This window comes from Tetrao urogallus (genome assembly GCF_951394365.1).
Source record: "Tetrao urogallus genome assembly, chromosome: 1".
Classification (NCBI taxonomy): Eukaryota; Metazoa; Chordata; class Aves; order Galliformes; family Phasianidae; genus Tetrao; species Tetrao urogallus.
Genome location: NC_136813.1, coordinates 85,850,237 through 85,994,415, shown reverse-complemented (window position 1 = coordinate 85,994,415; position 144,179 = coordinate 85,850,237). Strand labels below are relative to the sequence as shown.

General features: G+C 42.7%; 5 protein-coding genes across 6 annotated transcripts in view; 3 read left to right on the top strand and 2 right to left on the bottom strand.

The window, feature by feature from the left end:
* Positions 1-6,799, top strand: part of UBASH3A (ubiquitin associated and SH3 domain containing A) — a gene marked incomplete at both ends in the record, with an annotated part of 17,845 nt that extends 11,046 nt beyond the window's left edge. Inside the window, 7 exons of the mRNA XM_079549306.1 lie at positions 106-214; positions 968-1,090; positions 1,725-1,817; positions 3,039-3,183; positions 5,137-5,243; positions 5,688-5,794; positions 6,662-6,799. Of these exons, the coding sequence (XP_079405432.1) occupies positions 106-214; positions 968-1,090; positions 1,725-1,817; positions 3,039-3,183; positions 5,137-5,243; positions 5,688-5,794; positions 6,662-6,799 (822 nt within the window). The remainder of the gene's footprint in view (positions 1-105; positions 215-967; positions 1,091-1,724; positions 1,818-3,038; positions 3,184-5,136; positions 5,244-5,687; positions 5,795-6,661) is intronic.
* Positions 6,800-16,432: 9,633 nt separating this feature from the next.
* Positions 16,433-24,067, bottom strand: RSPH1 (radial spoke head component 1; the record flags this gene model as incomplete). Its single annotated transcript, XM_079549628.1, has 9 exons — positions 16,433-16,479; positions 17,939-18,082; positions 18,495-18,714; positions 19,905-19,976; positions 20,762-20,897; positions 21,132-21,222; positions 23,301-23,406; positions 23,525-23,638; positions 24,014-24,067. The coding sequence occupies 9 exons, from the start codon at positions 24,065-24,067 to the stop codon at positions 16,433-16,435; spliced, it is 984 nt and encodes a 327-aa protein (XP_079405754.1).
* Positions 24,068-35,450: 11,383 nt separating this feature from the next.
* SLC37A1 (solute carrier family 37 member 1) lies at positions 35,451-66,947 on the top strand (the record flags this gene model as incomplete). Its single annotated transcript, XM_079549292.1, has 19 exons — positions 35,451-35,506; positions 37,056-37,137; positions 37,978-38,104; positions 40,484-40,562; positions 41,347-41,482; positions 42,907-42,983; positions 44,556-44,722; positions 45,490-45,527; positions 50,706-50,744; positions 52,747-52,830; positions 55,826-55,957; positions 57,658-57,748; positions 59,130-59,192; positions 61,993-62,078; positions 62,791-62,839; positions 63,374-63,447; positions 64,114-64,192; positions 64,724-64,821; positions 66,891-66,947. 19 exons carry the CDS (start codon positions 35,451-35,453, stop codon positions 66,945-66,947), a joined length of 1,614 nt encoding a protein of 537 aa, XP_079405418.1.
* Positions 66,948-83,397: 16,450 nt separating this feature from the next.
* On the top strand, positions 83,398-124,982 carry PDE9A (phosphodiesterase 9A; the record flags this gene model as incomplete). 2 transcript variants are annotated; one of them, XM_079549544.1, is made up of 18 exons in its annotated part: positions 83,398-83,466; positions 93,708-93,778; positions 96,301-96,378; positions 97,472-97,515; positions 103,580-103,634; positions 104,356-104,426; positions 107,388-107,472; positions 110,788-110,869; positions 113,117-113,191; positions 115,639-115,725; positions 118,614-118,718; positions 119,307-119,389; positions 120,219-120,375; positions 121,496-121,609; positions 122,135-122,239; positions 123,292-123,420; positions 123,603-123,698; positions 124,932-124,982. In XM_079549544.1, 18 exons carry the CDS (start codon positions 83,398-83,400, stop codon positions 124,980-124,982), a joined length of 1,557 nt encoding a protein of 518 aa, XP_079405670.1. The 2 variants fall into 2 exon arrangements, with proteins under 2 accessions (XP_079405670.1, XP_079405671.1); XM_079549545.1 differs by lacking the exon at positions 96,301-96,378.
* A 17,176-nt stretch (positions 124,983-142,158) lies between these two features.
* WDR4 (WDR4 tRNA N7-guanosine methyltransferase non-catalytic subunit) overlaps positions 142,159-144,179 on the bottom strand; it is a gene marked incomplete at both ends in the record, with an annotated part of 18,537 nt that continues 16,516 nt past the window's right edge. The window contains one exon of the mRNA XM_079549433.1: positions 142,159-142,337. Within this exon, the coding sequence (XP_079405559.1) occupies positions 142,159-142,337 (179 nt within the window). The remainder of the gene's footprint in view (positions 142,338-144,179) is intronic.

Here is a 144,179-nt window from a genome sequence, read left to right as displayed (position 1 = left end):
TTGGGACAGCCCTGCTGGTCCTTGCTCTATTAGACAGCATCCAGAAATGTAGACTTTCCATGCAGGTTGTATATAATATTGTAATGGAAAGTAATTTTTATATAGTTTTCTCAGAACACCAATCTGCGAAGAGGTGTGTTGGTGATGCGCCATGGAGAAAGAGTTGATCAGGTCTTTGGGAAATCTTGGCTTCAACAGTGCTTAACTGCAGATGGTGAGTAAGATAATGGGAGTTTCTGAGCAAACCTGACCCAGAACTTTTTTACCACAGTATCAGAGTATAAGCGATACAGGATTCTACCTGTAGATGTAAATGCTGACACAGAAGAGTGAATAATTATGCGCAGTCAGACACAACACTTCTTTGACCTGCACCTAACCATCATCATGTCATAGAATCATAGAATCCTTAGAATTGAAAAAGACCTTTAAAGCCCGATGGTCCAACTTCCGTGCAATGAACAAGGACACCTACAGCTAGAACATGTTGCTCGGAGCCTGGTCCAACCTGGACCTTATGTCCCGCTGTCTTTTATGTTTGTTTTGGATAAACACCACAGAACAAACATTGCTCTGGTACGATTGTCGCTGACAGAAGCACAAAACATAAAATCTCTACTATTAGTTATTCAGATGACCTGGTTGAGGCTTATCAGACACCTCCACTTTCTGTGTTCTTTCTCCTCCACTCCCTTCTTTTGCTCCTTTGGAGCTTGCAGAAGAGGTGTTATTTTGTTACGACAGGTGATTTCCCAAGTCAGTGTTGTGAACTTAAAACGTGATCTCTTTGAGGTAATTAGTAGTCACTGGGATTTTTTACAGGGCTCCAGCCTGTTTTTATTTGCCAGCAGAAATATAATTCTGGTCTGAGAATTCAAAATGAATGGAGCCATTACAACGAAAGGCAGACTGTGTATTTTGTTGCTGCCTCCCTCTCATCACAGCAAAATGTTCCACCTTGTTTTAGGAAAATACTACAGGGCAGACCTCAACTTTCCTTCCACCCTACCAAAACGGAAAGACAGTATAAAGCATTTTGAGCATGATCCTCCTTTATCTTCCTGCGGTGTTTTCCAATCAAGACTTATAGGTAAGATGGATAATATCCTACAGCAACTATATGGGTTTGGGAAGCGATCTTTCAGCATCTGGCAGAGCTCACACTGGCCTAGTAGTAGAGAAACTTGCTAGCAGCATTGTTTGTGGTAACCATTCTGGATGGACAACTGCTGCAAGAACTTGTTAAACAGTAAAATAGAGAGAGAGGCTGGTTGTTCATCTTAGAGACCCAGTCTGCCAGTTCCTAGCCAAGATAGTTAAAAGAAGGAAACTGCAACACTACCTGTGCCCTGCTGCACATCTGCAAGAGAATGATGTCTCATTCACTTGTCACCGAGGGAGAGGGCTGGCTGGAGGACACAGCTTCGTGGTCAGCAGACTGTGGTCAGCTTATCACAGATAAAACTGCTGGCTGAGTGATATGGGTTAGTCTGACTCAGTTCACTCACCAAACAAAGTTATTTCTGCACCCTGAGCATGCACGTCTGATGTTGACAATAGAAGTCTGGAGCAAATGCTTAGCTGCTGTTGGCAGATTTTGAGACAGTCTTCTGTAATTACCTTTCCAATGCTTGGTCCTAGCTTTTTTTACTGAAACACTTTTGCAGTAGTTTCTCACTTATGGTGATGAGTGAAACAGCACCTCACGTTGCTGTTCCCACTAGGGGAAGCTCTGCTGGACCAGGAGGTGACAGTCAGCTACATGTACTCATCGCCTGCCCTACGCTGCATACAGACAGCCCAACATGTACTACAAGGTAAGGCATAACAAATGACAATGTCTTTGTCAAACTGCCATCAAGTTTCTGGGGGTAGCCAGCAGGAGCAGGGAGGTGATCATCCCTCTGTATTTAGTACTGGTGTGGCCACATCTCAAATTCTGTGTTCAGATTTGGGCTCCACACTACAAGAAAGACATCAAGGCCATGGGGCATGTCCAGAGAAGGGCAGTGGAGCTGTGAGGGATCTGGAGCACAGGTCTGATGGGGAGCAGCTGAGGGAACTGGGGTTGTTCAGTCTGGAGAAGAGCAGGCGCAGGGCAGACCTTGTTGCTCTCTGCAACCACCTGAAAAGAGGCTGTGGAGAGATGGGAGCTGGCTTCTTCTCCCAGGTAAACAGTGATAGTAAGAGAAGTTATGGTGATAGTGACCTCAAGTGAGCCAGGGGAGGTACAGGTTGGATATTAGGTACCATTTCTTCTCAGAAAGAGTGGTCAGGTGCTGGAATAGGCTGCCCAGGGACTAGATGATCTTCGCCGTCTTTCAGACTTTAATGATTCTGTGTACAATTCTGTGGTTATTTATTGTAAGCCAAAGGATTTTAGTTCCTTCATGCTTCAAATCTCTTTCATTCCTCCTCTTACATTCTCTCTTCTCCTCACTGTTCCTCACCTCTCCCCTCTAATAGATCTGTGAAGGGCTCACAGTTCATCATCATCCTTACATCTTCAGTAGGACATGTGCATTTCTTATGGGAAATGGTGCAACCCTGTAACCTCTCTTGAGAATAATAAACAAAAGAATGTATATTTTTACAACAATTACAGTAAAATTCTGCTGTAGAATGATTTATTTCCCCACAGAGTGGTCACTCTACAAAATGTTATATACAAATGGGTAAAAAAAGACATTTCCTTTATAAAGTTTATTCAGATTGAAACATTGCTGAGGTCTTTTGCTCACTTCTGTACTTTGAAAGTATCACAAGAGAACTCCAGAAATAACAACAATAATAATAGCAATATAGCTATAACATAACAAAAATGTCTCATTTTTTGTGTGTCCTAACATTAGTCAGACAAGAATATGTTGCCTTCATTTAAACACAATCCTTTTTTTTTTTTTTTTTTTTTTTTCTCAACAATAAGCAGTTTATTTGGTTAATGAAAATATTACAGCAAACAAAACAGAATGTACTGCCCAAATGTGACAGTTTGAGTATACCTTCTTCTTTTTAAGAAATACAGCTTGTCTTTGCAGGGCTTAAATTAGACCAAAAAGTCAAAATCAGAGTGGAACCAGGACTGTTTGAATGGACCAAGTGGGAAGCAAACAGAGTAATTCCAAACTTTATGACTCCCACAGAACTGACAGAGGCTTCTTACAACATAGATACAAGTTACAGGTAATTTCTTCCTCTCTAGCTGTTAAAGCCAGTTCTTCTTCTCCTGAGGTACCTCCTCCCTCTTTATATGTCATAAACCTTTAGGGACATTGCAAACAATGGATGATGCTAATCAAATTCAAGACTGCGTGGTCTATTCCCAAAGATATGCAGTCTTCTATCTCATGGCAAGAGTCAGCTTTGTTGCTCTAACATGGAGACAATATGGGCCTTTTTAGAAATGGGCACGTGGGCACACACCTGGAGCTTGCATATTGCATTAGCCTTGCTCTGGTGCTGCTTTCATATCCATTGGGTTGAGAGAGGTGTCCCCAACACGAGCCAGCTTTCCTTGTGATCTGGAGGGTGGGTTTGGGGGGCAGCTGAACAGTTCATGCCAAACTCAGTCGAGGAGGGCGTTGTTATGTTTTGAGTTGCAGCAAGGATTTTTTTGGGGCCCCCAGAGCTGAAAGAGGGGACTGATGCTATTTCTGAGTACTTGCAAACCACAGAGGAGCAGGAAATGAATGAGCTCCAATTTACCTAGCTGCTTACTGTGCTCTCTGGGGCTGCTCCGTGTGTGCAGTGCACAGCCAGCTCCAGGAAATTGCTCAGCTAATAAAAGTGAGCGTGTCTGAAGTGTCCCACTTGTGTAAGAAAGAGGGAAAGGAACTTCTCAGCTCATAATGTATTTCTTACAGCCAAGTGAGCATCTTCATTTTAAACTTCATGAAAGAATAAAATCTTTCCTATTCATGGGACATAGGTCATTCTAAACTTTTTCAACAGTTTTTTCAATATGAGATCATTTTCCTCAAATTTCCACACAGGACAGAGTGCAGGTATAGAGCAGTGGGAACTGGAGAGGAAACCTTTGCAACAGTGCCAACTGCAGCCTTACAGCTCACTCAGGTCCAGGCAAAAGCAGAGAGGATAAGCTGTAACCCTGCACATTTGATGCCACTTTCTTGCTGTCGTGTACAGGGTTCAAAATCCTCTGGTTGCAGAGGTAGTTTTACCATATGCACTCACTTCAAGGAGCACCTTTCACCTGGGTCAAGTCCCAGACTGTTCCATCAGCAGACTTAACCTAGCCAGAATTAGTATTAGCTATGATTAACAATTTAGCATGGGCCTGCCACACGGTTTTACCACTTATTTTCTACTTCTGTAGTTTGTGCTGCTGTAGTTTACCTGAAATGTATCAAGGACTCACTGGTAAAAGTACACTTTGATATCAAATCTTACTACAATATATGAATCTAATCTCTCTTCTGTCTATTCACTGAAAAAGGAGGCTAGCAAAACAGCAGGGCAGTTTTTTTGTAGAAAGAAATAAACATTCTGGATTGTGTCACAGCATGTGGCTAATCATATAATCATACTTGCCAGCCATGGCTGTGAATTTCTCTAGCTCTCAGATTCAAAGGATGATATGAAAAATAGGAAATGAGTTTGAGGAGGCTGAATTCTCTTGCCAAGAAGACCTAATATAAGCATCAACCAAGAAAAGCAAGGAGATTGTTGAGAGGCAGCAAATCACTGTTGTCCTGCTGACTATTTTGCTAGTCCCCCAGAACTGGAGAGGCTGGTAGGGCTCTCATCACTCGGAATTTGGCCTTCTCAGCTGCCTATCCTTGGCACCACCAGCCACTGTGCACCAAGACATGGTAGACTCTGCCATCTTTTTCCAAGTATGGACACAGACAGGTCAAGGAAGCTCCTGAGAAACTTTGGGATGGGTCTTAGTTTAAACAACTTCCACTGTAAACTAGGGCTTTTATTAAAGCATGGTTTTCTCTGCTTCTGGTGTTTTATGAACTACAAGATGTGGGCTTAAGTTTTAATGTGAATTGCTGAGGTATCGGTATGTCAGTCAGGTCAGTGGATAAACCCACATCCTTTTAACCAAGTGCTTCCTCTCATGTGTGCTCATTCATCTAGATTAAAACGTATTTCTGATTATATTGTCAGGGGAATCATCCCACTCTCTTCTCTGGTCCCGTCAGAAAGTTATGAGGAATATGTGAGCAGAAGCTCTGCAGTTATAAAAGAGATTGTCACTGCCTGCCCCAGCAAAGGTAAAGGTTTCAAATCTTTGTATATTCTGCAAGATACTTTCAGTATCAGGAATAGGCATGTGTTTGTCAACAGAGGCACATTTATCATTGATTATTTGTTTTGCACAGAGTTCAAGGTAGGCTTGTAGCTGTTGGCCTGTACTAAGTCAAAATAAATACAATTTACAGAACAGAAAAGAAAAATCAAACTTAAACAGAAGGCAGTAAAAAATTACAAGAGTAATTGTGATCATTCTACTTGTGCCTTGGGATGAAGATCAGCATCAGAAAATTGCATTTCTGGAAAGCTGTTCACTGAGCAAATACTTTTTCTCATTAGCTGCCATGTCTGCAACACGTCAGACTTTTTCCGACCAGCGCAGTACACTCTGCCACATTAACAAAGATGTCTGCAAAGTCAGACAACACCCTAACTACCTTTCTTTTCTTACTATGGTGTTTCAGGTGTCATCCTTATTGTGGGGCACGGCTCTTCCTTGGCATCTTTCACCCGACCTCTGATAGGACTCCCTGCCAGAGACAGCAACGACTTTGCCCACGTAGTCCGAAAGGTAAGAAGACTTTTTATTCAGTAGGCAGCTTTCTGTATGTGTTTCTGTACTTTCAGTATCGAGTTTTCCCAGGCAGTGAGATTTGTAACGACACGTCAATACCATTGACATTAGCTCTCTCAGTACAAAAGGATCTATCTTGTGTAGTTTTAGCATAGAACTAGTGGTCAAGAGAAGAATTTTGTCCTGTTAAACAACATATTAGGAGATTTTCATTCAACACCCATGCATAATCAGTATCAGGCAGCAGCTACATGTGAGGTGTGTGTGGAAACCTCTCCCTCTGGCATGAGCCTCCTAACTATAGAAGCAGGACTAAGAGCCTTCCCTCTCCTCATAGAGTTATGAGCATAATCTGCAGCTATATTCAGTGACTCTTTAAATTGTACATTTTCAGGTCACTGCAAGTTCACAGCTTAATTACTCAGCTACAGGGCAAAGCAGAGAAGGCTTTTCTTGCCAGCTTCACAAGCGAGGCTTGCCCTTGAGACTTTGCTGAAGAGTTTTTTTGCTTGTTTTACTTGTGTATTATCACCAGTGGCAGATTTTTTCACTTCAGTTTTCCTTATCATCTGTCTCGGTATTACTAAGAGGAGAATTCAGTCTTTAGACGTGATTTTACTTCCTACAGTTGATGCATAAGGAGTGAATACATCTTGATTTTCAAATCCAAGTGTGAGCTCAAGGTGATGGCACAAGCTCAGCTGTTTCACCATAGGCATCCAGCCTGTTTTCAGTTTGTTTCGAAAGTGTCAAAATGTTCCAAGCTCTATCTTCAGAATGGTCTCAGAATCTGCTCTTCTGTTCTGCTGCAAAACCAAATCAATGACCCTGCTGGTAACTGCTGCTTGTATCCTTCCTTCCTAGATCCCTTCTCTGGGCATGTGTTTCTGTGAAGAGCTCAAAGAGGAGAAGAAATGGCTGATGGTTAACCCTCCAGTGAAGACATTAACTCATGGAGCAAATGCAGCATTTAACTGGAGAAATAGTATCATGGAAGGTTAGAAGGCCAGCTTTGTCCTTGCATCTGCCAAAAACAAGGTGAAGATAGCTTGTGGTACAGCACAGTCCAGCAATACATCTAGAAAAGTTAAGAGTGGATGAGAGTTGTCCTCTCTGAGTAGCCAAAGCACAGAAAGCAGTTTGGTGCCTGAACTTTGCTTTCTTCTCAGTAATTGAGGAAAAAGAACATAGGACCTGGCATACAAGAGAGCAAATTCTACTGCTAAAGGCACTCTAGTAAACATTATTACATCTTCCAAGACCAAAATATAACCAGTTCAATGCAGTAAAAATTACTTGTTTCATGCACTTCTATATTTTCAGTCAGGCAGAGAAATAGAGACTGAAAAAAGCAGTCTCCTACCCGGAGATATCAGCTCTACCCAAGGCCAGTTGGTTTCCTGTTGACTCCTCCAGTTCTGCAAGAGCACAGGAGGAGGGGAAATACCATACAGACAATATGTTTACCTCTGCTACAAAGTAGGTTCATTTTCTACCACAGCAATTCTCCCACTGTTTCCACAGTGATCAGTGCTGCAAAAAAAAAAAAGGCTTCAGAGAAGATTGAACCGATTGCTTTAGTGTTACTGGGGCAAACAAAGATGCTCTGTGTTACTTGTACTGGTGACAAAACCTTGATTTGAGCAACTCTATCTGCTGAACACTTCCTGAGATGGCACTGGCAGGACAACAGCCATGCTGTGTGCTGCTCTGTGCCAAATCATATAAATTGTGACACACTGCCAGATGCGTTGTTTGACTGGTCTCCATAGCTCTTTGCTTGATTATTTGTCTGATTAAAATGTAGTTCCAACATTTTATGCACAAACAGGAACGTGCCCTTAAAGAGCAGTGTTGAGCTTTGCACTTGTGCCTATAGCCTGAGGGCACGCAAGGGGAGCCCATCCAGCACATCACACAGGCACCCACCAACCTCCCTTAACAATGGCATGGAGATCTCTTGTCTCAGTCTTGCACCTGAAATCATTCATTTTGGTTTCCCAGATCCATCAGGGATGCTTGGGTTCCTGTTCTTTTAAATCGCTTTGGACACTGAAGGGTCAGGAGTAGCATGGGATGAGGACCTGGCCCTGGGCATGTTATTCCATGGTACTTCCAGCTTCATTTCAGCTGAAGTACCAGCTCCCACTTCATTGCCCTCCCATGGGATCTTCCTATCTGTGAATGTTGTTGCTTTTGGTGATATTTATTCTGATTTCACCAAGTGATTGCATAGGTGCCACTGGAGAATATGTGAGGCCAGAGCTGCCACTGCAGACTGAAGCCCAAATGTAAGAGGGTGGTGTCGGGGGCTCTGGCTGGGTGTGCGTGATGGCGTTGTGTGGGCTTCTGAATTGAGCTTTTTTGTAGGAATACAGCCTTCAGATGGAGAAATGGCCCTGTCTTAATGCATGAGAGCAGCTATACTTTGCTGCTATTTCACACTGCTATTGTCCCTCACCTCTGACAAGTTCCCTTTTGAGCTCAAAGACAGCTTTGCAGTCTATGTCTCAAGCCTCAGCCCATCTGCAATCCCTCCTCCCTGTGTGCGAAGAAATGCAGGCAAATGGCAAGCTGGGCCTCCCTCCTCCAGCATGACACGCTTGTGCATGGCATAAGGGGAGAGGTCTTGTGTTTGGTGACACTTCCACCTGCACTGTTTGGAGCTAAATAAAAGCCCAGGTGAGGATAAGGATGGGCAGGAGCGATGGAGGTGCTCTCAGTTCATGCGACAAGGGAAAAAGCTCACTGCTGAATTGGCACCTGTATCTTCCTTTAAAACAATAAAACACAAAACACCTCCTCTCTCTTCATCCAGCAGCATCAGATCCATTTTCTGTGTGGCTCCACTAGGAGGGTGATCTGCAGGTACAGTGTCTTCCTTTTTCTTTGAACAGTTCCCTTGTGCTTTTACCACTGCACACAACATAGTAATGAAATACTTTGCTTTTCATGCCTCTCCACCTGCAGAATGCTTCTTACGGCCAGCTTATTGCTCTCTACTCCTGTTCATGTTACTAAGTTGGTAAGCACTGCTTGGCAGGGCTTTCCTTACAGGTGGGGGCATAGGGAAAGAATTCAACAAATTTATTCAGTTCTATCATGCAGAGAGCCCACAGAGCACTAAGAATCCCATCTGCAAACCAAATATGCTTGGTAGGAATGTCATTAAGACAGTTGCACCATGGAAAAAGACAGTGTATTGTTTTTCACTATATATACACTCCAATAATTTTGAATTTGGTGAATGCAGCGAATTGAACCTCAGAGCATGTAGGAAAGAGGATCTGGGGACTTGAATATTTTTCTTGTGGTGTTTTCTAAACCTCATACTGCACCGCTGAGCAGAAGAGGAGAAAAGTTTTGTTGCAAAGTTTTGTTTTAGCTTATACAGATTTTATTTCAATCATCCAAATTAACTGAACAGGCAGCAGAAGTGGCAATTGTAACCGAAGCTCAATGAAAGGGCAAGGATAAGCTCTCCTACTCACAAGTTCCCCTTTTTGGGCTTTCCTACAACCGCATATGAGCATAGACTCAGCTCCAAAAAACATTTTATAGGATCAGAGCTGCAATTATATCTTTCTTCTACAACCTACAATCTAAGAATCTACAAGGATTTTTAGTTGTAAAAACTGGTGCTTAGAAGAGAGACAGAACTCCTGATGGGATGTGTTCATCATATGAAATAAATTGCTGAACACAGGTAAAGCTTTTATTTTATTTTATTTTATTTTATTTTATTTTATTTTATTTTATTTTATTTTATTTTATTTTATTTTATTTCATTTCATTTCATTTCATTTCATTTTTTGTTGTAAGCAAAAGAAATGGAAAAATCCCTTTACGGTTTCTTGATTTTTTTCATGCAGCTTCAAAATTAAATATTACCCTATTGTAATTTTCTTTAGTTGGATCTATTTCATTACAAAGTTGTGTACTTTAACAGATAATTCTAGTAGCACATAGAAGATCTGAATGCTTTGCTTGTCTTAAAAACTGAATATGTAAATTTTGTTAAAGACGTACAGTGAAGTTAATCTCTGGTGACACCTTGTGGGAAAAGAAAACCTCAGCCTTACTGCCTACATAGGCTCTTTAGGTGTGATTGAAGGATGGGGGGGGGGGGGGGGGGAAGCGACACCTATTGTTTTTTAACAAGGATGAGGAACACTAGGTTAGTCACTCTTTGAAAAGACAGTAACAAAGAAATTCATCATTTAATCACGATTTTAAGCACACAACTTGAAGAGACACTTGAGTCCTGTTCTTCTGAAAAACAGAAGAGCAAATCTGTGGTGTCTGTCCTGATTTTTCTGAAGCCCTTTGCCAGCACTGATATTTGTTCAAAGCAAATGTGAAAATCTGTTGACTCAGAACAGTAGTTATTTCTGTTCCCTTTGCACCATTTTAAGTCATCAAGCATTGATTAAAGCTGTCAGGTAGATTTTTGACTGTCTTGGAGGATTTATTACTGAAATACTCTGGAGCATAAGGATAATTTTTGGAAAGATTGTATGAAGCAGTTTTTGGTGGATCTGCCCTTGATCTTTTTTTTTTTTAATGGATGATTAAAAATTAAAATGTTCGTGCCTCTTTGGATTTGGGAACAGCATAAAAGTTTTGAACAAACAGAATATTGTTCTCTGGTGCATATGAAGGTGTTAGTGAATCATCAAATTTTACAGTCCAGCTTTTTGTAGAGATACCTTTCACAGAAGGTCTGTAGAGGCCAGTTGACTCTAACATCTGGTTTAGGACTGTGTTCAGTGTCTATATCCTTCAACAATATTCTGGCTTTTAATCATAACATCAAAGCAATTATTGTGTGAAGCTTGAGGAGCTGATAACTAGTCTTGGATTTGCAGTTCTTATTGTTTCCTGCATGTCTTGTGGAGGAAACTCCCAGTGGGTCTTGCAGCCTCACTCTTTCCCTGAGCATCGGACTTTGCTTGGGAAGCAAATTCCCAGTAGTCTGCTATGTCCAAAAGTAGCTTCAGCATCTTCTGGCAGCAGCAAATGTCCATTCACCTGTTCTCTTCCATTTCTGCAGTCCACAGAATCATAGAATCACAGAATGGTTTGGCTTAGGAGGGGCCTTTAAGACTGGAACAGCATAGGCTAGTAAACCCACTAATCCATCTGCAAGGCCATGTCTGCTGAAATAGATGTTTTCAGATCTCTTTCAGATCCTGCCAATCTGCTTTTGATATTCCCACTCTTCTTAAGCTTCTGTACTTCCCAAAAGGGAATCAACCATCAATATTGTTGTCTGCCTTCATTTGATAGGTTTGCTATTTAACACAAACCTTCAAATCTGTGACCCCAGTTAAGCAACGGGCCAGTTCAGATGACAAACTGAGAAAGCATTTAAAAGCTGTGGTAAAGACCAGAAAGCCCCAGTCTCTTTTGTGAGAGGGCAACGTAGGAGCACTCTCTCCATACTGGCCTGAGAGCAAAGATAACTGGTAGGTTCATGGGTGCTTATCTTAGAGGTCGGGCCCTATGGATGACTTATGGGTCCATGCTACACCATTTTGTACTACCATGAGAAACTCTCAAGTTAAATAAATAACTTAGTGGCTATTTCTCCATGCTCTTTTCAGTTGGAGGGGAAAGATATTATGGACTTCTAACAGAAGGAGCTCATGAGAATTTTACTGTCCTGAGGCTGATGGGTTTGGAAAACAAGCCTGGTACCCCGGTGCCAACATTTCCCCGAAGCTGGTGTAGCTCTTAGGAATGTCTTATAGCACAAAGTAAGTGCTGAATACCTGTGTAGACGTGGCCTCTGCGTACTCCCATGGAGAAAACCTGTGAGAAACCTCCAGCTGGCATCTTCCTGAGCTTCCTTTTCTCTTGGTAAGGAAACTCAGGATGCAGCATCTCCTACCTCTCACAAAAAATAAAAATAGGAGCATGATGATAAAAAACATTCAACCCGACTAACCCGAAGGTGCCTCCTAATAACCTATTAGCAGTACCAGCTTACTCAAAAGAAGCTTTCTGAAGCATCAGTCTTTTTGAAAAAAAAATAGCAAGCCAGATGTATTTAAGAAATGGGGCTTTATGATCACACAGAACTTGTGTCAAAAGTTGTTAATTTACACTGCGGTGTTCAATTTAATATCATCTACTGCATCACTGTACTTGAGGGAGGCTCAGAAATTGTACAGTACTTGAAAGTAACTGTGCTATTTTAAAAGCCTCTGAAGAGTCATTTGTGTAAATGCCTCTGCCAGTGAATTTGTGATTTTGTAGGTTGGCAAATGCATCATAAACAATTGCTCTCCTTCATGAATGGAGCCATACCATGTATTCTGGATGGAAGAATAATGAATGTACTTACAAATAAAATTGCAGATTCTCTAGTTATCTGTTCTTTTGCAGGGCTAAAAGGCAAAATACCATCTTCTTTGCTGTAGTTTCACTCTTCACCTGCCCATATGGCTTAGTAGTGATTTGCACAGAGATCTTTGTGTCCGTGCCACACATGGACAAACACTCTCAGAATAATGCAGACATTTTTTCACTCTAGTTAATAATAGCATCAGTTAGCTCAGGAACAGCTTGGTACTAATGTGACTACAACTTATGGACCTTTAGCTGTTACCCGCGAAGCACTCTAGTGTTCTTGGTGAGTGTAAGAGTTTACACAGCAATGTGTGCACTGCCTTTCTATAGACATGTCCTGTTAAGTCTCTTAGGAAATCTCTTTGCTGAGCCTACAGGCTGAATAGGGAAGGCTACCAACAACCGTTTCAAGAGGACATCACCTTTTGGGGCGTATATGTGGGTAAATTGTTGCTGTCTTTTAATAATTGAAGGGGAGATCATAAGAAAAAGAGCAAGAAATCTTTTTCAAAGGCACGTAGTAATAGAACAAGGGATAATGGTTTAAAAACAAAAGAGAGTAGATTAAGATTAGACATAAGGAAGAAATTCCTTATGAGGTGCAGGCACAGGCTGCCCAGAGAAACTGTGGATGTCCCATCACTGGCATTGCTCAAGGTCAGATTGAACGAGTTCTTGGCAGTCTGATCTGGTGGAAGATGTCCCTGCCCATGGCAGGAGTTTGGAACTAGATGGTCCATAAGGTCTCTTCCAATTAAACCATTTTTTTGTTTTGTTTTGTTTCCCCAGCTGTGAATGTAAAATAGGCATCTCTGAAGGAATTTAAAATATTTGCACTTTCAGGAAGTAGGTGTGCTCCAGACTTTCTTGGTAGGAGATGGACTTGAGAACTCCAGGTGCCTTCTTTAGCTGCAATGAGCTCTCTTGGTGAGCTTCCTTCTTCACTGTGGAAAGAATCCTATCTCTGGGGAAGATACAGCTCTGCAGTGAAATATGACTGTGTTTTCTGATTCTTATAGTCAGCATATTATTCAGGTCTCAAACATGACTACTGTTGTCTTTCTTCATTGCTGAAAAGTGAAGAGGCAGAAGGATGAGAGGGACTAGCACACCTCAGTGCAACAACTTTTGGTCAGGTGTTTCTCTCCAAAATAGGGATGAAGGAATTACTGACTTCACAAATTATCCTTACAGCATTTTTGAAAGTTACAGTGAAATGAAATGCCTTCTTCTACAAAAGCATTGTTTTCCCTAAGAAGTAAACCATCTTCTCAGGAGCCCTTTCTAACCCATAGAGGCTTCCAAATGTTTTTAGCTGTATTCTAGACAGTTTGCACTTTTCGCAGCTTTGCCACTGGAGGTCACTAATGTACTAATAAAGGGTACAGCACTGGGTGTTGAAGGGGAAAAGGTAATTTCCTAAATCCTTCAAGAATTAACTCTTCTTGAACTGAAGAGTACCTTTAAATGGAATTGAACTGGGAAATACATTATGTTGATGTTTCTCAAATTTACAGTAAAATACAGTGAGTAAACAGCTGGTAAACTAATGATTTGTAAGTTTTTATTACAAATAAAAAATTACTAAGCCAAGTATGCTTTGATCAAACTATTGTAATAACACTGCACTTCTCTTCACCAAAGAAAGCCAAAAGAGGAAAAGGCAATCACCTCTAAAAGTGCTTACTGAAGTCACAATTATGTGAGAAGAAACTGCCAAAAAAGTAAAAAAACACATGTAAGGCATTGGGGAAAAGTTTGCAAATTTTTGGGGAAATTTCTCACTGTGACATTTCTGATAGGAGAAACATTTCGGGAAGAAGTAATAAACTCTATTTATTTCGTGTGACTCACCTCACTACCCCCATTTTATCTTAATCCATATTTATCACTAGCTTAAACTTCTTGGCATATCTTTGCTGGAGTTGTTGAGTTGTAGAGAAAAGAAACTTGTTAAAAGTTTTCCTTTATTTTCCCCCAAAGGAAAATTTATGAATAAAAAAAATTCAAGTCCTGTTTCAGCAATGCCAGCTCAACATCTCTTACCCTAATCAGGCCCAAACCAGTTACCTTACTTCGAAAGCAAACTGCTGCAGGGCAGCAACATTCTGCTTCAAACTCCAAGTCCATCAACATTCATACCAGTATTCTCAGAAGTGTAAGAAAGTCAATTAAACAGATGAAACAGAAGGTTTCATTTATATATTATCAGGAAAACAATGTTTCAGAGCAGCTTTTTTTTTTTTCCACCTGAAGAAGTGTAAAATATATGTCTGTAACAAATACTGCTTTCACAATATTTTGTGCAGCTCTACCTTGCTCTTCACTTTTAACTTATTATTTATAGGATGTCATTTGATTCAATTCTGGTAGCTTCTGGAGGCCTTCTTCAGCTGAAATCTCCTGGTAGCTCTCTACTGAGTGACAGGTTCCTGCTCATTAGGGATTGATGGTTGGAGTTTTTTGTTGTTTTGGTTTTGATTATTTTTGTGTGTGGTGGTGGATTTTTTGGTGTTTGGTTTTGTTTGTTTGTTTGTTTGTTGTTTTTTTAGTTGTTTGATTTGTTTTTTGGGGGCTGAGGAGGAGGTGCTGTTTGGGTGCTGAGTGAAAGCAGAAACTTTCATCCAGTGTGTGTGAGACTGTGCTCACCAACAATCATGAGCTGCTGGGCCTGACCTCTGCCACCAAAAGAGAAAGTCCATATCCTTGGCATAGTAGTGTCAGTCTAGACCTGGATTGGGCAGGGGGATGTTGTATCCACAATCTGAGTTGGTGTCTCTTGGTGAGGCTCTGTGTAGTGATTTAGATGTTGCATGATTGCATAAAAGACTTGTAGGAGGTGTGGAGACTGTATATCAGTAAGGAGGGCAAATGAGGTATCAGCAGGGTCTTTCTAGAAGCAAAAGCCTGACTTGTGAGGTTGAGGTGATGTCTAGGGGCTGGACTGGGTGGAGTGTTGAAAGGATTCTCCCCTGAGCTTGTTAAAGTTCATAACTTCTGGCAGCAGGAGAAATGTTCCACCATTGCTGCTCAGACCTGGATGTAGAGAGTTGGTATTGAGGCCCAATAGGCATGGGAGGGAACAGAGGATGTAAAGGGATGCTTCCAAGCTAACTGGCCCCATATGAAGCATCAACACTAAAGAGAAACAGCAAGTGTTAGAAGCTGGAAGTCCTCTCCCGTAGGGGACAGAGACACCTGTCTGTGTACCAGATATGCTGTCGTGGGAGGTTTGCTGCTTGACAAGTGACCAGACTGTGGGTATTGTAGAAGCATGGCCGAAACTCATCCTGTCCAATGACCATTACCTCCTTGTTTGCTCATTGGTGTGAATATCAATTGTGCTACTGAGGGAGACCTGGAGCAAAATAAGAGTAACTACAGGATTCTGGCAAAGGACAAAGGAACCCACAGGATAGCTCCTTCATCCTCAATTGGAAGAGGTCAAGTAGGAGAGGATCAATCCTGGGTTTTAACCGCTGATAATGTGGCTGTTACTAAAGGTAGTGCTTCAACTTCCATCACTGTGGGTCAGTCTTGGAGGAAAAAGGAAGTACAGAAGCCATTTAACAAAGTGGAATAACAGTATCTCTGCCAACAGGTTTGCAAATCAGGTAAGGAGAGATTTGAGCTTGGTATCTTGGAGAACAGTGATAACAGCTTACAGTAAGTAAGTAATGTGGCTCTATACTTGGTTGTCCAGTGATAGTAGATACAGACAGAGCTGGAGTTCTTGAGCTCACTTCCAACTTAAAAGATTCTAAGACCATATTTGAGCATGTTAACTAACTCCCTGGATATGGATGTTCTGGATGGATATGATGTTCTGAAGTTTTGGGCAATACTGATGTATTCATCAGGTTTGAAAATCATCTGTCTTCCTGAAGAGATGAAATAGGTCTCCAAAAGCAACCTAATTACTACAGAGACAAGTGGTTCAGTCAGTTATTGGATGCATATATGTTCTGCCTTAGAACTATCATGCCAAGTGTTTCAAAACTTTGATTCCATGAATGTGTGAGGACTCAACTTTATAGATCCAGAATCCTCCCATATTGAATTCAACAACTGTCTGCCACTATGGAACGAAGTGGTCCTGAGATGGCACACTCTGGGATTGTAAAAGTTTTGGAGAGGTATATTCCAGATAGAACAGTAACAGAAATGTTTATTCAAAAAATAACAAAGATACAAATAAAAATATTGTTGTAGGTTTACCTTAACTAATGATTTACTCTGCAATTTCCTTTTCTGCCTATATTTGTCTTTAGTTGTATCCAATTACTCTGCTTCCTCTGATTCCTCCTCATCTTCTAAACCAGCAGTTCCTGTAGAGGCAAAGTTTAAAAAAAAATAAACAGAAAACTGAAATGAATTTTATAATAAAATACTGGAAAGCAATTCTAGTAGCTTAAAACATAATTCCAGAATCACTGTCTACCCCAGTCCTCCTTCCTACTGGCCTTTGCTGCCAATTTTTGAACTTAACTGACATAAATTGTTTCTTAGCTGTCAGACAGACTCTGTACACACACACTGACTGCCAGCCAGTCCATATGTAACTCAGAATAGCTCAAGAACATCTCCTATTTAGAGGATTTTCATAGAAAGCTGCCTTTGAAAAAATACTACTACTACTAATAAAAAAAAAACAATGAGGATATCAGATCTACTTTACTGTAGTAGGCCAGAAGATCTGTTAGAATCAAGTTCAATAAAAAATCATTTGAGTCCAGCAGACTTTGAGGCAAATCAAGCTCAATGAACTCTTGCCAGGTCCAAAGCAGAGCTACACAGGAACCCTGCTTCGATTTCTGCTGGGTCAGCTGAGGGATCCTGTAAGATGTGAGTCCTATACACCTGATCATCTTGTTGGCTAGTCTGTGCTGAAGCAAGAGATTACATTCAGAGGTGATGAGTGAAAAATGAGATCAAATAAACTAACAGAATTCCAAGACCTGTCCTTAATGTTTGTGTTGTACCTCTATGCAATTTTCAAGGTTCTTTTACAGTCTTTCTGATCACTGTAGATAGTGCTTTGCTCTGATTTATTATAAAATGTGTCGACTACAGATGGAGAAATTTATCTAATGTTTTCCTACATCAGAAGTTTGTAAATGTTAACATTTAACAAATGAAAAAAACACAGTTGAATGGAGGCTTATAAGTTATGTATGGGTAAACACAGATGCTTCCTTTCACGTTGCCTTTTTGTAATTTTTTATAAAAACAGGTTTCCAAACTGCCTGGAAGAAAACCTGAGCATCCAAATTTCAAAGCTCTTTGCCTTTTAAGAACAATCAATGAGATACTAGCTTTGTGTCTCCAAATCATAATGTGTAACAATACCTAAGACTTATTTCTTATTTAACTTGGAAGGACAAGAACATGCAGTTCTATTCGTGATAGAAAAATCATGTTCTCAAAAATACCTGAATTCCCCAGTCTACTCTCATGTTTTTTACAAAAGGAAGCTTGCAAATGTGATCACTTTTAAACTCAGCTCTTCAAGTACTGTCAGCTCTGTATTGCACAGGTAGTGCTGAACTGCAGTATCACTGATTTGTACTCTTTTATCACTGTACATTTATATCACTGTTAAATATATGAATTTGACTACTCAAAACCAGTTTACAGCTTTAGAGGAGCTCTATCCTGTGACAAAAGGTAGAGTTCCTGTGTTTTCTTTAGCCTGAGAATGGGCCTCCCAGCAGCAGCCAATTGACGTGCATCGTTTCCAAACCTGATTGAGCAAGGAAGAAGAAGCACATCTCCATCATTCCTCACCTTGGTACTCTTCTCCTTCTTCATTTTCTTCTTCCCTTATTTCCTCATCTTCTACTTCTGCATCCTTTGCTGGGCTGAAAACTTCACTGGATACTTTATGAAGAGAAGGCATATCATCCCTGTGTTCAGCAGATTTGTCAATGACTGAGATATGAGAAATTAGAAATTTTGAGGAAAATTTATTTTTACAAATTTGCACTCAATCATTGTTTTCATGCCACAATTAATAACTGACTGAACTCTTCAGACTTCACTCACATGAGAAAACCGATACATATTTTTGCAACAATTTATAATCAAGTTTGTGTAAGAGGTGATGGCATAGACTAAAATGATTCACAGACTTCCCAAGATAGTTGTACCTTATGCTATGTGAGATAGAACAGATGCATATATATATGCATATATATACTGTCACATTTACAGATAGGCCTAGAAATCCCCCAGGGTAAAAAATGTGAGAGAAAAAAATCCCTCTCACAGTAATTAAATTTGAAAAACATGGTTTCACAGGATAGTCAAAACACAGGGTTTCTAGATGTCCAACAGAACAAACCTGGATTTGTTTGCATTTTGTCTTTTTCGTCTGCTGATGTTTCTTCCACTGCTTCATCTGCTGCTGCTGTCTCTCCTGCTGCTGCTGGGGGGCCTTCATTGGGAGAAGGTGCTTTTTCCACATTGGGCATCCAGTATATTAATTTAGTGATTTCTGTTGCTTTCCACTTTGGTGCAGCAAGTAAAGAGGGCTCCTCCTCTTTTTCTTCCTCCTCTTTATCCTAAAAGACAATTCTCAACATCCAAGGTCTCTTCTTATAAGTATTAAAGGAGTAGTTAAGATGATTTTGTACATTAAAAGCTCTTTACCTGGGCTCAAATGGCAACATGACAGTCTTTTAAAGCACTGACAAAAGGAGGAAATTCAACAGCAAATCTTGCAAGAAAACTATGCTTTGAACCTTGTTGAAGCTAGCTGACCAATACTGATGATCTATGCTTGCCAGTTTTCTTTCTTAAAGATAAAATTTTGTCTCTCCCTCGAACAGAATAGCTGAGAGGGACCTATTCAAGCATCATTTCTCTCAAAGGAATATTGTTCTGTTTTTTAAGATAATAGCCAAATACCACTGATAAAAAATTACAGATCCATTGTAGAGAGCCAGAAAAAGAAAAAAGAAAATTTTGGAAAAGGTAGAATGTATGTAGTAGAAGAAAGTTGCAAGTTAGTGAAATTATATCATGAAACAAATATTGTAGCAGAGAGTTTTTAAAGAGCATGTAATGGGAATTAATATGCTGGACATCAGAGGTATAAAGCTCAGGTATAACGTGTAATATTTTCTTGGAATCAGAATATTAAGATACATTTCTTATTGTGATATCTATTTTGTATCATATTAATCAGAAAGACTTAGAAAAGTTCATGAGTGAAGGAGAATTAAGAACAAGCCCTCATTCCAGCTGCTTCTACAATTAGTTGCTATGAAAATTAAGCTTCTTACAGGACCAGGAAAACGATGGACATGTTTCCAAAACAAGAACCTTTTGCAAATCACCTTTTGCAGATGTAGCATCAAGCAATTCAGAAATACAATAATAAATATTTTCTTTGTTTTCTGGTGTTCAGAACAAAGTGGAACACCAGTTAAATTTACAGACAAATATCTATGTTCGTGTAGTTTAAAACCACATAAACCTAAAATATTTTGGGCAAGTCCTGATTCTTCTGAAGCAAGCAGGGCAAAAATCACATCATATAGTTGTCTAAGCTTACACAGTGGAGAAGATAAATTTAAAAAGCAGAATGAAACCTTATTTAGTATTGAAGAAACCACAAGTTTGCACCCTTTTTTGACTGGATAGATCTAGGATACCCTATATGTACTGATGTTAAAGTATTTTATATGATAATCAACAGTAGTTACTGAATTATTTGATACACAGTACACCATTACATATTTTTTTTTACCTCCTCTGACTGTATGTATTCACCATGCTGTTCACATCCAATGTCAAAGATATATTTGCCACGACCAACAGGCTGCACAAAGAGATGCAAAGAAATCAGTAGAACTATAAAATTAAGAAATTCTACACATGTGAATATAAAATGTGCTTTACTACAAAATTCATACATTAGTCAATAACAATACTGTACTAGAGAGACATGGACATGCAGGTGTAAGTCCAACAGAGGGCCACAAAGATGAACAAGGGACGGAAGCACTTCCCCTGTGAGAAGTGGCTGAGAGAGCTGGGACTGTTCAGCCTGAGGAAGAGGAAGCTCAGGGGGAATCCCATCAGTGTCTATAACTATCTGAAGGGAGGATGCAAAGAGGATGGAGTGATGCTCTTTTCAGTGGTGCATAGTGCCAGAACAAGAGTCAATGTGTACAAAATTGAACACAAGAGGTTCCATTGGAACACCAGGAAGCACTTCTGTGCTGTGAAGGTAATAGAGCATTGACAGAGGTTGCCAGAAAGGCTGTAAAATCTCCCTTGTTGGAGATCTTCAAAACGTGCCTGGACACAGTTCTGGGCAACCTACTCTGGGTGTCCCAGTTTGATCAGGGGGTTGGAGATGATCTCTACGGGTCTCTTCCAACCTTAACCATTCTGTGATTCTGTAATACTGTTTGAAAGCAAAGTTACAGACACGTGGCTTTCTGCCTTGCAGATCAACTCAGTTTCATCTGCTACATTGATGGTACAAGAAATACTACACAAGAACAGGATCTAGCTTGTCATTTTAAGTGCAAATAAATCCTATTAAGAAAGTTTTATGCTAACTGTTCAAATTAATTGAGCATTTTCTAGCACACTTACAATTCCATCCAAAAACTTGCCCCTATATCTGTGATTTAGGTGGATAAGCTCTGCTTCTCCTTCCTGTATTCCATTTACCCAACCACCAACATACATAGATCCAGTCTCTTTATAGATGTATGTACCTTGTCCATGCCTAGGGAGAAGAAAAATTGTTTTATTTTATGGAATATGAAGAACATAGGATGTTGTTATACTTAAGGTATTAAAACTGTATTTTTTAAGTGGCTGAAATGGCTGGAGTTGGGCTAACTTGCAAATGCCATCCAGTAGCACTTGATTAGCTGCAGTCAGCCACACTTTGAAATAGCCATCATATTGTGATGCTGCAGAGGATGACTTCAAACATCATCATAAGAATGAAACAAACCTATTGTCGTTAAACCATTCTCCAGCATAGGTGTCTCCATTTGCGTACGTATATTCTCCATAGCCATGTCTCCGATCATCTACCCAGCTTCCTTTAATGAGAACATACCAATAACTTAGTGAGATGTGGTATATTTAATTGTGTGATATAATGGTCAGTTTGTAAAATCATCATTCATTAATTTAGCTGAGTGGAGAATACACATCATTAGAGAAGGAAAAGAAAACTACAACACCATTATGACTGACTTCGAAAACAAACAAATCCTGCTCTCTCCCACTGAACACAAAAAATCTCAAGTGAATGGGAAACATTTGTCAATTAAACTCTAAGCATATCTGATTTGCCTATCAGGGTTTAAGTATGTCATTGTTATTATCAAAACAGATTATACCAAAGAAGTACTGAAGTACTCTGGCAAAGAAAAGGATGATTTATTATACATCTGACAAATGGATGAGAACTCTGACAGCCATCATTAGATGCAACAGGGTGGATAGCAGTTCCATATGCAAGACTATCCAATAACTTCCCACTTTCTGATCTGAGTATAACTGTATGAACGAATTCTATGTTAGAGGCAAAGAAAGTGCTAATGTTCTCACTTGAGACGGTTTTCTTCCTTTATTCAGATACTATCTGCTTTGCTCTTTGTTACCAAGGAAAGGCTTCCCCATACACAAAATTTCCAAGTTCTGTTATCTGTGTTTGCAAGTTTCCTGCTTATTCACCTCCACTGCTTTTTTTTTTTTTTCCTCATTTGTTACTTCTTAAACAGCAGTTATAAAATCAATACAAAGAAGACGATATGAAAACAGAGGACCATAGTATTTGTCATGTCAACTATACTAGTTCTGCCTTGAGACATATCCTGTTATATACTGTTTCCTTTTAATTCCCATCTGTAGGTTTCAGCTGACATGCTATCACAAACAGGAGTTCCTCATTTCTCTCTCTAGAACAATTTTGAGATCACTTTGAAAAAGACAGTATGGGTAACTATACTCAAAGGTAGACATAATATTTCTCCCTAGTTCCCTGCCACCTCATTCTGGGCCCCTCTCATTCTTTTCTTGATCAAACCCTTCTTTATTCTAAGCCCTTGCTCTTTTTTTTTTTTTTTTTTCCTCTGTCTGTCCCTCTCCTCACATATTTTTTCAGCTACCTGCGTGTGACACCTCCACTTAAAATCAAAATGAGTTCTTGTTTAGTTTAGCTAATTCGCTAAAACTGTCCTTTCAGCCAGCATGCTTATAAATGCAAAAGAATGCTAGATTTTGTGCCTTAATTACTACTCTATTCAAATTTTAAAAAAATAATAAAAATACATTACAGATGGATATTATCCAATAAGCAATAACTGGGCTGCTCTTTTTGCTCTGTGCTTCTAGCTCTTACAGTGTGAAGGCTCCTTCTTGCCTTCTTTAAAGGACAAAGACTGTTCCTTGAAGCCTAACTGATATTTGGAGAGTTTTAGGTATTCTTCTGGAAGAAGGGAAATAGAATGAGAGACAGACACTTTAGTAGGGTCTGTTGCGACAGGATGAGGGTAAATTGTTTCAAACTACAAAATAGATTTAAACTGCATATAAGGAAGACATTTTTTACAATGAGGCACTGGAACAGTCTGCCTAGAGAGGTGCTGGATGCCTCATCCCTGGACACATTCAGTGTTAGGCTGGACAGGGCTCTGAGCAACCTGATGTAGCTGTAGGTGTCCCTTTTTATTGCAGGAGACTAAATGACCTTTAGGGGACCCTTCCATCTCAAATAATTATATGATTCTATACTGAAGAAAGCAATTCTAATCATCATGAAGATGATTAGATATAAGCAATTATACTCTCTTCTATCAAGATTGTACCAGATTAGACATAATGCTTGGCATTTCTCAGCACCTGTAATACCTCACTTGAAATAAGGACATTTCTAGAACAAACTGCTAACAAATACCACACTTCTCACAATATTCCAAGTAAATCCCCTAACTAACTAAATAAATAAAGCTGCTCTCAGAGCTCCTAGTAAAAAAGGAATAACAGGAAAATGTTTTATAGCAAATTTATATTTTTAAAATAATCTTCACTTTGCTATCTTCTTGCATTCTAGGAGTTGGAGAAACATGTCTTTTTAATTACAGAAATCTTTGCAACTGTGTTCAGTATTTACCTTCATATTTTGATCCATCTGGATAATAAAAAGTACCATGGCCATGCTTTTTATTTTGAAGATATTCTCCACTGTAGTAAGCACCAGTTTTAAATCTGTAGGTCCCCTGAAAGATATTTGGTATAGATAAAAGACTTGTCAGTTCTCATTATTTCAGTACACTGCTGAGACTCACAGAACCGCAGAAACACAAGCACACAGCCACTGTCTGGTCACTGTCTCACCTGCCCATTTCTGAGACTGTGCTCATATTCACCCTCGTACGTATCACCATTGGGCAGCTCTGCTTTCCCACGTCCATGCCGTTCACCTTCAGAATTGCGCTCACCATCATACTCCTAATCAAATGCAATTAGCAAAATCGTTTAAGAGCGATAGACCTGCTTGAATCCAACTTAATTAGAGGAAGCCACGTTTGCTCAGAGGCTTGCTCCAAGTAGAGCACGCAGAAGGGCTCTGCAGAAGCTCTCCCCTCAGATCCCAGCACACTGAGCCCTTCCTCCCTTCTTGACTCGTTGGTGGGAAGAGTGGATGACTTGTGAAGAAAATAGGTTCCAGCCAAAATAGCTCAGCGCCCCCCTCTGCATCTACCATACCCACTGATATAGCGCTCTGTGATCTCCCCATGGGGCCTACAGTATCAAAGCCCCCATAAGCAGTAACGTCTCTCTTCCCTTCCCCGCCCTGCCCCGAGGCCCCGCTCCCCGCCGAACCCCCAGGTAAGCCTCGGCCTCCTCCTCGGCCTCCTCGTCGCTCAGGTCCGACATGCTGCTGCCACCGCGTCGCAGCCGTCGCGATGGCAACCGGGCACGCGCCTTGTGTTACCGTTATGGCCGGCGGGGGCGCGCCTGCTGTCCCGGGTGCTGAGGGCACGGCCCCGCCCCGCAGCAATACTAGCTGTATGGAAGAGACTTATTCAGCATTTTACACGTCCCATTTTCATAACATCAGAAAATCAGAGAACAGGAAGATCAGAGAATAACAGAATCACAGAATGGTTTGGGTCGCAGGGGACCTCAAAGCCCATCCACCCCAACCCCTGCCGTGAGCAGGGCTTTCCCCCACCAGCTCAGGCTGCCCAGGGCCCCACCCAACCTGGCCTTGAGCGCCTCCAGGGATGGGGCACCACAGCTTCTCTGGGCAGCTGTGCCAGTGCCTCATCGCCCTCTGGGGAAAGATTTCCCCCGGCATCTAGTCTGAATCATCCCATCTAAGTTTAAAGACACTCTCCCTTGTCCCATCACTGTCTACTAGTGTAAAAAGTCACTCCCTCTTCTGCTTAAATGTTCCCTCCAAGTACTGGAACACTGCAATGAAGTCTCCCTGCAGCTCTCTCTTCTCCAGGCTGCTCAAGCGCAGTTCGCTCAGCCTGTCTCCACAGGAGGGGTGCTCCAAAACCTCTGGTCAGATTTGTGCTCTCCTCTGGACTCTCTCCAACAGCTCCACATTCTTCTTGTGCTGGGGTCCCAGGTCTGGACACAGTATCCATATGGGGCCTAATGAGGGCAGAGCAGAGGAAGACAATCCCCTCTTTCTCCCTGCTGGCCACTCCTCTTGTGATGCAGCCCAGTGTACCACTGGATGTCCAGGCTGCAAGAACATGCTTCTGGCTCATGTTACGTTTTTCATCCACCAGCACCCCTAAGTCTCTTTCAGCAGGGTTGATCTCAAGGAATTATTGTCCCAGTGTGTACACACATCTTGCATTGCCCAGACCCAGCTGCAACATCTTGCACTTGGCCTTGCTGGACTTCATTAGGTTCACATGGGCCCACCTTTTGAGTGTATCAAGGTCCCTTTGGATGCCACCCCTTCCTTCTATTGTATCAAATGCACCATTCAGCGTGGTGTTGTCCACAAACTTGCTGAAAGTACACTAAATCCCTCTGTCTACATCACTGATAAAGAATTCTGGTCCCAGGACACTACTGGTACACCTGGGTGACACTACTCATTACCAACTCCACTTGGACATTTCACTATGTTTCGTATGTGAGCTGCGGTATGCTAGATCAATCATTCTTATAAATTTATTTTATTTACCTCAGTGCAAAGCAATCCTTTGTTATCCTTTAGGTGAACACTCTAGAAACCTTCCCTGGCTAAGGAAGTTACTAGTCATTAAAGGAGTTACTGGTCACTAAGGGAGTTACTGGTCACTTTGCCATAGCTCATGCCTGCTTGCAGATGTTGTGGGCAGGTTGCCTTGCTAAAAGCAAGGAGTACTTTGCTTCTCTGTGGCAGCACTTATGCCTGTTTCATAGTGCTTACAGGCAAAGACTAGGGGGCTGCCAGTCCTGCTTGAGCAGGGAGTGGACCAAAGGATCTCCAGAGCTCCCTTCTCACCACAGTCACCATGTGATGGTGTGGGGCAGCATACTGCCTTGCTGCCACATTGTGTCATAACTTAATGGCTGAGGTTTCACAAGAGGAGTCATGCGAGGTTATGTGGGGTGGAAAGCAGCAAACTAAGTGCTGGGAAGTGGTGGTGAGGTGACTGGAGCAGGCTGCAAAAAGAGGGGTAAATGGTTGGAAAGTGTGGCGGAGGTCACCTTGTCATCTAGGTCAAAGTTCCACCCAAACCAGGAGGAAAACAGGATCTCTGTACAAAGATAAGCCACGTGTACTGGTCATTTTGTTGTTCTCATAAGTAGAAATCGAAAGAGCCAGTTCCGAGTTGTGTCACTTTTTAGCATGCGTCTCTTTGTTTGTCATTTTTGTAAAGATGAAAAAGGAAGAGACCTATTGTTAAATACATCCTGTTCTTAGCTAATAGGAACCCCTCGGGCTCCTCAGTTAGCACTCAGTCATTACTTTGAGAGCGCTCTCTGTCTGCAATATTTAAGAATGCTGAAATCACATTTTGTTAGCTGGCAGAGCATTACACAGCCATACATTTATTAACTCAAAACTATGTGGTTATTTCTCTTTCATGCAGAGCGCCAGCATTTGACAAGGGAAGTCTGATTTGCATAATGGCTGCCGTGTTAATAAGTAGCTGCAGAGTATGCAAACTACTGCTACAACTGCTTGCTTCCTGCAGAATTTGATCTGAGTACACTTCTTCAAAGCATCAGCATTTCCTCTTTTATCACTCTTGATGATGCTTACCTCTCTTCTTTCAACTAAGGTAGGCTAGATGCCTTTATCTACAATAGGGTGATGTCTCTAACTATAAAAACACTTACTAAGACTATGAGTGGCACATTAATTGTAAGCAGACACCATGGCTCAGAGCAGTAAGGGAGAGTATTTTGGGCATGTATACAGAGGTGATCCCAGTTCAGCTCAGTGACAAAAATAACCGGATGTTTTAGCTTCAAAGTTCACGTGGCCAAGGGGACAGCTGGAACAGACACAGAAACAAATCACAAGCTATCACATATATCCCCTTCATTATTGCTAACTTCTTGCTGGGTAGCTTGTTTCAAAGTCCTGAAAGAGGAAAGGGTCTGAGGGAGGAACAGCTCACTTTGCCTGGAGAACAGCCAAGAACTTTCTTTATAATATTTAAATTTACTTTGAACTTCAAAATGGCAGGTATCGTGAGTATCTGTAAATCAGAATCTCTAAGTTTGACCTCAGTTAAATGTGTGGTGCATGCTTTTAAATTTTCTATAGCTAGAAGCTGTCCTGTGAGGATAAGATTATGTCTTTTGAGAGGTATGTAAAGAACAGAAATTAAACTATGGGGAAATATTTCATTATTTCATTAGAAAAAAAATTTATTAGTATCTTTTTCTTTATGCAAGCTAAAGACAGGCTGATATGCTGCATGGTCAGGACCACATACTAGCAAAATTTAACTGGAGCTGTCAGAAAGATCAGTTATCTTCCTCCTGAAACTGAAATATAAAGCAGGTTGTCTTCAGAGTAAAATTATGGGATTAAAGAATTAAAATAATATTTAACAGGAAGTTCTTGTTTTGGAATATACCTTTCCGGTTTTTTTATTATTCTGCTGTAAGTGCTATCAGACACTTAAAGGATTCAAAACAGTCTTAGCAGAATGTTTTCTTAGGTTCTGGAAGCAAAGGATGAATGAAATGGAATTTACTGTGGGGTTTATTTCCCCTCCAATTCAGAATGAAGCCAGATTTTGAAATATCAAAATCTTTCGCAGAATGGCAACTCTGCACATCTGTTTTAAGCCCTTTACAGGTAAAATAAAAGCTGCTTAGTCTGTTTGCATGCCAAGTAAAGACAACCTCTTTTTGAGCTCATAAGGAAGCCAGAAAAACAAATGAATGACTTTCCTAGCCACCCTGCTAGGCCACCACAACTTCCACCTTCAACTGCGATTAATATCAGGATGCTCTGAAAGCCAGATGATTAGGAAAGAAACAGTTGTAGGAAAGCCGTTCTGGAAATACTGGCTGAGCTTCTTTTAGTCTTGGCTAAAATTAACCCTTCAGTTTTCTCCTGCAAAGTGGTCAAGGAAGAATGCTGTATTGTATTTATACTTTGCCTTCCATTCCTCTGACCTTACTTCTAATTTTGAAGCACAGAGCACAATGGGAAAATTTCAATGCTTTTTTTTCAGGTTTTTATTTCTACTAAAGTGCAATTGGAACATATATATGTCACTGCTATTCCATGTAGGAATCACTGCAAATGTCTTTCCCCAAGGCTTTTATGACAGTCAGCATTACTGTTGCTACAAAGAAAGCAGTTAGCATTCATAAAGTAAAAAATATCTTAGGGCCAGTGTTAACAAAGCAGTGTCAATATTATTGTTTTGTTTTGTTTTGTTTTCCTGCAAGTGGATTTTGTTTCTTTAAGGACATAAACAAACAAACCAAACCAACCAAGCAAACAAATAATACTTCCAAACCTTAGCTTCTCTCTTTATGTGCAGTTTATAATGACATAAAGATAAAGCAGCACAATCCTTTTCTTTTTTTCTTTTTTTTCCCATAACATCTGAAGTTCTAATCTGGCAACTCAGAATGAATTCAACAGAGAAGAATGAAATGATTGAGGTAGATGGCACTACTTTGCTGCCTTCTCATTCCCATCAGCTCACATAACTTCATACCTCACGTCCTTACTCTTGACTAGCAAGGCAGTTGCTTTAGTGTAGGCTCCCTATTCTATTTGTAACTGTTCTGGTATTTCGTTTCTATTTAAAAATGTCACAGCACTCCCTCCTCATATGATTGCTTTTCGGCAACCTGTAGCATGGAGAAATGAAACCCCTCGGTAGCCTATCTACCTGGTTTAATCTGCCTGCTCCTCTGAAATTGTTTCTGTAGCCATGTCTTGCACTTCTACCCAACCTCCTGATCAACTAAAGAAGAGTACAAATAAAATTAAAGTAATAAAAGAAACTATGTTTTCTCCTCGTGGAAGTAGAATAAATTCTTCAAGATAAGATCCTCGTAATAAATATTCTTCTTTTGTCTTGTTAGGTTGGCTATATCTTGCCTTATAGATTCCATTTTTAATAATACTACTTGATATATATTTTTAAATTCTGTATTGTCTGCATTCTTGATCATTCTTCCATGAGTAAGTGGCTAAAGTATAATATAGCTTGTCTGGATCCCTCACCAGGGATTCTCCATCCTAATTAGAGGGTCAGTGATCCCTAGGAGCAGTATCTTTGCCTGGGACTTCATCCAGTATGTTCTACCGCAATAGACGCCCTTGTTGCTATGCTTGTTTTTTTTTTCACAGGTCTTTCCTCAGAGAACATGAGATGATGTCAGAGTTTCACTCCTCATCCCTCTGGAAAGCCCTCACAAGTGTCAGAGTAGTGTCCTACCAGCAAGAATGACTTGATCTAATTTTGAACCGATAGGCAACTCCCAGGGTTCAAACAAATGCTACATTCTTAAATGTCTCCTGTAATCACAGCAACACCTGTCTTTACATAGGACTCAAGAAACAGTTTTACTGCCTCTTCCATGTTCCACGTGTTATAGATTTTCTTTGTAAGTAGCCCTTAGCACTTGGGCACTGACCTGATCCAATCAAGAAAAAGGCTTTGCTGACACTGGTGTCATCTGCTGATCTCTTTTTCTGGTGTTTCTCGCTACCTTTGATCCAAGATAGATGTGGTAAAAATTACCAGTCTGGAAACTGTGTAATCATACTATTGTGGCCCTGTGCCAGAGCTAAAAATTCTCACCAGCAGGCAGGGCATGCTGTGATAACACAGCTTTCCAGATCAGAGCTGGCTCACCTCCAACCATCCCTGAGGATGGCTGCAGCAGAGCTCTACCTCTCGGCTCCCATGTGTACAGATACATTCTCCAGAGCCTTTTTTTTTTTTTTTTTTTTTTTTTGGCTCTTTTGCGTGTATGTATGTATATATATTTACTTGCCAAAGCCTGATGGCATGTTATATTTGGACAGCTCCCAGTATTGATGTGAATTGCTTATACAATAACCCAGCTGCTCTGCTGGGAAAACAAAGCACGCAGAACTAACAAAGGAAACTAAAAAGCCACGCATTTATCAGTCCTGGGAAGTGTAACAGCCAGCAGGTGTCAGTGATGCTAGAGGAATGGAATAGGAAGGTGCCTGCATTTTAATGGAGAAAGTAGGAGAAAAAATATATATATATATATTTTCTTTTGTGGCTGCTTGGTTTGTGCTTTTAGCATGTGGTTTGTAGAAGAAGATAGAAAGATCCTAAATCAAGGCTAAATTCTTTAAGGAACTAAAAAGGGCAAGCTAAAATATATTTAAAATATATGAGCATCCTTCATGATGATGGTGGTTGCTGTGCTAATTCGGAGCAGCTCACCATGGATACAAAATGTACCATGATGGGGCTCACCTTCCTTGCACATCTTCATTTTGCATGTATGCTGATTGGAATAACCACTGCCCGGGTGCTTTCCCGTGGTGGTGCAGCCACCCAACTCATGCAATTCACTTCCTGGGGAGTACTCCCTTTCTATTTTTCTCTCTGCTAAATGGCTGTTACCGCAGAACTGACAAACATCGGCATGCGCAGATGTAATGTCCCACTGTAATTACCCCATCTACACCCAATGTTGGTGTGTGCTTTTCCACCGCAGGCAATGGCATTTCCATGACAAGCCTGCACAGAACAAAGAGGATTGAAGCGTTTCCTTGTTCAGTTCATGTACCATCATAGTGGGGATTGTGAAGGCAGAGGGCAACTAGGAAAAGATGAGCCCGAGCGGCAGCCCCCATCTGCTGGTGACAAGATGGGAAGCAGTAAGCTGTGCAGCACAGTGGTCACGCTGAGACCCTGACTGTTTTAAGGGAGAAGGGTTCGTTGTGACTGCATAGCAAAGCTCAGGATCTGAGCGTTCAAAAGGCGGGGTAAAGTCACAGCAGAGATCTGAGCGTTTTCTATTGGCACTGCTGGCACAGACAGTGCGAAGGGAGAAAGGAGGAATGAAAGAAACCGCAGCATTTTGGTGCGTGCCATGAGGTTGCCGGCGTCAGGATCAAGAAACCAGAAAGCAAACAAAAGCTCAGAACGGCAGAATAGTTTGGGTTGGACGGACCTCACAGCCCATGCCGCCAAAATCCCTGCCGTGGACAGGGCTGCCCCCCACCAGCTCAGGTTGCCTAGGGCCCCATCCAACCCGGCCTTGAGCACCTCCAGGAATAGGCCAAATGCTTAAATGGTTATTATTATTATTATTATTATTACACAGTTTTCCCGTTAGGAGCGTGCTGGGGGCGGCAGCTTTCCTCCGCCGGCCGTTAGAGGCGGGCCGGGGCCTCCGCGCCGCCGCGGCAGCCCGGTCCATGGCGCAACTCCTAACGGCGCGGCGGGGAGGGGCTCGGGCGGACCGGTCCCGCCGCGCAGCTCCCGCGGCCGGGGTGGCGATACGCGGCCGCGCCCGGCTCTGCTCGGCGCGGCTCAGGCCAGGCAGGAAGCAGGAAGCCGCCGGCACCGGCTGGGAAAGCGGCGGCAGCGGGTAGGCGAGGAGGGCGAGGGGTGGCCGTGCACCTGCCGCGGGCCCGGGGAGGGCCGGGAGGGAGCAGCTACGGCGCGGTGTGCCCGGGAGCCCGGTGGGAGTGCAGTGGCCAGCCCTAAGGCACTTTGACCTCGGCCCGCGCTCGGCGTTCGGGTGCTGGGCCGGCCTGTGCTCCCTCGGCCCCGGGGTGGTTTGTAATGCGGTGTTACGGGCCCCAGGTACGGACTTGCAGGAACCTTTGGCCTGTGTTTTTTAATCTGTTTCCCGCTTGCTGCATTAATGTTAACCGGCATGGAACTGTGTCAGGGGAGGGGCAGCTGGGGATTAGGGAAAGGGGCTGCACCACAGGGCGGTGGGCATGGAACGGGCTGCACGGGGCTGTGGGCATGGAACGGGCTGCACGGGGCTGTGGGCACGGCCACCAGTGATGGAGTTCAAGGAGCGTCTGGAGGATGCTTTCAGACATAGGTTTTGATTTGGGGTGTTCCTATGTGGAGCCAGGAACTGGACTTGATCTTTGTGAGTTTCTTCCAGCTCCATATTCTATGGTTCTAAACAGATATGGACATTTAGGTTGCTATACAAGCTCTAAAGCCAATGGATCTGACTATTTCTGGGCGAGGCTTTGCTGCTGAGTATTACAATATGCCTCCGCTGTGTGTATGTCTGAAGGCTTCTTGAGCCCACACCCTGAGGACTTGGATTTGGTGTATGAGAAGCAGCGGGCAGTGTGTGCCTGTCCTCAAACACAGCAGTGCGCAGAGAGGCAGGCACCAGGCGAAACTCCACACTGTTCCTCCAGCACAGTCGAACCATGGTTTGCAGTATTTCTGGTGAGAAAGGCCAGTTATGAATGACCATGTTTTCCTGAAACAGGGAGAGAGCTGTATTTCAGATGGTGCAGTGGAAGCCTGGAGAAATAGCATAAAATTTCGAAGGTTAAATACAGATGGTAAGTACTACTGCTTCTAAGTGTTGCTTCATGCATTGCAGTACAGCCAAGAGGAACTACAAGTATTTGCTCACCCTTAGGTAAAAATGTTGCTGAAAATGGAAGTACAAAAGACCAGTTCAAGTGATTGAAGTTTGTCTTTGTGCTTCATTTGTGAAATGAAAGTGTAACAAATGTGTTGGTAAATTACCAGTTATTTGTTGTTGTCTGTTAGTGCCCTTTCTGAATAATAGCTTGTTTTAAGAAACCAATCTCATCTACAGGAGGATATGATCTTTATAACCTGTTCACGACTTTTATTGTCACAAGTTTCTTGGCTTTTGTGTGAGAAGTTTTATTTGCTAGTAGAGGCATGACCTGGAAACCAGAGAAACTTCTGGATATACAGAGATAAGGTGTTGACAAGGCAGTAAGAACTTGAGGCATGAAACATGTTGCAGACTTTGCACAGCCGTGGTCTGGGCCCCCTCCTGTACTAGATAAAATGAAATCAGCCCCTGCCAAATAGACTCCAAGTGTAATTCCAATGTCCAGTCCTCCTTGTGGGGCTACAGGGCTCTGCGTTTACAATAGGGATTTAGGAGCTTGTGGTTTTAGCTTTGGTTGTTGGCTTGTTATTTACTGTCTTCCCAATAAGCACTTTGGAGGTGTGAGTGTGATCCGTGCAGCAGGTGTAGGGATTTGCAGCCTTCTGTGAACACATAGCACTGAAACCTTTTGTAAGATGTTTGAAGTCTTTTTGCAACTGCTTGCGCTGAAACTGTAAACAGTAACCTGTTGAACAATTACTTTTCTGTGGTGGCCATTGCCTTATCCCACGATATTTTAAAGGAACCACATGAATAGGCTTAAGACTTTGGATCTTTGTTCTTTGCAAGCCTCCCACTTTTTTTCCTCAGTAGATGTTTCTGCCACCTCACAGTAAGATCACTTAACTCAAATACCAAAACTGTAGTTTAACTGAGAGAAGGGGAGATAGAGTCGGGATGTTGAAACAGATCAGCTACTGCTGGAAGAAAAGCTCATTCTGCTCCTTTGCCCACCTCTTTTTCCTCTTACTTCTCTTTCACAGGAGCTATCTGTAGCTCATTTCCAACCAAATGGGAGATCACTGATGGCTGTGTGTTGGTCTGGAATTCAGCTGCCATAACAACTAGCTGTTGCTATAAAGGGGGCAGTGCCACCTTCAGTCCCTGTCTTTATACTCCTGCTGCTTCAGATTTATCCTACTTAGCAATTTGATGGCCACAGAGGGAGTTAGTATTTTCTGTTGGATCATCTGGTTTTCAGGGCAGATTTTGTAATAGATCAGCCATCAGAACCATCGATGTGTGGCTACAAAGACCAGTACATAAGGAGGCAGGAACCCACAGCTGGGAGTGGGAGCAGGGAGGAAAGCAGGGTAGGATACTCCTGGCAGGAAAGCTGGGAATGGTTGTAGGGTTTGCTGATTGATTGCACAATCTGATGGAGAGTGCGGGGAAGGAGGCGGAGCACACCAAACAAGATTAGCAAGTCCGTTCACTTTCGGAGAAGGGAGATAACAAGGACACAATGTGCCTTGCAACCCAGAAAGCCAAACATTGTCCAGAGAGGTGGTGTAAGCCCATCCCTCGAAATGCTCAAGGTCAGACCAGACAGAGCTCTGAGCAACCTGGTGTAGCTGTGGTTGTCCCTATTCATTGCAGAGGAGTTGGACTAGATGGCCTTTAAAGATTTTTTTAAACTCAGACAATTCTATGATTATATGACACTGTGAAAAACAAAAGGCGTGACAAAAATATGCATTAGAATAATGAACCAGACTCTTGATCTGGTCAGGTTTGGCACAAGGGGACTGAGTTCATTGTTATTCAGCTGGCTGAGGACCATCAACTTTGATTTCTGTAATAATGTGAAGGATAAAGCTGAGAGGAGAGAGGCTCATACCTCAGCCTGCGGGGTGGCAGTTTCTAAAATTTCCATGTTAAGCCAGTCCTTTGGTTTTGCCAGGTGTGCTTTCTTCAGAAGAGATTTTGCTTTATCTCACTTCCCATTGTTTTCCAGGAGACCTGTTTCTGTATCCTACCAACTTCCAGGCTCAGGAAAATGTGCTTGGTGCTGAGTTTATGAGCTTGGCTGGTGACAGGGCTGGGGGTACGTTGCAGATCCTGGTCATAGTCCTGGCACACCGTTTGTCATCCTGCTGGGATGGCCCTGCTGTTAGCACACAGGGAGGCTCAGCTTGCCTATTTGGTTTGCAGTCACACCTTATGCCCACAGAGCCTTTTGTCATCTTACTCAACAGCTGGCTCATGCTTGCTGCAAAGTAATTGCAGATAGTTCCTGTTGCAGCACCTGTAATAAAGGATCAGCTGTTTCTGTTGAGGTGCTCCAGCTAGAATTCTCCTACATTGTAAATCGATCTGAATCAATGCTGCCATAATCTCACCATTTCCCTGCATGCCAGGGGATGTGATTCACATATGTGCATAAGCCTGACTGCTGGGTGAGCTGCTGTAAGGACCTCAGGTGGGGACATTTTCTTTCTTTGTTTTTCCAGCTTCACTGACAGTATGGTGCCTTGTGTGTCACTGATACTTGGACAGGGGAATCAGGCTAGAACAGGGAGTTCTGGTCAAGTGTTGCTGATAGCATTGTTCAGCTGCACCCGATTGCAAGTTGAAGAATTCTCTATTCCTGGGCTGAAAACACTGCAGTTGTTTTTGAGCAAATTTCAACCTCATGAATGTTTATGATATGTTAAAATAGATCTTTCTAAGGTGGCTAATTGCCTATTTGTACTCCTTCTGAGACAAAAGCAGTGTTTTGATGCCAGCAGGCTTTGGATCATGTTTAAAGTGCATCTTTTCCTTCTGCTTCCACTGCTCTATGCTAAGCTGACTTCTCAAAATAGATTGTAAATGATAAAATGTAGGAAAGGTTGCAATTTATATTGGCTTGAAGTTGTCTTTACATTTTTGATGTCTAGAAGGCTAGTTCTGGTAATGACTTCTGTCTTGAATAGATCATCACAGCTGAAATATTATGGTTAGAAAATACTAAGTACCTTGATGAAGATGTTTACTTACCAGATTTTCTTTTTCATAGATCAGCAATTAACAAAAACAGAGAGAAGCACTTGCCACGTAGTGGCTGAAGGTACAAGTCCAAGATCTAAAGGGAAGTCTTCCAAGTTTGCAGCTTACAATTGCATGGCTTGTGGAAGATCTTTAATACACATTCTGAACAGCAGCTAAGGTTTTCACAAGCACGTAACTGTTGCCTAAAATTTGATACCAGCTGTAGATGGCTCAGCTGCCTCCCGGGATTCGCTTCATCACTTCATTTTCACGAGATCAGTGGTGAGTCTTCAAGTATGGTGCTGACATTGTGAGTTTGAGTCTGGGATAGATTATTTTGTGCTCTTGCTCTCTTTTTGCTTTTTTATCACTTGGTATGTGAAGCAAAAAATGTTGTAAGTTGTATAACAAATATTGCTCATTTTAAAAGTATTAGTCAAGTATCCTAGAGGATTTTCCTGTGCAAGATATGCACTTGAAAGGATAACTTTCACATTTTTATATTCGAACTCTTGAGCACCCTTCTCGACTTAGATTATGTGTTTTAACCAGAAGTGTGTATTCTTCTCCATGAACTGATGTGTGGTACAGACCTTTAGAATTAGGTTTTAATTCTTAGTACTGTAATATTTGAAAAAACAAACAATCCTGATAAGTGGATGGCATTGTTTTGTGTGCTTTCTGAGAAAGAATACTGAATTAATTGTGCGTGAATAACAAAAATAACAAATGGAAGACCAAGCACTTCTGTTGAAACAATTTATCACAGTACAGAAGCAAGGACAGTGTCATTATACTTTTATAACTCATGGCAATGCCTTCAGTAATAAGGCTGAATAACTCAACTCACAGTAAAACTCACCCTTTTTTTTTTTTTTTGTTAATGTCTTTGTGTGTCAGAACTATAAGCAATACCCTCGCTATACAGAAGTTTATAAGACAGGAGTTGATTGAAGATTGATTAAAAATTAGGGACTGTATTAAGCTGTCTGCTATCAGATCTTCTTATGTGCACATGCAGTTTTATTTGCAGATTTTTACATTAAGATTAAGGCTAGAAAAAGCCAGCAGATATACTCTGATCTCTCTGTGTTGTTAAAAATTAGAAATCCACAAAACACTCAGCTTCTTAAGCAGCTGAAACATACGTTCTGTAGGTAGGGAATAGAATAGATTAGATTGCTGCATTTGTTTTATGCTTGCAGTGGTGGAGTGACCTTATAGTTCATAGGGACTGCAGAGAAAGACCCCAGGATGCCCAGTAAAGTATGAGGGAAAAGCCTATCCAAACCCAAAGCTGGAGAATTATGTTCATACGCTCCAACTGACAGCACATGCAAGCAGTGTCTGTCCGTGCTGCAGTCTCTAGAAATGGCCAATTGCTGTTGTTGCAGTGGAAGGCAAAAATAAAGCAAAAATCCTAAAAGCAGTATAAGGAAAGAAAAAGGTAATAATTCACAATAGTTAAAATGACAGCTCAGCCATCTTTTACATCTTAATTGTAACAGAAAGCTGGCTGAAACCATAAAGCGTGAGATATGACTATCTGTATGTTTAATGTTTAACTGTCTTTTAATAGCCCCTGAAGGAAGATTGTGAACATGCAAATCAGCTCTGCAGACTCATGTGTGTCCTGCATATCACCTGTGTATCACTATGCTCCCTTCCGAAGCTAGATGACAGCGGGTACTACTGCTAGGGCGATTCTTCTGGCTGTTAGAGAATGTGGAAAAAAAAAGTTGTCTTCATCTATTCCCAGATTACCATTGTGTAATGTTTTCTGTAAAAGCACTAAAAGTAAGTTACATCCATGGTTTTTTTTGTATTACAGGTATAGAGCCTTCATTTTTACTCTCACCTTCTTCTTATATGCCAGCTTCCATTTATCAAGGAAACCTATCAGTATAGTTAAGGTAAGCAAGGTTGTGTTGTTATTTAAACATCCTTCTATTGTTAAAAAACAAGGAAGTAGTCATCTTTTTCAGTGTTTTCTTTTGTAAAGGCCATGTTTAACTTGGAATGGTTTTAAAGATGGAAACCTGATGACACTGGCACACGGATATTTACGTAATAAGTTTGATTGAGACCATTCCTAGAATGTTGTGTATACTTCTATTCTTTGGGCTTAAGACTCAGAACAGTTGTGCCTGCACTTGAGGCAGTTCATGTGAATTAATCCAATGTGTAGATATGTAACAGAGAACATGTCTGCATTCTTATATTTGAGAAAATCTTCTTGCAACTGATGACTCAAATGTGCTGAAATTCGATTGACATTTACATGACTGTTCCAAATGCTGCTGAACATCATAGTTGTCTGTATGCTTGGGACTCCGTGATTTCACTTCTGTTCCCAGTGAAGCCAGTGACAAGATATTCTCTATCCCTATGTTTTTCTCATTCTAATGTCATGTACCTGTAACTTGCCAAGCACAAATCAAATCTGCCAGGGCTCTTGTATATAACTGAGGGGTAACAGTGGATATGGTAGTTCAGGATTAGTGAAGAATTTTGAAATTCTGCACTTAGAAACACCACTTCTCTATAGCACATTGTTACTGGCCACATGGTTACTCTTTGGTGTAAAGGTGGCTTCACTGAACAACAGCAGTTAATAATGGCTTAAAATTTTACTGATTTCATTGTGTTTGACACAGGTTCACACAGAATTATTAAGTTTCTTGCTGTATGAAGCTTAACAAGGGCTCTGTTGGAAGTGAATTTTCCTTTTTCAAATTTCCTTTCTGTATCAGGGAGAACTACATAAGCATTGTGCTGCTTCACATGAAGTTGAACTCAGCTCCTACAGAGAATATGCTGCCCAGATTCAGTCTGTCAAAAAGCTGTCTAATGCATCTCAGTGTGGATGGGAGCCGTTTGGTAAGGCATATTTTTCTCCCCTTTTTTTCCCCCATAATAAAGTGCTTATATTAGTAACTAGTTTTTCTGCCTCTTGCTATTCTTCATACATGGGGAGATTCAGGGGTTGTATATGGGAGGGATGTTTTTTTCAAAGGAAGTAAAGACTTAGCTTGCAATGTCTCGCCTCCTTAAAATCACTTAAACAACTGATGTTATTTTACCTGTTAGAGCTATAAGGTGGTTTCAGTAGAACTATTTTCAGTCAGAAAATGGGCCTGAAATTTAGATACGTCTTTAAAATGTTTAAGGGACAGGATAGAATAAATGGTTATGATTTTCTGCTACTCAAGTTCAAGGTCTAACAGATACTGAAATTAGATTACTTGGTGTTTATCCAAACTGGAACTTTTCAGAGTCTTTATTGGGAGAAAGTATATTTTTTTCATCATTCTGCTGGAGATCAAAATCTTGGGACTTAATTGAAGAATGGAGTTGACAATGTACTGGCTAGCTTATCAACCTGTCTTTTTACTCAAAAACAAAGAATATTTGCCTACTTAGAAAGACACTTCAAATGTAATTGTACTGGAATCTAATGGAGATTTTAAATCATTCCTTGTCACTTTAATCATTGCCAAGAAAATCAGTGGAATAGAATAGTCAACTCCAGTCTCTCTAGCCATCAGTAAGCTATTCTAGTCACTCTTTAATTAGCAATTTTTAAAAAATCCACTCATCAAAGAGAATAAGAGAGAGTAAGAGCAGAGAGCTCTAGGCTTTCTGACAATTCTGTGTACTAACTGCCTGCTACATGGTAGTCAGTCAACTGAAATAATGTAGTCTCATGTTTTCAAATGTTGTCGTGTGCAGTAAAATTGATTGATTGTGGGTTTTTTTTTGTCCCTTGACCAAGGGGAGACTGAGCTTACTTGTCTGATACTAGTTGGATTTATTAATACTGAATACTTCTGAGCTCTAGTGTCCTATTTTTTTCCATGAACACACATGTTGTTGCAAAGCTGTCTCTTTGAGATGGCTCTCTAAAGTTGCTCTTTCAGCTCTGTTTTTGAGATGTCAGAGCCGGCAAGCTGGAATGTCACTGGAAAAAAAAGGGCGTTTTAATAACAGCAACTTTATTCTCAGAGTCAGTGGGAGAGGCATGGACCTGCTGGAGCATGTCTGGAGGTGGGCCTCAAAAATGAACCAAGGGATGGAACACCTTCCCTACCAGGTCAGGCTGAGAAAGCTGGGGCTTTTCAGCCTGTAGAAGAGCTGGCTCCAGGTGGCCTGTCAGTATCTAAAGCAGGGCTGTGAGAAGGAAGGGGACAGACATCTTTTTTAATGGGATCTGTTGTGATAGGACAAGGGGAAATGGTATCAAGCTGAAAGAGAAATCTAGGCTGTTATGTTACTAGAAAAAAGTTTTTATGCTAAGGGTAGTGAAGCATTGGAACAGGTTGCCCAGAGAGTTGCTGGATGCCTCATCTCTGAAGACGTGCAAGGTCAGGCTGAACAGGGCTCTGAACAACGTGATCTAGCTGTAGATCTCCTTGTTCACTGCAGGGGAGTTGGACTAGATGAGTGTTAAAGGTTCATTCCAACTCAAGTGATTCTATGATTCTTTGAATTGTGGCTCCGTGCAAACATAGTTGTCATTCTTAGTATGAGTTCAGGTCTCTTGAGGCTAGACATGTTTTTTCCATCTGGATGGAGTTCCTCCTGCTGCACTCTTCCATCCTGCAAGTTCCATTTTGTTGTGATTATGGTCATTTCTTGTAGAGAGCTGAACCTTATTTTTCTTTTTTTAAACTAGACTTCTGTCACTGTGGCTTATGAGAAGTTAGAGAATGAAGTGCAGAAGAATTTAACCATTCAAAAAACTGTATTAAGATGATTCCTTAAAAAATACAATTCCTTAAAAAGCCTGTACAATGATGGATTTTTAAAAATCTATTTTTTAAAAGGTATTTTTGCTTTCAGCACCACATATAGGAAACTCATCCACTACGCTTTTGAGAATACCCTTTATGGTTTAGTTGTTTGGTGGCTTTTTTTCCTTGGTTGGGCTCTATTTTTTGTTTGTTTGTTTAAGTAGCTATAGAAAGTGGTACCTTGTGAATAACTTCCTAAATGATGTTTTGAGTAAAGCAGAATTAAAAGTGGGCCTAGAAATATTTTCCTAATGCGCTACAAGAGAAAGCATAAATTGTAGAGGGTTTTTTTGTTGCTGCTATCAAATGTGTTTTACATAATATGTGCTTAAGTCCAAATAAATATCCAATGTCCATAAATATCCAATGTACATCCGCCGTGTCCTATGCATGTCATTTTTCTCATCAAATATAAAAATTATTGGCACGTATAAACTGGTGGTTTATTTTGAAAATATGTTCTTAGATAAGAATAACTACAAGCAGTTACTGGGAGCACTGGATTACTCATTTCTGTGCGCATACGCAATTGGAATGTATTTAAGGTAAATCTGATTCTCTTGGAAACCTTCATCACTTACTATAGGAACCATACTATTCCCAATATATTGTCCTATCCTACTGTAAAGTTTCTCATGAAGAGAATGAGAACTCGAATGTTGATGCCTTCTCCTATATCTGTGCTAATTGCTATAGAAAACGATGCATCTTCCTTAGTTGCCAGTGGTATTATACCTCTTGGTGTGCAGAAAGATTATTTTAACTCTCCCCACTGCCTTGTGCATGAGTGCTTTTCAACTTGCAGTCTAACCTGTATTTCTTTGGGGGTGCAGTGGGGTTGGGAGGCGCATCCCCAAATTTTATCCGTGTCCAATACACTTGTGTAGACTGAGGTGATGTGTCCTGTAGTGAAAGAGCAGTAGCAGACACTATCAAAACTATCCACGGGTTATTAACTGCCATTTGGAGTTGCCTCTTTTCCTTTACCAAAATTGGAACCTTCATAACTAGAGTCATTAGTGAGAGAGATAAATCTCATTTTAAATGACTGGAGATGTTCCCAGTGCTGTGGGCCATTTGTAGAATGATTCTGTAAGTCACTTCCAATGGGCTTCAGGTGAGTATGTCCCTGAAAGATTGTTGTGCAGATGTTAATTCTAGGCACTTATTGATCATGAAACATTTATTGTTTTTTTTCTGTCAAGTACTTTACTAGTAAACTTTCCCTTCAACAAGAATTAAGCAACACAAGATATTATTTATTCCTGAAAGCCTTATGATCCGACTTTTAATTACAGCTTTTCTTTTTCTTTCCTTCCACATTTCAAGTGGAATAATAGGAGAACGGCTGCCCATCCGGTACTATCTGACAGTCGGAATGCTTGCTAGCGGGTTCTTCACTGCAATGTTTGGATTGGGTTATTTCTGTAATATACATAATCTGTGGTTTTACATAATGGCCCAGGTAGGCATGATTTTCTTTAGATAGTCTGAGTTTCCATGGCGCTTTTTAATGTTGTGTTGCTATTGTTTCTTTTGAGTTCCTAGCTATGATTAGTGGTTAGATGGGAGGATATAAGGCTGACATCTGTCATCAACAATAACGTACAGAAATGATAGAGTAGGTAGCCCCAGGTTTAAAAAAAAAAAAAAGAAATATTTGAAAACAAATTAGTGTTTTAGTCTGTGGCAATTCATTGATGATCAAATCTTTGCAAGCTTAGATTTGGATGAGTTTTAAAACAAATGTATTTACTTTTGTCATTCTGCCAAGACCTGAATGATTCATCTTGGCTTCCTCATCAGGAAAATTACATTTTATGTGCCTAATGTTGGAGTCTCCCACGTTGGTGTGGCTGAGAAACTGTCAGCCTTTTTAATAAAATTTGTTGTGTGGGATTTTTCAGAGTGCTTGTAGATCTAATCACGCATCACAAGAATATTTACCATTGACCCAAAATGGAATTTTGATCATGACCAGTATATGATTAGCACTTCTGAGTCATTTTGGACAGGTCTGCATTGTGCACTGTTGCTTTCTTTGTATTATCTTGGTTGCATTTTCACAGCTGGCATGTTTGCGTGGCATGTGTAATATGACTTGCAGCAATACAGACTTGAGCACTGAAAGCTTTTATTTCACCAAGTCACCTGTAAAACGTGTCAGTGCCCCAAGGCTGTTAGCCTGTGTGGTTCCCAAGACTGGAGCCAGCTGCCTTAGGCATAGGCTGTGTGCTTACCAGTGATGTGGACAGTGAGTCCTGTAACATGAAGGTGTGAGATTGCTTCACTTCATGTTCAGTTGCTCATATGCTGTAATCTTTGGGTTAATGAACGATTGCCTGACAGGTTTTAGGAATTGAGTTAGGATTCCCTTACATCTGTGCAACTTGCAGGCCGAAATATCTCTTACCTCAGTCTGAATACAGTGTATTACGTTTCTCCTCTAAGCTTATTTGCGTATGTCTTTTAATCACTTTAAATCCAGTGTTCAAAATTGTCCAGTCTTCATGAAAGCTTTTTTATTTTTTCACTTCTATCCCAAATATTACTTTGCCATATGTTCAAACTGAGTGAAGTATTGTGTAGCCCTTAGAGTTTGGGGAATTGGTTTGTCTGTTGAAATGAAATGAGATTTTTGGTAAGCACGTGATTGAATTTTACTTTTTTGTGGTTTGCATTACTGGAAATGTTTCACAGGGGTTCTTCCCTGTCCATAAATATTTCAGCTTGTTTATTCTTGAAAAATAATGCTTTTGAAACCCCCAGTAAACTTCTGAAATCAAAGCACTTGTTCAATCTTCCTGACACAGCACTCAACAGGGATTATGTAGGAACTTAACTTGTCGTAGGCTATGCTTATTTATTATTGTTTCTATATGCTTTCAGATAGCTAATGGGTTGGTGCAGACTACTGGCTGGCCAAGTGTCGTTACATGTATTGGCAACTGGTTTGGAAAAGGAAGGTAAGTAATACATAATGCAAAGTTTTGGAAGTACAAATCAGTGCATTCAGGGCTATCAGATTGTAGTCAGTATCTACCTATCGCTTCAGTGATGCTTTGGGATAAAAGAAAAGGTAGGTGGATCCTTGACAGAAGTTTTCTGGTTAGCTTACATTTCAGTCTGAAATGTTCTCTTTCATGTCAAATTAGTGTTATCTGGTAACTCCTTTGTTTGATGTTTAATTTTTCAGATGAATTGTTTTGAAATTCTTGCAAATATTACCAGTCTAAAACCACTTTTGATAAAGGCTGTTATCATGCCTTTTTAATGTGTTTTCATCTGTGTTTCAAAGCAGTTGTCAGAGTACAGCTCTAAAGATATCTTTTGGTCTGATATATTCCTTCTAACACACTTAGAAAAACTTGAAATTTAATTTAAAAAAGAAGAGAGATATCATAGCTGACTTGACCTTTCTTTTTGTCACTTTCTTTAAATAATCCTTTTTCTTCCTTTATTTTTTAAAATCCTGCATAGAGATCACTCTTAATGCTTGTTTTATCATACCATGCAGAAATCTTCCATGAATTTTGTGAGAGCTGCATATTAAATTTATTGCCTCTGATGATGGTTGATGGCTGTAGCATATAGTAATGCTATTTAGTGCTGTCCATTGTAGATATAATCAAAGGAACATTACTGTCAATCAGTTCCAGGGGAGTACATATGAAAATTCAGTATAAATTTTCTATGTAAAATTGTGAGACAGTTCAAAAAATACAGTATCAAACTACTGAAAAGAATTAACAGGTCTGTGCATAGCAAATGCATTCATTCAGATTTTCTTTTTTAAGCAATAGCAACAGTCTTTAGTTTTAGGAGGCTGTTGGATAGAGCTCTGGTCCAATGTCACTGAGTTTCATTTTGCTACAAATTCCTTGAAACGTGAGCAGACTTCTTGGATCTTGTCTTCAGTCAAAGAAAAAGATTTATTTTATTTAAAATTAGGTTGCTCCAGGTAACCTCCTGCTGAAGGCAAGGCAGTTTTCCTAAGACTTACAAGGAAAAAAGCCTGCTAACCGCAAACACTTCAGCAGAATTGTTGTGATTTACAGTGGTTCTGCTGGAGCTATTCTATAGCAGCTCTAATCTAGGATTTCCAGGCTAACAAGTTCAGTGTATCTGTGAGTCATGTCTGTGCAGTGTATCTGCAGGACTTCCACTCACAGAAGCATTGGACTAAGCATGTATGTATGTATATGCTATGCAACATCTATATACATGTTTCTACCAAAGAAACTCTTATCTGGATGTATGCAACCCCCCGTGGTGCTGTTACATGCAGGATGAGTTCTGTCATGCACAGAGAAGTTCTTGGAACACTTCTCTAAATATTTAGATGCTTTGAAACGGACAGTTGAAAGGCTAGCATAAAGAAGTGGTCAGTTACAGAGCAATGAGTTATTTCACTGTCAGACAGATATTTCACTGTCACCACAGGTAAGCAGTCTTTTTTTATATGCTTTTTTCAAGATTGCTTATTGTTGGAATAATAAGAAATGTCTGTGGGACTTGTTTGTTTCTTTTTAATGTAGGCGAGGTTTGATCATGGGAATCTGGAATTCACACACATCAGTGGGAAACATCTTGGGATCCTTAATTGCTGCTTATTGGGTATCTACGTGCTGGGGTCTCTCCTTTGTGATGCCTGGTGTTATCATTGCTGTGATGGGGATTGTTTGTTTCCTCTTTCTTATTGAACGTAAGTGCTTTAGTGTGATAGAACCATGAAAGGGCTCATTATTGGCAAATCATTGTTGTTTAAGGTAAATGACCTGGGGCATAGTAATAGCTAGCAATTATTCTTCAAGATACACTTAATACTGCAACAACTTTGTCCTAGAACTAGATTAAGAAAAATCTGTGTGTGTCTGACAAGTTCATACACCCAGATTATCATATCTGAGAGTAACACTTCAGAATTCAGTGCACTGTCCTATATTTAATCCCTGTCTCTAAAAAAAAACTGTTCAGGTGTCAGACACATCTAAATATTAGAATATCCCACCTGGCTGTAATGTGTATTCTGTGCTACCATTCAACGTATGACATCCGTATTCTGTTGTACAAAATAAAGAGATTGCCTGATAAGAGCAAGTTCTGTGACCTTAAATTAGAAATGAGAAAGAAGTCCTTTCATTTGTCTCTTTGTAGACTTAAAGATAGCAATATGAATGCTTATTTTTCTGCATCTGTCCTGTCTGAGGACATAAAAAGCTTTGTTGACACAACTAGAATGATGCAATGAACTGGGCTGCCAGATAGAACTGTTGTCTTAGAATGCAAAGGGTACTGTGAAGCATCCTTTTCTGTTTCTCTAAATGTATAACCAGATGTTCATATGAGAACTATCTTTGTATCTTCTGTACTGTTGGCTTATTGGTAGTAAATTATACTACTGATAAGTGTTTTAAGAGAGATTATTTATGCTTTCTTTCATTATTAACTACGTGTGTTATTGTATTTCAGATCCTAAAGATATAAGTTGCTCCTGCACTCCATCCAGTGTAAGTGAATGTTTTTTCTGCTATGATTTTTTTTCCTTTTAATATAATATACATGTTTATGGTAGCTCTAGTATTCAAATCATCTTCATGGTCCTTTTGTGCCATGTTGTTATAAATTACCCAGATTTGAAAGAATGATTGGTTCTCTGTGCTTCAGTGGTAAAGCAGAAGCTTACTGTCTACCAAAGCAGTACAAATGAGGAGGTGAATGACTTGGTTTAAGCTAAGGTTTTGCAGTGGATGAACTTAGCACAGCAAACTCAGTAAAAGCTCTTCGTTTTTCTTCATGTTATTTTCCTCCAATCTTCCTGAGTGTATTCAGAGCGTTTTGACCGGTGTCCTTCAGTTTCCCTACTTGCTTGGATATGAGATAGCTGTCAACCATGGCCTATCAAGGATCTCACTGTTAAGAACCCTGTACTGGGCGCTGCAGAAAGTAAAATGCAAGCAGCCCTTTACCTAGTATGTGGTCTATGAACCTTGTATCTCTGAGCTTGAACGAAAGGTGGGATATCCCTTGGATAGAGGGAAGGGCAGCAGGAACACATGACTGGGGAAAAGAGGAGCAAAAAATGTATGTGAAGCTGCAGTTCATAGAATCATTAAGGTTAGAAAAAACCACTAAGATCATCTAGTCCAACTGTTAGACATCACCACTGTGCTCATTAAGCTGTATGTGCCGTGCCTACGGTGTTCTTGAACACCTGCAGGGATGGTGACTCACCTCTTAACTAAAAGATTAAGAGACTAGGGCAAGCAGTCAGTCTGTGGCAGAGAATTTTGTTGTGATACAGTACAGCCTTTATTTAAACCAAGCTAATCGGAATTACTACGGACTGTATTGATATTAATGAAGAACTGTGAAGTGGAGAGAAAAATAACTTGTACTTAATGATATTGGTCACATGACAGTGCTGTGTTGTGTTTGTGTTGTTTTTTGTTTGTGGAGTCATAGAATGATTTGATTTGGAAAGGATCTCAGTAAGTCATCTGATCCTACCCTCTGCTTGTATTAGGACTGACTTTTACATTGGATTAGACTGATTAAGGACTGCCTAGTGAAATTTTGAAATCTCCAAGAAGAGATAGGTTATTTCTTTTTAAATGTTAGGTGAGTTTTAAAATGTGTCAATTATGCAATTTACTGCTGTCAAAACAGTCTACATGTGAATACATAAGCTTTCTTTGTCTTGCTGAAGATGACATGCGTTCTTCCTTGTGCCGTTGTGGCAGCAAAACTCTAGCATTCAGTTGTTTCTAAAAGAAAATCCTTTTGTTCAAATATTTAGTACAGGGTTGTTCAAACACTGTTTAAAGTAAGTTGGTTAGTAAGTGAGCTCTGGTACTGAGATGTTTGCCCAGTACACTTAACACAGAAGTTCAATTTTTGTGCACTCAGAATTAGGTAATGTAGAAATCTATGTCAGTGATAAAGAGATGTGCCTTTGAAAACTTCAGCTGCTATGTGAGAATCATAGAATGGCTTGGGTTGGAAAGGACCTCAAGAATCATCAAGTTCCAACATCCCTTCCACATGCAGGGTTGCCATCCACTAGATCAAATATACTAAATCAGATTGCCCAGTGCCCCATCCATCCTGGCCTCCAGGGATGGGGCATCCACAGCTTCTTTGGGCAACCTGTGCCAGCACCTCACCACTGTCTCAGTAAAAAAAACTTCTGGACATCTAATCTAAATCATCCTTCCTTTAGTTTAAAACCATTCCACCTTATTTTATCACTATCTACCTATGTAAAAAGTTCATTTCCCTCATTTTTATTAACTCTTTAAATATTGGAAGGCTGCAATAAAGTCTCCCTGCAGCCTTCTCTCAAGGCTTCTCTCAAGCCCAGTTTGTTCCACCTGTCTTCATAGGAGAGCTGCTCCAGCCCTTAGATCATCTTCATGACCCTCCTCTGGATCCTCTCCAAAAATTCCAAATCTTTCCTGTGTTAGGGGCCCCGGACTTGAATACAGTACTCCAGCTAAGGCCTCATGACAGCAGAGCAGAGGGGGACAATCACCTCTCTCCCCCTGCTGGCCACTCCACTTCTGATGGAACCCAGGATAACATTGGCCTTCCATGCTGCAAGCACACTGCTGGCTCATGCTCAGTTTTTCATACCGGGACCCCTAAATCCTTCTCAACAGGGTTACTCTCAAGGAATTTTTCTTCCAGTTTGTATACATATCTGAGATTAGCTCGACCCAAGTGCAAAACCACTCACTTTACTTTATTGAACATCATTAGGTTCACAAGAGACCACTTTTTGAGTTTAAGGTCCCTTTGCATGGCATCTTTTCCTTCTGCTGTATCAAGCCACTCAGCTTAGTGTCATCAGCAAACTTGCTGAGGATGCACTTAATCCCATCATCAATGTCATTGATGAATATGTTAAAGAGTACCTGTCCCAAGACAGACACCTGTGGGACACTGCCCATTACCAGCCTCCACCTGGACATAGAGCCATTGGCCACAACCTTCTGGCTGCAGCCTTCCAACCAATTCCTTATCCAGTGAATAGTTCATCCTTCAAATTCACGTCTCTCCAACTTAGAGATAAGGATGCAGTGGGAGACCATGTAAAAGACTTCGCAGAAGTCCAGGTAGATGGCGTGAGCTGCCTTCCCTTTGTCCACTGATGCCGTCACTCCATCATAGAAGGTGACCAGATTGGTCAGGCACGACTTTCCTTTTGTTAAGCTATACTGACTGTCTCAGATCACCTGCTTGTCCCTCATGTGCCTTAACATGTCTTCCAGGAGGACTTGTACAATGATCTTCCCAGGTACAGAGGTGAGGCTCACCATCCCGAAGTTCCCGAGGTCCTCTTTCCTCCCTTTCTTGTAGGTGGAAATGAGGTTTCCTTTTTTTCCAGTCCTCAAGGACTTCATGTGACAGCCACAACTTTTCAAATATGGTGGAAAGTGGCTCAGCAGCCACCTTAGCCGACTCCCTTAGGACTCTGAGTCACTGGGGTGCATGTCATCCTGCCCCATGGGCTTGTACACATTCATTCTCATGAGAAGTAGATTCCTTTCTTGATTTGTGTATCTGTAATGCAAGAGGAGGGAGGCAATTCAAGCAGAAAGGAAAATAACAGACAAGGAAAAAAAACAAAAAGGAGAGTACTTGGGAGACCAATTATGTTACAGAATGTCATCACTATCCTCCTGTTGTTGTTCCAGAATATGTTTGTGGGTTCATCTCTGTTTCATGTTCAGTAAGACTTTGGTATGTGTTTGTTTCTACTGTAACTAAAACGCAGAGCAGTATTTTGCTCCAGGCTATTTCTCCTTTGACTCCCAGGGACCCGTGGGCAGTCAAGTCTGCTACATTTTCAACTAGGTCTTCGGAAGAACAAGAGAGCAAATATAGGTCTCGGGGTTTCCTGTGTGTGACAGCAAGTCAAGGCTGCTGAGGAGTGTGTTAGAGGCAGGGTCCTAAGGAATCCCATATGTCTTCATAAAGTAGAGAATTACTATATGTGAAGGCTATCTGCACGTATATGTGAACTGCACCTACTGGTTTCAGGTATCACAGTCAGATAGTTCAGGGATGATTTCTGCTTTTTACTGTGTCCACCTTTCCCTCCTCCCCTCCCTCCCCCCCCCCAAAAAAAAAAAAAATCTTAGATAGATGGCTTTTTATGTTGTAAATTCTCTCTTTTCTTGAATAGTAACTGATGGTGACTTTTCTGCTGTCTGTTATTTTTTTTTCTTTACCAGTTAATGGATTTTTTCCTCATATGGAAGTTTCCTGATAAAGCTTCTGATTGCCTTTAATGGTCTGTGGAACTCCTATTCTTAGTTTGTTGCTGTGAGATAATTTGTACTTACAATAAGCTCTGTATTTTTCATTTATTTCTTTTTCACTTATTAAAGGTAACTTCTGTCAAATATGAGAATCGTTTACATGACTTGTAGAGACTCCTAACAAGAGGCATTTTTTCCTTGGGCTTTATGTCGTTCACAAGTTCTCCTGCAAAAATGTCAGCTGCTTCTATAATACCTTGAGCATAATGTTGTTAGTATTGGCTCTTAAGCTTTGTGAAAGTAAATGTTTACTATTTGTCTCTAATGCACTTTTATTGGGAAGCATGACTAAGAAATTGCATGCAATAGCCTGTTCGTATGCCTCAAGGAGCTAGTAATAAAAAAAGGCATTCAATGTCTACATCGTACTGATGTTTTTAACTAGAAGCCAGTATTTTTAGGGGTTTCTTTTCCCCTTCTGTTCACCACAATTTCCCTTTTCTGGGACTGTCCTTTGACCTAATCTCCAGGGCATCAGTAAGATCACTGCACCACACGCAGCCTCATTGTATAGCATTGCATTTGGCATTCTGTTTCCCTGGAAACCTTACTCTGCATAGCAGAAGGCATCACTTCTTCCTTCCCTATTCTGCGTATCCACATCTGCAAATATTCTAGGGTTTTGTGAAGTATTTCCCTGCCTGCCTCTAATGTTTCTCAGATTCTCTCTTGGGAAGCTGTATACCACTTTAATTGCTTAGATATCTCACTTCAGATCTGTGTGGTCTGTGAAATACATTGGGTCACAGTTTCTGCTCACTATGGGGAGGGCGGTTTTAAAAGTTAAGGAAATTGACAAGAATAGAAGTCTGAGAAGATCTCCTAAAAATGCAGATGTGGTATCATACAGGTGATTGTATCTGATTGCTGAATTGAAGGAAAAAAAAAAAAAAAAAAAGAAAAAGGAAGGAAGGTACATGTAATAAGACAGACTGTTATCACTGGGAACGAACTTCCAAACTTGTTAACCAAGGGTTAAAATTTGCTGGCATACATAAAATGGTAACTGTCACTCTGTGCTCAGTCATCTCAGGTGACAACCAGAACAACTTGTGCTTTTGCAAATAGGTAGAAATTATTATTAAATATTATTTAAGAAATCAAGGAAACATGTCTGTTTGTTTTGCTCATAAGGCTGTAGCTTGTCACTTAGGACAAATATTTTGGTTGGGTGCAGACAGCCGTGCCAGTTGGTGCCAAAAGCTGAACCTCTAAATGGAAGAATGAGGCTGGTTAAGTTCAAAGACAATTGAAATAAATAGGGAAGAATTGAAGATATGTTCATATTAAGGTTTAAAGGTTAGGTTAATCTCTCTGTGATATCACTGTCTTAGATGAATTTGGTCTACTGTTTATTTGCAGCGTGATCATGAGCCCAGTATTTCTACAGAGTTTGTAGTGGTGAGTAATCTGATTTCACTGAGTTGTCCAGAAGAACAGATGGAGAGCCAAGCACAGAGCCTCGGATGTGCAGTTCTCGTTCCTTATTCAGCAGTTCCTTCAGTTGTGCTTTGTTTGCTCATTGACTCTGATTTATGAATCTGGGATTTGCTTCAAGACATTTGATTATGGTAAAGGGCTTTTGAGTACTACAATTGGAAACTTAATCTGCAGCATTCCAGAAGGATATACCCATGACAAATGCAAGCAAGAAGTCCGTGGACTTTATTATACGTTGATGTACTATTTATCATCAAAATTGAAGGAAAGGTTTAATGGCATTTTTAAAATATGATTATTTAAAACTGTATTTATTGCTTCTAGTCTTTTCTCCCTGTGCTTTCTTTTTATTTTTTTTCCTTCTCATAAGTACACATATTCATTGCAGCCTGTTCATACAGACTTGCCTTTATTGTCTAAGAACTTTCTTTAACCTGACTTGCATTTCCAGGAAACCTAGCTCTCTTAAATTCCTTTGGCAACGTGCTTGTGCTTTTAGAAGAAACCTGCAGTTTTTATCTTAATGAAAAGAAGAAAGATGTTCTAAGCATTAAATGTGCAGCCTCTATGTCTAGTCCTTATCCCAAGACATTTCCTTTTTGCCACAGTAAATCTTATTTTTTCAAGTCAAATGAAAAGTCTTGTTTTTTTGGTTTGGTTTTTTTTTTTTTTGGTTTTTGGTTTTTCTCTACAGATAATGGATTTTTTTTTTCCCCACAGATTGTTATAAATCACTTTCTGACAAGAGTTTAATTTTTTGTAAGACAAAAACCTGTTCTTCTGCCCATGGGTGTTATTCAGTTTTTTTGCAGAATGTATGGCCAAGACTGCTTGTGCCTCAGCTCTGCATTGTGCAGCACAAATTTTGGTATTCATCCTCACCTCTCAGAAGTTTTTTGCCCTCTTAGGAGGATTTGATTGATGAAAGGCAGTTTGTGTAAAGAAAACTGCATTATATATCCTTGTATTTTTGTCGGACAGGAGTTACCAAGTGATTCATCTTGAATTAAAATGTTCAGTGAGGGCAGGCATTCTTTTTTTGATTTGTGGTGGTTTCTCATTCATTTGTTTTGATGTGGCATTCAGAATGTGATTTGACACTTGGGAAGCAGATATCTCATCCCTGAGGAATGCGCAGTGCCTCTTATGGTGTTAGCAATAGGTTCTCCTTCCCTGACCACAAGCCTACATTGAGGCTGTATATTTATTTCACTAGGCACATCATAGTCTCCTTGGCATGTCATTTTAGGCCAAGGATCTCACGATGGTGTTTTATAAGGAATGTAATTTTGGTGTGAACTGATGCAGTAATGCACAGGGCAGTAAATAGATGTAAAAAGCAGTGCATTAGTTCAGGTCCATCTAGGGCCTAAAACACAACTCATTGCCTTGATTTCTGTGTACCCCAGAGGCTCTCTGACTTTTTGGTAATCCTGCGGAAGCCCCAGGCGCATGGTCTCTGGTCTACTTCTGAGTTGGAATGGAGTGAACTTAAACAAGTGGAAGACACTTTTAGCTTAAATGGGCGGAGAAATAAAGAAACAAAGTTTTTCTGGGAAAATAGAATTAAATAAAAATCTGTAGTTGTCACTGAGATAATTTCCATATGAGAAAAAAATGTCAGCAATGCCAAAGGAAGCTCAGTATAGAAAGAAGCTGGTAAGATGGTGGAAAAATGGTGGCTGTGCTCTAAATTCAGTATAAGGCTGCTTTGTAAAAAACAGTATGACTTAGGCCTCCAAAGACATTTATAATTGCATTTTATGTATATTGCCATAGGTCTCTGTAAGAGCTTAAACACAAAACACACACAGGCATTTAATTAAGGATTCTTCATTTGGGATTATGCTATATGTTGATGCTATGATACACATAGGCTTCATTTGTGAAGAAATTATTAGCACTATGTAATCCTTTACAAATCAGGTAACAGAAGTATGAGGGGTTGTTATTTTTCTTTCAGAGTTCTAAAGCATTCCTGAATGGTGCATCTCGGTTCAGAGTCCAGATGACAACCTTAAATGCCAAGGAAACTAGCAAGTCTCAGGTAAAATGTGATGTGTTATTGTAAAGCAGTATAGTAGACTTTCTAAACATCACACAGGAAATTTACAGTAGATATACTGTTGGCAAAGGTTGGTCTTTCTTTGTAATGCTGAAATCTACTTTCCTTTCCATACACAAATGCAACATCAGATAAGGGATCTAAGCATTATCTTGCATAAGTACTGCAGGAGAGATTAATAAGATAGCATGGTAACTTATTTGGCCTTAATTTGTGATCTTTATACAGTTCAGCATATGTAATGCAGTGCCAGATATTTTCAAGACAACCCATTTGAAATCCTTTAAATGTTTCAGTGGATGTGTGTGTCCCTTCCCTGCAGTCTCACTTGTCTCCTTATGTAAAGTAATAAATGTGCATACTTACAGGTGCGTGCAAGGATACAAAGTTCTAAATATGAGCAGTTACTCACAGGAATAAAAGCATGCAACTGTAATTGCTGGTAATTATCACTGGAAACTGAACTCTGGATGTGCCAATTTATAGGCAAAAAGGAATTTTATCTTGTGATGAAAATTAACTGAAGAAATTCCATTTGAAATACTGTATTTGTATTCAGTACACTTCACACATGATATCCTGAGAGGATAGCCTTTTGTTTATTTTTTGTTAACACTTCCTTAGGACTTTTACAGGAAAACAGAAACTTCCTGGTCTCTTCAACAGTAATTGGCATTGATGGAAAGGTTTTGTACTCTTTAAGAAAAAGCTCCACCAGTATTTTGGTTGACTCTCTGTAGCTCCTGCAATCAGTGCAGTGTAATCTTCCTTCAGTGGTTTGGAATAAATGTCAGTAAACTCAGTTCAGAGTACCACTGAGCTTACTTAGTGTACCAAGTTTACTCATGTTCATTTTGAGTCACCTAAGAGCAGTCTCCAGCCCAGAAACCATTTGGCAGTATAACTTGACAACCATCTGGAAGATAAAGGGAGAAGATTTAAGAATCTAAGTAGGTGTCTGTAGACAAGGCATGAAGACAGAGAGAGCTAAAATATGGTCAGCAAATAAGTACACACAGATTTCTTCTCTAACTATTCAGAGAGTCTGCATAGCAAGTGGGCAGAGAAGAGACACTCTTGCACAACAAACCAGGAAGGCACTTAATGGCAATCCTTTCAATATTCCCCCTTTTTTTTTTCCCTACTAGCTGAGTTATGTGTGTATTATAGAGTACTGGCAGGGCAACTGTTTTTGTTGTTGTTGTTTATTTGGCTTTGGGTTTTTGTTTGTTTTTTAGAAGAAAAAAAAAATGAGGGTTGGGGGGAATCCCCTTTTTATCATTGCTAATTACAAAAGATAGTCTTGTCTGAGTGAACGCCTCTGCTTTTCACAGCAGTTGTGTTATGGTGATACTGAGATGAGGATCACTGTCAGCTTTTCTGCCTGGGCAGGCAACAGTTGTTCTGCTCCTATGAGCCAATCCTCCTCTGAGCACACCGCAGTGGCAACCTTGACTGATTTTTATTTTTTTTTTTAAATAACTTGTCAACTACTGTAAAAAGCAGACACTCAGTAAATGCAACGATCATGGTATTGGCCACGTGACCTGGATATCTGCATGTGTTTGTTACTGCTGATGACAGATTGGTCTCTTAAAAATAGTACAAAACGAAAGGATAATGAATCTTTCTCCAGAGATGAAGAGTGTGTAATCACACTCCATTACAAACTGACAAGGCTGAACCATAGTATCTCTGCTAAGCACAAATTGATGTTTTTATTAATTATTCAGCTATGTACAACACAGACATTCCATTTTGTTGGTAAAAGTTTCAAGTCTGTGTTACTAAATAAGTTATTTGGATTTCAGTTACTCTCACTGCCACATTTAATCCTCTGTATTTGTGTAAGTTTCCTAGAATAATAGGATTGTTTGACATGGAAGGAGCCTTTAAAGGTCAAAAGTACTGCATATGTAATGACATCTCATTTTCTTTACTAAAATACAGCCAAATTCAAATGAGGCTTAATTCTTCAGTAAGGCTTTATTCAAAAGCACAAGAATGGAAAGGAGGAAGACAGTACATAGAATACGTTTATAACTTGTAGATGCATACAGCTTGGTAAGCTTCTCCAAGAGCAGTAAAAGTGAGGGTAGCTAAAACGTGTTCTTTTTCTTACTTGGCAAAGAAGTGCTATTAATAACTGCATTTTTTTTTTCAGCTGTAAGATGTAAATTTCCAATTCTATTGTGAGTTCACTGTGGTTGATGGATAAAAATAAGCTGCGCTCATGGCTAGACTGGGGCAGCTTATTCGTGTCGAGTGATAATTCGCTCACTAGTATTTTTAGCAGCCAGTGGAACTATTATTAGAATAAAATCCTTCCTAGTGGTAAAAAAGAACTCAGAACTTAGTTCCTAGACAATATTGGTTAACGTCAGGCTTTTCAAAATTTCTGGATTGCAGTGCTCAAATGAGACAGAGGTAAAAAATCAGTGCTTAACATAAAGAACTCACTGTCCATACCTCACTTGGAAAAATGGGCTGGCTTGTAATTTAATCAGTGAATAAGATGTTACAGAATCTGGAAAACAAGCTTGATATTAATACGTAGAAAAGATAATAATTGATTTTGTACAGGAATGTAGATTTTCAGTTGTAATTAGACCACATTTAAGTAGCGAAATTGGAAATTATTTTTTTCCTTTAGGCCATATTATAATATGTAAGTTTTTTGCAACTTGAAATAAGCCACTACAGAATGAAAACTTGATTCCATAAGTAAACAAGCAAGCATAAACAATCAGACTTATTTCACTCTGTTTTTCATATACACTGTTTGGTTTCTCTATATCCTCTATATCCAAATCAAGATATTTAAAAAGTTATAACTATCTGTAATAAAATAGATACGTTTGTATCCGTATACGTTTGTATACGTTTGAAATTATTTTGGAATGATTTGCTGATTTGATATGTGTTTTGATACATTGTTCTCTTCTCTTGTGTACGGTGCCACTGGGGGGAATTGCAGGATGCAGAAATGCAGCATTTGCTTATTGACAGCGAAAATTCCATGACATCACAGAACTCCATTACTATGGGCACTGGGGAAGGCAGACATGGGACATCAGCTATCAGCTTCCTTGGGGCTTTGCGAATACCTGTGAGTATGTGTGCTGTTGTTGCCTGTTCATGTAGGAATCAGGTTTTGCCTCCATGAAGTTCTAGATGAAGTGATAGACATCACTAACTTTGCATCGCAAGCTTTGATCTGGTGTATATAGGCTGAAGCAGATTTTGATGCACGAGACAAACATTTAGGCTCCAGTGTTGCTCTTTTTCAGCCTGTAACATGGAAGTTCACTGGTGTCAATTAGAGATATGTGTATTAGGAATGGAAGAGCGTAAGCATTTTTCAGAGTCAGATCTTTCTTCCGTGGATTATGTTTTACACTTCTCAACATTGTTTTTTAAGGTTTTCATTTTAAAATCTCTTATATGGTTTGTATTGACAAGTTTGAGATAGTCAAAGCATCCAGACAGCTGGTAAAAGAAAGGAAAAGAAATTTCTTGTAGTTCAGGAACAGTAGGTCTTGATTATACTGTCAGCTTGAAGTCTGTCAGCTTCAATGCAATGCAGAAGTAATAAGAATTATACCTGAACTGATTTAGATCAGGTGTAAATGTAGAGGGGGAAGTCCCCAGGACCCAACCACTGTATTCCTGCATCCTCTCACTCTATCAATCTGATTCTCTGTCTCAATTGTTTTTCCTGTGGCAAAGTGGAAAAAGTATGTAGAAAAATTGCTTCTAAAGTTCTCTGCACCTCCTCAGTATTATTCCTGCCGTACAACTATTGGTGAAGTAGAGCCAGCTGCATATATGTGGTCCTTGCAGTACACCGTGCTATGAATTTAAAAATGCCTGTCTTTAGCAAGAAGATATCAGTTTGAGGGGGATGAAGGTAAGTCACTGTGGCACTTTAGTTACAGGTCTGTGCAGAATCGCAGAATCACCAAGGTCAGAAAAGACTTAAAGATCACCCAGTCCAGCCATCCACCCATCACCAATAGTTCTCACTAAACCATGTCCCTCAACACAAAATCCAAACGTTCCAGGGTCGATGACTCCACCACCCCCCTGTGCAGCCCATTCCAGTGCCTGACCACCCTTTCAGAGAAGTATTATTTTCTAACGTCCAGCCTAAATCTCCCCTGGCGCAGCTTGAAGCCGTTCCCTCTGGTCCTATCGCCAGTTACACGAGAGAAGAGGCTGACCCCTCACTACAGCTCACTACAACCTCCCTTCAGGTAGTTATAGAGAGCAAGTAACTATACCTTCTATACATCCAGCAAGAGAGGAGATTGAATAAATTAGTACTTGAAATAGGCATCTGCCACATCTATGATTTGTTCTTGCTACTTATTAATTTGAGCTGTGTCATACCGGTTAACTGGCTGTTTTTTAAAGAGTGTGACAATAAGGGAGAGGTCTTAGAGCCATCAGAAAGATAAATGTAAATAACATAAAAGTATATTCATTTCTCTGGAATATGATTGCACCTTGCATAGAAAGTCTCTAAATTAGGAAAATAAGTGATGCAGCTGTCCAAATAGTATCCGATCCTTCCTGTTTATTTTAGTGTTCTCTATTCAGTTCACTGTAATTAAGGAAATGTATATAAGCAGAATACTGTAGTCTGCTCTGATTGTAAGCTTTCTTTTGTCAAGGGAAAAATGTCTTTTGGGAATTCTTGAGAGAAAATGTGTAAAATGCTTCTTAGAAATATTTCTATAATGGTCTTTGAAAGTAGCTAATAACCATTATCAAGATACTGACTTCCTATTTCCTTTGTTTTCTTAGGGAGTCATAGAGTTTTCCCTATGCCTTTTGTTTGCAAAGCTTGTGAGCTATACTTTTCTCTTCTGGCTTCCCCTCTATATCACAAATGTAGGTAAGTATCACAGTAAGGGGAAACAGAATTATGACTATGAAGTGTCTAGAAATATGGGCTTAATAAATAAGAGAGTAAATGTTACTGCTTCTGAAATAGGCTGTCTTTGCTAGAGTAGCAGGAGGGCTGTAAGGCACCAACTGAGATGTTTCTCATTGAATTCAGTATGATGAGAAGGCATTAAAAAAAATAAATTAAATTTAAAAAAAAAAAAAAAAAAGAAAGAAAGTGGATTGTCTTCAACAATTCCAACCTGTAATGCTGTGGCTCTTGCAAACCCATTCTTTAAATGTGCTTTGAATTACCAAACTGCAAAACTACTAAAATGCAGACAAACTTCTTTATCTGTTCACCAGTGCTGTTTTTCACTGAAGAGTGCAGAGGAAGGAGTTCTCCCTAGACAGAGAGTTCTTGTGAGTGATGATGTGACCTTTAAATCCCCAGCTAACAAAAACGCATTGTTGGCTGAGTCTAGCAGTAGCAGACAGTGGAGCGAGACAAGTTTAACAACCCATGAAAACACACTCGGCTGGAAATACTATAGCTAACGGCTGTTGTGTGGACTCCCAAGTAACCAGTGCTACCTTGAAAGTAGCTGCCTGGTAATAGAAGATATTTATCAACAGTCCTCCAATCTGTGCTGTAGCAGATTTATTGTTGGTGAGGTTATGGTAGCACCATTGACACCACTGCTTTAGCACATGCTGCTCTTTCAAGTGTATTGCAGAAGCTTTTAAACAATACATACCAAAGGAGTTTAGAAATTTAGCTGCTTTTGAAATGCCATATTTTACACAATGGAACTTAAGTTGCCAGGCTTCCTGAGAAGCTTCTGGAAATCTGACCTGGTAGTACTTGAGTGACTATATTAGACTAAATGTAAATATATGCCAACACTGGTCCTTGCTGTCAATAACAGAGAGTGGACTTGAGGAAATCATTTGTCTCTTCATAGTCTACAGAAACTGCACTGCAAGTGCTGTGCTGAGCACGTGTCCAGCCATCTAATGATGAATATTACTTGACATGTGATGGAAGCCCCCAGGATGAGGCTCTGTAAGTGATCCAAGTGTATGCTAATCATTATTTTAGAGCCAAGAGCCTCACTTAGGAGCACTCATTAGATCATAAGACTGTGGCTGTTCACAAATTGGAATATTGTTAAGCCAAATTTTAACAATCAACAGCTCTACTGAGTAGACTTTATAACTGAAGCATTAAAATGTCCTCCCTTGGGTGTAATTGTATTCAAAGGACTGTATTGCTGAGTGACTGATTATGATACCCATCACATGACTGTACTGAGATCTGCTTTTCATAGTCCGGAAATGAAAGAAAATGGTTTTGATTATTTTTGTTTTTGTTTTGTAATTGTCACCAGAGCACCTTGATGCCAAAAGAGCTGGGGATCTTTCTACACTGTTTGATGTGGGTGGAATCTTTGGTGAGTTTAAACATCAGTATTTCATCTTCAATCAGACCAGTTTAGCAGAAACAGTGGTGTACACAGCTAATGTGTATTAGTAGTTCTGCCTTATATCGCCTGAAATAGAGAGGCAGTAAGGTACTAAATAGAGATAGATCAGACATTGAAATCCTTGTTAAGCATTTTCACTTGGACAACACTACTGTCTCCCTGATTTGTTCATCCCAGACTGAGCCAAGTACTATGGAATTTTTTAGCTACATTGTGCATAATAGATGTTCTGCTTCTATGGGCTGATCTGCTTCAAACACTGGAGTACTGGCAACCTTGACTGATTTTGTTTTTTTTTTAATAACCTCTTCAACTACTGTAAAAAGCAGATTCTCAGGATATGCAGTGATTGTGGTGTAGGCCATGTGACCTGGATATCTCCATGTGTTTGTTACTGCTTCTGTCAGATTGATTTCTTAAATATAGTACAAAATGAAAGAATGATACATCAATCCTTCCCCAAAGATCAAGAGTGTGTAAATCACACTCCGTGACAAACTGACAAGGCTGAACCATGGTATCTCTGCTAAGCACAAATTGATATTTTCATTAATTATTCAGCAATGCAGATATTCCATTTTGTTGGTAAAATTCCAAGTCTGAGTGATTATCCTGAGTTGGTATCACTGAGTTACTGATTTCAGTCACTTTCACTGCCACATTTAACACTCTATTTTAAATAAGCTTCATAGTATGATAGAATCATTGGATCGTTGGAAGGAACCTTTAGAAGTTGTCTGTTTCAACTCTGTGCTACGGGTAGGGACACCGACAGCTACATCAGGTGGCTCAGAGCCCCCTTGAGCATGATCTTGAATGTTCCCAGAGATGAGGCATCCACCACCCGCCTGGGCAACCTGTGCCAGTGTTTCATCACTCTTACTTTTAAAAAAAGCTCAGAGTAATATGTCAGAAATGAGCAGTGTTTTACCTCAGACAGCCCTGGTCAGGTTTGCTGTGGGATTTGTGCAAGAGACGTCCCGTAAGACACTACTTAAGATACATCTTCCATTAATTTTTAAAAATTATTATTATTTTTAATATTAATAGCTGGTAGTTTGCATTGCTACTGTTAAAATAGTTCAAGTTCTGAAATTGTTCCAGTAATTCAGAAGATAAATGGTGCTGCTGCTGGAATAACTAATGTGCCATAAGATAATTTTACAGTGCTAAGCTAGATTTCACGTGATATTTTTTCTGTTCTTCTGCTTCATGCAGGAGCAGGGTCTCCCATAAATCCTGCATCCTGTCTACCAACTCAGTACAAGTGTTTAGAATACTGCATGATAGCTTCTAAGATTTTAAGTGCCCACATGGTTCCTTAGTGTCTTCTACACAGTGTTCCTTGTTGGTGAGATCATAGTAGTGCCACTGACACCACTGTTCTTTCAAATGTATTTCAGAAACTTTAAAAAAAAGAATACCAAATGCTCTTGACTGTGAATCTTTGTCACTTTCCTTGTCAAAATCTGTTCATTTTAATGTAGCTGAACTATCCCTGCTGTACACTTGTGTATTTTTTGTGGACGCAACAGTGAATGGCCGCATTTTTTTTCATGATGTCTTATATAAAATGAAGTTGGGAAATTATACTGATCATAGGGGTGAGATTATTCCTTTGTAACTTGTGAGGACACCATTGAATGATTAATTATTTACTGCAGTCAGACCATATAGTTCCCAAATAAATAAGCACTGTCTCAATTTTATGTGTACCCTCTCCTACACACCCTGCAGTGCCCTTATGAAAATTAGCTTTGTATCAGTCTGTTGGAAGACGATACTTGTAGTAGGGGAAGTTTCACTGTGTCAAGAGCTGTGTAGGCCTTGGTAGTTGACTGTAGGAGTATTGAGGTGTGTTGCAGTTACTGTTTCACACTTGTGCTAAATATTACCTCTGCTTATTACATCCTAGACAGCTGAAGCAAGAGTTAGTGGTACCCTGGGGATACAAACGACTTCTTTCAGCTTTGTCTCATTCCACTGTGAATGCAAGGTTAACAAGGTGCCCTGTGCTATTTCAAACTGGCATTTACATTTAAATTCAAGTATGATGTAGACACTTGGAAGATGGGCAGCTGGGAGGGGAGAGGCAGGAATGTGGAGAATCTGAAAAACTTCCTTTCTTTCTCCCTGCACTAAGTTCTCTGTACATCATTTTGACAGCTCTTTTCCTTGGGCCTTCAAACTTGCATCTGCTACATACTCCAATTAGTACTTCTATGCGTGATCATTGGGACATACAAGAAAAAGAGAAAACTAAAGAGCATGGAGTGACTGCATGAAGTGAAAAACAAGTATTTCATTTGTCCCAGGATCTAAACTAGCTCATTTCCTCTACAAACATGACATGGACAGGGCACACTACAGCTGAGTACTGTTGCATGTGAGGAGTTCAGAGACCAGTAACTAGCTGGAGTGCAAGCAGAGTGAGAGCGCGAGACACTGTTGCAAAGGCATTTTCTGTTCAAAAGCAGCAGAACTATAATTTCTAAGTTTTTCTTCAGTCTCTGTTCCACCCTCATTCCTGCCATCTTGGAAATTCAGTTGGAATAACCAATGAATCAGTTACCTTCCGAGTCAAACCTGGATGAGTTATAGGATATCACCAAGTGCCAGTTATCTCATCAGTTCTATAATCTGTGTTGCTGTGTGTAAGTGCATTAAAAGTCATATATTGTTTTAACTTTAGTTGAGTTTCATTAAGTGTAACTGATGCCTTTTGTGTAAAACACACACAGTGTTACATACCTGTCTCTTCTTTCAGGTGGAATTTTGGCAGGCCTGATTTCAGACAGGCTGGAGAAGAGGGCATCGACCTGTGGAATGATGTTATTGCTTGCAGCACCCACAGTAAGAATTTGCCCTTCTTTTACAGCTGTGGCTGGGACTTTTACAGCACTCCTTAGGAAGTTCTGCAACAGCATCTTCTAAGTTGGACATGGAATTCAGACCAGGCTAAAAGTGAAAGAAGTTGAGCGTATGAGGAAGTATAGATTTGGACCACCTTTACATAAGCAATAATACCAGTGTAATCCACTGCTTGTTATTTCTTGTGCCTTATATCTTGTGAAGAAAAGCAGAAGTAATAAGCAGAGAGCTAAGTTGGACACTGAAAATCTTGCGTAGTTTATCACTCTTTTAAAATTGATGTGCAGTCCTTAGCCAGAATTTTAGTTGCTCAAAGACCGAAATTACTGTGCTCTAACTGAATACTGGCAGCTGGACATGTCAAGTGCATTTTTTTGATGTATGTTTTGATTCTTTTGTGAATTATTCTGTGCTGCACTGAAGCTGACAATTTGAGAGTTTAAAGTTGAGTGATCTCGTCACACAGCCCTTTCTTCTGACAAGACACATGAGGAAATAGGAGCATAGCCCTTATCATCTCCCTCATCCGTTCCATCAAGCAACCATCCTGCTGTGATCTAAAAGGGTTATTTTAAACCTCAGATGCCAGAACTATTTTTCACCTGATGCCTCAGATATTTTTAGTTAACATGGGGGAAGTGGGCATCGCTGCTGATGTTGGTATTATAGCATGTGTTTTTTTTCATTTTTGCAGTTGTACATGTTCAGTACAGTCAGTAAAATGGGCCTTGAGGCTACTGTAGGTGAGTATTTCTAAATTGTTGTATGCCTCTCACTTGATATGAATTTTTCATTTACAATCCTTTGCTCTGCTTAGCTCTTTATTTTCCTTTTTATTTTTTTCCTTGAGAGGAGGGAGTGTGGAATGAAACTCCTTAGACTATGCCTTGCTTTTTGTGCAATAAGGAGAAGGAATACAAACGAAATAGTTGGTGGTATGAGTTATGTAATGGGGATTCGGTTAACAAATCATTAGTTTGTGTCGATTAATTGTAACTAACTGTTGGTTGAGCTAACAGTGACTTAGGTAGTATCATTGGTCTTTGTTATGAGGTTTTATTTCAGCATAGGCATTATTATACAAATAATGCCTGTGTATTGTATTATGTGCATTATTTGCCTGTAGCAAATATCAGAAATGTTTTAAGTCTACTTGCAGTGCTTTTGAAAGCAATTTCACTCATACAGGCTGATTATGTTCATGTCTTTCTATTTGTTGTTACAGTTAAGTCTTTAGGGCAACTCATGTTTTCTGTTTTTTGTCCAACTTGCAACAGTGATGCTGCTTATCAGTGGTGCCCTGGTGAATGGCCCTTATGCACTGATTACCACCGCTGTCTCTGCTGACTTGGTGAGTTTGGCTTCCCCTCTATTTCCACCTTTGCAGCTTTGACCTCCAGAGAGAGCCATTTGACTTCTGCAGGATTATCAGAAGGGGCTGCACTGTCCTAAAGCAAGGTGATAAGGAGATGCTTAAACTGTGTTGAGCTCAGACATTGAGATTGTTCATACATTAGTAAAGAATAGTCTCCTGCCTGTGAGACACTTCTAAATTATTCTTCCATAGTAACAAGATTAACCAAGTCTTGTAGGTGGCAGTCCAAAGTGGACGTAAAAGTTGCATGCAAGGCCAAGACTCTGTACAGACTTCTCTCTACCCTCTTTTATACTTTGCATCTTTGAATGAAGGGCTATATTTGTGTGAGAGAGAAGCTGGAGACTTAATTCTCATCAGTGTAGAAAGCTATGCCTGGTACTTGTCCATGCTACCATTTGAACTTTCAGTTGGATGAGGCCTGTTGGTTATGAATGCCACCTGAGACAAAAGGTACCCTAGTACCTTTCATTGGCTAAGAGTTTGAAGGTTGCTTTCAAAGGCACTGGTTTCTGAAGGTACCAAGTGAGAGTCCAGCTTCACAATGTACATCTAACATGGAGAGGTGTAGACTAGATACTACTGTAGAAACTTTTTCTGAGTTCAACTCAGGATGATTCTAAGCAGTATTTGTCACTTTAGGGTACCCATAAAAGCCTGAAAGGGAATGCAAGAGCCTTGTCCACAGTAACAGCGATCATCGATGGAACAGGATCTGTAGGTAAGCAAGAGCTTGGCTGTGGTAGGTTAAAACGAAAGGCTTTTGAGAAACTGTGTTCTCTCCAGGTTTTGTCAAGGCTAGGTACAGTTTTGGAATTGAGAGCAAGAGCAAACTTAGTGTTTAGCACCACTGGTGTTCCCATGTTTGAGGGAGGGTGAAGCAAAAAAACAAACAAACAAAAAAAAAGTAGATGTGATAGGGCTCTTTCTGAGATCAGTGATTACCTGTGACTCCTGCACTAGTATGTAGAAGAGAGAATTGAGTGGGATTTGTCTTGATGTGGAATAGGCATATTTTTAGCCAAAGAATGACATTTCTCTAACTTCTAGTCTTCCAGCTTCCCCTGTGTTAGGTTCCCTATTGGCTTGTAGGTATATCAGTTACATTTTGAGCTTTCTGGGATGTTTTAGAACATCAGCTAATACTGAGTTAACTAAGTTGAGAAACTGATAATCTGTCTCAGAACAGCTATATTTCAGCATAATAAAACTTGCGTTGCATCACTGTGACACTATCAGTACTATGTTTTAGGCGCAGCTTTGGGGCCTCTCTTGGCTGGTCTCATTTCACCATCTGGTTGGAACAATGTGTTTTACATGCTCATGGTAGCAGATGGCTGTGCCTTGCTGGTAAGTCTAAAAGTACTTGTTGCCTGCTGTGTATTTTCTTTATGCTAAACTGTTTGTCTTAAAATGCATGTTTTCCTTTTGCAAATGCAGTGCTTTGTTGTCTAAGGAACATCCCATTGTATAGGAGATTTTCAATAAAAGAGCAAAGTAGCTTGTTTTGAAATTTTCATTTAATTGTAATCAGAAGTGCAAATTAGTTTTGATGCACTTCAATTTGTGAACAATTACACATCTGTTAATTGCTGGCTGAGCAGATTACAGCAGGCAAAATTGTAAGTGAACCTTAACATTTAAAGCTAGAAGATGCCCTAGATTCCACTCAGAGAAGAATTACTTCTGTTTTCCTTAAAACTGGTTTACTGGAGCAGTAACAACTGTTTGGCTATGTTGCTGTGTAACCAAAATCACCACGATCATGAAACTGTTGAAAGTTAATACATTACATTCTCCAGGTGGGCCCTAAAATTGCTGTGCTGGGTTAAACAAAAAATGACTTTCTTGGTTTTGACAGTAATGAGGAGTAGATGTTAGGCAAAAGGAGGGTGACATGCATGGTTACTTGAAACAAAGTATATCCTTTTCTATTTTTTATGTTCTTCTCCTCCTCTCTTGTTTGAGATTCTGTGTGCTGGATAGGAAGATCTGATAAGGTGTCTTTTTTCCTTAACTTGCACTACTTTGCTTTAAAGACCAAAGAAGAGAGAAGATGAGGCAAGAAGAGGCTTTCAAGTCAGCCTTGCTGTAGCCACCTATAGGTTAACCTATAGGTTATGTTTCTGTGTTTGCCACAGACTTCCCTAGCAGGCATTTGTACCAATTTGGTCTGTTCTCATAGAATGCTGCCAGTCATGTTCTCATGACTCTGTACTTGAGATATCCTGAAGTATCACTTGCTTATGCTGTCCTTTTGAAGTCCTGAATGGAAGTGCTCATGAAAGGGTGGAATGACTGTGAAACACTTCAGAACTGCACCTTCCTCTATACTGGCTGTGCCCAGACAAAACCCCTTGTCTGCCTGGTTACTTCAGTGAGCTCTGTACTTCTGCAGAAAGACCAGCTGAGTGCATCAAACACTCTTTCCTCAGACAAGAAAAGCAGGTTGCACTGTTTGGAGTTGGGATGGAAGCTTTCTTTCTAAACTGAAGTTAAGCCCAAAATGTTGAACTATTTTTTTTCTACATGTAAGATGTCAAATGTCTGGAAATTAATTAAATTAGATATACTAATAGTTTAAGTATGTTCCCTCTGCTCTTGTAATACTTTTTTTGGTAACTCCTGCATCCACTGTTATTTGCTGCACAGCGTATAGATGCATGCATTCAACTTCTATTTCTTCAAAGATACCTGGAGAGGGGTTGATCTCATGCATGGTGTTCAGTTCCATCATGATCGGCCACTCATACCTCTGAAATATTAGATCTAGCATCTTAAAACACCACTACTTATAGTATTGAAGAAAATTCCTTTTATAACAGTGAGACTGAAGATAAGGAAATTTGTAAGAGTGAGGAACCCTAGAACTTCTCATCCTATCTTTAATATATGTGGGAATCCTCAAATTTTGTTTGTAGAATCACTTTCCTGGAGGCTGCCTCAGTTAGTAAGCCTTTTAAAATGCATTTGGAAGGCCTGATGCTATGTATGCAAGTAAATGTGGCTGACATTGCTCATCACTCTGTGATTAAAGTTTTTCACACAAGCTTGTTTTCAGATTAACAGCTAAAATAATTTTAAGTTCCAACATTTCCATTTGCATTTTCTTTTTGAGTCTTGGGTTCCCTCTGCTGGATTCTTTTATGTCTGCTGGTAAAGTGACTGGAAAGCTGTTCTGTTTTTTACACAGAAATTGATCTCACAACTGTGAAAAAGAAATTATTTTTTGTTTCATGTTCAGTGTGAAAACTCATTTTCCAAACATTGATTAAGCATCTGTATTTTTTTTAATGGTTTCAGCATTACAGAGTAATGTTTCAAATAGAGAACTCTGAAAAACAGCGTGCAGCTTGTTGTGAAACTTTGTTGGTATATCTGTATGGATAGTAACACAGACGTTGTGTCTCTTTTTACAGTTCTTACTCCATCTTATTCAGAAGGAACTAAGGTGTAATGCAGATCATACCCTGTAAGTGTTACATACAGCTGTTGCTCTTAAGTAACAATTTAAAAACAGATTACAAAGATACTGCCCCCTAATACCTAAGTGTAGACAAAACATAGAAAGGTTTTCTGTATGTCCATTTCCATTTGTTGTTTTCAGTTTTGCTTCAAAAGAATAATCTTGTCTTAATGTTTTTAATCATGAACTTTCTTCTTTAGGACATCTTGTTTTGAAAAGTGCCTGAAAACCTGATTTCTTTTTGCAAAGCTTTTTAGTTATGGTTTGTTGTTGTTTTTTTTTTCCCCAAATATGTAATCTCTCTGGTTTTCATCATGGAGTATGCAGGTGGGGAATGAGCAGTCAGGTAGCTTCTTGCTCTGTGTTGTTGGTAGTTTCAAACGTAGCTTTTTCTAAAAAGTCTCCTTGAAGGAAAAAGTGACTGGAATTAGAGTGTTGTGAATTGGGAAAGAAAATCCAGTGAATTAATGGGGTTACACTTGTCTAAGCAAAATTTTAATTTAGCCATTGGCTGTTTTGCAGCACTGAAATAGATGAGGAAAAAAAATACATAGCAAGGAATATGGACCCTGCGTTTTGGCTGTTTATATCTCACACCTAAACTTTTCCTGCCTGGTTGCTGTTCTTTCCCAGGTTTAAGGAACACTGAGTTGAGAGACCAGATTTGGAACAAGGACTGCGCAAGTGACCAGAGCTCTTCCCTGAAAGAAACCTTAATGGAATGTGCTATATGTATGTGCTATACATAAGAGGTTCTGTTCGGTGAAGAATTTTGCACATTTACTGGAAGCAATTTGAGAAATGCAACTGGTAAATCCCTGAAGCTCTTATTTTTGCACATGAATAAGTACCTCAGGATGGCAACTATTCATCAGATGAAGGGACAGGAACTTTGGGAAGCTTTGAGCAGACCGCCTCAACTGAGCCAAAGAGAAATACCAAGTGCCTTTTTTATTTCTTTTGATAGGATGTTTTTAATGAAAATGCTATACTGTGTATTTTCTAAAAACAAGTCAAAAGTGGAGCAGAAGGAGGTTGAAATCATAACAGACAGCCTAGCAGTGAAATGTCCCCTTGTTGGTGAGCAAAGTATCCTGTACGTCATCTTGTGCATCACTGTGACTGAGGGCATCACTTCGTAGAGAATAATACCATCTGGTTATTAATATGCACTGCTGTTAGTATTTTGAAGCTGCTCAGACATTGATAACCTCATCATATTATTAGTTTTTAACTACAGCACAAATTCTAATCCCAAGGACGACACCCAACCTTGTGGTAAGTGATGAAATAGAATTTATTGTCGCAGTGTACCGTAGTTAGAAGTTTTCACAAACTATTTGGGTGTGTGCTGTTCTACAGTTAGGATTGTGTAAAAATTAGTCCTAAGCATCAAAAAGTAGATTATGAGTCAGAATTTCCAGTGCAGGACTCAAATAATTTTCAGGGCATTGTAGTAAAATGATTGTGGAAATGTCACATCATTATTGTGCTGCTCCTCTAGGCTGGGTTGAAATGAGAGATTGTTCCTTTTGAGGTGGCAGAGAACTGTATGCTGCCATACCTTTGAATTACTGGATTGAAAAGATGAGCTGCTTGTAGTGCTCAGTGCCACAGTGATCTCTGTTGGGTACTTGCTTATTTCAGTGGTGTCATTTATATTTGGAAGTCTTTGGCAGCTCAAGGCCTTAATAGCCAGAAATCTCTTTCACATGGCTAATTTAAAGTGGCTTTGAATTTCAGATTTGGAGCCAGAATATGTGTCTGTAAGAAAAGGTGGCAGGTTGTAAGAGAACATTTCAGTAACAAGTGTTACCCAGCAAACAGACGATTCAATGTCTTCTAAACATATCATTTCTTCATACAGGTATCTCCTTAGCAAAACAGGTGTTTCTGTGATCTTTTTTTTAGAGATGTACAAAGTATAAAGGAATTTTTTTTTGTATGGGGTGTTTCTACTTAGATTGTGAAGGTTAGGTAATTTAAGCTGTGTATTGTTCGTAACTATATTTATTAAATCTGTAGGGACGTGTCTCATTCTGAACTGTGCTCTAAGTTTTGCGAGACAATGCAGTGATCTTTATACTTGATTAACAAAACAGCACTCTAAAATAGCCCTGCAAAGTGTAAAGAAATATCTCATCAGCTGCTGATATGCTGTTCCATGTGTTGGCACAATACTTGATTTCCAGGACAGTTTTGTAATTTTTTAGTCTCTGATGAGTTACTTCCCTGGTTTGGTTCAGCATGTGTTCTCTGCTTAACTTGAATGTTGTGTTCATTTTAAACTGTTTTGCTGAACAGAGGCACAGAGAAGATTTTGGGCCCACAGAGGCTCATAGCAGGTGCCAGAATCCTTGCAGGTGAATGCTCTACAGTCTCAGAAGTTGTAGTTCCCTAGCTGAATGGTTAGCTGCAAGCCTTTTGTGTAAAGCTGTTGAGGCCAGCGGGAATGCTCAGCCTGCCCTCACAAACACATGCTGCAGTTGGGCCTTAGGCTGCTAGTTAAATGTAGCAGAATTCTGCTGCAGATCTGAGGAATCATTTGTGAGGAAGAATAACATTGCAACCCCAAAAGAGCTGCGCTGGCGTGACTTCCAAGGCCTGTGTGAGAAGGGAGGGATGGAGGACTTCTCTAGCTGAAGATGCCCATCCTTTCCCCCAGAAGGACTGCAGAGCTGTGTTGCTAGTTTGTCAAAATGATTTATACTCTTAAACTCTGCTGCACTCAGACTTTGAGGGGTTGTTCCCCACGGGCTGAAGTCTTAAGTTAAAATGCTCTCAGTTGTATTGAACAGTTGTACACTGTAAAGATGTGGAAGTGTGGATTTTCTGTTTTACTTGATGGGGCTGCTGCTGTTTATTTATTTATTTATTTGAATAGCTTTTGTACCGAAGTGACTTGGACATGGGATTATGACAATATTGGAGGTGCTGGCTGAGTCCTTCCTTCCATTGATCACAGGAGGTAATTGGGACTCTCGCTGCACTGGTGGCTCTTTCCTTGCTTAACGAGCAGTGTTTCAGATCCCTCCAGCAGTGAATGTGTTGGTCGATAAGATGAAGATGCCTGCTCTTTTGCAACAACCCCAGGGGTCCCCAAAAAGTGAGCAAGCTGTTTTGTTAGTACGGGGTGTTAATATTCATTAATCTGGAAACGAACAAAACTGACAAAATGTTGTGTGTAGAAACATGAGTGACTGATAGGTAGAACTGAGTTTGAGTAAGACTACAAGGTTTGGATTTTGTGGTGGTTTTTTTTTTAATGCTGGTTATTCTCGATTTTTATCTATATAACTTCTGTGTTAAATAAAAACATGTTCTGCTTTAAAATGTGATATGGTCATTACTTCATCTTTTACATCTCCATGAAGAAATACTTCATTTATTGCTTTGGAGGACAGGCATCTCTTCTGAGACAGCACTTCTGTCTCTTGTGTGGGTAATGGAAAGGATTGAGAACAAACTAGAACCTTTTGTTTTGAAAACAATACCCTGTTCAACTCAAACAGGTAATTACTTTTTTTTCATAATGGGATTGTGGGTTATACAACATCATATTTGTGATCAGCTGCATTAGATATTCTGCCTTCTCCTTTTTGTCTCATAGGGAAGGAGGACACTCAACTGAGTCAGAGACCGAACCCAGCTCCTACAGCATAGCTTGAAGGTGCCTTTTTTGTTATCCTCAATTTATATGGAATTTAAATGGAAAAGATTTTTATCTCTAATCATCTTGAACATCTGTGGTCTTTAATTCATTTAGTGCAGTGATATAATATCCATACCCACAGGTATACTGGGATAAAACTGCTTAGAAAGGAAAACAATTCTAGTTGGAAAAAAGTGTCTGGGTCTTGGACAAAATTTATCATCAGAATGTGCCCAAAGTGCTTTTAGGAATAGGCAAATAGTAGCTAGGGCTTTTTTGTATAAGAAGAGAGACTCAGGGGAAGTTTCTCTTCTGCCTGATCTGGAGCAGGAGCCTCCACCAGTGTAGCTGCACCCTCATGAGCCAGCTGTTGGTAGAGATGTGGCATTGGAGGTTTGTCTCATTGTGCATAGGAAGAGTTTTTATAGTGGGAAACTGATAAAATAGCTAGTCACAAAGTGATATTCACAGATCAATTTGAGACTTTATAAATAGCTAGCGAGAAAGGTGTGGTATATTCACAGAGCACTTTAAGATTTCTTTTGCCTTTAAGTTAAACTGCTAGCCTACTCCATGTGCTAAGATGATTCATTTCTTCCCATATATTCTGCCAGTTACAAAATTCCAAAAGGGATTTTGCCATCCAGTTCTGAAAGTTACTGCATGTGTTCCTTAATAATATCCCGGGAACAGTAATGAGAATCCTTCATCTGTGTTCATGCCACTGTTACACTACCTCAGACTTAGGCAGCGTTTATGCTTGGGAATCCATTCAGTTGCTGCTGCTGGGTTTCTCCAGTGATGGATGTATGGAGTTGTTTGCATGAAAAGCGCTGCTCTAGGTTATGTAGGCGTAATGGGGTATAAAAGAAATCAGAGTACATTTAGAGCACTTGGAGGCTGACTGTTCTTCACACAGAATTCAGTTGAGAAAGATTGTTCACAGCCTGATGAAATTATTAGGCCTTGATTTGGTGATGGTGGTAATCTCTGGTTGGACTGAAATTTTACGGCCTGCATATTATATGGGGGTTTGGATTAGATCATGCAATGATTTCTCCTGGGCTTGAAGTTTCTCTGATAGGCTGTTCTTATTGCTGCATTTTGTGCTCCCAGCAAATCCATTTTGATTTTTTTATATTCTCTGCTAAAGTAACAGTGCCGTAGTTATGAACTGTTCCTCCACTCACAGACTTCTGTGCCTGCAAGGTGACTGCAGGCACAGGGCTCCATTTCTTTTCCTGAGAGCTTTGCACCTCAGTGCTGTGGGGCACTGGTAACCTTGAACTACATTCTCTCTCGTGCAATCTTAAAAATGTGACTGCCATCCTTACCCACAAGTGTACCAGACAGATAAGTGTTGAAGGTCTCCCTCGATGCTGCACTGAACTAGAAGGTTCTGTGCTTGAGTGCAGCATTCACTGCGAATTTTTTAATCCAGTGAGAAATGGAAAATGTTTAAGATCTCTTTCCATAAGTGGAACTCCCACTGCGACTTCGTGTTGTAAAGGACTGTTTGAGTGTAAGTGGACCTATTCTGTGCCATGTATAAGGGTACATACACGTACATCTGCAGAATATCTTTCTTTGTGGCTGTTGGATAATTATCCAGCTGTAAATAAGTCTTTATTTATTTATTTATTTTCCTGAAGAGCTATCACAGAATCACAGAATGGCTCAGGTTGGAAGGGAACTCAAGGATCATGAATCTCCAACCCCCACCCCCCATCACATGCAGGGCTACCAGCTTCCACATTTAATGCTAGACCAGGCTGCCCAGGGCCCCATCCAACCTGGCCCTGAACATCTCCAGGGACAGGGCATCCACAACCTCTCTGGGCAGCCTATGCCAGCTTACCACTCTCATAGTAAAGACTTAAATATATCTGCATGTCACAGTATTTAACGGGGGAAAAAAAGGGGTAATCAAGTATGCATTAGTGTAAATAGAGACAAAGGATAAGGAAAAAATGCCAGTTGCTAGAAATCAGTGAGAAAAGCAAAAAGCTGGCATCAAAAACACTGAATACCTATTGCCTAAGAATAGTTGTTTCCTGTGCTTCTGTTAAGAAAACTCCAAACCACACAGATAAAGCATGTTGTGGGTGAAATGTTGCTGTGGGAGCAGGGAACCGTATAGTGGTTGCTCATTCTGCATCTCTAGGAATCACTGTGTCCCCACTGCAATTGCAGATTGTGTGCACGGATAGAAGAAGCCAAAGAGAGAACAAGTGAGACATGGAGATTGTGTTCCACTGCCTCCACAGAAGACTGCAGCCAAGAGCTTGTCCAGATGTCATCTGAAAGAGAGCAATGTCCTTTGGCTATGAAATGCTACCTACAGATAGGAAAAAAGAAAATGCAAACACAGAATCTTGGAAGTCCATTTTGGATAAGGTGTGGGCATGTCCCCATGGAGCCCAGCCTGAATTTCTTCCATCATCTTTAGGTTGCCGTGGTTATGCGAGCCTTGCTTCAAAAACAAATGTCTGTTATTTGTTTACTTATCAACACACTAGCTGATTTCTCCAGTTCTAATCACGTGCCTAGTGTGTCTTTAAAAGAAAATGAATTAAAATGTATGTCTCATTTTTCCTTAGCCCCAGACATCAATTCCTTGCATAAGCCTGGCTCTGAGTTCGTAGGGTTTCTCCCAAGGTTGTGGGGTGCAGATTTCATATTTCTTAGGAAATTGTGCTGGTTTTTTTTGTTGTTGTTGTTTGTTTGTTTGTTTGTTTTGTGGTCTGAGATCTGTGACAGCATTAATTTTTCTTTGTTTCTAAGAAAGATTCACAGAAGGCAGAGCCTTAGAAAGGTTATATTGGACAGATGAAGTATGGCAGAGTTGAGGTACAGTTAAGTCGTCCACCTTTTCTATCTTAGTGCTTTAGCAATTGTACCCACAGGCTGCAGTGAATATCTAGTGAATATCTAAAACCTTCAGACATTGTTTCTAGGATGTTATTCTCCTTTTACTTGTGGAACTGAGGAGAAAACATTTGAAGAATCCAACAATTTTATTTATGTCCTTGCCATTTAAGTTTATCTGATACCCAAATCCTTAACAGGTGGCCTGAATTTCTCGAGTTATTCAGAAAGTAACAGCAGCTCATTGAGGTCAGAACTCAAAGCAGCAGCCTGAGTTCATATGCTAAATCAAGAGGGTCACAGCTACATTTGTGTACATATATACATGAGTTGCAGCACAAATAGGGATCAAGCTGAAAGAGAGCTGGACTTCACTTCCCAGGGGATATGGAGATTCTGGCTCAAAAAAAAAAAAAAAGATGAAGTGTTCAGTAACTACTGAATTTTCATTATTTCGTTTCTGTGATAGGAAGGGTAGTTGGCACGTACTGCACAGAGCAGCCAATAACATCCAGGCTAAACTTAAAGAAGTGGGTTTCTTCTGCCTCCTCTGCCAAACACAATGCTGTTTTTTCTGCTGCAGAGGACGGCATATTATATTTGAGTCTGAGTCATTCAATTTGCTGCAGGCCACGTGAGACTTTAGCTTAATAAGTACAGCAGGTTCTGAAGCTATTATTAAATCACTCCTATCATCTGGTAGGAAACATCTGAACATCGTGTCATTCAATGACAGAATCTGCGTATTTGGTTTTCCACTGGTACATGGGGCTAATAACTGTGTAATGGAGGGGTACAGCTTAGCTGTTGCTGTTGGGAGTCTTGGTAAAGCTTCTTCCCCTTCTCCTCTGGCTGCAGTTTTCAAGTTATCTGAAAGGAACAAAGCATCTACCAAGAGAATAGAAGAGCTCTCAAAATCTTATCATGTGCATGTTCTCTGTCCCTAATAGAAGAAAGTGAGATGCGCGGTCCTCTGTGCTGGGCGGCGATTGCTCCATCAAAGCGTGGGTGCATACAGCTTGGTGCCAGCATCCTCTTTTCTCTCTTGGAGGTTAAGGAAGTTTGCCTGTTTGCTTTGCACTGAGGAGAGCATATTAGCACAGCTGGTCAGCGTGTCTGCATGCAAGATGTAGTTGCATAAAGCAGCGAAATAGAGCGAGAAGCTGCCTGCTTTCCTTGCTCTGGTATTTACATTGGCAGGTCTCAAAAGTGGGGTCACCAGCACAGAAATGTGAGATGGGGCTGTGTGATCAACGTGATGCCTAAGAATTTGTGCTTTACTGACTGATATCTGTGCTAGAGCTGTTGGACAGTCTGACTTCTCATATGCTCCATCGTCAGGGGCCTCTGACCCAGGCTCCAAATTTCAGTAAATAATTACTTGAGGGGAATGAAATCCCTCCCTAGCGAAGCACCTAACAGTGGTGAATCCATTAAACTCCTTGACCACTTGGAGCAAAGCTAACACGTCTCATTCTCAGGGTGATTTTCCCAGCACTGTTGTTTGAAGTAAGACCTCTCAGTAGGACGGTTGATGTAAGCTGGTTAGTAGCAGGGAAAAGAGATCTCCTGCATTTGCCTGCTTGAAATCCGCTAATAGAATAATGCATCTGTCGAATCAATGTCTAAATCTCATTCCTGTGTGTCACCAGAAAGGAAATGTTATTCCTCAGCACAGGCTGATTCCTATACACTGTTTTTTCAGAATAGCCAGACCCATGAAAGCAGATAAAATGAATGACTAGCAGCCCCAGTATGTTCACCTACGCATCCCTTCTGTGTTGTTTCTGCTGTCTCTGTTTTCCAGGCATAGTTGAAATTGCCCATGTAAATGTGTTCTGCTGAGAACAACAACAATAAACAACTCTATGATCAACTGTATCACTACTCTTATTTTTTCTGCCAAAAAAAGGATCCAATAAGCACTCCAGCTCTGCATGATTTTCTAGCAGTTTTCTTATTCTGTGACATGAGGCTGTTTTCAAGCAAGTGTGCCCCCAGAATTCTCTCATGAACATTCAGTTCTCTGAGAATCAAATTCTAGGTCTGTTTGGAGTGTGCAGCCTTTTCTGCCTCTGCCCTTCAGGTATCTCAGCTTCCTCCAGCAGGTGATGCCTTCTGTGGGGAGGCGCTGGATAGTTGTGGCTGGGCATGGATGTCAGAGGCAGAAAGTTTTCACATAGCGATCTATGGTGATGGGTTTTGTGTCTCTGGAGGGCTCAGCTGAGCTTACATTCAACAACAGTTACAGCATGAAGTGAGCCAGTGGCTGAAGCTGGCCAGCTCTCAAGTAACGATGCCAAATGAAGCACAGCGCAGATGCACACAGAGAGCTGTGAGAAGAGTGGGAAGTTCTGTTGAGATGATAGTGGAATTTCCTAACCTTGTAAGAGGTTCAGATGTCCTCATGGACGTCTCAATGAAAACTGCTCTGAGTAATGCTCAAAAATGCAGGAACAGCTAGAAATAGGTGGCTGTTCTGCATGTTGCAGTATGATACTACAGCAGGCTATCGAATCACAGAATATCCTGTGTTGGAAGGGATCCATAAGGATCTTTGATTCATAAGGATCTCCTGGCTCCACACAAACACCCAAAATCAAACCCTAGCTCTGAGAGCACTGTCCAGACGCTTCTTGAGCTCCAGCACCAGGGAGCGTGCCCACAGCCCTGTGGTGCAGACCTTTTCCCTGACCCCTAGCTGCCCTCCCCTGACAGCTCCATGCCGTTCCCTCGGGCCTCGTTGCTAGCACCAGAGGGCAGCAGTGCTGGGCCTGGTGCCCCCTAGGCGCAGTTGTCCCTTTGGCTCCAGGGCACACTGTTGGCTCAGGTACAGCTTGCCATCAGCCAGAACCCCCAGGTTCCTTTCCATGGGACTGCTCTACAGCCTCTAGCCCCCAGTCAGTACATATGTGTAGGGTTGCCCTTGGTCCTAGGTGCAGCACTTACTCTTGTTGAGCTGTGTGTGACTGATAATTTCCCAGCCCTCCAGTTTATTCAGGTCTCTCTGCAAGGCCTCTCCATCCTCAATGGAGTCAACAGCTCCTCCTGCAGATTTACTTAGCACACCTTCAAGATCTTTATCCAGATCACTGATGAATGCGTTGAAGAGAACTGGCCCTAAAATGGAGTGCTGTGGAACCCCACTAGTGTCTGACTGCCAGCTTGGTGTAGCCCCATTGAATGTAACCCTTTGAGCCTGACCCATCAGCTCACCCATCACATTATGTTTCTGTCCAGAAGAATACCTTGAGAAACAATATCAAGAGCTCTGCTTAAATACCAAAAGATTACATCAACTGATTTCCATTGTTCAGGTAGGTGAGTAACCCTGTCGTAAAAGGAAATTAAGTTCATTAAACAGGACTTTCCCCTTGTGAACCTGTGTTGGCTATGACTAATGGCTGCATTGTCTTTCAAGTGTTTTTCAATAACTCCCGGAATAATCTTCTCCATAATTTTACCAGGCACTGAAGGGGGACTGACAGGCCTATTATAATATCCTGGGTTTTCTTTCTTACACTTCTTGAAAAATGGGACAACTTGTGCTGGATGACTGTAGCAATGGTTAATTTATGGTAACCGGCCCACATCTCACCCAGCCATGTGAGACACCCAGGTGCACCTCTACACAGCAGTGTTCAAGCAAACCAAGCTGGCTTCTGAGAAGCAGCTCTTTAGACACAGGCGCGCTTTGCCAAATGCAGCTCCAATCTTGGTTGCTTGCTCCAAGAACATGATGGTTTTGGGTTGGATGAGGGGAGGGGATGTATAGAAGATAAATAAAAGCAGACCAAATGCACCACTTTATTAAGTGACACGTTGCCTTTGGCTTTTCCCCTAGCAAATGCAAAGGATAAATTCTCATAGGCTCCAAAGCAAGCAAGACTTGGCTTCTCTGCAGAAATCATATAAGTAATTCTGTCTCTGTAGCTTTTCTCACTAACACCAGCTCACTAACACCATTCCTTGGGCAGAGGGATGAAGGAGAGCAGGGTTGTACTGCTGGCAGGAGAGGCAAATGGGAAACAGCATGGAAAATGAGCCCCTGAGATGAAATGGGACAGAGGAAAGAGCATTGAGCACTCTTGGCCATGGTGAAGGTACAGGGCAGGTAGCAGGGAGCACTGATCAGGGGATACAGTGAGGGAATGAGCAGCAAGAGAAAGTGCAAAAAACAGAAGTGCAAGTAGTAGGAGTGGAGCTGAAAAGCAGAGCCAGCCACAACTTTGTTCACTTCTTAATGGAGGGCTGATGGGCTTCTGTTTTTTTCTGTATGCCCAGAAAGTTTCTTCTCATTTTCTTGTCAGAAAACTTATTTACTGCCTGTGAGAGGTTCATGCCTCTCTTTTGAGACAGTGACCGACAGCTAACAGTGCATTTTCATCAAACGCTTGGGCAGAGGGAGAGAATCAGAGAGGAAGAAACCTTCCCATTCAATGTCCAGATTGTGTGGAAGTGGCTGAAGATGAAAGGATAAGAATTTAAAAACAAAGATTGAACAATCCAAAGTGAATTCAGTGAAAAACACTCAAAGGAGAAGGATAAAGAGAGGAGGGAAAGGAGAGAGAGTGAAAAAGTAGGACAGAACCATGTCTGTGTTGCAGAAGATCCAGCCACTAATGAATCCTCTCTGGGAGAAGTTTCCCAATAAAAGCCAGCAGCTCCGAGCTGTTAGGGACGGCAGTAGACTGCTGATGATCCCTGAGCTGCTCTCCTGGCAGCGTACCAATAACCAGTGCCCCTTTGCAGAAAAGGGAAAGTAGCTCTTGTTGCTCAGTGGTAACCCTTGGCAAAACCCGATTTCCCTCACGTGGCTCCTGATCAGTTCAGGGTTGTGCAATTTGCAGTGCCCATGGTCTGTTTCTAGGGACACTGGCCACACAGTTGTGAAAAGACAGAGTGACTGTTGCCTTGGCCTCTGAGCCCCAGCCTGAGCAGGGCTGCCCCTCCAACAGGAATGGTGCTGCTAAGGGAGCCTTGTCACTCTGACACAGTTGAGGAAGCTGTGTTTATGGCACACATGTCAGGACCTCAGGACATCTATTTACTGTTACACAAGAGTATGGGTAGCACACTAGCCTGGAGGTGAAAAGCAGCAATGAGCTCTGATGACTCCCAGAGGCAGGACTGGCGATGGAGAGGCTGACAACTGCCTGCCTCAGGAGGGTGCAGAAGGCACACTCAAACCCTGCATGTGGTCATCAACCTAGGATTAACCCAGGAGACAGGAGGAGGGCTTGGAAGGTGGTGCCCCTTGTCCCCTGTGTCATTGCAACTGTTCCTGAACCTAAAACCTGGATATAGTCTCCATGGTTCTTGGCTGCTGGACAGATGGCCTTGGACATCCTGCCCTTGTGCCTGAAGGCTGGATGGGCTCCTTGGATACCACGCATACTAAGTCCTTGTCTGTGCACAATGTAGGAAGGGAAACACTGCCTTGAGCTGTTTTCCCTTACCTCTTGTGATATCTTGAACTTCAGCATTCACATCTCAACACAAATGTTGCTGGTCTCGGGGCTTTCCTGGGACCATCTGTACCAGCAAGGGCTCAAGAAGAGGAGGGAGTGTGGGATGAGACACAGCACTGTGGTGCAAACCGAGGAGGAAGCTGCGTGGGATAGAACCAAATGAAATAGGGTGAAAGGATGGTGAAATACACTGACCAAAATACAACTGTTTTTGTGTGAGGCCCGCCAGCCACTCCATAAAATGCTTCCATTTCATTTTCTATAATACGTCAGTGCTGCCCTTTCTCCTGACCATACCATCAATTGTATGCTATTTACTGTTTTCCTCATGAACCAGAGCCTTATTATGGCGTGAAAATCCCAGTTCAATTTTGTTCCTTGGTGAACATCTCTGGCTTTCAAACTTGTAGAGGAAAGCTCACGTACATGACCTGGGTGAACAAGCAAATCCAAAAAAACAGAGACGAGTAAAAAGAAAGATCAGAAATGTGCTATTTGAAAGTAGATACTAATGATTTCTTATCTAATCTTCTGTCTTGCTTTGGTCATGACCTGTAGCTTTCAGAAATGTTGACGATGCTAATGGAGGGATGTATAATAGGTGATTGTCTAGGTAACGCTCCCAGGGAACGGCGTCACTGAACTCAATCTAGTTTCAGAAACTGCAAAAGTGTTTAAAATGTCCTTATTTCATACAGCTTTCAGCTTTCTGCTATAGCAGGTCAGAAAATTTTCAGCGCTGCCTGGGCCCACGAAGTCTTTGTTATTTTTTTCACACTGAATCTGTGGCTCTGTTCTGGCCTCCCACACTAAAAGATAAGACATTTAATCTCTTGTATGGAGAAAATACAATGGACTTCTGCCCATTAGAGGAAACTGCACTGAAAGCTCTATGCAAAAAGAAAAAAGTATGAAAAAATATGTGGGAAAGTGTTATGTGTGTATCTGAGATATTATCTTGCTACCTGTGAAGATGTATATTTTTAAAATTGCATTGAAACAGAGTGTTTACTGCAAAGAGTTGTTCAAAGTCCCTTAAAACTGACTCACCAAAGGTTTACATGGCTGTGCCTCTCATGGAATCATGGAATCGCAGGGGTTGGAAGAGGCCTCAAGAGATCATTGAGTCCAATCCCTCTGCTAAAGCAGGTAGCCTACAATAGGTAGCACAGGTAGGCATTTTTCATGGGATGCTTGTGTGCCACAGCTGAGGAACCATCTCCCACCCAGTGCCCTCAGTTTGCCAACACATCCAGCCTGCTGAGCAGCTCCCCCCCCCCCCCCCCCCCCCGTGCAGTGCAGCGTTTCCCAGCCATCATATCCCTTTTTGTACAGGTGGATGCTTGTCCTCTCTCTGCCCATGTCACCTCTTTCACCTAGAAGCATGCAGACCTTCTTTCCCCAGGCCCCATCCCATGCATGCACGAGACTGGTGCCAATGTCAGTAGCCTTTTGTTAATCCTGGGGTTGTCACAAAACTTCAGGATATATGAGTGTTGATATGTGCTGAGTGCTGAGCAGCACTGAACTTTCAGATGGCAGTAACCCAGAATATGCATCTGAGGATACTTTACTTTCCCATGCTGTGTAAAACCCCAGGCAGTATTCATCCAGTATAGCCATGGGTTGCTTACCTCCTGTTTGGGAGCACAAATTGTGATCCCCCATTCAGACTTTCTTGCCAAGAACATGAGCCAACCTTGTCCAGTAGAGGGAATTTACTTTTCCACTTCTTGGCTCTCAGCCCTCTAAATGATGTAACAAGTGACTCCAGACACAGTTAATTTCATTTACATTTTCCCCATCAGCTATTGAAGGTTCCAGTTGGATCTGCTGATTTCTTCCACAACCTTATAAAAACACAGATTTTATAACTGGGCTTTCCCAGAAGCTCTGCATCAGGGCTCCAGTATGCTGGATGAATCTGCCATTAGTGTTTGGCTACGGTTTGTGCTTGCGTGTATGCATCTTATCCTTCACACAGCATACAGCTGGGTCAAAAGTGAGATTGCAAGGCACTTGGGGACTCTTGAATCTATGAAAATACTTCAAATGAAGGTCTTGGAACAGAGGACTGGATTATGAAGATGAGACTGGGAAATGAAGAGGGGGAAGTGGAAAGCAGAGAGCTTTCATGAAGTGAAAGAATCACCCATGGCCTGGGACTGCTCGTAATACAACCACAGATAACTTGGGGTTGGAAGAGCCTCTGGGTCCATCTGGGCCAACTCCAGCTCCAGCAGGGACACCCAGAGCAAGTTGCCCAGGCCCACATCCAGTTGGGTTTTGAAGGTCTCTGAGGAGGAGACCCCACAGCCTCTGGGCAGTTTGAGCCAGGACTCCATCACCTGCACAGTGAGTAATTGTTTCTAAATGTTTAGATAGCCTCCTATGTTCTAGTTTGTGCCCATGGCCTCTTGTCTTTCCCAGACCAGTACTTCACATGTGGATAAGTGTGTATCTTTCCCATGATTTGAAGTGGTGTATGAAAGTTTCAAGCCAATGAGGTGCTGGCACAGGTTGCCCAGAGAGGTGGTGGATGCCCCATTCCTGGAGACACTCAGGGTCAGGCTGGATGGGGCTCTGAGCAACGTGGTGTAGCTGTAGGTGTCCCTGTCACTGCAGGCAAGTTGGACCACATGATCCTTAAGAGTCCATTCCAATCCAGGTGATTCTATCATTTTATTCTATAATTGTAAAAGCAAAAACCATTGGTACCAGAATTTTAACAATGATTGTAAACGTAGTAAAGTCGCTGTGGTGGCCAGCATTGTTGTATTAAAGTGAAAAAAGCTGCCCATTAGAGTGTGTATTTCACACCCCGGACTCCAGACCAGACATGTCAAAAAATGCTGCAGTTGCCTGTCAGCCCATGTCTCTGGGCTTTGATGAGGAAAGTGGGCTATGTGCATGATCATGGCTGCTGAGATGACCAAGAAATGGAGCTGGAGCTGAGAGCAAGGTGAGGAACTGAACTGCTACATGGTGAGGGCTCAAATACAGGATTTCGAGGTCCAGATAGAAAGATTATATGAAAGTCTCAGTGTTAGCAATCTGTAATTAGCATCAAATACGATCATTTCCAGACCTGGACCTGTAGAAACCTGACAGCATATGAAAGAAATGTGCGAGTAAAAGAAGTGAGTAAAAATTTCCATACCCAGAAAGTCCTACACTTTCCATAGGCATACGGAAAAGAGTTAAAGCTGAACTGAAGAAGCTTCTGCCATAGACATGATGGAGGAATGGAGGAGCTCGTAGTGCTGTAACCAGCAGTTCAGTCATTAGCAGCCCTGACTCATGGTGGCAAAAAAATATCCCAAGAGAAGCAAAACAGAAAAAAAACAGGAAAGGAGAGAGTGGCTGATAAAACATCCAATGGAACAGCCAATGGGATAATCAGTGACATAGTTTGTAGGATTTTTAATGGGATATCTGATAGAATGACCAACAGGATAGCCAATGGGATAGCAAGTGGGATAACTGATGGGATAGCCATTGGGATAGCCGATGGGATTCTCAACAGCCCTACAGGGCTCTTTCCCGAAAGCTTCAGAAAAAAAATGGTAATGGCCCCAGAAAAAGCAACTCAGCCACACTGTGCTCACAGCCTGTGCCATGCAAAGGCAGAGGAGAGGCTGTCTCCAAGTCCTCTCCCCTCTGCGACCCAGCATTATCACTGCTGATCTTCCAGCTGCCAATGAGCATGGGCACAGCAGAATGGTGTGGACACGCAGCACTTGGTGTCCTCTCAGAGGGTTGGCCATCATGTGCTTTGCTCCCCTCTGGCTTTTTGGCTACACCTTAGATGTGCTTCTCAGGGTGCTTTGCACTCCCCCATTCCTTCATGAGAGAGTATGGGCTTTGTGTCTCCTTTGTGCTTTTGGAACTCACAGCTCTACAGCCACAGCTTCCCCTTTCCATCTTTCTCTTTCCATCTAACAATGACAGGAGGGATGTGGAAATCAAACTGCATGGTTTTGGTGGAGGCAGCCCCAGTGGATGGTTAAGGGTACCTTCAGCCTGCTTGCAGCCTGCAAGGAGCTCACTGGAAGTGTCAGCACTAATTAGCAATTATGGTCCTGTTTCAACACACAAATGAATGACACATCTCAGCACTCTGATGGAGGAGGTCTCCCCCCCCCATCAGTAAGTGCCATTCGGCTTGGCATGTGTCACGGGAATGCCAAAAAGGGCTGTTGCCATGGGAATGGACGCATCTGGAGCCGCGTCCCCCCTCCTGCCCACGGCAGCTGGATGCGGAGGGGAGCACCACGGGAAGGAGGTGGCGGGGAGACGGGCACAAACAACGCGTGCACGTTAGAGGAGGGACCTTCCCAGAATGAGAGTGCCGTGGGACACAGCGGAGCGGGGACACCGAGCTGCCAGGCAGCGGTGGCTCAGCCTGGTGGGATAAGCCTTGTTTTCTGCTCTGGTGGGAAGCCCAGTAAAAGCCCAACAGTAGCAAGATGGGATCTGCCTCCTCAACTTACCGGCCCAAGTGTATTTATTTGGATATTGATGGAAGAATTCAAAAGGTACTTTCGCTGTTTTTCGCAGAGCGGCGTCTCCGGACGCAGCGGTGGTGCAGGCGGTGCGTGCGCCGCTCGCCCTGTTCCTGCACGGAGGGTCGGACGCGTGATGCATTCAGCCTCTGCTGAAAGGGAGGGGGGTCTGGAGAGGCTTCTGATTTTTATTTAAAGGGGAAGGGGCACCCGGCAGCCCGTGAGCACCCGGTGCGGCTGGCAGGATCTTGGCAGAGGTGTGGGACCCCTCTCCGAGGGCAGCCTCCCGACAGTTTGCAAAGTTTTGCCTGCGGAGAAATGCTGGAGGGCACGGAGATGTGTGGGACTGCCTACCCGGGGGTTGAGTTTTCCTAGGGAGAAGTTACAGGGCAGGCAGGTGCCGGGTGATGCCTTGCGGTAGCGGTGTGGGAGCCCCCGCCGCACTTGCGAAGCCGTTCGTCGATATCGGTAGATGTTAATAGGATCTTGAGCTCCCGTTCCCCACCTGGCTTAGCGAAAGGTCACGGCACAGGGGAAGTTGTGGGGGAAGTGTGTTCTGGCTGAAGGAGAGAGCTCACGCCATTCAGCAGAGAGCCCACAGCTTTTCGACAGAAAAATGCTTTGGCATTCCTGTAAGTCCGTCCTCTTCTTCTTTCTGTTGGCAGTTCCTTGGCCACAAAGCAAATGCCTTTCATGTAACAAAGCAAAAGCTACCAAGAGGCTCACGAGCAACTCAGCTCTGACTTGCAGAATCCCAATCTTGATCCCTGGTGCTCCTGCTTGGAGTTCCTTTCACACGTCTGTGCTGTTTGTTGCTCCTTTAAAAAGAAAAAACAGCAAAGATGCCCTTCCCCGTCCCTTCTCTCTCCTGTATCAGGCAATGGCAGAGCTAGCAGCCCCTGCAGTCCCCTTTCACTGCCTGGGGGACCCCCTCAGCCTCATTGCACGGAACCACCATCGGAAAGAGGGCCCTGGGGAGGCTGGTGCTGTGAGAGTGCTTTCCAGAGGTGTCAGTCAATCACATTGGCTGTCATTTCCACTGGGGTGAGTTTATAAACAAGAGTGTTTCTCGGAGCCTTTCTCTGGAGAGTACTTTTGCCACTGAAAACACAGGAGAGACCAAAGCACATGGGCAAGCAAATGCAAACCCAGCCAGTGTTAAGCATTTTTTTTTTTTTCTGGCCTGATAAACATTGTCTGTTTCTTTTGTCAGATGTGAAATTCCATCTGTGCAGTGTTTGGAAGGATTCCTGCTGTAAACATACTGCTTAAATGGGGTTCACCCAGGGGTAAGCAGGGCATAGCACTGATCCTCATGCCTCCTCAGTAACAACATCAGCTAGGACAAAAAGCAGACCTTAATCTTCTGAGGAATGCGGTATTGGAGACTTCTAAAGGGAACTCATTAAATCAATGCTGAGCCGGTAATGAGGTATGAGCTTCATTAGAGCAGGGCTTGCTGAGTTTGAAAGGGCTCAGCTCCAACTCGCAGCTGGCTTGCTGGGTCTGGCAGAACCCTGTAAAAGGGCTGCCCGTGCTACAGGAGTGTGGCAGCCATTATTACGAGTGAATTTCGTGTTTCCACCACATCGTGTGTCCTCAGGTCACACTGCTGACTTTAGAGGTCGTTGTTTACCCTCTGCACTGGAGGAAAGGAAGCGATGCCCCAGGCTCAGAGGGTGGCCGCTACCCCTGGGAGCCTACAGTTTGCAGATGAGCACTGGGAAATGCTCTGCAGCAAGCGCTGAGCTGAGCTAAGTAGGTTTGTGTGTCATCAGGTCCAGAGAGGCACAGTGGGGAGGGCAAAGGGATGTGGTTTAGTGCTTTGCTGCAATGGTCAGAGCTGGAGGAGAGTTTGGTAGCACTGAATAGATGCAATCCATGGGACAAACAGGGCAGGATTTTTTAATGTCAGAGCCTACAACACAAGGGGTGACTTCTGCATTCACCAGAGAGGGCTTCTGGATGCGGCTCTGGGCAACCTGGTCTGCTGGTTGGCAATCCTGCACATAGCAGGGGGGTTGAAACTAGATGATCATTGTGGTTCTTTTCAACCCAGGCCATTCTATGATTCTATGATTCAGGATGATGGTGGCTGTGTCCTGGCCAAGGGATGTGGGATGGGCCCTGTGGTGGAGGCAGAACAGTGCGTAGGGAAGAGACCTGTCAGGCCGCTTAGGAGGGAGATCAAAGGCTTTGCAGTGCTACAGAGAAGGTGCCCTGCACAGGACAGCTTCAAAGAGGCCATTTGTTCTCAGGGCTGAATCAAAAATGGGGTTGCAGTGTAATTCATCAGTATCTCGCCAGTGCCTACGCAACGTGGATGCACACCTGGGGGAATCAGCACTACGGGATTTATCTGTTTCTAAAGGATACTCTTTCCCAGAGATATTACAAAAGTTCCTAAGCCACTTCCCTGGTCACTCACATTCCTCTGTGCTGTGCATGCACATCTCAAAGAAACACATCCATGTCCCCCTCATGATAGACAGGCCTACTCCAGCCAAGGAAGACAGCAGAGTGAGGAATGGTGCCCATGTTTCATGGAAGATAAGGAGATCTCACAGCACCGTGGCAAAGATTTCTCCTCAATCCCAGAGTGCCACTGGATGGGGTTGAACAGCCAACCCCCAGTCTACCAGCTGAGAAGCCTGAAAAACTCAAGCAAGCCACCATCTGTGGCTCTGCAGTCTTATTTTCCTTCACATCATTAACCCTTTGGCTGCTTTTAAAAGAAAAATTCCTATTGACTGTTTTGTATTAGAAGTCTATTAGCATGAAAATCACACCCATACACACACATATATATATTTCTTCTTTTCCACGCAGAAACTACTGGGGAGTACTTGGTTTTGAGCATTGAGATTACAGGGGTGAGAGCAGAGCCAGCCAATGGCCACATTCCCAGGTGGGTGGCTTCATGGCTCTCATTTCCAAATGTCAAAGGGTGGTGGCTTTACTCGCCTGGTTGCGAGGAGTTGCTCTGAGAAAATGCTTGACTTGAGAGGATTTCTGTTTCCAATGCCTTAATCAACATCATATTTGAAACGAGGATGGAAAGTCAAATGGGTACAGAGCCTGAATGAACTGGAAAAATGAGGACCGCCGACTTTGTCAGAGCTAAGGAAATCACTCTGGTATTTCTTCCCCTTCACAAAGCAAGTAAAGAATTTTGGAGCCATTTTACTGGCTTACTGAGTCATTCTGGATGCCGAGCAGAGTAATTAGCTCTCTCCTCCTCAGAAAAATGTACTTTTCCCTGTGTCTACCATGCGAACCCGTTGAGCAGCACACGCACATATCCACAGCTCTTGCTCCTCTTGGCCTGAGACACACAAAGAGGGGAACAAAGCGAAAATTGTGTTTTGGGTTGCGGTAGTTGCATTGAAATGTCAGCGCATGGGAATAGTTTCTGTCATGTGAGCTTTGCTTTTTAATTAGAGCAACAGCCACTATGGTATAAATGCCTAGACTCCAGCAAACCCAACAGATTTTTCCAAAGCTTGCTGCACTATTTTTAACGCACCAAACTGAATTCAGATTAAAAACAAAACGCAGCAGAAAAATACTGGCTTGATGATCAGTTCAAGGCCATTAAATATCTTTGTATCCCTAATTGCTGCAAGACAGTCCCCGTGATTCTCTTGGCAAGTCATTCACAGGTTCTTCCAATGCCAAAACCCTTTGTAGCCTCTTCAGTGAGGCTTCAGTATGTACTTGTGGGACCGAGGCCATTTTCCTATGACTGGCAGGTCTCTGTGGGCAATGGAGGCTGTGAGGCAGTGCATCCAGAGCCTGGCCAGCACTCTTGACCAATGCTGGCTCTGCAACTGAAGCCGGCCCTGGTGAGCCCAAGGCAGCTGCTGGATGTTCTTGTAAAGCAGCAAAAATGAACAGCAGTGTCTCTCAGACTCCAGCATGTTACAGAGTGTGAGGAGTACGTAAACATTTGAAAAAATAAAAACGGCTTCAAACAGGCTTTTTAAAAATGGCATAAAATGTTATACTGGAGGCCATTTTCTCTTTCCTTTCCTCTCCTTTCTGTCCTCCCCATCTAGTGGTAGTGCAGTCCATCCTCATGCAAAAATTTAACTGCTAGTGATACCCAAGGTTTTGGACAAGCAAACCATACCAACATATGTTCCTCACGTGCTCAGGGTAGTACAAACAAGAAGAAACCATTTTGTTTCTAGCACCTTTGCCATTAAACTCAACAGCTACCAACTGGCCTTTCACCTCTCATTGCTTTTCCTTGCTGTAATGACTAATATCACATGTTTAAAAGCCTTATATTATTAAACATGACGGAATGTTATTATTAAGATTAATATTAATATATTAATACATTGTTATTTTTGTGAATAATTTTGAAACAAGCAGCCTAGCTTCATTCACATTTAGTGAGGACATTTGGTGCCAAAGCAGCCTTATTACCTAGTTTACAAAATATTTTGAGCCTAATGCATTAGAGTGCTACAAGGTTAATTGTGATTAGTACTCCATTAGAAGCTATTGTGTGCCCTTTCTGTGTTAATAGAAGCTAGAGCATGAACATTTCAGTTACTTGTCAAAGGTTGAAATATTTCTATGTCTGCTATAAATGCTAAGAAACTTCAGCTCAGCTTCTCAAAACCAGCCTTGCTAGTTCCTGGTTGCATTCTCTCATGAGTACAGAAAGACTGAATATTGACAATATGTCTCTTAGTATAGTCAGTAGATTGCAAAAAGTTCTTAATGTAACTTCCTTTCTCTACGTACTCTCAAAAAATTAATGAGATCCTTCCTCGTAGTGACAGAGCCCACCTTTGCCATGCTGTCCCTTTCAATGAACTTCCAAGACTGCATCATGCCACTGCATCATGAACATTTTCTCTTTCCTAAAAAGAAAAAAAATCTCTTTCCTAAAAAGAAAGACCTCCTTTCCCATAGCGTTCTGTTCAGGAATGTTATAAAGGATGAGAACCACGACTTAGCACATACCCACATGCCTCAGTTCTGCCTGAGTCCTGTTTCTCATTTCAGGGCAATGTACATAAGCAGAAAATCAATAGGAATCACCCTACCTAAACCTAAACCATAGTCATCTAAAAGTCAGTAGTGACTACTCCAAGTTAGTCATGTGAGTTCCCCCACAGGCACTGGGGAGGAGGGTGGTATCTCCAGAGGATGATTCATCCAGTCTTAAACTGGATTTTGGAGACATGTGGGCTGATTTTCCCATTGGAATTATGTGGTCCTCTTCCTCTACTGACAATATTCTTGAGACTCAGTGTCTAGCCAGGCAACATAGATGAGACACCTTGCCTGTAGACAGTTATGTTAGATGAATCCTATTGTACGTTTCATTTAGGTACCATGGTGAAATGAATGAAGTCCAGACACTGCTCAGCTGAAAGTTAGGTACAAACCATTGGGGCTGTGGAGCAGCCTTACCTTGAGACATTCAGGCTTTATGGCGCTCTGAGCAACCTGGTCTAGTTACAGGTGTCATATATAGGCGTTCATTGCAAGGGAGTTGGACTAGATGGCCTTTAAAGGTCCTTTCCTACACATAAAAGTTCTATGATTCTATGATGAGCTCTTGGCAGTGAAAGTAAAATGTCTGCCACATTCCTCACTGCCTAATACAGAGTCTGAAGAGTTCAGAGGGAGTTTTTATTTTTGTTTGGATTCTTGGCCAAGGGCCCTTCCTTCCTTCCTTCCCTTCCTTCCTTCCTTCCTTCCTTCCTTCCTTCCTTCCTTCCTTCCTTCCTTCCTTCCTTCCTCCTTCCTTCCTCCCTTCCTTCCTCCCTTCCTCCCTCCCTTCCTCCCTTCCCTTCCTCCCTCCCTCCCTCCCTCCTCCCTTCCTCCCTTCCTCCCTCCTCCTTCCTCCCTTCCTCCCTTCCTCCCTTCCTCCCTTCCTCCCTTCCTCCCTTCCTCCCTTCCTCCCTTCCTCCCTTCCTCCCTTCCTCCCTTCCTCCTTCCTCCCTTCCTCCCTTCCTCCCTTCCTCCCTTCCTCCCTTCCTCCCTTCCTCCCTTCCTCTCCTTCCTCCCTTCCTTCCTTCCTCCTTCCTTCCTTCCTTCCTTCCTTCCTTCCTTCCTTCCTTCCTTCTTCCTTCCTTCCTTCCTTCCTTCCTTTCCTTCCTTCCTTCCTTCCTTCCTTCCTTCCTTCCTTCCTTCCTTCCTTCCTTCCTTCCTTCCTTCCTTCCTTCCTTTCTTCCTTCCTTCCTTCTTCCTTCTTTCTTTCTTTTCTTCTTTCTTTCTTTCTTTCTCTTCTTTCTTTCTTTCTTTTTCTTTCTTTCTTTCTTTCTTTCTTTCTTTCTTTCTTTCTTTCTTTCTTTCTTTCTTTCTTTCTTTCTTTCTTTCTTTCTTTCTTTCTTTCTTTCTTTCTTTCTTTCTCATACAGGTCTATGCATGCACAAACTTATTTTTTGTTCCCCTCTTAGTAAAGCTCCTTACAAGCATCTAACAGATGGCAAAGCTGGCAAACTATTTTTAATACTGTCTAACATTTGAAGCTCAGAAAAATTGAGAGATTTCACAAATATCTGCTGTTTACTATTGCAGAGAAAAAAAAAATACACAGATGTCTTTGAGGTAGCTGGACTCATGTTATAATATTTGTATCTGAATTTAAAGAAGTCTAAGAGATGTTTAAATGCAGGATGCTAGGTAAGGCTTCTGCTGATATCAGGAACAGTGCCTGATAAAGTAGATGCTCTTATCACTATTTTTTGAGGAAGACCTATTTGCTTACACGTCTGAAAAATCAGTTTCTATCAATGATTTCTGCAGTGTTGAGAGCTCTGGATTCTGTTTCATTTTGATACAGACAACAAATCATGCTGGAGAGATTCACATCAGCCCTCTGTCTTGTTCAGAAATCCTCCATGAAAGCTGCTGTAACAGAAGCAGCAACGATTTCCATAGTCCATGTGAGATACATAGCTGAGTTTTACCAGACTCTTTTCTAACACATATCTTTCAGTCTTATTAGTCAAAGATCATCATTTCAGACTGCTTTAACTCCACTATTTCAGCCCTGAAAGGGTGCTCTCCTCGTGAAATGAAAAAGCACCAGCAAGTGCTAGAAGTCTTGAATATAGCAAGCAAAAGGAATTGAGATTACACACTGGGGATAGACTAGCTTTGAAAATGTTCCTGTATTATTCACTGAGGAGTTTTAGTAGAGTAAAAAAACACCAAACAAATACTAGTTAAATACTTGGAAAACTCAATTACCAACAATAGATCAGGATAGGATAACACTTTGGACAGGGTTTGCAGTGTACAGAGAGGATTAACTGTTCTCAGGATCAAATATAGAGCAGAAATTGGATTTGTAGGCCATGTTTTTACCCATCCTATCTCATAGCAAAATATAATGTGATTAGTTGTAAACTCGTATGTCATAGAGTGAGCACTGTGGTCCCATACTGATATCTCCATCATAACCCTTAATATTAAACTAGTTCTCTGAGTGAGAAAGCCAGACAGATACCAGCTGTCTTAATCTCTACTTGTTTTAAAATCCTTATCCCCTGCCAGAGTGGATACTATGGGTCAAGAGAGAATGACCTATCAGATGAAGAGTTCCCAAAAAGCTCAGAACTTTCTCCAGCACAGAGAACAGCCTCCAGTTTCAGCCCACAGAAAGGATCTCTGGGCTGGGAATCATGCATCACTCTTGAGCCACTCTGTCCTACTTCACAGCTACTGCATGCCTCATCAACATCTTATTTCCACTCCAAAAAGCCTCAGTTATTATTCATTATTCTTTTTCCCCCCTTTGCTTCACATCACCATCAAAAGCAGATAGAGTGTAATACTCACAGCTGCAGGACAACCACCTTCTCTAATAATGGGAAAAAGAAATGTGTGTCCTAGCTGGCTCAAGTACAGCCACAAGCCATATGTCACTGTATTGGCTTCATGGTGCTAATGTCCCTGCTATGGTAATGGACTTGAGGCAAATTGGATTCCTATACCGTGCTGGAGCCATCAATAGTACACAGCACTGTCCGAAATACATTCCAGTCGTATTCCACAGACACACACAACTGACACTGGCTTTATTGGGAACATAATCATGCAGGCAATAACAGGAACAATTGCACAGTTCTGGGAAATGTTTGAGGCTGTCTGCTTTGTTTTAAAAGAGAAGGAAGTTGGTCAGGAAAGCTCAGCAGGTTGCAAAAGCAGAGAACTTTAGTAGTTGATTAGGAGGGGAAAAAAGGAACAGCTGGAAACAACCATTTACATCCCAAGACGAGTATCAAAGTACAGTGGGTGATTCACAAATCCACTTTTAGTAAACTTAAAGAGAAATGTCAAATATGGAAAGATATATAGCACATATGAGAATAGCTCACAATCTAGAAAATAATATCTACAGTCTTTGTTTTGCTTCCCACTCTTTCACTATTGCATGGAGTAAAGGGAGGCATTAATGTTCCTCCTCAGTACACTGAAAGCTCCTGCTGCTTTCTGTGAGTCAGGTTGCATTTCTTACCTTTAATGTTTTTTTAAAATATATATTTTTAACCTTTTCCTCTGCCCCAGTCAATAATTGATTTCCAGAAGAAGAAACCTTAATACCTGAAATAGCACTCCCATCATATCACAAGCCTTTACCCTGTGTTCAGATACAATTAACATCATCTGCTCCATTTCTGCAAGTACCAGTAGTTGATAAAGGAGCAGTTTCCCAGCATTCTGTCAGCCAATTTTGGCAGCTAACACTCCAATGGGATGCTGCGTTTTGCTCTGAGCAGGATTCCATACTATCTGAACCTGATTAGCTCTGCTTTATTGCTTTCATAACTACTCATTTTAAAAAAAAAAAGGGTAAATCACAGAAATAATTAGGACAACCTTTTAGAACACACCCAGACATTAATCCCACCCATTTCCTCACTAACAAATGCTAACTACTAGCAATCAATTGCCTTGGAATTTACAGTGTAAATAAATTACCTACTATAATTTCATTTGGGTCAGGAAACAGGGAAGGTGAGTGTGTGCTTCTGTATCAGTCATAGCTGTCTCTTGAGGAGATCGGTGTCACACAGCTAATGATGCCCAGCTGAAAAATAAGAGAACTTTTAACTGCCAGTGCAAACTGAGATCTGACATATTGCTCCAGCATTGGAACAAGAGTTTGTTGAATCACATCTCATGCACAGCAGAACTGAGTCAGGGTGGCCAGACATTGTGTTTTTGCCTTGATTCTTCCAGTGTTTCAGGAGGAAAGATGGTGAAATAGGTTTCCATAAACCTCCAGCTCCAAAAGGCAATCTCATATTGATCTCAGCCTATACTCTTACAGGGCTGTAAGTGGGCACAGAGCTAGAGCTTTAGGTCAGGTGGGTTGTGTGGGTGTATGAGAATCAGGGTAAGGTGAACTGAGTGGTAGGTGAGACAAGAAGCCAGAAAAGCTCATGCTGGAACAACAGTGTGGAGGCGTGCATGGGCAGAGGAAAGCATCAGAGAGCATAATCCCGGTAGCACAGCCTCTCCAGGACCTGGTGCTCCTCCAAAACTCCCGGAGTTCGCATTTTCCCAAGCAATTAATAGACACCCACCCTTCTTGCTGGCAGAGCATCCTGCCTTCTCCCTCTGCAGCTTCATCTCTGTGAGCAGCAGAGCTCTGGGTTGGGCATCACATGACATCTCTGTGGTACCAGGAGTGTAGGATCATGTCACTGAGTGTCAAGTGAATGCTGTGTTCTCAGTCTCACTGCTGGCCTTTTAAGGTGTGAGCTCTGACCTTGCATTAGGAACAATGCTGATAGATCATGGGGAACTGGGCATGACCGTGGGGAAATGCTCTCTTCTGCTTACAGCAAGCTTTTGGTGGAGTAATCCAAATAATAGTGCACTTTTATGCTATCCAAGGAGCTCCTTATATCTGGGCGCTATATGTTTAAAAGAAAGAAAGTCACTTTCAAAATCCAGGGCGTTGCTTAATTAAATCTGTGGTCGTTGCCATCCTGCAGTTCATCTGCATTGTGAGATACCTTCTGCCATCAGTCGTCATACATTACTGCTCTGCTTCAGAGCAGCACAATTAGGTCTCTTGAGCTTTCTTCCTTTATCAAAATGAAGCACAGGTATTAAAGCTAGAGCGGAGAAATATTCCAGCTCATGAGTCAGATCAGATAATTAAAATGATAAGATTAGCCTTAAAATTGTCCCACTTCAAGCCTGAATAGAGTTCATATCTCACTGGGAACTAACTGTCCTTTCTCTCCTCTGCCATTTTTTTTTTCTCCTTCTGTTGTTCTGTTTGGAAGGTGATCTTCAGTAAGTACTGCAACTCCAGGGATATCATGGACCTCTTCTGCATTGCAACAGGGTTACCAAGGTAAGACTCTCATTTATCACATGCATTTCACTATTGCTCTGATACTCCTAGGGACAATTTAAAGCTGGGCCCCAAATGGTCTGGTTACCTGCTTTCCAGGCTTCTTTTTTATTCCAGACTGCTGGAATAATTTGGGGGCTGTGCAGAGAACCCAGCTGGAGAAGTGCACAAAGCACTGGTGAGTGCTTAGTTGCCTATTCTACAAAAATTACAGGCAGCACAGAAGTCTAGCCAAGAGCTTATGCAGGCTCTGTGCATCTACCAATTATACCCATATCCCAGCACTACATTTTTGTCCCTAGAGACTGAAACACCATCATAATTATAAAACATGATTTTTAAGAACCTGAGACCACTGAGAAACACTGCCACTAAATCATAGAACCATAGAATGGTTTGAGCTGGAAGGGACATTTAAGATCATCTGGTTCCAACCCCCTGCTATAGGCAGAGACAGCTCCCTCTAGATCAGGTAGCTCAAAGCCCCATCCAGCCTGGCCTTGACTGCTTCTAAGAAGGGGGCATTCACAGTCTCACTGGGCAACCTGTTCCACTCTCTCACCACCATCACAGTAAAGAATTTCTTCCTGATATCAAGTCTAAATCTACCCTTGCCAGTTTAAAGCCATTTCCCCTTGTCCTGTTGCTACCTGCCCTTATAAAAAGTCCCTCCCCAGCTTTCCTGTAGGCCCCTTTCAGGTGCTGGAAGGCTGTTCTAAGGTCTCCCTGGACCCTTCTCCAGGCTGAAGAGCCCCAGCTCCCTCACTCTGTCCTCATAGGGGAGGTGCTATTTAGATACACTACAGACTAGTGGTAGGCTGAGAGAGCTGGATCTGTTCAACCTAGAGAAGAGACAGCTCTGAGGAGATCTGAGAGCGGCCTTTCAGTATCTAAAGGGAGCTGTAAGAAAGAAGGGACAGACTCTTTAGCAGAATCTGTTGTGATAAGACAGGGGGAAATGTTTTCAAACTAGAAGAAAGGAAATTTGGGTTGGATATAAGGAAAAAGGGTGGTGAGGCACTGGCACAGGTTGCCCAGAGAGGTGGTTGATGCCCCATCCCTGGAGACATTCACAGCCAGGCTGAACAGGGCTCTGAGCAACCTGATGTAGCTGTAGGTGTCCCTGTTCATTGCAGGGGAGCTAGACCAGCTGGCCTTTAAGGGTCCCTCCCAACTCAAATGACTCTGTGATTCTATGATTCTAATCCCAGATATGAGATAGTAAAAAAACATCCCCTCAGAACCATTTTACAGAATAAGGGATGGCGGTCCCCCCAGCCATGTCACAACCCCACCCTTATCAGAGAGTATCCACTGTCCACTGGTGACATCGAGCAGCGGTAGAAAGCTGTGCAGCAGCACTCAATAAGCCATGTTGTTTATCTCTGTACATACAGGTTTATCATACCAAAAGAAAAGAAAAGAAAAAAAACAAAAATAAACCAAAAAACAGGGAAAAGAAAATAATCCTTTAATCGTGTGGGGTTTTTTTTTGCATGACTCTAGTTTGGGACTGAAAGATAACGTTGTTTGTAGTCTATTCTGAGTCTGCACTGACTTGGAATTTGCATAGACTGCTGTACATAGTACTTCTTTCTGTTTATCTTTTCCTTTTCTTCCAATTTGACATCAGAGACCTTAATAACTCTTGTTTGCCTCTGATATCAAGTACTTCCACTCCATCAACAAGGAAACACTGTTTAGCAGTCAGAATTGTTAATGAGTTCAGTGTTCCCAGCATATCTGGCCTTTTATTTTCATCAGAGGACTTCCACAATCTTCCACAGTTTTTCAAAGAATCAAAGAATCATTTGAGTTGGAAGAGACCCTTAAAGACCATCTGGTCTAAGTCTCCTGCAATGAACAGGGACACCTACAGCTACATCAGGTTGCTCAGAGCCCTGCCCAGCCTGACCTTGAATTTCTCCAGGAACAGGGCATCCACCACCTCTCTGAGCAACCTGTGCCAGTGCCTCACCACCCTGATTGTAAAAACTTTTAATTGTTCATTGTAATCAGGCTCCTGGAAACGAAGAAAACATCCAAGGCTTACATGTGAGCCTATGAGATCACATGTAGCACAGGATGAAAATAAAGGCTCCATATTCAGCAAGACATCTGTTTTGTTTGTTTTGGTAAGGGAGTAACTAGATAATTTAAAAACTGGTAGTCGTTTGTGTAATATGAGTCAATATATAGCTGCCGAGTCGATGTATCACAAAACATAGCTTTTCAGCAGAAATTATTAGTTGATGAGTCAACAGCATACACGAGTTAGCAGGGAGCAAAGTTTCCTCTGAGATCAAAGATGATCATACAACATTTTCCCAAAAACATCTCTGGTAATTGAAATGGGTGAAACATCAAACTTACTCTGATTCTTCTTGTGCCAAGTTAGAGTATGGATGGGGCAGTGTCAGGGACATAGCATAGGGGAAGCTGGCTACATGTAGTACACAGCAGCACAAGATCTCAGCCAGTGTTTCTTGCTCAAATAAAGATCTGTGGAACATACTTTTCAGGAACACAACCATCTCTCTCTTGACGGCAGATAATTGCATGGTGTCCATTGATCCGACGATGCCTGCAAACTCAGAGAGGTAAGTCTCATGGTAACCTGCTCTTCAGGTTACCCTTGGTGATGCCCAAGGGAAAGTGGGTGTTGGGTCGCAGATGCCTCTTGGTATGCAACACGAGGTGAGCAGCTCTCTAGGGAAAGCCTACGGAGAGAACTGAATGCTAACTCAAAATGCTGACGCCAGCTAGTTTTGAAAATTTTTGCTTATTGTTAAATAGAAATTATAGTCAGAAAAAATTACACTTTTAAGTATTTGATGTTGAACATCATTTCCCATTCCACTCCGCATGCTGCCAAGGCTCCCAGCGCCTTTGTTGCTCTGTTAGGACCAACAATGACTTCAGCAGCAAGTGAAGGCACAACTCTTTGATGAGGTTGGGCCTCTTCCATGCTGGCGTCAGCCCTTCCTTTCTTCAGATCCCTTTCTCTTTTTCTCCTTGGCTTCCCGTTGCTTGTTCAACTTTGCACTTTTATTTTCACCCTGTCTGCTTGCAGTTACCACATTTGTTTTTACTTATTTCATTGTGTATTCCATCATCACTTGTCACTGTCATCACAAACAATGATGCCATGTTCTGGGCATCTCAATATAAGGACATTAAACTGTTAGAGACCGTCCAAAGGAGGGCTACAAAGATAGCGAAGGGTCTGAGGGCTGAGGCCCCTCGCTGTGCTCAGCGCAGAGCAGAGGAGCTGAGGGGAGGCCTGATGGCGGCTGCAGCTCCTCACAGGGAGCGGAGGGGCAGCGCTGAGCTCTGCTGTGTGTGACAGCGACAGGGCCCGAGGGAACGGCATGGAGCTGCGTCAGGGGAGGGCAGCTGGGGGTCAGGGAAAGGGGCTGCACCGCAGGGCGGTGGGCAGGGAACAGGATGCAGCGGGCTGTGGGCATGGACCCGAATGCTGGAGTATCACGGAGCGTCTGGACAGTGCTCTCAGAAATATTGTTTGATTTTTGTTGGTGCTGTGTGGAGCCCGGAGTTGGACTCAGTGATCCTTATGGGTCCCTTCCAGCTCAGGATGTTTTACAGCTCTGTGATATTTCTCAGAGAATGCCTATGTGAAATGCAAGCCGCAATCTCAGCACTGCTAACATCAACCCTCTGCAACTCTTCCAGGTCTCCATACAAAGTGATACCTGTTGCTACTGGGCAGCTCTCAGGTAAATAATCCTTTTGCATTGCATTTGCTGAAACTGAGGTTGCAGTCACTTCCATGTGGAAATTACATGGCTGTGACACAAGAAAGATGACTGTCGTGGTTGTAGCTATGGCGGAAAGAAAGTATTCAGGAGGAAAAGTAAAAAAAAAGTTGTTCCCACAATTCGAAGTCTTTGAAGATAAGGTAGAATGGCTGGGGCCCAGGGGAATTCTAAAGCACTTAGCTTGGGCCCAACTCAACATTGCTGATATCTCAGGGAAAGCCCCTCCTTGAGCAGCAGTTCAGCTAGGGCATTGCTAACCACATTTGCAATCCCATTTTTCAGCGCTTTGTTCATCTCTCAGCAAACCTTTGCTAAAAGCTGAGCACTGTGTTTGAACTCCATGTTATTTCCAAATGGCTGAGAAGGGAGCAGAATTTCTGTTGCAGGCATGGTAGCTTGGAGTGTAATAAATATTTTAAAACACATGACATGATTAAAAGAGGCCTGGATGAAAGATGACATTTGGATTACATTCCCTGGTGCACAGTGGTGTTTTCCCTCATGGACAGGACTGAAGTGGCACTTCTACCATTTTTCTTTGCACGTCACTGTCAGGATCAGTCCACTGTCAGGATCAGGCACCGTAGCACATTGTTTGCTTGGGGCAATTCTTGCACAGCATCCAGCTTATGACAGCCCACATCTGTGTAACTGCAATATCTCCTATCACTGGTTCACAGGCAGCCATGAGCAGGACCTTATGCTGTACACTGGGGATGGAAGGGTACATCAGCAGGAGACAGCCTGGAGGAGTCAAATGGAAAGGTAGAAGAGTTGGGGACAAGAGTTTAAAATCATCTTGGGAATGGAGAGAACGTGGGAAGGGAAGGAAGGAGACAGAAAGCCTGGGACTGGAAAAAAATAGTGATTTACAGAGATGAGTTAAGCTCTCGAGGCAGGAGCAAACCAGTCTGGCTGTTTCCTTGCTAGTGTCAGGTCCCACCTCTTCTCAATGTCCAGATGGAGATCAGTAATGAGTGGTGTCCCTCAGGGATCAGTACTGGAGCTGATGCTCTTTAACTTCTTCATCAGTTACACCAGTAGGGAAATTGAGTGCACACTCAGCACATTTGTGGATGACACCAAGGTGTGCTGTGCAGTCAGCATGCCTGAGGGACAGGATGCCATCCAGGAGACTCCAGCAGTGAGGCCAGGTGAATCTCATGAGGTTCAACAAATCCAAATGCAAGGTCTTGCACCTGAGTCATGGCAGAACCCACTATCAGGACAAGCTGGGGACAAAAGGACAGAGCACAGCCCTGGAGAAAGTGACCTATGTGTACCGGTGGATGGCAAGTTGGACAGACATAAGCCAGCATTGTGCCCTTGCAGGACAGAAAGCCAACTGTATCCTGGCCTGCATTCGAAGAAGTGTGGCCTGCAGGGTGAGGGAGGTGATCCTGCCCTCCTACTCTGCACTGGTGAGGTCTTACCTGGAGTACTCCATCCAGATGGGGAGTCCTCAATACAGGAGAGACATGCAACTGTTGGAAAGCGTTCAGAGGAGGGCCACAAAAATGGTCTGAGGAATGGAACACCTCCCCTATGTGGATAGGCTGAGAGAGCTGGGGCTATTCAGCCTGGAGAAGAGAAGGCTCTGGGGAGACATGAGAGTGGCCTTTCTTTATCTAAGGAAGACTCTTTCACAGGGTTTGTTGTGGTGGGATTAGCGGAAAGTGTTTCAAACTAAAAGAGGGGAGATTTAGCTTCTATACAAGAAGCTTTTTAGGACAGGGCTGTTGATGCACTGGCACAGGTTGCACCAAGAGGTGGTGGATGTCCCATCCCTGAAGACAGTCAAGGTCAGGCTGGAGAGCCTCTGAGCAGCCTGATGTAGCTGTAGCTCCATTCATTGCATGGGAGTTGAACAAGATGGACTTGAAAGGTTCTTTCCAACTCAAATGATTCTCTGATTCTTGCTTAGGCTTTTGTGAGAAAATCTAATGTCTGTGAGTACTGTTTTTCAGAGAGGGGAAAGATAGGGAAACAAACCCATTCTATGATGCACCCATGTTCCTTGTGGCAGAAACATCTGCAGGAGAGGGCACAGCAAGGCAACATAGGAGGATGCCCAGGGAGACTCTGAGAGGCAACAGCGAGGCCCTTGTGCATACAGAGAGCAAAGGAGAGCAGCTGGAAAACAAGGAAGAGCTTTATCACAGAGAGGTTTGTTGTAAGTCATAAACAGGTCCCAGGTCAACAGTGAAAGCCAGGGGACACACGTGACCACTAAGGGGAAGGAAGCTGTCTGCTGAACTATTTCCTGATCCTAACAAACTCAGCAGGAGCAGCAACACACTGCACGCATGCATGATCAGGTCAGAGGAGGGATCTCAATTGGAGTACATTTATCTGCCAAAGATTGAGAAAGGCAACTGCTGGTGGGGCTGCACCAAGGAATGCCACTGTGAAGTACCAGCAGGGAAGCCGGATGAGGGGCTTTCTAGAAAACATCCTTTTTTCTTTCTTTTTTTTCCCCCCACGTGACGCTAGCTGTATATTTTTATAAGACCATACAAGACTTTTCACACTTTCCCAAGGCCCTCATTCTTCAGCCTAGCTGACAGCCCATGGCTCTGCTTTGTTCTGAATGTAGCTCACTGTGTCGACAAGGTCTCCTCTCTCTCTCCATGTTTTGTAAAACTAAACTTCCCTAAAATTTGAGCTGAAAAGGAAAGAAAAATTCTGGTGGTTGCCAAAGCATAAAACAGAGTCTGCTATGGAAAGAGGCAGAAAGCTGAACTGTGTGTGATGGAACGAGTGTTCCTTGGTGTCCGTTTCTCTTTCACATGGGTTGTCATTAATCTTAAGCATTCCTGACATTTTGCTGAGAGTAGGAAGAATGAGCAGAGTGGGAAATTGTTCTTCATTAAAAGAGAAAAAACAGTTCTGTTCTGGCCATCACTTCTGAAACAGCTCTGCCTATGTGATTCTGCCTCCCAGAGTGACTCTTCCAAAGGCAAGGAGGGTAACCCCATTTCCACTGTGTGGGAGCTCCTGAACATCTTTCCAGCAGTCTCCCAAGCAGCTGGATGAGAGCAGCCCATGCTTCAGCAGAACAAAGGCTGTAAAAGGTGGGACTGAAAAAGATTATCCTTTGGGAGGAAAATGCATGCAGTGGCTTCCATCCAGCGGAGGAGATATCCACCAGAGTCCTAGTGAGAAACTGTTCTTCATTTCCTGGCCATAGCCACGGGAGAGGATTGGAATTAAAGAGGTTATTACTCCAGCATCTGCTGGATGCAGCTGTGGTCTCACAACCAGTTGTTTGTGAAGTTACTGCATCCACCACCTGCTGTCCCCTGCCCTTGTCTCCCTCTTTGAGGCATTTGGATTCCCAGGCAGACACTGTGTTCACCTGGTCTGCAGAGAACCTTCTTCCAACATCTCATCCCTCCCAGCAGCAGTGGGACTCTGGTCTGTGTGATCAAAGTGGAGTGGGATCACAGCTCACAAACTGATGGCCCCGCTTAGGTTGTTATTGTAGTTCAGGCACATTCATTCAGTGTTGTGAAGATAGCAATTAACAAATCCTGCTGGCAGCACGCTCTTGAGAAGGAAAACTGAAGACTACAAGGCTTCTGACAGCATGGAGGAAGGACCCGTTGTGCTCAGAGGTTCTGACCCACAGTGGTCCTGCATGGGAGGAACCATGGGCTGGAGATTTTGAACCATGCCTAGGTTATCTAAGCAAGCCCAGGGATGTCACTGGGGATATCATCTAAAAGCACATGAAATCTGCTGAGCGTGGTCCCCACTCTCCCCACACCACAATTTATGGCTTATTCTTGTGGGATCTCTAATATGAACATCCCATTTCCCATGAGACACAGAGAGAGCAGTGCTCTCACTGCTGTCCTGATGGGACCAGAGGCCACTTCAGCACATGGATTTCCTGGACAATTCAATGTACAGGGTCCTGTGCAGGTACCTATTTGCTTCTGGTAAAGCAACAGAAGCTTCTCCTCGTGTCTAAATCTTTGTATCCCTGTTTTCTTTTGGAGGCACATGCGCACCTATGACTCAGATGAGAGAGAAGAGGCACAGAGCACATGAGAAAAATCCCTGTTGCCCCTGCTGCTGCCCCCATTGCTTCCTGCTGCGGGGCAGCTGCCTTGGGATGACTCACCTGTCAGGGCTTACACACGCAGCCCAAACTATCCCAAGCTGCCAAGTGAGTTTGGCACTCAATACTGTGCAAAACATGGATGCAGGCTTTATGCACATTCCTTTTCAAGGCTCCTGTCCACCTGCCTGTGTGTTGCCTAAATTCCTCCGACTGCCCAGATCCCCAAACAAACCCCAGAGAGGGAAGCACAGGTGGGTGCCTCACCAAGGGCACAGCACACATGAGGACGAGGAGCAGGGCAGACACCCATGTTCTCGTAGCACTGCTTGGCTATGGCAGAAAAGAGGTGGACCACCCTGTGCCCCACCAGGCAGGATGGGTGCACCCCAGCATGTCAGCCCTGAAGGCTGGGGAAAAAAAGCCCAGATTTGCAGGGCATCTGAGTTGCCTTGCTGGCATCTTGCTGCCTTGCTGACTATAGGAGCTGCAATCCAAAGGTGGGATTGCTCCTTTCTCAAGGGAAAATTGGGGTGAAAAAGTAAAGCAACTGAGGCACATAGGTGGTATGGGCACCTGGGGTGTCAGCTCTGCCTGGAGGAGTGAGTAAAAGTGAGCAGATGCTAATGGAGTGATTGGACTTAGGTGATCTTAGTGGTCTTTTGCAACCTTAGTGATTCTATGAGCAAAAGTACACTTGTCCCTTCTATTCCACAGTAGAGGGGACAAGCACGACTTAATGCCTCATTTTCTTCTGAACTGAGATTTACCGGAGGTCCGCCCCTCCGACAGGAAGGGGGCAGAGAAATGGCTCATTGTCCCTTTAAGATGAGGCGAGCTGCCACTCTTAGTCATATATCTGTACTGCACCCTAGGGTTATAAAAACATACATCTTCGTTTCGAAAGTCTTTTATTACATCCATAAACATCAGATTGCAGCTGACTGTTCCTGGGATGAGAGCGTCCCAGTGCTCCCAGTGAGTTTTGACAAGGGGAGGGAACGAGAGGCAGCCTGGCTGCTCTCTTACTGGAGCCGTGATATCGGGGACTCGCCAGCTTCCCGCACGCTGTCAGCGCTCAGAGCGGTGCCGGCAAGGACGCGGGTGGCTCTGCTAAATCTCACCACTGGACTCTCACATCATCCCGGTGCACGGTAAGTTTTCCTTACCTCCTTAGATAGGGCACAGAGCTTGCTCCGTCAGACCTTCAGTGCTGGACTTGGGTTATTTTAGGGGTGAGGAAACTGGGAAACGGGTTTTTGTGATGGGAATGGATGTCGTCCTGCAGCCAGCTGCTCTGTTGGGAGTTAGGCTGCAGCAGGAACGTGAGGGTTTGCTGAGAGCCCCCCAGTCGCTGAGTGCTTGTTCCACTTTGGGACCTGAGGAAGCAGGCAGAGTGCTTTGTGCAGAAATAATCCCAGGGAGTATTCTGGCATCAGATCTGAAGGGTTGCAAATCTTTTCAACAAGTACAGGAGCTGTTATTTTGGGGAATGTCACGAGCGCTGGGCTGCATTTCTGCCTCATTCATTTTGTGCTGGTTCAGAAGTAGCTTAGGAAATGCCACTGAGGTGTTTCAGTGCAGGGAGTGCTCACTGACTTGCAGTGTGTGTACAAAGCGTGCACACCTCCCTGCTCCCAGAGCACTGGAACCCGGTGTCCTGGCTGGGGACACCCAAGGGATCTGTCACTGCTTTCACACCAGGTGCCTCCCAACACCCCAGCACACTCCTGGCAGAGTTTTCCTGCAAGCTGCAGGCAGTAGGGGAAAAGTGGAGCAGAGCCCAACCTTCCTGCCCCGATGCTGACACCTCTCAGAGGACCAGCGTGCCTTTTTGATTCATCACAGAGCCCCATCTCAAAGATGCTGAGTGTCTTTCCAGTATATATATGTATATATATATATTTTTTTTTTTCTCACATCTGCCTTCTGTTTTTTGTTTCTTTCTTTCTTCAGAGAAAGAAGAATTGTTCCAGAATTTACTGGGACAGATTGCTGAGCAGTTCTCAAGGTAGGACGCTGAATGTCATAATTTATTTAAAATTGTGTTTCTTTCATCAGCCAGAAGTGAAACTCTGCCAGGAGGCAGAGGGGTGTTTAAGGTCTCTCTGCAGTCCCACTCCCACGCTACATTCAGGCCCCATGCACGCAGCCCTCCTGCTGAGAGCAGTGCAGTATCTTCAACCAGTAGCAGCTCTGGCTTCTCTTTGATCTAAAAAGGAGATCACGTATTAAATATAAATGCTCTTATTGTGTTTCTGCCCCCTTAAGAAACAAAATAAATATTTATGTGCAGAACACAGAAATCATCAGATGTGTTCCATTTTGTCCTTTTAACACACGAAGCTCTCTCCTCAGTGGAGACTTGCAAGCATCCATATAGCTGATAGTTTCACCGCAGCTGCTTTCCATAGGGCAGAACAACCTCATCACATCTCATCAAACCTCCAGCATCACTCAGAGGAGAGCTCAGCACCAAGACATTGCCGTTAGGAAACGCTATGGGTTTACATTGCCTCCAGAGGGACATGACAGTGAGTTGCTGCCCACAGAAGGGTGCAGAACCACAGTGCAATCCCAGAGCCATTGCCATGAAAGATCTCCTGTCCCTTATGGCAGTCCCAAGCGGTCTGATCGACCCTCTGGGAAGCATGGAGGGTTCTGGCAGTTGGCAGCTAGGGTTGACGCAGCTCTAACTGTATGACATTAATGCATGGGGGTTTTCTTTCCAGGGTTTTTAAAATCAATGAACTGAAAACGGAAGTAGCTAATCACTTGGCAATGCTGGAGAAAAAGGTGGAACGTGAGTGTCCCTTTGCTGCCATCGTGCTGTCTCATCCCAGGGCACCCCTCCTGCAACCCTGACCTCCCCATCCCCAGTTTCGGCCCCCCTGCCACTCCATTATTTCTGATAACTCTATGTCACCCTCCTTTTTCTGCTTTTTTCCTGCTGGGAATGGGGCTGGGCTATTTTCCATGTGCAGCAGAGCAGACCCTTATCTCCAAGGGCTACTTCTTGTCACTGCATGCCCTTGGAGTCCTGTCCATCCCCTGGGCCACATGCAGCAGGCTCACCTATCACTTCCAGCTCACCCAGCTTGTTGAGTGAGCTGACAGTGACAGTGACAGTGTTTTCAGTTGCTGTGCAACAACAAAGTAAAGTTCATCTGGCCAAAGAGCTCCTTTTCTTTCCAGGCAGCATCCTACTTCCATTCTTCAGTCTGTTAGTGTAGAATGGGCCCAAGAAACGCAGGGTAGGAGGGTGAATAAGGCACTGTCACATGGTGCAGTTTCAGCTGCCAAAGGCCACATCCTCATTGAGATGCAGCATTTAAACTTCACTGCCTCTACAGCTGCAGAAAACACTTTCTCACTGGGCTGGCTGGAAAAAAAAGAAAAAAATCGAAGCTAAAAAATAAACCAACAAACCAGCAACAAAGTTTTTGGTTCATGGAAAGAGTTTTTTTCTTGAAATTTCTCCCAACCAGATGCTACCTCGACCCCACAGCTGCTCAGTGAAAGAGATGCCTTTGTCAGCAAGGCGGGGAGAAAAATGTCCTTCTCCAGGAACAGCCACAGGGGAGCCCTTCCAAGGTCACCTCTGTCAGCCCCAGGCGGTGCAGGCACCCTGCTGCTCAGTGTGAGGCCTCCGAACTGCCATGGAGCCAAACATACAGCTTTCATCTCCAGGCAGAGCAGAAAGGAGGGAGAGCCCCCGATCCAAGCAGGGATCCCAGAGACTGCTCCAAGAGCCCTGCTGCAAGGCTGGACACAGTCCAAGGATTTCTTTAGACAGCACAGGGTCTTTTCAGAGGGTATTTCTTAATGCAGGATAATATAATGGGCCCTTCATCAGCACACATGATGAGGCCATTTATTATTTGCAAACAAACTGGGAAAAGAATTGTGCTTTTGTTTTACCTCCTTTGGAGATCACTTTCCCACCATGCTCACGTATGATCTCTGAGACTTCTACAGTGGGATGTGTGTGCAGGAGCAAGTGCTCACAACAGGACCATCATCTCACACAGCCCATATGCAGCAGTGTGTTTGAGGGATCTTTTAAGGGATTTTTTAGACCTAGTCTAAAGCCAGTGAGTTCTCCTTGGAAAAGTTCTCTGTGCAAGGAAGGCACTGGCAGTGATTCATGCTGTAGTTCCACTTTCTTTGGAGCAGGGGAAACTCTTTACACACCATCTACCTTAAGAAAATAACTGTAAATTCCCTGCTCCCCTGGAGAGGATTTGGAAGCAAGTTAAAGAGACTCAGTAGGAAAAATGCTCAAGGCTGCCATTTTGCACCACATACCCCTTCCCCCTGCAGCCGCCTGCCCCCTGCCCTGTGGGGCTGTAACCTTGCTCTGCTCCCACTGCTTCCCATGGGCACCAGACAGCATCTGGTTTCTATCCTCACATTGAAGTTGCCCAAAGAAATTGCTTCCAACAGCTCTAGGCAAAAATATGCATTCATCTGAAAATGAGATTTGGAAGTGGCTAGTATCTCCATAGTCAAGCATAAATCACAGAATCACTGAATTAGAGAACTACAGAATGATTTGGGCTGGAAGGGATCTCAGAGCCAATGCCACCTCAACCCCTGCCATGGGAGGGCTGCCCCTGCCCCCATCAGCTCAGGATGCCCAGGACCCCATCCAACCTTGCCTTAAGCACCTCCAGGGATGGGGCATCCAAACCAAACTCCTACCCCTTCCCTCTCCTGATAGGCAAAATTTCTGACCTGGTTCAACCTCTTCTTTTTTCCCCCTTCCCTACTTCTTCATCCAGGATCAGCCTTTGCAGTTACCTGCACAAAGAAAGGCAGTCTCTTCTTATAAGCAGAGCTGTGGCCTTCCAAGACAGCTTTTGATCACTTGGATGCTCCCCTCCAGATCAGTGCAATTCTATAATTCTATGATTCTGAACAAAGGAGCTGTGAAATGATGGCATGTGAATGACATGGCCCTCACAGGTGGTGCCATGTTCCATCCATGAGAACACTGGTAGCTCACAAGAGGGAAGGGAGGACATTCTCACCCTCGCTTTGTGTGGGGCTGTCCCAGCTGCATGGCCCGAAGTGCTGCAGCACAATCAGGCAATCAAACTTCTCGCCTCGTGGCTTTTCTAATTGCACAGAGAGGGCATATAGGATTTTCTGTGTCGCATGCAGAAATAACCTTTGATTACAACATTGATTGGCAAAGGCAAGCGACAGATCTTCAATACACATAAAAATGAAATCAATGGTTACAGCCAAAACTTTTCGACATTTCTCTCTCTCCTGCAGTTTCACTTTGGACTCTCTGCGCCCAGCAATGCCTCTCAGAGCCTCTCAATGCTCTGCATGACCTTTCAAATTAAAACTTTTCATCTTAATGGGAATTCTAATCCCGCTGGGACGTGTTTGCCGAGCTGCACTTATCATCCCATCGCAGAAGGGGTTTTGCTCAGGATTTCCTTTGATTCCTGCTCTACAGCAGAGAAGCGAAGGCATTAGAACAAGCTGGCTGCTGCTCACAATTGCGGGAAAGCTGAGGCGCTGAGGCCAGTCTGCGAATTAAAAAGCTCATGCTATTCTCTAAAGCTGGCAGCCAAGAATGCCTGTGGGCTTCCATGACACACTGCTTTGGCAGCACCCATGTGTGTGGGGCTCACCGGCTATCTGGGCTGCTCCCTTATTGAAGCCCTTTGAAATTCTGCACAACTGTGAAAGGAGAGCCTTGGGATTTTGCCACGGTAACACCCCTGGTGTTTTCCTTTGTTGACAGTGGAAGGCCTGAAAGTTGTGGAGATTGAGAAATGCAAGAGCGATATTAAAAAGATGAGGGAGGAAATGGCAGCAAGAAGCAGCAGGTAAGTTCTGTGCCAGTCCTAGCAGAGCAATAGGCGGCTGCTTTCAGGCCCTCCTGCAAGATATCTGCAGGATCCAGCTGCCTGCCAGGCTTAGAAGGATGGAAGTAAGGAAACAAACATTGCATGAATTTAATATTTGTGGATCTAGTGCCGTTCATCTGTTCAAATAGTTGGAGCCATGTGAATAGAGAAGCAGGTCTTGTAATGGAAAGTGATGTTCCACCATGCAGAATGGGAATTCTTCTTCCAGATGTATGGGGAGAGAAGGAATGGGATGAGGGCTTCTGCTGAGTGTTGTGCTTCCATGGGTGTTGCATAGAGCTCAAGTTAGTTCCGGTAAGATTCAAACTACATTCTGGGAATACGGCAAATATATGTGCAACCGTTTTTCTAATTATGATCTCATGCTATTATACAGTATCCATTTCAGTTCTGACAAGAAATCGGGAATGAATTTTCTACTTTGAGGGCTTGCTGCTGTTTTCAAGATCGGTTTTGCTGCAATTAAAAGAACTGCAGGAAAAAAATGCACTTTGCAGGGGATGTGGTCTCAGCCAATGGCTCTGCCCCAATGTCACTGGGAAGCCCACGCAGGATGAGCACATCGTCACTAAGAGGCCATGGGCACTTCTGGGGGGTCACTGGAGAGATGCTCCTTGCTCAGAGTGCAGACAGAAGGGGCTTTGCAACAAGAGTAGCTCTGTGTGCTGATGTCTGCTTGTTCTTTATTTAGGGTCAGATTTGGTGGCCTTTAATCAAAACTATTTCCTATTGCTGGGAATGCTTATAAACATCACTATCCACATACGCCAGGAGGCAAGTGTTAATGCAGTCCTGTTAAGAGTAAGGCCAAATTCAGATATTGTACTAGCATCACTGCAGAGTAATGCTATTAACCTCAGGAGACCTTCTCCAGATGCACACCAGTATGACAGATTGCAGGCTGCCTCATGTCCCTTCTAGGTGTGTGAGGAAATCTCTTTAGGAAAGTTGAGTAAAGCCAAAAAGCAATGCTTGCAAGTTCACATTCTCAGGACAGCTGCCACAAGCTTCAGGAAGTACAAGGCAGTTCCAGCAGCCATGAGTCATTCCTCTCCCAGGTTGCCTTTTTACAGCCTATGTTCTGTAACACAAACAGCAACCTGGTAACAGAACAGCAGGAGCAGGGAGTGCTGCATCTGCCCTGCACAACTGGCCCCAGCCAGGCTGGCTCCTGGTGCCCCTTGTCTCCTGCTGTAAGCAGGGGCTCTAGATGGCCTGGCTGCTATGAGATCCCCATTGGGACAAGCACTGGCTCCCCCTCCCAACAGGCTCATAGAATCACAGAATCATTAAGGTTGGAAAAGACCTCTAAGATCATCTAGTCCAGCCGTCAGCCCATCACCACCGTGCCCCTAACCACATCCCTAAGAATGAACAACTGTGTTGGGAAAAATCACCATGCATGTGAAATGTGTATCTCTACCCTGCAGAGCAGCAACCCCACTTGCATCCACTCAAATTGTGTTTTTTTCCCAGTCTGTTTTTGTGTTCATGCTGGCACATGCTATTAGCATTGCAGTGCACTTAAACTCATGATCATCTGTAGATACAGATTTACATTTCTAAAGGTCCAATGTACCCCAACTCTGTTCTGTTCCCCAGTGTGGCCAAATGAAGGCTTTAATGTTTTATTGCAGCTGGGAAATAGGGGCAGTTGTCTGGCCCAAAGCTAGAACAGCTTCATTTAGGGCAAGGAGTGCCCCAATCTCCTTACGTTGACCCCACTAACACCTCTCACAGCAGAATTTTGAAGAAAATGTTTTAAAAATGATGAAGAGAGCTTTTCTCCAGCTAATAGTTCCCTTGAACAGGGCAGCGGGAGGCAGAAGGTGGTGAGGTGCTGGCACAGCTGCCCAGAGAAGCTGTGGTGCCCCATCCCTGGAGGCGCTCAAGGCCAGGTTGGATGGGGCCCAGGGCAGCCTGAGATGGGGGGCAGGCAGCCCTGCCCACGGCAGGGGTTGGGGTGGTGTGGGCTTTGAGGTCCCTTCCAACCCAAACCATTCTGTGATTCTGTGACATATCTCTGCTGGCAGATTAAAAAAAAAAAAAAAAAAAAAAAAAAGAGAAATTGTATCAGAGGTCAACTTTAAGAGCAGAAAAATAGACCTGATCAAATTCCTAACAGAGAAGATGCTAAGAGATGTGAAATCTGTGAAATTCTGAAAAAAAGTAGGGTCAAATCGTGTAGCTGGCTTTGTTTGTCAGGGAAGCTGAAAAATTAGAAGGGGTGATCCAAATGCTAGGACTGGTGGGAGAAATGCAAAATGCAAGATCAACATCACATGAGAGTTACCAAAGTCCATGTGATCAGCTACTGCTGAAACATATGCTGAGCTAAAAACCTCTACGTGATTGCCGGGGGTAACACTATGGAGCCATCAGTTTTATTGTGCCCCTGTGGCTATGAAGCTGCTTCTGCAGCTGGCTACAATTGCAACAGCGTAGATGTCCTGCAAAGACTGTTGGCATCTCCCACCATCAGATCAGCCCTCTGCTCAGATGGGATAAAACAAGCTTGGTGCTTCTAAACTTTGAGAAAGAGTAGGCAGCTGGCATCTGTGTTAGTGGAATCACAGAATCATACAATCATTTCAGTTGGAAGGAGCCTTTAATGGCCACCTGGCCCAACTCCCCTGCAATGAACAGGGATACCTACAGCTACTCCAAGTTGCTCAGCATCCCATCCAGCTGACCTTGAATGTCTTCAGGGAGGGGGCATCCATCACCTCTCTGGGCAACCTTTTCTAGTGCTGAGTATCCAGCTAGTGACCAGGAAAATGTTTACCTGTAATTGCTAACAGTGATTCCCATTCTCCAAGATTAGGGAGCCAAGCAGACCATGCCTGCTGAGCTTGGTGCCTCAGTGCTGCTGTCCCACCTGAGGGAAGGCAGTCGAGTTGGTCTGGCCATCAGAACAGATGGTTACCAGTTCTGACGCAGTCTTAGGGTCTTCTGGAGGTCTCTATCATGGCATCTGCAGACATAAGATGCTCACTGAAAGAAAAGTTACTTGGTTTAAGAAGAAGCAGTGGAGTATCTTTGTGTGCTCTTTGCTCAAATTCAAATTCACAGAGAAAGAGCGAGAAGGGCAATAGACAAGAAGAGAAAATCCTACAGAGGATCACACTTTTAAAGCTTTTGAGCAGCAGCAAAGTAGAAAGGAGAAGTTAGGAAAAGGCACGGCTCTCCAGGCAATGCTAACTATGATACCTCAATACTTCTGGCCATTATTGAGGCACTGTGGTTTTTCATTCCCTGAATGTTTCATTTCAGGACTACCTGTCCCTGCAAATACAGCTTTTTGGATGAAAACAAGAGGCCAACACCCCGGCGAGATGTGCCGTCCTACCCAAAGGTATGGTGCAATGCTTGCTTTCACCACAGCCTTGACAAATGCTGGTTTATGATGCCTATCTCCTCACTGCCCATCTCCTAGCTCTGCTAAACCCATGGCCTGATTCAAAATCACTGGAAGCTAAAAGAAAAGCTGTCATTGCCCATGGGAAGCTTACAGTCGGCTCCTCAGTAATTTTTAAGTCTTGAAAGCTCATTTGTGATTGAGGTGTTAATGAATATTTTGCATCTGTCAACATTAAGTGCTATTTTGTTTAGTTGTTTATTCTGCATTCACGTAGCAAATAATCAGACAGGCCTATAGTGCTGTGTTCTAATTAAAAACAGTGCTGCTGCCAGGTTTCTCCTAATGGATTATTTCTTAATTTAAAAAGTAATTTATGGGGATGCTTCACCTAAGGAAACAAAGAGAAAATGCAACACTGGATTCTCTCTAGGCCATTTCAGTGTTCCTGCAAAAAGTGGTTAGTGTATTTGCGAGAGAAAACTGCAATACTTGTAGAAATACAAACCTACAATGATGAATGTGGATGGAACTATGAAGCACACCAGACCTTCAATCCTTGCACCAGCCACCTTTGCCCAAAGGACTTATTCAGAGCTACCAGGTGTGCTCTGCTCCATGCCCAGCACACACCTTGACAAAACACCAGCTCATTTTGTGTGCAAACAACACAAAGCTGCCTTGGTTGCTCTCAAGGCATGTAATGTGGACATGCATCCTTGCATATTGGTCTTTAGAGCTTTAGAGAGTAGCATCACGAAACACCTTATATTTCTTTTCATTAACCCATTAGTCCTGAGTTCCTGACACTAACGCATGTTTCCATAAAACGTATCAGTTGTAAAACTGATTTCCTTCCCTTGATAATTATATAGGTCAGATCAACTTCTTTAGATCAATTGCTATTATATTAGGACCTTGAAATGACAACTACAGTTGTACTGAGTGATTGCAGGGTAAGCCAGTAGTCTGTATTGCCCAGGGACCAAAACTCACAGGGATTTTAGTTTCAGAGGGAGCTTGGCTTCTGTTAGATGAATTTGGTAGATTCATTATTACTTGTCAGGGACTGGATTTGTCCAGTTTCAAGTGAGGCTAATAATTGATGGATCCGCTGAAAGGAGATGTTACCAAATAACAAATCAGTACAACCAATTCATTTCTTGCAGAACATCAGATTACATGAACATTATATATTCAGAAGCAAAAATAACTGACTTCTTGAGAAGGAACATTCATCTTCAGTGTTATCTTCCTTAAGTATCAGCAACTTGAGACTCGGAAAATTTCGTTCACTTGCTCAGTGCAGTAAGCCCAAACTAATTAGAGACAGCCACAGTAAATGGGCCAATTAAAGCTACAAGGCTTTTGTGTCCCAGAGAGACTCTGATCAACAGAGCTTCAAAAATGTGATTCAGGAAAGAGCAGCTATGGATTGGTCTTTTAGCCCTCCACGTTCCTTCTTTTTATTTCATAAACAAACTGTAACTGACCGATGAACTCCATTTTGTTCAAAGCCTCTGAGCATAACGATAAAAAATTGCTCTGACCACACAGGCTGACAACCACTTTGAAAACATGGGCATTCTTGAAAAAAATACTCAAAGTGAGAGCATAAATCACTCCAAAGCTGATGTATCACACCCGCCAGCTAATTTAGCACTACAAGCACCAGCTCTGCAGCATCTCTCCGAGACCAGCTACACCATGTGTTGCAATGCTTCGTGCTAGTGCAGCCAGTCTGCGCCCTGTGCCCTTTGCAAATTTACCCTCGAGCCCACCCATAACGCCTCTGCTCTCCTCTCTTTCTTCCAGACCCCTCCCTCCTGTTTCCCAGGTAACAGCGATAGGACAAGAGGGAATGGCCTTAAAGTTGTGCCAGGGGAGATTCAGTTTGGATATTAGGAAAAATTCCTTCTCAGAAGGAGTGTTGAGGCAGTGGCACAGGCTGCCCAGGGAGGTGGTGGAGGTGTCACTGTCCCTGGAGGTGCTCAAGAACTGTGTGGATGTGGCACTGAGGAACATGGGCAGTGTGCATGGTGGAGGTGAGCTGGTGATTGAACTGAATGATGCCAGAGGTCTTTTCCTACTTAAGATTCTATGATTCTGTCTCAGCCAACCAGCAGTGAGCCACTGGGCAAGTAGAAGATGTGTTGCTCTTTCCTTGGGAAATCCAGCTAAATCCCCTGTGGTTGAGACTAGTTAAGGGGCCCTCACTAACTCTGGCTGCCTTTCTGTCCACAGTACATGCTGTCCCAGGAGACCATAGAAGCACTTCGGAAACCAACATTTGATGTCTGGTTGTGGGAGCCCAATGAGGTATTGATGCCCTGCTAAGCCAGTTTTGCTGGCTTTCTGAGAGCCAGCAAAGCCAGAGGAATCCGTTCAAATAGGCCTGAGCATTTTTTTCTTTCCCCTGCCCTTTGCTCAGTGTATTTTTTTTTCATTCTCATTTCACACCATAACACAGTACTTTTCCCTAACAGATACCTGATATGCTGATTGTGATACTTCAACTTCTCTTTATTTTTCCTTTAATCTCTTCCTAGTAATGTCCCGGAGTGACCATTCCACAATTGTTTCTGCCATAGGAGCTCTCCTGTGCTGTTTGGTCTGAACAGTTCCATCCCTAACAAAGTACATGCTTCAGGGCACCAGCACTAACTTTGCTTAAATCAGTGGAGCTTTATGCTGCCGCATGAAGGCAGGCAGAGCTGCATGCATTGATTCACATCCCTTTAGGAAAGGGTTTTTCTGCAGGGCATTGTGAAGAGGCTACATGAACTTATCAGTCTATACTTACTGATTTAACTTCTTATTTTTCTTACTGCTGTTGCTGGGTGGTTCTAGAAGCATCTCCAGCTGCAGTTACCTTAATTACTGTCTCAATAAGAAACATACAAAAGTCATTCTGACTCTATAGTAACATGACAAGGAAAAACACCCCACACTTCTCCTACAGAAGCAGCCTATTTCTGGCTGGATGTTGCCTCTGACTGATGGGAGAACAGAGGAACTCTCTGGTACCTTTGGGTCAGTCTCCCTGGCAGAGGCTGGCAGAGTGTCCCTTGGTCTTTGCCAAGCCATGGCTGGTGTTCACCACTTACTTCCCCATCCTTTTCTTACATACCACAGCCATACAAGATGGCTTGCCTCCAGATTTTGAATGGCTGTCAATTCTTTAAAAGCAAGACAGAATTATGACCTGCCAGGTGAACCGCAGCATTTTGTCTCATTGCTTTGGCTATTAAGAAAGAACAGGGACAAACCACAGACAAAAACCATTATCTACGGATTCTTGTGTGCTGAGACATAGAGTTTTAGCACAGTAACTCATTCAAAGTACTAGGAAACACTATCTGGTGGCATGAAGGAGGCTAACAGGAGGGTGAGGAGATCAGGCATGCTCTGAGAGGAGGCCTGCTGCTCTGCAATAATATGCTGTGCAAGCATGAGAGCAGGGCACCATATGGGTTTGTCTTAGCCTTTCTGCTCTGGTTCATGTTTACAGGAAATATTTCAATTCTGTCAATGCTTATTTAGCAGTGAGCATCTGCCCATGTGCTCCATGTGGAGCAGGCAGGCTGCAAACCCTAATTTCTATGGTTCAGATGGGCTAAGAACAAGTCAACAGATCTACAGCAGAATCCTGGCCACGTGGTGTGGCTTCTGGTCTTGTAAGAAAATCTTTTTCTTTCTGTTTGAATGACTCAAAGCCAGCCCCCTTGGTACTGCATGAACTCTGTGTATTCCCTGGGTAAGCATAAAAATTCAATAGATGAAAACTTTTTTCTTTTTTTTTCTGGAGAGTTTAAAAGAGACCCAATATCTCCAAGGCCACATTTGTGACATTACACTCAACATATTAAAATTCCTGGATCAGTCCACAGTCTGAGAACCATAGTCTGAGAACAGAGAACAGGCCAATATAGTGAATGCATTTATCCTCTGTAGATTTTGCCTTCAGAGATGGAAATATGAATAACATGCACTCCTGAACTCCCAGTAATCTGTTCATTTCTAGTGGGTGGCGGCTGCTGTGCTCCCAGATACCTAATTATTGATACCCTTCATTTGCAATATTTTCCAACCCTGAAAATGAACTGGGAGCAGCAGTGCCTGCCTTCCCCTTCCTGCTGCAGATCAGATGCATTCAGAGGAGCAGCCCACCTGTGCATCGTAGCTGCTAGAAGTCCCAGCTAGAGCTTAGGGTGCTCACAAACCTCCAGTTTTGTAGCGTTGAAACCAGAGGTCTTCTATTGGAAAGGAAATCTGCATTAAAAAAGTTGTTTATAGAACACAAAAATTCCCAAGGAGAGAAGATGTAGATATATTTCTTCAAAGATACCTTGCTTGCTGCTGTCATTTTCTGTACAACTAGAACCTCAGCCATCTCCATCACTGATTTAAATGAGCACTAGAACAAGACCATATCCCTCCTGAATTAGAAAAATGGCTATACTATTTCATGAGAAGGAATTGCTGTGATTCACATGAATCACCATTACTGAAGAGAGGGGCTATGACTCAAACCCTAGCACAAAACCTATGAAGTCCACAGCAATCTGTCTACTTCAAAAAGCTCTCAGAGCCTTTCTGCCTCCCCTCTTGCACTGTTTTTAATCATGCAATCTTCAAACATCTTTCTTTCATCTTGACAAGAGGGCCATGCAATTACTCAATGTGTACAAGGAGGAAATTCACTTTGCAACATATCATAAACCCAACTGACATTTACCATGCCAATAACCTCTCTTTGGCTGCAGATGCTGAGCTGCTTGGAGCATATGTACCATGATCTTGGACTGGTCAAAGACTTCAACATCAACCCCATCACATTAAAGAGGTGGTTGGTAAGTGTTTCAAATTACTGATGTTTGCAATCTTTCTAGTACAAAACAAAATACTGAAACGAGGAATTCATTTGGCTCACACAAGTTATCCCTCTAAAAGCAGTAAACTATACAAATCCTTAAAATTTAAGTCCTTCAGCAAATGTTTGCATTCTTGTGGTCACTGATCACAATTCTTAATGACAGTTTTTTAACTGCCTTGCATTGGTTTGCTGAGCTTTCTATTGCAGAGAGCAGTTCATTTCAGTGAATGCTCTTGGTACCAAATGGAAGCGGACATGGGTGTCTTCAGATATGGCCAGAAAACCTCAATTTATAGATATCTAAACAATGGGAATCCAGTTGGATGTGCCAGACTCTTTTCAGTGACACTCAGTGACAGGTGAAGAGGAAACAGGCACAGAATGAAACACAGGAAATTCCATACAAAGATGAGAAAGAACTTCTTTATTGTGAGGGTGACAGAGCACTGGCACAGCCTGCCAGTTGTAGAGTCACCTGCTTTAGCAGGGGGTTGGACTACTGATATCCAGAGGTTTCTTCCAACCTCTATGATTCTGTGTTTCTGTGATTTGATGTGTTAAATCACAAGGAGTAAAAGAGCAAGACAGGATGGAAAAGGAATTGCTGAGAAGCTAAATAACTTTCTTTCTCTTAGTCTTCATTGTTGAGAATGTGGGAGAGATAAAAGACATGAAAAGGGCAAGAGCATACCAAAACTAAGATGTCTGAAGAGGCACTGGAGCATTAAAAAATCAGTGGTATCGGATCCAAGGAGGAACACAAGAAAAACAAATTTCTAAAAAGCTTAACATTGGCTTTCTCAGAAAAACCCATTGTGTTCCTAGAGGACGAGGAACAGTAAATGTTCTGCCAAATTATTTAAGAAGGATCTGATGACACTCTGAGCTACAGTTAGTAAAATTTACTCCTCCAGTCAGCAAGCTGATCTAAATAAGAATTAAAAACATCATGTTCATTATATGGATGTTTCATATGATTCTGGTAAAGAAGAATTATGTCTCGACAGTCTCTCCTAACTATTTGAAGAGTATGCAGAGAATGGAGAAGGTTGCTTTGAATGATTACCTCCAGAAAGGACTTAACAAATTCCATACAGAAGGTGTCTAGGCAACACAAAGCCTCATTCCAACAAGAACAGGAAGAGCAGCAGCATGCACAGGGCTGAAGTTATCCCTGCTTGGGGTGCTGCTATGGGCTGATTCCAACAAGGCATTAGAGTGATTAGAGCTGGAATAAGAGATAAATGGACTGATGTTACCAGGTCTCTAGATAAGGAATAAGGTTGGAGCTTATTGTAGGAGCTAATGTAGGACTGGTTTAGCCATTATAAAAGAACGCTGTGAATGCACTAATTGGGAGAGAAAAAATGATCAAGACAGGGGAAATCTCTCCCCAAAGAAGGCAGATGAAAAGGTTAGTAGTGCAGAGCGTAAAAAGCAGATGAACAAAAAGGGTAGGATGAAACCCAATATAATCAAGGCTAAGACAGAGCAGATAAAACAGAAAATTTCCTCCTCCCGTCTCACAGCCTGAAAACACAGGAAACAAGGTGATATGTCAACACACATAAACATGCTACCCACCAGCACTACAGCAGGCAGCTTCCTATTAGTCTGCATTCCGAGTCATTTGCTAGAGCTAGCATTTGAGAACAATAAGAGGAGCTTTGTATGTATTTTGCACAAGCCTACAGCAGGGAGAGGATTCCTCTCTCAAACACCAGTTTCACAGAAGGCTGATTAAAAAACCCGAAGGACTCAGCTTCCACTATGTCACCTCCTCAGGCATAGCGTGGGCACCAGTTTGAACGTAAGTGGGTGAGAAAAAGCCACCTCCTGCATACACTTGCTTTCCTACTGCTACATACGCTGGCTATGGAAATGTTCCAGCAAGCAGAAGGAAGGATGACTAATACTGCCCAGTCACTACAGTGCTCTGAGTCAGGACTCCCCGGGGATGTGCAGAGCTCTTCTGTAGTGTATACATCACATCCCTCTGTGCCGTACTGTGCCTGGGCACGGCCACGTGTCCATGCAGTGGCTGTGAGATGCCACCCACCACTCACAAGCCTGGCTGGATAGCAGGAAACATTTCTTCTCAGAAGGAGTGGTGTGGCACTGACACAGACTGCCCAGGGAGGTGGTGGTGTCACCATCCCTGGAGGTGTTCAAGAGCTGTGTGGATGTGGCACTGAGGGCCATGGGCAGTGGGCACGGTGGGGGTGGGCTGATGGTTGGACTGGGTGATCTTAGTGGTCTTTTCCAACACAAACTATTCTAGGATTCTATGAGTTATTAATATAAAATAATGACATATTTCTGAAGTCCATATTGCAAAAGAGCTTTTGCAGTGAAGCCGACAAATATTTCATGAACATTGAAAACCCAAAGGTCTCTTGGCTTCACACAGAGCCTTGAGGCCTCCTAAAAGGCAGATCCCCAGTTGAAGGGTTTGATCCTGATGAGGCTTGAGGACTCTTATAGGAAATTTATCCTTTGGAAGGATGCATTAAGCAAGAAGGGTTCTGGGGGGTGTACTTTGAGCTCTCTGCACACTGTTGATGTTTACCCGCTGTGCAGTTTGAAATGCCAATTCAGTATCACAGCACAGTGCCCTCTCTCCAGCCTGGGTTGCACCTCTTGCAGGCTTCATCTGCCAGCAGACCTGGAAGACAGCAATCTCTTATCCTTCCCCAGAATCAGACCCTTGAGCTGTCACCCTGTCCTAGCACATTAAGATGCTGGGCTCTGCAGGGCTTCGTGGAGCCAAAGGGTGTTTACAGGAGGGACGAAAAGCACGTATATATATATTTTCACAAAGAAAATGACTCTCCTTCATGACCACTCTGCACCCTTTCCCCGCAGCTTTGCATTCATGACAACTACAGAAACAACCCCTTCCACAATTTCCGGCACTGCTTTTGTGTGACCCAGATGATGTACAGCATGATCTCACTCTGCAGTCTTCAGGTATGCGTATTTCTGTGCAAACCACATCTGATTCAGTTAAAACCACCTTTTTTTTTTCTTTTTTTTTTCTTTTTTCTTTTCTTTTTTTCTCCATGGCTATACGTATCAGTTTCCGGCTTTTCTTGCCAGGAAGAGTATGGAGAAAAACTTATCTGAATGGAAGTTCATTCTATTCAGAAGACACTGTATTAGTTTTTCTCACTCTTGTCATGGATTTAGTTAATAAGCATGTCACAGCATCTATGCCCCAGCCCTGCCTTAACTTATCAAGATGCTCAAGTGACTTGTAAGGGACAGTGGTACTATCTCAGTGCTTTTATATCATCTCTGAAATAAATTTTGAGAAAATTGGCTTCTCTGTGCTGCTGCTATTTAATATAACAAAGGCAAATCTGAGTCATTTCTGCTGGAAGGGAAGGCGGAATTCTCTTTCTTCACTGAAATAAACTGACATACAGAAAAATACTTCATTTTGCTCAGTTTGCCTCTCCTTGAAATGTAAATGTGGGGCTTTTTTTCAATTCTATTCATTTCTGGGGACAGACTTAATAGAAATCACAATACTACATTCATGTGTTTATTTTGCAGGAGAAATTTTCCCAAATTGACATCTTGATTCTCATGACCGCAGCAGTGTGCCACGACTTGGACCATCCAGGCTATAACAACACGTAAGTCTGCTTGTGCTTGCCTTGGGTTCGGTTGGGGAGGTAAGGCCAGCCGGCATTTTTGGTGGATCAGGTTTTCCTTCTCACAGCTTGAGCTGGCAATGGCCTTCCCCCAAGGCCCTACTGCTAGCTCATACATGGGCCAAAGCAGGAAAGCTCAGGTTGGGTTGGGGCTGCCAGCTGGCCTTGGCTCTGAAAAGAAAAGGCTTTTTCATATTTCTGCCTCAGATCTTCCCCCAGCGCCTGAGAAAACAAGGTAAATATTTCAGAGAGGAGAGAATGAGTGCAGAAATGGGTATAGTTCTGCTAAGCAAGATGGAATATTTGCACAAAAAGTGCCAAGGGATATTTGACTTGCACATTATTTTGCAATTACAAATGATGAAATGTACATTATTCTATTTATTATCATACTGGAAAATAGATTTGTTGACACATGGTCACCTTTGTGTGCATTCACGTATGAAAAACAGAATGTGATAATCTAATACATTTGCAGATACTCATTAAATAAGGGCAGAACTCAGTTGACTGAGATCAGTAAGAATCTGTCCGTCAGCATCAGCAGGGATTGGATGAAGCCAGGTTCCTTCTGTGTTTGCTTTATGTCATTTTAAGCTACTTGGTTAAATAGGATAAATAAATAAATAAGTGGAGGGGAAGAGTGCCTGAGATGATATTAAAGTAATATCCGTCTTCTCTAAAAATCTGATTTAGTATTAGCAATAAAAACCCAACTGCAGCTAATTGAATAAGTATTCAGAAGAATGTAAATAAAAGGAAGCAGCTGGTGTGCGTCTGCAGGAGCTCTCATTGTTTTTCTTTATATCAGCTATCAGATAAATGCACGAACGGAGCTGGCGGTACGCTACAACGACATCTCCCCACTGGAGAACCATCACTGTGCTGTGGCTTTCCAGATCATTTCCCAGCCAGAATACAACATTTTCTCTAATGTTGACCAGGACCAATTCAAACAGATAAGACAGGTATGAATTCTGGTCCCATCTGTGCAATACAGACTGTTCCTGGAGATGCAGTATGCACAGCAGGGAAGGCTGTGGTGCTGCATCAGTCCCCAGAGGGCAGGACTGAAAAAAGCCCCTCACACTGGGAAGATCCAAAAGGGATCCTTGGAAAATTTCCAAAGGAGCGCTCCCTGGAATGTCTTGCTAAGAAATAATGAGCACGTTCTGACTATTAAAGACAATGACATTTTTTGAAGGAGCCAATTAGCTCTGACTGGGATTATGCTCTCATGCCAGAAGTTTATGCTTTAAGAGAATATTGCATTAGTTTTAAATGTGGGGCTTCTAAATAGGAAAAGATGCTCAACAAAAGAACATTTCTACTGTTGGAAGAGGCTGTGGTGGACTGAGAGTCGTCATGGCTACTCCTGAGACCAGGAGCAATGCTAGAATTCCCATTAGAGCAGTATGGACCAAAAATTATTTTTACTTTACATGATGACTTCCTTGCACACCAGCTGAAACAGTAGATCAGTGCAAGGGCTCACGTGCTGGTCCATTGCAAGCCACTGATTCTGCCAATGCATGAGAAGCAGGCATGAGCCACAAATGGTCTAATCTGCATAAAAATCTTCAATTTTAAATTAACCACATATTTTCCCATCATAAGTCATGTCTGTCAGGAGCAAACAAAGCTCTACCATGTTAGTTGCAGCTGGATATTTCAAAGCCCTTCAAGCAAGGAGGATGAGCACTTGAGGACATCCACATCTACTGTTTTTTTTCTCTTCTGTGTTGACTTTGTTAAGAGTCAGTATCAAAGTACATATTGCTTTGCAAGGGGCCAAAAGTGGATCTTGGTGAATAGAAAGTGGCCTTTAACATCCCTTTGTAGAGTTTCTTTCCACAATTAGTCAATCAGAAAGGAAAAATCTCAATGGCTTTGGAATATCACACCAGTTACAGATATTTTCATATACTCTTTGTAACCCTTTTCCAGTTTCCCTGGTGATTTCAGGTCTGATCAGTGTTAACAGTGTAATCATCTGAGGGTTTCTGTGCACAAGCCTCTATTTTTCTCTGCAATAATAGACTTTACAAAGAATGTCAAACTGATGTACTAATATGTTTTCTCTCCTAGGGGATAATTACATTAATTCTGGCTACCGACATGGCGAGACATGCGGAAATACTGGACTCTTTCAAGGAAAAAATGGAAAATTTTGATTACTCAAATGAAGAACACATGACCTGCGTAAGGAGATTTTGTGGATTATCATTTTTCTGTTCTTGTAGATGAGCGTTCATTCGTTTAAAAATCAAGATTCAAAACACACTGTTAAAAACCAATTTTCTACTTCACCAAAAATATTTAAAATTTGGAATTTCTCTATAGAAAATAGACTACTCCAGCTTTAAAAATCCTGGAGCCTTTAACATCCAGGGAAGACATTCTCCATGGCCTCTGAATGCTGTTCCACAAAGAGTACGTGGTCTTTCAGGGTTGATCCTCTTCACACAGCAAGAAGCACATGTCCCACTGGGATTCATCCCAATGTTATAGGCAAAAAAACTGAGGCAGAGAGCATATAGATAAGTAATTTACACAGGGTAACTGGGAGAGTGGAATATAATCCATTTAAGAACCCTCATTTAATCCTAAAGCTGTCCTTTCTGTTTGAGAGCATTTCCCCTCACCATGTTATGAAGACAAGTGTTCTATCTGGCAGAAATAGAGCCGGCATGAAAACTGCAGTATTAAAATATTATCCTCTTTCAGCTGAAGATGATACTGATAAAATGCTGTGATATCTCCAATGAAGTCCGCCCAATGGAAGTCGCCGAGCCCTGGGTAGACTGCTTGCTAGAGGAATATTTTATGCAGGTAAGAATGAAGGTGCAGCACACTTGCACAGCCAGCTGCTGTGGCTGCATCCCACCTGAGCCATGAGAGCTCTGCTGCCAGATAGGCCAGGCTATCTGTAGGACAGAAAGGGTTCATTTATGGAAAGACAGCATGTCAGCCATAGAAGCTGTTCAGAATGCAAGTGAATGCAATTGACTGTGGATCATAGAGGAAAGACAACAGCAACCTAGAAATCCTAATGCTAGCAGACAGCTTGCTCTAGCAGCCTTTCAAGGTTGTTTGACATAGAAATGTTTTTTGAGCTAAAAGGGCAAGAGCAGTGGCAGAAGAAAGCTGTCAAGTGAATGATATCGAGTCTTACAAGAGAACTAGTTCAGATTATTTTTTTAATGCGTGAACATTTTCTAATGAGAAAGCAGAAGACTTGCTGAGGTGTGCAAGGTCAGATTTAAGCTCCCTAAACCCTTGTTCCTCACCAGATTCCCAGCTGAACACAGCATCTCGCGAGAGACAAATGCCTTGAACGATGTGTCAGCTCACAGCTTCTAGCTCACGGCATCTGCACCTTTTTTGTCACAATTACAATATTCGTGTAACTTACTGTTTTAGTCACCCAATGAATGCACTTTGTGCTCACAGAGTCAGTAGGTGAGAGAAAGTCTACAACAGGATCATTTTGCAAGCACAGACTGTGACATTGCCCATGAATCCACGTAGAAACAGTGAGTTATGCAGCCAAGTAGGTAGCTTAATAAACTCATTTCAGTCAATAGATTTATTCTCCATTGAACAAGCTAGCCAGAACTTGTTTTAATCATTACTAAAGAAGGTCATGTAATTTCTGGTTGAATACCTGCTGATGCTGTGCAGATGTAGCTAATCAGAGTTCTCTTTATTCAGAGGCAGGATGTATTGGCCTGAGGGAAGAATATTGCTATTCCATGTTATCTCCAGACGTTGCTGAGATCTGCATCTGAAAACTGCTGTCCTGTAGCTAGTGGACTCCTTGGTACATTGCTCTCTTGGCTACTAGCCAAGAATAAAGTTTTTTAACTCTGAATTTGTTCCAGAGTGACCGAGAAAAATCGGAGGGTCTTCCAGTGGCGCCTTTTATGGACCGTGATAAAGTAACCAAGCCAACCGCACAGATCGGCTTCCTGAAGTTTGTTCTCATCCCCATGTTTGAGACAGTAACAAAGGTGGGTCAACCAAGGCCAGAACCAGACCTGGGAGCTTGCAGAGCTTCAACACTGGCTCTGGCATGTGTGCAAGTAGCTGTGGGGATATTCATTTCACAGTCTACCTTTAGTCTGTTTCTAGCAGGTGCAGGTTTATGAATACAAAAAGAAATGTTGCACTTCTCTCTCTTGTTTTCACATAGCTATTCCCTGAAGTGGAGGAGATGATGCTTCAGCCCCTTTGGGAGTCCAGAGACCGCTATGAGGAGTTAAAACAGATAGATGATGCTATGAAAGAGGTAAGCTCTAAATATCTGTTTCGTAAAGCAAATGGTATGATTTAGTAAGTTAAACATTGCAACTTAATAGCCATTTAATTCTGAAGCAGTAGGAATGCTTACAGCATCCTTATAAAGGTGAGAACCATATTCATCACACCAAGCTGGAAGCAGGTGGGTGTCACAAACTGTTGGCATGCACATGGGCATCCTCCAGCCACCCCAGCTCAACCATGGGGAGGGAGATGACAGCAGGAGGGACACCTGAAGGCCAGCCCCAGGGATAATGGCCTGGGGAGTGTTGCAGCAAGCTTTTCTTCGAGGGAGGAAGCTGCCTTCCCCTGGAAGGAGCTGGCCTAGGCTAGGTAACAGCAAGGTATTCAGGGCCTGTGCAGTTCAAGAAACTGCACCACTGAGGCACAGTTTCCTTCTATGGCAAGATACACCTTCCTTGCAGGTCTCTTCCAGTGCTTCATTCCCCTGCTGAGACTAGTAAATAAAACCTATCAAAATGGCACCACACTCTGGGGTTTTCTCTGACATGAAAAAATTCATCATGTAGACAAAACTCTATCACTGTGTCATTAAAATAAATTGGCAAGTGCCCCAGAGTATGAGTTGTGCTGATACTTCTTGATATATGGGAAATGAAGGTTCATTCACGTGGTTGTCCCTGGATGGATGAGGGGAATGGTGGCTTTTGGCTGTAGATCTTACCTCCTTCCAAGTTGTTTGGAGGAAAACCTTCTCAGCAGCACAAATACTAAGGCTGGTTAATCAGAGAATGTATGTTTTGAGATCACTGAGTGATAAAGGAGTAGAAAATCTTTTATGAGCTCAAAGGAGCGAAAAAGAACGTAAGATAAGAGCAAGATTTTCCATGACCTCTTCATCTTTCAAGCCAAGCTGAAATTTTACTTCTGTTTATAGAAGCTGTCAAAGCAGAAAGTTTATACAAACGGATGGAGCTATAATTAACGGTGTGTTGTTGCAAGAGTTCTTAGAAAAATAAGAGCTGCCTGAATTCAGACATCACCTCAAACAATAAGAGTCAGCGAATAGCCCTAGAGTCTAACAGGAGAGATGATGAGAAACACTGAGTTCTGTTTCCTCCAGACCTAACTTCAGGGCTGTTGAGATGAAACAGGGCCTCCTGTAGAACAAATTGTAGGGAGCTGGGTGCTGGAGTCTCAGCAGTGGAAAACTGCACTGTTTGAGTCCGTGGCGCTAATACTGTTTTGTTCTTCGTTGCAGCTGCAGAAGAAGAAAAGTGACAGCCTGACCACCGGCACTACTGAAAAGTGAGAAGAAAAAGACTTGGAGCAAAATGTTGCCCCTACAGTTATTTTCTTCTTGAGAAACATTGCATTTGCCAAACGGACGTGGCGGAATCCAGCAGAAATGACACTTGGGGTGAGGTGGCCAAGATGCACACCAAGATGGTTGCCCTTTCCAAGTGGTGCCACGCAGGCCATGGCACAGCTCCTTCCCCACTGGGTTTGCCTCTATGGCCAGCACTGGGAACTGCTGTCTCCAGGGACGAAGTGGAGCTGAGCTAAGGAGCCGTTTCTGTTAAACAAACCGCTGGTGTCCAAAACAAATGAAAACTCGTTTTAGTCAAGATCCTGCACATACCTGTACTGCAGTATGCTATTACAGCACAGCTTAACAGATGCTTATGTAATGACAGGGGCCTGGCAGATATTTTTGTTTGCCAGGTAGGCCCTAATAACACATTTCTCTGTATTATCCTATGAATTTTATAGTGTTCACAGTACATTCAGAAGCCCAGCATAGTGGATGCAGTTTTCTTTTCTGCACTAGAAGTCAGAAGAAGCCTTCATGGACTTACAGGTTTGCTTTGTGCCCAGCAGTGTCAGGGGTCCTTTGGCATAAGCAAAGGGGAGCACCACACAGCACCACTGCGCAGGTTTTTATCCTCATGAATGGAATGCAAAAAGTGACAGCATCAAGAAGAACCTTCAAAGATGTACAGATTTTTATTTTATTTTTTTTTTTTACTTTTAAACTGATCTGCTAAATAATATATTCTTCTACAGAAAGGGGTGTCGTAGTCGTCCTTGTTTTCTTTTGTGTTATACACTCAGGTAGGACCCAACTCTGCTGCCAGACGAGTGCTTTCGTAATGAATACAAGGTGAGGGGCTGTACAGGAGAGGGAAGGGTCTGCTCTCCTGAAGAGAAGAGGCTTCAGTAACGTTGCTGGTCTTACAATCACATCACAAGGGCAACACTTCCAGCAGTGTCTTCATAGAGGCAGGAGCCCAGATGTCGCTGTGGGCTCCAGTGCACTGCCTCACCATGCAAATCCCCTTCCCACCAGCCATGACAGGTGAGCCCACACCAGGCTGCTCATCCACTCCGGTCTTCTTGCAGTGGGGAAAGGCCGCCCTACACACACAAGGCCTTCTCCTCACACAGCTTGGCTGCCATGGCACTGAGCCACATGCCTGCCTCCTGGCACGACCTATTCCTCCTTGCACACCTCCTCAGGCCCATGGGGACCCACAAGTCAGCTCTCTCTATCAATGCCTCTGCCTTCCTGGCTCCTTTACCAGCTATTTGTGCATGTGCCTTTGGGCTTGCTGCAAGCAAACAGAAGCAGGGCCTGACCCTTGGATTTGCACAGTCCTAGGGGAGCCACAGGGAGATGAGAAGATCCGAGTGTGGGGTCAGCTCCAAGCTGCACAGACATCCTCACAAATGAATGAACTAAGCCCTAGATTTGATTAACCTCAAAACTTGTGGTGCTTGGGAGCTGGATCTGGGCTGTGTGGTCTGGGCCTTTTCTTCTGCACTAAATCCTGTAATCCAAAGTACATTGTGACCCAGATTGTTTTGCTGTGGAATTCTTCTCTTCTTTTTCACAAATAAATCAAATTTACCATCTCTACTTGAGCGGATTTCCGTCACAAATCAGCTCCCAAAGCAGATGTGCTGTGCAGGAGCTATAAACAATTGCTCAGGACATGCCAAGTCCTGCACTGAGCTAGTTATATTAGATGAGAAAACCTGCTGTAGGAGCACGACTGCACCCTCCTCCCATTAAGATTGTTTAAGGGCTAGATCCTGATAGGAAGTTTTGTTTCAGTGGAAGGATTTGCTCTAAATCATAAACCCTAATCCAACAGGGACTTATGCATGTGCTTAACTCCCGCATGCCTCACTGGGGACCCTGGCATACAGTAGCTAATTGCATAGTGCAAGCACCAGAGCTTTCCCTAATTGAAGTGCATGAAATTTTTGTAATGGATGATTCTTACTGCTTGTTTTGGCTCTGTTATTTGCCTGAGCAACCTGAAGAGCATTTACTGTGGAGAAAGGATAGAGAGATGCTGGTGCAATCCCACTGATCTGATTGGAAGTTCTACAGAAATGTGGTGAAGCTAATGACTGTCATGATGCTGCCATACGTGGTGTGGCTTACTGGAAGCAGGGAAATAACCAGGCTGTTGTTTAGAGACAGTTGTGAAAGAGAACCTATGCAATCACGACCAGATGAGACATACAGGAATGCCACAACATTCTTTAATCTCTGGAGTGACAATTTAATTTCTGGAGAGACAATAAAACTATAGAATCTTCCCAACATAAGTTTAACCAAGGGAGTGTAAGGCGTTCTCTCATAATTCTAGTTTCTTTTACGTTTTCCAAAATGTTTGATGCTGTGATTCATACGCAAATGAACAGATTTGTGAATCTTGGCAATCAGCCTATTAAAACGTCACACATTTTCAGGGTGACATTCTAAAACTACACTTAGCATGAAAATGAAGTTTTCTGAGACAGCCAGACAGATGTCTGAAGTGTGTTCTAATCTTTTCTCTCCCTAATTCACTGACTGAGAGTGAATACTGTATCTCAGTTTTTGCTCTACTCTATGGTAGACGCATGGTGAAGAACTTTATGCGATCCATTGCACAAATCTTTTCAGCATCGTACTGCATACAGCGTTACTTTGCTGCTCACAGGTGAACATGAAACAGTTCGAAGCTGTTCCATGCTGCTTAACTTGAAAAACTAATGATGAGCCCTGGGACTTCTAATTTTTTTTTTTTAAATGCTGAGATCCCACAGTCCCACATGCACTATATTCTCAAGTACAGCTTTCGTAATCAGATCAAACCACAGCTACAGTGTAACTACACGTCTTGGGAAGGAAATGGCTTTTTATAAATGTGAGTGCCCCCACAGCAGCCAATTTGCAATGAAAATTTACTGTGTGTTAAATACATGGGTTATGTAATGCCGGAGAAATATCTGTATGTGGAAACTGCTAATCTCAGTGCTGCCTCTGAGCAGCAATAACAACAGCATCTGTTCCATATGGGAGCGAACAGAGGGTTGGTGCACAGCGCGAGCCCACTGGGGAAGCCCTGTCAAGCAGCATTAAATCCTCCTGCCTCGACAGCAGGCCTTGCTGAAAGCTCCCCCCTCACTTGGCAAACTCCAAAGACAGAACAAGTCTTATCTTTGTGCTTGGTTTGTGGTATTAAAAGCATGCATGCTTCTTATCCTCCTCTCATATTGCTCTGTCCTGTTGTGAAGGTTTCTGCAAGGCAGCAGATACAGTTGGCATCACACCCGCCCTGCTCAGGCCAAATTTCTCTGTATTTACCACACTCCCACACTGCCATTTCCTCAGTTTCCTGTGGGCCTCCTAAAATGTGCCTGGATGCCACAATAGTACATGAGACTGCGTCTGGCTCCACCACACCCAAAGAACAGATGGGAATGTGATGGGGATATTTGAGGGACATAGTTTAGTGGACAAGATGGTGATGAGTTGGAGGCAATGATCTTGACGGTCTTTTCCAACCTAAGGATTCTACGATTCTATGATTCTATGTGTGGGCATGGTGGTGGTGGTTGTTTGATAGCTGGACTAGATGATCTTAAAGGTCTTTTCCAATCTTAATGATTCTAGCATTCTATGATTTCACTGGTCTTTATAGCAAGCCTTGCTCTTCCACTGGCTTCAAATCCACCTGGAGTAGGTCGCCAAGCCAGGGCTTTTCTCTGCTTTCTGTGCAGCACCTCATGGTGCTCACTGCAAACTACTCCTCAGTGACACAGCCTGGAGCTGCTGTTTCCAGGAAACGTGACTTCATAGAAACTCCTGGCCAGAAAACTTACTGGGCATTCTCATAAACAGAGAAGCTGTAACTAACAAGCCAAGAACCTCTTTCTTCATCACCCAGTTGTGCTAAGAGCTGTCCCATTGGCAAAGTCACACTTCTCACCACTTCACACACACCAAAAAAAAAAGCCTTCTGACTTCTCTGGCCCATAATCAAGGGCTGCAGGTGTGCTCAGGCACACGCTCACATTCAGAATCGCTATCTGTGGACATTTTTATAATACTGCTCTTGGCACTGTTGCAAGACAAACGTAGAACCAGGAGGGCTTGGAAAGCTTAAGTAGCCTTGTCACAGCCAATGCTGGCTATGATAACTCAGGAAAAATCTCTGTTTTCCAGCTTGTGTGGAAACACACTTACTGCCTGGCTGATGGACATGGCGGAGCCCTGTCCCTGAGGGTTTGGTGGCGACAGGAGCCTGGAACAGCTCAGTTTCTTTCCACAGGAACTGCCCTGCTGCAGTGCTGAGCTCTGGATAGCTGGGACACTCCAGGCTAGAAAATACAAGAAAAGCAGTATGAAAATGTATAAATCCTCATCAAGCCTGTGTCTCCAAGTCATACCTTCTAGCATTTACACTTAAAGGAAGCTTATTATGGGCACATAGCATACCCTTGCAATTTCTCAGCTTCTTTTCATTGTCATGGAATCTTAGAATAGCTTGGGTTGGGGGAAACTCAAAGCCCAAGCTGCCCCAACTCCTGCCATGGGCAGGGCTGCCCCCCACCAGCTCAGGCTGCTCAGGGACCCATCAACCTGGCCTTGAGGGATGGGGCGGGCACCACAGCTTCTCTGGGCAGCCTGGGCCAGGGCCTCACTGCCCTCTGGGCAAGGAATTTCTTCCTGACATCTAATGTAAACCTCCTCTCTTTTAGTTTAAAACTGGTTCCCCTTCCATCCAAGTTTAGTTTCTGAGTGCCCATGGCTCACTTCTGACACAGCACCTCTTCAAGAAGAAGAGCACAATGTGGGCATTGGACAAGTGATGGATGCACTGGTCTCTGACCACTGGTCCTTGAGCCACCACCACCCTTGGTGACACTGCAATGGCTCTGATGCAGCTGCAAACACCTGGCAAGGTGAAGGTGACACCAATGGGGCATTGGTTTTGAGAGTGGTTCGCTCCTTCTAGCCTTGTCTCAGAGAGCTGCTGTTTGGTGGTTGTTGGCATTTCAAATGGGAGCTCCAGGGAGACATCACTGCAGCTGTCCAATGTTTGAAGTGGATGCCCCATTCCTGGAGGCATTCAAGGCCAGGCTGGATGTGGCTTTGGGCAGCCTGGTCTGGTGGTTGGGGGCCCTGCACATAGCTGGGGTTAAAACTAGATGGTCTTTGAGGTCCTTTTCAACCCAGGCCATTCTATGATTCTATGATTCTTCATCTTCTTGTGTATGCTGGATGGGTTTTTTTTCAAGCACTTTTTCATTTGGATCTGCAGTGCTCAGTCTGCTTTCCACATCCACATGTGGAGGTAGCAGCACTTTGGTACTGCTGCGGATAGTGCTTTGCTCCACATTAGAATCAAAGAATTATTACGATTGGGAAAGACCTCTAAGATCGTCCAGTCCAATCAGCAGCCCAACACCTCCATGCCTACTAACCACGTCCCTCAGTGCCACACCAAAGCCGTCCCATCAGACTTTTATGTGTGGGGGGATGGCACCGGAGGCTGAAATCACCCCTAGCAGTGTAATGGCAGATGTGGTTGAGTAGGTGCCAGCCCATCTGAAGAGGTTTGAACAGTCCAGAGGGAGTTTGGGAAGGCTGGAAGTGGGGAAAGAATATTCTGCTGGTCTCCTCAAAGCTTTAGGAAAGAAGAACAACAGGGATAAGAGGGGTTCCCATTTGATGAGCAGATACCACCCCATCCCACCCCACCCCCAGGCTGCAGAGAGGTGGCCACTTATCTCTTCAGGGAAGAGCTGAGGAAATAAGTCTCTAGGGGTTATAGGATAACAAGTCTAAAACAACATGTACCTCAGAAAGTTCACCGGGGCGATGTGCGCGTTGTAAATGACAATTTTATACCTTCCACGCTGTACTTTTGTTTCCCCCTGAGACTTTGATCCTCTCAGTCACACTGGCTACTGTGTATGTTGCCAAGGGCAAGCCCTGGTGGCAGGGCCTCATCCTGCACCCTTGGCTGGCAGAGGACATGCTGTTCGCCTTGAGGAAGGTCGTGGATGTCCAGAGCCAGCAGAGGCCAGCACAAACTTCACCTCCCTGTCTGCACCCAGGGTCCTCCACCACCCCAAAGTCCACGTATCTCACCTGCTTTACCTTATCCTGCCAGCCATTCCATCTACTCATCCTTCAGGGTCATCTTTGCATTGACCCTTCATGTCACTACTCATACCCGTGCAGAGAGCACGAGAGACAAGGATATGGCAGAGCACTCAGCTTCACCAGAAGGAGAGCATATTTAAAAAGCAGAAAAAATGTATTCCTGTGGTGACATCTTGGTTTAATTATGCGTTTATTTCATTTATTTAATTATTTTGACTAAGGGGACAATGTTGAGTGCTCAAATAATGGGACCAACAGTTTTGAACTGCACTGAATTGTTGGCAAACTTCATTCAGGTTGGTATTAGGAAAAATCTATTCTCAGAAATAGTGGTGAGGCAGTGGCACAGGCTGACCAAGGAGGTGGTGGAGTCACCATCCTTGGAGGTGTTCAAGAACCATGTGGATGTGGCACTGAGGGACATGTGGCACTGAGGGACATAGTTAATAGGCATGGTGGGGATGGGCTGGCTTAGGTAATCTTTGTGGTCTTTCCAACCTTAATGATTCGATGATAGAGGTGTTGGACACAACCAGGACTCCACGTGTATTTTCTGCATGAAAATACATAACATTTAAAAAGCTTATGACCTGATTAATACAAAGTCTGTACCGATTAGTATGGCAGACCTCTGTTTTTCAAACATCATCTTTGCAGTCTAACTCAGGAGACTTTTTTTTTTTTTTTTCAAAACTTGAGATTAAATTCATTATTTCTAATGTGACAATCTTATAACACCTCTGAATCTATCTCTAGGACAAAGGTCTTTTCTCATCCCAGCTGTTAAATTTTAACTAAGGAGACAACAATCACCTTTAAAGACATACTGTACAGAGAGGACGTGGTAGCGTGACTTACAGGATGAACTCAACGTTTGCAGAACAACAATGGTGTTTGCAGACTGTAAAAGAGAGCGACAGTCCCAGGAATGTTCTTTCAACAGAGGTGAATCCTGGGCTGCACTGCACGGGATTACTTGATCCTCATCCACTGAGGTCAAAATCAAAGACCTTTTGCCTGAATTACCTTATTTTTGTGTGTATACATATATATATAAGTTCTGTTGGGTTTAGAGCTTCTCTGTATCAACCCTCTGAACACAAGGACAGCACAGCACCTCCTTCTGTGTTGGAGGCAAGAACTGGCACTGCAAAACCAGCAGGAAAGAGGATGTTGCCTTCTCTAACATGGGCTTTGTATTTGAGGATAAAACAGAGGACTGTGCTGGCCCTCATCAAGAAACAAAGCATTGGGCACTGCTGCCAAGTAACCAAGATAGCAAATAAGAAATCCATAAAATAATAAACCACCTGGACACAAGAGTTAAATCACAGAGTCACAGAATGGTAGAACGGTTTGGATTCAAAGAGATCTTAAAATCACTTGACTCCAACCCCGTGCCATGGGCAGGGGCACCTCCCACTGGATCATGTTGCCCCATTCAATCTGTATGTCAGCACCTTCACCCTTTTGGCATGGTTTTGCAACCACAACACAGCACTTAACAAAGCATGTTTAGCAGCTAGATTTGGATACGTTTTTACATAGAGCCCTCATTAACAAAGATCACAATTAAGCAAGCAGTGAGTGCAAGATTGGCAGAAGGATGGGCCCAGCAGCCTTACAGTTTTATGCTATATGATGACTGTAATGTTTACATCAGACATCATTATACCCTTCTCTGCCCAAATGTAGATTCACTAGCCGGCACCAGCTCCATTCATTTCCCAGACTGCCCAAATCTGAGACCTTTAAGCATCTGCAGTTTCTCACTTTCTTCAGAACTACAGCATTATCTACTCTAACAAGAACCCCTTTCTTAGCCCATCTAAATGTATTCACATCTACGTAAAAGTACCATAATAACAAGAAAGCATACAGCAGTTTGGCATCTCCTTTTATGCAGGCACTTACTGTTCAAACATGTCCTAGAAGAATAGGAATGATGTCTGTCTTTCCACAGGTGAAGGGGGCTAATAATTTGAAAGGACTCTGCATCTTCGGAGGCGTGCCACACAAAGCACACCATTTTATTACCCTTCTTGCAGAACACACTGCCCTGGGCAACCTGCTCTAGTGGGTGGCAACTCTGCCCAAGGCAGGGGCTGGAACTGGCTGGGCTTTAAGGTCCCTTGTGACCCAAACCGCTTTACAAGTCTACAAACACACACCTGTAAAAGCCCTCGACACTTCAAACCTTTCTGCCTTGAGTACTTTTCCATAAGTAATGTGCATCAGCCACCCAGAGGCTCTGTGACCCCAGGCACAGCTCCCCAGAAGGATAAGTAAGACACGCAGCCACTGAAACCACAAGAGCTAGAGACAGAGCTCACCCTCTCAACACTGAGACCACCATGAATTATTTTCTGCATTTACTTCCTTCAGACCATGTTGAGATGAAGCCATCAGCCATTTTGTAGTGATCCCTGATTCGTAGTGAGGGTTTTGGGTGCACATTACCCCGGAAGGTTTCAGTTCAGTTGTAACCCTGACTCCTAGTTTTCATCTATTACATCTAAACACTTCTGCTTAGCTCTGATAAGAACACTTCTAAATTGGTTATCCACAGAGTAAGAAAATAAAACATGGGCGCCTTTCAGCTTGAAATTTATCCCACCTTCTTGAAGAACAGTCACATCACCAGGAAAGGGATGTCTGTAAGGATGAAAAGGAAATGGATGTCTCCTTTCCCCAAGGGAAGTTGGATCAGATGTCATTAGTTCTCTCTTCACCTCTAATCCTGTACATTGCTTTCTGATGGAGGAAGACTTCATACTGTGATAGCTCTGAATCATCGTGCAGTTTACAAATGCTACGTATGGCTTCTACCTCAAGGGTAGCATATCACAAGCGGGACATTAATTCAGATGGCAAGAGGAAGGAAAGCTTTTGCAATGTGTACCCCAGGATGGCTGAGAGGATGATGGCAGTACTCTGATCGTGATGAATGTTCTCATTCCTCAGAGAAAGAGAGGAAGGGAGGGAGAAGGAGAAAGACAGAGGAAGTCATAGGGATGAGGAACTCAATAGACTGCCCAAGGAAGTGGTGGGGAGGTGGTCCCTAGAGGTGTTGCAGAACCATGTAGACGTGGCACTGGGGGATGTCATTAGTGGGCATGGTGGGGGTAGGCTGGTGGTTGGATTAGATGGGCTTAGAGCTCTTTTCCAAGACCTTAATGATCTATGATTCTACAAAATTACACTTTCCAAGAATAAAGTTTCTGGTGCAAAGCTATGTGTGCGTTTCAGCTGAAGTTGCTCAGTTGGCTTATGGCAGCAATGCTCACAGGGTTTCTCCTGCTGCAGTCCAGGAAAGACGTGCTGTCTGCACTGACCCAGCCCCTGGCAGCTTGTGCTGAGACAGCTCCCTCACTCCTGGACAGAGATCTGAGGGGTAAGGTGGTACAGAAGTTTCTACAAGGAGCTTGTCTGAACACTTGGATCCAGACTTTCTCTTCCTCCTCTAAATCTTGCCTAGTGTTAATCCTACACGCTCAGCTTATCTGTTGACTTTAAGTTAGGACAATTTAGATATGCTTTCCTCTTGGATTATATAGATTTATTGTAAGCTGGGAACACTGTGCTCAACTGATTTAAGTGCAAAGAGTCCATTAAGCTCCAAATAGGATGAAACAAACAACCCTAGGGCAAAAAGCAGCTTCGCTCTTCCCAGAAAGAGCTTTTCCTGTAAGTCAGAGTGTATGACAACAACCACGAGCCTGTCAGCTGGAAATCAGTGCCTCCCACTGCCTGGGGACCAGGGCACAAATGTCATTGCAGAGTCACAATGACAAACTTCACCACTACCCGGTGAATGAAGGCTCATTACAGCAAGAGGTCAGCACCTTGTGCTCCCTCATAAAGGCTGGGGTTCGCAGGACCTCATTCAGCTAGAGCCAAGGCAGAAAGGAGCCTGATGCACACATTGTACATGCTGGCAGTGCAGATGCAGATTGCTGCAAGCTGGGTGGACCAGCTCAGGAGCTCACTGTTCGCAACGGAGCACCATTTCCTGACACTTTCTTCATCTCTTGAAACTTTGATGTAACCTATTTTAAAAAATGGCTTTTTTCCTTAATATATTAATTTTTAAATAGGCTGACGCCAACAAACTCTGTTCAGGTTCATTGGCCTTGGCAAGTGAGATCACCTCAGTTCTCGCCTGCAGATGAAAGAGGCGGCATCTCTGCTGGTTTTCATGTCACCAATAGGTGAGGGATGGATGGGGGAAGCCCGTAGTACCCCCCTGGAGAGCACTCACAGCAGGGCCATTTGTCTGTTCCTGAGCTCTTTTTCTGAGCTGCTGGGTGCAATTGCATACCTTGCTCAGAGAGCTGTATCATGCCAGGGACATGCGTGGGGACAGCCTGATACCTGCCACTTGTGTCAGCGTGACACCAGATGTCAGATCCCAGATGGAGCAGGAGTGCCGGGTGCCGTGCCAAAGCACAGGTGGTGTGCAGGAAGGGGAACCGAGCGGAGAAGACATCAGGTCAGCAGGAGAGCATGGATTTCCTCTACACAATCTAGATAATACAGCACGCAGCCAGGCTTCTGAGAAAGCATAAAAAAGCAAATAGGGCAAAAAAGGCTCTTGGTTGTTGATTTTTTCAAACCCATTTTTAGTGTTTTCCTAAACACAGCCATTATTTGTTAACAGGAAGAAAAGGATGCAGCAGCAGCTTTTCCACGCAAGGTAGCTGACATGTAAATCTTAGAAAACTGAGAACTACTGTGGTGATGTTTGTTGTTGGGTTGTTTTTTATTATTTTATTGTTCTTGCTGGAAGTTGCCTCAAACAAGAAAGCCCTGCCTTGCTTACACTGCAGAATTTCCTGGTCATGTATTCTGCAAACAGAGTCTATGCAAATCTCAGACATTGATTAATGATCACAATTATTATTTCCTTGGAGATAAGAAGCCTTCATTTTCTAATGGCTGTTCTATCTGCCGAGTACCACTACCCTTAGATATGATGAATTTTTATTTTAGGTAAAGCCAAATGGCACGTAGATAGCAATAAAAATTCTTGGACAGGCCAAGAAATAGGAAAAATTGGGTGATGGTTGGTTTTAATTTATACAGCTGATGTGTCACATCCTACCTTTCTTGTGATTTGGATTATTGGAGAGCAAAGGAAGCACTCCAGTCTGAAATGCTGCAATTATAAAGTCAGTGGAAAAATCTAAGGCACTCAACATTAAACAAAACTAACCAGAATTTATACAAGATGCTGCCATCTTGACAGGATGCTGAGGAGAAAATATAGTAATACAGTTCTTATTTAAAATCACAGAACCTTAGGGGGCTGCAACGCAGCTGTAGATGCCGTTCATCAGGCTCTCCTCCTAAAAATGCACATGCAGAGTGCTGAAAAGTGTGTTTTAATTGGTATTTTTCACATTGAATACTTTGTTTCCTAACTGCTTTTCCCTGGTTGCCACTTCAGAAAGGACCAACACCAACAGCGACTTTCTTGCACATAGGCAAAGAAAACTCAACAGGGTCACTGTTGAGTGCTCAGCTCTCCTCATGTATTTCCCATATAACTTATCTCCAGAAAATCCTGATGGCAGCAGCTTAATATACACTCAATTTTAGGGTAACGTACACTGAAGGACATTTCTCCAAGTAACAGCGGAAAAAGACAGCCAAGAAAAACAGATCTAAGGGTATTTGAGATTGCTAAATTACATAAACACGTATCTTGTGCAATACACATACAAACATTGAGGCGTAGCCTACAACATTATGTAGGGTGAGCCTCACCTCTGTGCCAGGAAAGATCATAAAACAAATCCTCGTGGACTCTACGTTAAGGCACATGGAAGACAGGGAGGTAGTATGAGACAACCAGCATGGCTTCACCAAGGGTAGGTCCTACCTGACAAAACTTGTGGTCTTCTATGATGGTGTAATCGCATCAATGGACAAGAGAAGAGACATTGATGTCATCTATCTGGACTTCAGTAAGGCCTTTGACACAGTCCTCCCATAACATCCCTCTCTCCGAAATGGAAAGATATGGATTTGATTGGTGGACTGTTCGGTGGACAAAGAACTGGTTGTGAGATTGTACCCAGAGAGTGGTGATCAATGGCTCAATGTTCAGATAGAGATCAGCTACAAGTGGTGTCCCTCAGGGGTCAGTACTGGAACCAATGCTGCATTATCATCAATGATATCAACAGTGGGACCGAGTGCACCCTCAGCACATTTGTGGATGACACCAAGCTGCGTGGTGTGGTAGACGTGTCTAAGGGATGGGATGCCATCCAGAGGGACCTAGACAGACTCAAGCAGTGGGTCTATGAGGCTCAACAAATCCAAGTGCAAGATCTTGCACCTTGGTCACGGTAACACTCTGCATCAGTCCTAGGTGGGAGATGTAAGGATAGAGTACAGCCCTGTCCAAAAGGACTTGGGGTCCTGGTGGATGGCAAGTTGGACATGAGCCAGCAATGTGCCTTTGCAGCCCAGAATGCCAACCGTGCCCTGGGCTGCATCCAAAGAAGTGTGGCCGGCAAGGAGAGGGAGGTGATTCTGCCCCTCTGCTCTGCATTGGTGAGACCTCAGCTGGAGCACTGCATCCAGATGGGGAGTCCTCAGTACAGGAGAGACATGGAGCTGTTGGATGTCCAGAGGAGGGCAACAAAAATGATCCAAGGGATGGAACATCTCCCTGTGAGGACAGGCTGAGAGAGCTGGGGCTGTTCAGCCTTGAAAAGAGAAGACTATGGGGAGAGCTGAGAGTGGCCTTTCTGTATCTAAAGTGGGGGTCTAAGAAGAAAGGGGACAAACTTTAGCAGGGTCTGTTGTGATAGGACAAAGAGAAATTGTTTCGATTGAAAACAAGGAAAATTTAGACTGGTATAAGGAGGAAGTTTTTATGCTAACAGTGGTGAGGCACTGGCACAGGTTGCCCAGAGAGGTTGTGGATGCCCTGTCTGTGGAGACATTCAAGGTCAGGCTGGGCAGGGCACTAAGCAAATTTGCTCAGTAGCTATAGATGTCCCTGTTCATTGCAGGGGAGTTGGACCAGGTGAGTTTTAAGTGTCTCTTCCAACTCAAACAATTCTATGACTCTACAATAAGCATCAGTTTCACTTAACTGAAGAGTCATGGAGATTTGGGGCTGGGTGAATGGAGAAATGGGGGCAGCCACCCCTGGATGCTCAGCTTGTGTGTTCAGAAACATCTTTCTTATGCATGAAATGCTTCCAGTAACTGTAACAACAGAAAATGGAGGTGGAGGAAAAAACAAAAAAACAAAAAAAAAAAAAACAGCATTAAAAGCAATGCATCGCTTGTGCTGTGAGCTTTCCTCAACACAAAGAATCAGGTCAGGTCACACAGCATGTTGTTCATCAATGTTAATGATTCCCCACAACTGTGCTTCATCCCAAGGCACCCACAGGTCACAGCAGCTCTCTTTGAAAACAAGCTCTGAAGGATTTTAGCTGCTGATCCCTGAGGGGCACAGCACTCACACCTTACATTCTTGCAGAGTTAGGCATTAGGCTTACCCAAACGCTTTGAGCTGAGATGCACTCATCCTCAGGCAGAGCCATACTCACAAGCAGTGTGCCCAGCACTGGCTAAAGTCATGACACAGCTGCTCAGGGCTTGTGTGCATGTGTGCCATCAGCTGTGGCCTTCACTTGCTCATCCCTTCCTTCTGCAGGGCATCCCATCTGCTTTCAACTCTTGGTTCATCCCTTGGCTGCTCCTTTGCCTTCCAGAGACGCATTCTATGGCAGGCTCAACCTAAGGGAAAGGAAATGCTGCTGTGGGGCACCTATTGAGCAATGATTGACTTCTAAGGGCTCTTCAGCTCTGGCAAAACTTTGCAGAACCTGAACGTTCAAAGATGCATGCTAACTTCTACAAAAACACTGGATATCAACACCATTGGCCTCTCCACCCATTCAAGTCTCTAGGCATTTTTCTTTTCCATCTCTCCAACTGCAGCTATTGACAAATTGTGTCCAGTCTGTCCTTTCCCATTAGTGAGCCCTCACGCTCCACTGAGTCACTCCGATCTCTTTCACAGCACACAACCAGGTCTGAAGGCAGTCAGAACACCCCGTAAGCCCACAGAGCTTTTCCTTTGCAGGTCAAAGTACTTCATGCAAAATATTTCAGAAGATAACAAGGAAAACTGAAGCAGACTTTGGAGTACGTCAAAACTGACAAACTTTTTAATAGCCTGAGTGCAAAGCAACTGCATGGAATTGGGATTTCCTAACATTTTTTTAAAGAAAGGAGTGCTATTTGCTTACAGATAGCACATTTACTCTGCAAGAAAAAGCAAGCTTTGTTTAAAAAATGAAGCCTGCTCTAAAGCATGCCACTGGGGTGCACCTGATTAGGATCCCTTTGTGCTAGGAGAAATAAAAGGTCACTATTCAAAGATTTGTTGCTGAAAGGGTTTCAATGAAATCTCAGCAACGTAAGGAGGAAAATATATTTCAGTCTCAAATGCTAAGGAAATAAAACTCAGTATTGCATCAACTTTCCCCCTTACTTGCATTTTTAAAGACTCCTTGGCTTATCAGCAGGCAACAGCATCTGACTGCATTCATCTCTCATAAAGAAAATATCAAGAGAAGCAGTCCCTAGGACACTGCAAAAGAACAGACATGCATGGCTTTGGAGCACATCAAGCAATAGACCAGAGATGTTGCAGAGGAGGACCCAACAAAACAAATACAACATAGACCAAGAATGTCATGTCCCTGCCATGACACCCTCCTGCTGGAATTTGGTTAGCAGATGGATGAGCAGCAGTGAAAGAGGAAGAGGAATGCAGTCAGTGGAATGCACAGAGGAGCTGCAGGAAGCCCGAGAAAAGAGCTGCTAGAGATGCCAGCATCAGGCTGAGACATGGAGATCTTCAGGAAAGCCATGAAGACCACGGGTTTGCTCTTGCTGTGGCACCTTCAGCCCCTTCCTCCTCATGCTTCAAGGCCTCAGGTAGGAGCCAAGATGGGACAGGGTGCTCAGGAGCACATATCAGGGCCAGCTCTTGCTCCCCATTGCGGGAAATACCATCATGCCTTTCCCCAGTGCTTTCCCAAAGGCTGTAAGTGGGACCATATCCCAACCCAACAGCACCATGTGCCACGTTGCAGTAGGATGAAGCTCCCAAATACCAACTTGGCTTGAGCTGCCTGACTCTCTCTAGGCAGGAACATCTGTACAATATTTCCTCTTCCCTCTGGGTTTCCTGGCAGCTCCCTGCTGCAGGGTGAATACAAATGCACTAGAAATGCAGCAACACCTCCATTCAGGTGTGGCACCCCGGGCATTTGACCAAAGAACTCACTGTTCATCACAACCAGAGCTTAGGAATCACACAATCCCCCTCAAAAACAAACCATCACTGTACAGAAGCCACTTCAGCCTCCAAGTCATGATTCGTATCCATAACATTGAGCATTTCAGATGGCAATTTCCATCATTCCTTGAAAAGAACAGTGTGCATTGTCGGTGTTAGGTCAGTGCATTTAAGTGCTCCAAATACAGTGAAAGCACTTCACACATGCAGCTGTCCATTGCAAGACTGAAATTACAGTATTTCTTAGTCCTAGCTCCTAGTCCATGTGGGATACCCCTGTGGACACAGCACTGCATCTTTATTTCATATAGCTGGACTGTAGTAAGAACTACTTCACCTTCCATTAGCAGCAAGGCAGCTCCTGACAGAATTGAGACCTTTAATCGCAATAGGCAACATCACTCTTCACAGTATTTACCCAAATAGACTATTTCCAAGGCAACAGGTCCCCTACGAAAAGGAATCAAAGAAATCAGACCCTGGAAATGAATCACCGGCACTGATGTGAACAACACTTCACTCTTATAAATGCACTTTTAAGTGAAGCTAATATGAAAATCCATATGAAATCCTGCAGCATAAGAAAGAGTTGTGGCCTCTGGGACCCAGAATAAGGACAACACTGCAGTTTTGAGCAGACGTCAGCTCAAGTTTTGCTTCACGGCAGAATGGCTGCTATTCTCAAAACAAGCTATATCTCAGCAATGCCTTCAACACTGAGTGCAAAATTCATTAGCATCTACATACTCAGGAGATCACAGATATAGAAAGAGACTGAGGAGAACAAATTATGACTCAAAGGCTAATTCTGAGTATCTTTAATGAACTATACAGATACCAACACCTGGATTTTACGGTCTCAGCTGAAGTATATTGTATTATATATCATACAGCCAGGATGCCATCTGGTAGATGAACACACATCTTCTGCCATGTGATGAAGCAGCAACTGACCCCCGAAGGCTCTCACTGATAACTTTTCAAAAAGATGTACCTCTTGGCTAATTGCAACATGAAAGAGTTCTTGTTGAATGAAGCAGATCACACTCCCAAGCATTGCTCACAGGCCTTTCAAATCATCTTCACAGACAGACTGGGATCATATTGCAACAGAAGAATCTTCCAATAGCATAAAGTTGACTGACACTTTTCACTTTTACTTTTCAGGGTGTAAAACCTATTTCTGCACTCCTTCCTCCAAAGAGAAGCATTGAATTGAAGCCAGGCAGACGTCTAACCACATTAAATGGAAACCCTTCACAGGCAGCAAGAATTATGCAATAGCCCCTTTCCCACAGCCAGTTACGCTGTGCTAGTTACATTAACTAACTGAATTTAAAAAAAAAAGAAAAAAATATGTCAATTTTAATCAGTGCACTTTCACCTGAAGATGCAAGCCTGAACACAGTAGGCAAAAGGAAAATCCTGCTTCAGGGAAAACCACCAGTAATCATACGTCACGCAGCAGAGATCTCTAGGACTGAAATGCTGACATTTTTATGCTCTCAGAAGCTTAGACATACAGTACACAAAATAGCTGCTGCAAGCAGGATATTGCTACAGTGGGCTGCCTGAAAACTCGAATTTGAGTTTAAACAAATCTTCTTCCATTAATCCTTTTCCATTTAAAAACAGTCTACAGCCCAATCAGTTCCTTCCAGCAAGGCAAAAGTTACAAGCCAACAACAAACAGTGTCATAGTGATGATTCTTCTGTTTTGATCTTTTTGGTTTGTCCATTAGCATCATGTTGCAGATTCTGCCTTTTCTTTTTCTGCTTCTGTATCCTTTCCTCTTTCCTCTGTAGGTAGACAGCCATGTTATCAAACGAAGCCTTGTAGAGACTGCTGTAGTGGCTCTCTGCACCAACAAACCCTGCAAGTGGGCAAAACAGGAACAAGACATGTGTTAATTCCCTTAGCAGTCTCACCAATTATTTCCTGAACTGGAGTTTCAGACAATGGAATTTCAACTCATTTACTGTAGTCCTATCCACTTAATTAAATACAGCATCAGCACTGTTTGTGGGAGTATCATCTGTTCTGCATTCACAAAGCCAAGTGCAACCAAGCTAAAAAAAATTAATACTCAGGCAGGCACCTGGCTCCCAAGCAAGGAAAGCACACAGCTCTCTTTACACACTGGACACTTGCACAACTTCAAGGCTCTCGCTTTTATATTACTGCTGCAGCAACCTATTATCAGGCAGCCCGCTGGCATTCTTCCCCAGAGCTTAAACACTGCAAAGGGCATAAATTACTACACAACTGTCCTTAGTTGACTTGTTTCCTAGAGTTTCTTAGATTAAGCCCAGAGATACAGGCATAAAACAGTCATTTCTTCCAGTACGTATGCATTTCTAAGCATTCATCCGAAGTGACTTTGTTACAATTCTGTGAATCCAGCATAATAGTCATCATAGCATCTCCAGGACTGTAAGTTTAGAGGTGTTTAAACAGCTAACTACCATGCAAAAGATAGCAATCAGATTATTATTGCAGAGAATTCACCATGGCACCAGCTGGTTAGGTTCACATTTCTGAAAACTTCCAGAGGATCCATCTGACAGAGCTGAATATCACTGGTTCCCCTTTGTACCCTCACCTTTTTTCAACTTACAGAAAATCACTAGCATGAGAATTCAGTTTTGCAACGGTTTGTTCCTGAAGCAAGTGTGCTTCTCCACAGTAATGTACATACACATACTGCTGCTTTTTGGTACACAGACACAGCAACATTGCCTCGCTAGTAGTTGGCAAAGTACATGGTTTTGCTTTCAAGGGTCTTGCACCCACATAGAAACCAATTGAGCAGCCTTTGTCCCTGGGACAAACTGTATGCTGTCATTCTGAATATCTGTTCTGCACTCTGCTTGGTCAGTCAACACAAAATCTTGCTCAGCCTTCTTTCTGGGATCAATTCTAACATAATTTCAAACTGTTCAGCATCTGCTTCAACACTGACCTACACATCTTAAAGCCTAAAGAATCAGCGAAGAGCTGAAAGATGTTTCTAAAAGGCAAAAAGGAGGCTATGCAGACATTTGAAAAACTGGTTTAAGCAATATAATGATCACCTTTTTCAAGAGAAGTAGCTGCCTTTTCAAGCACTAATAATGGACTGGAGTAAGTGCTTATCAAGCGAGCCTTCCCTTACTAATTAAGCATAATAGATCCTGTCGAGGAGCAGTCCTCCTTTCCCAGCTGCAGATGCAACAGGCCATCATGTATCACAGTAATTTGCTACACTGGAAAATTATGCTCAGAATCTCTTCCCCTGCATGCTCTTATTAGCTCCCTATTATTCATTTTCACTCAGCCCTTGTACTTTTAATAATCTGTCTGGCTGTAACTATCAAGTCTGCAACATCTGCATGCAAACACTCCCACTTCTAAAAGGGCACTTGACCTCCTTTGAGATTTCGAAGGTTGAGCACAACCACCTTAATGGCAGCCACTATCTATTCTCTTACTATCTCCACCATACTTTCACATCAAGGTAACAGACAAGAGAAAAAACCATGTAGTTCAGTATCAGAGCAGTAAGAGAGATTGCAGCAGATCTGTGATAGGGTGTTTATATACAGCCATATACTAAGGTATCTGTGTAAAACAGATTCCTGCACTATTTTTAAGAACAGTAACTTGAATACCATTCATTATCAACACTAATTTCCATACCAGACAGAAAGATGAAGCTGAAAAGGGAAAGCTGAGA